Source organism: Dromiciops gliroides, chromosome 1 (genome assembly GCF_019393635.1).
Source record: "Dromiciops gliroides isolate mDroGli1 chromosome 1, mDroGli1.pri, whole genome shotgun sequence".
Classification (NCBI taxonomy): Eukaryota; Metazoa; Chordata; class Mammalia; order Microbiotheria; family Microbiotheriidae; genus Dromiciops; species Dromiciops gliroides.
In genome coordinates, this window is record NC_057861.1 from 492,191,023 (window position 1) to 492,335,201 (window position 144,179).

Consider the following 144,179-nt stretch of genomic DNA (forward strand, 5'->3'; position numbering starts at 1 on the left):
ATAATACAAGGTTGTCTTCACACTTGAGGGTCTGTGGCCATTAATCAAAACTGCTTCAGCTGTGCTCTCTCTTAGTCTGTAATGTCAGCAGCACTCTGGGAGTAAATTACACTTTGAGTTTTGCTCTCAAAGTCATCGTTTTTCCCCTACAGCCCAGTGTAGAATTTATATTGGAGGCTAGTGGCTGTTCTTAGTCACAGCCCTGCTTTCCTATAAGTGTAAGTTTCCAGAAATTTGGGATGTGCATTGTGATTTTGAGTATGTTCCTAGTAAGATATGGAGACAGAGAGAGAGAGAGAGAGAGAGAGAGAGAGAGAGAGAGAGAGAGAGAGAGAGAGAGAGAGAGAGAGAGAGAGAGAGAGATTGTGTGTGTTTTGGGAACCCACTGTTGTAAGGGATATGAGGTTTATACACTTTTCTTTAAAAATGAATAAGAAATAACATTTTAAATATTGTGGGTTTTTTCTTATGTTTTCATTGCTTTGTTTGTTTTAATGTAGGATCTCATTACAGCTTGAGTGTGTGTATAGGTTTTCTAGATTTAGACCAGCAGAGTACTTGCACATCTGGCAGGTTGTACTAAGGTAGAGAAATTAAGTAAGAAATATGTAAGATAATTATAGATGTAATACTATTTGATAAAATTTGATGCAGGGGCTCAATTTACTCTGAGAACTTTTTTCATTAACTTTACAAATAATATTTTTACTGTATTCTGTTTTATGCCATTTAGATTTCTGAATACAACCTCTATAAATCTCTTCCCTACTACGTACTATTCCTTGTTGGGATAGGAATAGGGATCAAAACTATGTTTTTATTGTTGCATTAAGCACTTGGTGAGCAATTTCCTCTGAAATTTGTAGCCTCAGATAGTTTCATCAGGTCCTGAAAAATTAAGGAACTTGCTTGGGGTTTCACATCCCAGATACGTCAGAGGCAATATTTAAATCAAAATCTTCCTGGCCCCAAGGCCAGTTTTCTATTTACTATATTTTGATGCCATAAATGCCATACCTTTAAACAAAAAAAGAAAAAAATGGGAAAATAAATCTAACCACCATATTAACTGAATGTGACAATATATGTAATGCTCCTCATCCATATTTCTCACTTTTGCAAGGAAAGAATGGGAACATATATTCTTATCCCTTCACAGTATTCAGTGTTATTTTAGTAATGTTTTTATATACATTATTAATATTATTTCAATTAGTTTTCCTGATTCGGCTTACCTCCTCATCAGTTCATAAAAATGTTCCATGATGTTTCAAATTCTCCATAGTCAATGTTTCTTAAGGTGCAGCAATATTTCATTGAAATTCATTACCACAATTTGATTAGTCATTCCCCAGTATTGGGACATTTACCTTTTTTTAGTTTGTGGCAACTACAAAAAGTATTGCTTTTAATATTTTGGTATATATGAAACCTTCCTTCTTTATTTTCTTTTTCCCCTCCTTCCTTTCTCCCTCCTTCCATCATTCAATTCCATCACTTAACTGATAAAAAGCCAAGTAAATATTTAGAAAACAAATCTTGTTTTCTAAATCTCAAGGTCAAATGTTCTGAGTCAGTTTAGTATGAGCAGAAGGATACATACATGAATACTGAAAGGGATAAGAACTAGACCTGTGATTTTATTAGTATAAACAATTCCCAGATTCAGAAATTCACAATTCCAAATCCACGTTGGCATATTCACTGATATTTCTGTTATCTTAGGGAGCTTCTTAGAGTGCTAAGAAGGTTTGTGTGTGTATGACTTTTTCTAGGGTTACAAAGCCAGGGCTTGTCTCCAGAACTCTAATTTTGCCTTTTCCCACCATTATGCAAAACCCTAACATCTCATTTCTTAGACTGAGTAGATCAAAAAAAGAAATCTCAAAGGACTTAGGTATTCACAACAACTAAGTAAGTGACACTGGGAAAATGTCCATTCTCCCCCAATATAGAGAAATTCCACTTTCCACCCCCTCTCCAATACAGATCTTGTGGCTGTAGCAAGCACTCCCCTACTGTTTTAAGTCTCTCAGACATTGCCTGGTGGAAAGGTCCCTTGTGCTGATTTATTTTTGGTGAGATAGTTTGACTTGGACAGGATCAGCAGAGATAAATGAGTTATAATCTACTTTGCAGGTCTCATTAGATTGCTCCCACCAAAAATAATAAAACCCACCTGTGAAATTTCATGCTTTTTGGAAGGCACTACTACCTTCTTTCCATCAAGCAGGTTTAAAATCTTGATATCAACCTTAACTCCTTACTCTCTCTCTCATGCCAAATATCTAATAAGTTGCCAAATTTTGTTATTTCTACCTCTATAATACATTTTTTCCTTTCCCCTCATTTCTACTCACACAATCAGCACGCTAGTTTAGCGCCTCAAGACCACTCACTTGAAATAGTACAATAATCTTTTAACTGGGCTCCCAGCTTCATATCCCTCCCTTTTCTAATCCATTCACCAAACAACAGCCAATGTGATTTTCCTAAAGTTCAAGTCTGATCATATTACTTCTTTGCACAATAAACTTGAGTGACTCTCTATTGACTCTAGGATCAAATATAAATTCCTCCATTTGACATTTAAGTCCTTCCACAACCTGGTCTCAGACTACAATTTCAGCCTTTTTATAAATTACTCCCTCTTCTCTACTGTTCAGTCAAATCAATGTTGTTGCTCACACACAATACTCACTAAATATATCACAGTACATGAATGTAATGAAATATTACTATACTGTAAGAAAGCAAGAATAAAATGGATACACAGAAGAACAAAAAGTCATGTAAACTGATCTGAAATAAGCAGAACCACATTGATTTTGTCAATCCATGAATAGCAGGCATCTACACAATTTCTGGTTCTTTGCTAATACAAAAGGTGCTGCTATGAATATTTTTTATTTGTATCTGATCTTTGTATTTTCTTTTTACCTCATGAGGCTATTTCTCTAGCAATGAGGTATCTGGATCAAATTGGTTCAATATATTAGTAATTGTCATAACATAAGTATATACTTCTTTCCAGAATGTTTGCACCAATTTAAGACCACACTGAAAGTCTCTTAGTGTATCTGTCTTTCGAAATCTCCTCCAATATTTTGAATACTCCCATCTTTTATCATGTGTCAATTTGCTGAGCCACAGTTGTAATTTCAAAGTTATTTTGCATTGCATTTCTCTTAATATTAGTGATTTGCAATTTGCTTTCCTGTGGTTGTTAATATCTTGAAAATCTTTTGAGAAATGTTTTATTTTTTTCCCTCCAGATCTTTTGGGTACTCATCTATCAAGGAATGGCTTCTGTATTAGATATTTGGATAAATTCCCTATATTCTGAGTATAAGAAAAGGGCGACATTTTAACTATGAGTGATAAAGTATCTACTCTAAAGTAAAAAAAAAACAAAACCTGATGCTATGGTAAATTTTCAAAACAGATGCTTTGAATGTGTTGTAATTTTATTATGTAACTTTGTAACATGATCATATGTAAGCATTAATTAATTAAGATGTATATTCACACTTAAAAAACTAACAAGGAATAATTTTCTAACCTATTACTTTTTTTTTCTAAATGAGTGCCAATGGGGTTGAAACATGTATATATAGATAGGAGAGATATTATTTATCAATTTCTATCAGTAGCTAGCATCCATCATTCAATCAAGCATCTATTGCTTCATTGTATTAGTTTGTAGGAATAACCAATTTGCATAAATAAACATATAAATTTTCTAATCAAATTTATTAAAAAAACTGAATAATTGGCAGATTAAGATTGAGATTTCTGATGAAGAAAACAATAATGATTTAGTAAGTGCAGTAAATAATACTCTGCTCCCATTGGAGTTATGCATCTTTATGAGAAATAATTTTTAATGATCATGAATATTAAAACCAAGTATTGGAAAAAACTGAACTTAGAAATTGAGGCCATTCTTTGGCAAAACAAGAACTTTTTTCCAGAAAAAATATGTAAATAAGAAAAATATTTTGTGACATTTAAAAAAGTTGCATCATATAAGTTGGCTTTATACTTTTTCATCTTATATGCTATGAATGAATTAGATCATATTATTTCATTATGTGTATATGTATTCTCTTATAATTTCTATAGTTCACACTGATAGAGAAACCCTAAGTGAGCAAGATGTAAATAATGACATAATTGAGGTCCTGGCTCTTCTATATGTTGACTTTATACCTGAGTTTCTTTCTGTGAGACTTCCTCTTAAGAGAGCCTATAACTTCATATGTCTTCTCACTGAATTTCAAATCTTGAAAAATAATTCTCTTTAAAGTTCTCACCCAATTCCATCTCTCATATTGGCCATAAGGATTGAGTTCATTCTTTTATCAAAAAGAAGAGTCTTATACAAATACTTAAGTTTGACCTAAGCTGATGGATGGGGAGAGACAAGAGAGAAGGAGAGAATTTGCAACTCAAAATTTAAAAGAAATGCATGTTCAAAATTAATAAATAAATGATACATGTAATAAAAAATAAAGCAAAAAGCCGCTATTTTGGATTCCACTATTTGTATTTCTAAAAAGCAAAATGATTTTGAATGCTACCTTGTACTGCTTCCTACATAATATAATTACTTTTTACTGTTTGAACTGTCTTAGTTTTTTTTTATCCCTATATACAATCATTTTTTATTGATGGAAATTTTGATTGTATTATTCATTCAAATTTCATATCATTTAATATAGCCTTACAAAAAGAATTCAGAATGTTTTATTTTAAGTAAACAATATTTACACTGTAATAATTATACCATAGGCTTTTCTTTTTATCCTTCTGTGGAAACTGATGAAAACCCAGTACTTTATATTCCTTATTCATGTTATCGTGCCTTTGACAATACCTATATAGCTCTCACTTTGTTCTATCACAGAGTTTTTACAAACTAAACAAGAAACATCTTGAATTGCTCTATCAATACTCCCCACTTCCAGAGAGAGAATAAAAAGATAGTTTGCAAGGATTTCTTTTGGTCCTGTTTCTTTGTCATGATTGTTGATGTTATGACCTTTTAAATTGTCAATCTAATATGGATTTACCAATTGTTGGAATAATCAGTCTCCAATGAATAAGATTTGTGGGGTACCATCAAGTATGTGATTCCCCCAAATATCTTACTAAGAGGTCTACTGTTGATTCCTGAAATCAAACTATTCCTCAAGATTAATTCTTTTCAATTATTTCATTATAATATATTGACAAGCCTGTGCCCTAAGAGAGATTAAACATACTAGTCAATAAATGGTTAATAAAGTTTATTTCTATTTCCCAGCTTCATAATTCCAGTGTATAATTTCAGTTAGAATTAGGGTACCAATAAAATATCAAAAAAACCTTCAAAAGAACACAAGAGTACAAAGAGTATATTAATCAGCACATTATGCTAGAGCAAAGTTATAAGGGCCTTTTAATCATTATTGCGAAGCAGATGCTCAATAACCAAAAAATGTAAATTCCTCTACAGAAAATGATTTAAAGTTACTGGGGGATGTGGTTTTTTCCTACTTAGTAGAAAAATAACAAAAAGGAATGAAAAAATGTAAATTGGAGATGAACAGATTTGTAAATGATGGTGATAATCAAAGTTAACTGAAATAAATTCTGATAGAAATAGTATGATGTCTCATATTGATTCCTATAATAACCAAATCAATAAAGCAAGCAATGAGCTTTATTAATTTCCATGTGAGGGAAGGAAGCTTAACAAATAACAAAGTCAACATCTTAATGTGAATCATTAAACCTATTCCAATTCAATTAGTCAATGAGAGTAAGTTTTGATAGGGATGATAGAGAAAAGAGAAATCCATGGCCATAGATACTTCATGAGTACCCATTGGATAAAATCCTTGTCAAGTAGGAACCAGCATTAGAGTTTTTGGGAAACAGGATGGATACGGGGAGGTTATCTGTCAGAATGAAATAATATATTGATAAGAAGGTGTTGAAGAAAAAATTATTCTATAGCTTTACATAGGATTTTCTTTTAATTTCCAAATTAATATGAACTTGCCAGAAGTTTAATTCATGTAAATCTGATTCATGAATATTCAGCTCCTGGACTCTGTGGGAGTTATTCTCATGATTTTGTTCTTTGAAGCAGCAAGGTAATTTGGGAGCAGTATAAAACCCAATCATTTTTAGGAAGTGGATGCCAACGCCTTTGGAAATGTCCTGAAAGGTCTTACTTTTGTAGCATTTTTTGAAAAAACCAACAAGAAAATACATTTTGCAGAAAGAAAATGCTATGATTTTTAACTGAGGGTCTTTTGGCTCTCTATAGTTTTAGAAGAATAGAAAGTTCTAATCTCACATGACTAGTAGGAGAAAAGGATATTTTGACTTTGAAGATGGGTGGAGAATGGCAGAAATTGGGGGCAAAAATGATAGTGTCTCAGTAGAAGTATTTATGGTGACCTTTTTTTAGTGTGGGCTAAGCTGCAGGTCCACAGAATCACAAGCCAATTACAGAGGTGCTCTGAGAGTCAAGTACAAATTTTCCAGACTCTGCCAATGAGTATTTGAATTACAAGAATGGAGTTTGTAAGCAAGATCAATTTTGAGATTTCCCCTTGTGCTTTCTGGAGGCTTAGAACCACTGCCCTTATCTATGCCATTTCCTCCCCTGTGAGAGGAGATGGAAAGTGAGATGGAAGGGAGGCTAGCCATCCTTCTTTCTTTCCCAGGACAGTGTCATACTCTTTGCAGCTGCAAACAGTAGATGCATTTAAAACTGCCAGTCCTATAAATTATCCTATTCTAAGTGTCTTTTCACTGTGCATATGAAAGTGTATTAAAATCCAGATTGCTATTCAAATTTGTGCCAATTCCACTTACTTGAATGATAAAATTGGGAGTATATGGAAGACAAACCTGGAAGGAAAGCAGAAGTATCATAACTTAATTTGATTTGCCAATGCAATTTTTCTATAAGCAATATATTTAACCAGAGTTAAAATGAATTAGAAAGAAAAAGAAAATTATATCCCAGGCCAAATTCTGCCTAAGTGTGACCTGATATAATTCCCAGACTATCAAGATGCAAGCAAAAAGCAGGCCATTTTGCTTTCACTATTATACCAAGGATTACCACCATTTTGAAGCTTACGGATTTAAAATTAAGTATATACCTTGTCTAAGGAGTGGAGGATAAATGGCTAGCAAATAGCCACATTCCTGGAAGAGCAAGGAGCTGAACAGAATTCATACCTCCATGAAAGGAGGAGGAAGTGGAGCTTTTTGGACCAGTCATCTAACATTTATTTAGTGCCTTCTATGTGCCAGAAATTTTGCTAAGCATTGGGGAGACAGAAAGAGGCAAAAAGAGACTAACAAGGAGCAGTTTAAGAGGTAGCAAAATAACCAGGAGAGAGTGTTGTCAAAAAAACCTAGAAAGAAAAGAGTATAAGGAGAAGAGAGTAATTAACAGTATCAAAGGCTGCAGAGAAGTTGAGAAGAATGAAGATATAGAAAAGACCATTAGATTTTTTCCATTAAGAAATCATTGATAAGAAGGTAGGTTTTATGGAATGATAAGATTATAAACCTTATTGTCATGGATTAAGAAGAGAGTGAAAGAAAAGTGGAAGCACCTATTATAAACTACCCTTTTGAAGAGTTAAGCCACAAAGGGCAGAAGGGATACAAAATGATAGCAGAGATTGAAGGAGACATTAGCATGTTTGCAGTCAGAAATGAAGGAGCCAATAGAAAGGGAGAGGTAGAAAAATAATCAATGGGAAAGAAAGAGGGGGTAATCTGTTGGAGTTTCCAGGATAGGATGGGAAAGATTATGGGGGTAGAGTAGTTAACCTTATTAAGGAGAAAAACCACTTCTTCTTGTGAGATGGGGTGAAGGAAGAGATAGTGCCAGAAGGCATCTGAATGAAAATGAGAAAGAATAGAGAAGGAGCACACAGAGAATTTCCTTAATTTTAGGCCACATACTTGCTAGCTCAATCTTTCTTGCTCACAAGAACCACCTGCTGCTTTTACTTTAATTCCACTAACCCAAATTCTAACTTAGAATGGTGGCTAATTGTGACATTGGCATGGAACATCCTTTCTTTGTTTAAAAAAAAGAATGCTTTCCTGAGTCAAGTATATCTATATACTCTAGGGATTAGTGTTCTATGAGATCACAACTAGTAATTTCCACAGTGTTGACAATAAGAAGAACAAATTAAATATTCAAATAGAAAACTGTTAGGCAAATGCATTTGAAATGTTGAAGTGGACAAAAATGAGGTTAATAGATAATTTATTTGAAAATAGTTTAATATTAAATCAAAGAACAAAATAATTACAATCGAGGTTATGAAAATGAGTCATTCAGATTTATGTTCTCTTTTCAGAGCTGTTGTAGTCCCAGCTCTAATGCCAGCACCCTCTAAGTTCAGGTTTGATGTTGGGATGATGCACTCACAAAACACTGGCCATTTAACAAAGCAGAAAAGTTACTTTGCCACAATACAGCAAGGATATAAAACAAGTATACATTGGTACTTAACTTCTCTGGACACAGTAGTCTCCTGGAAACACCTCCCATCATCATTAGAGCATAGCCACTCACAGAGTTTTGGGTAGACAACAAGTTTAAGAGGCAATGTCTATATATGTCTGATTGTTTATGCCCTCCCCTTTAGAAAGCTGTATCATAGGAACTTGGGCCAATCAGTTCTTCTCAGAGAAGAACGATGCACCAATGTAAGAGAAGTCTCATCAGGAAACTTTTGCCCTACCACAAAAGTGTAGCACCTTATTGACATGGGTGGTGATGGAAAATATAGGGTTTACTAGTTGTGTTTTTGTTTTTCATCTTTCAACCTCACCCTACTCCAACCCCATCCTCAGTTGTAGGAGAGACTAGGAGGCAAAAGCCTAATAAAATAGGGAACCTAGGAACTTTTTAGTCCAAGAGGGGGTTACATGTTGGATTACAAATAAGGGGGACCGTAGTTCCAAAGAGAATGCAATCATGGGCAATTGGAGACTTAGCTGATTCACTGATTCACTTGAGATGCTTAAGCAGCAACTTGCCTGGAGAGAATTTGCTTCTGCACTGGAGACAGGTGGATCTCTATTTTACCACTCATCCTTCCTCTGCTTTGCATCATAGATTCCTAGAGAACTGGCATCATTTACTCTTAAATTTTATTTACTCTTTGCATTCTTGTAGTAGTTTTTTCTCTAGATTAAAAAATGCTGATTTTCATTACATTCTGATAGTATTTGTTATAAATATAAACATACTGGGGGAGGGGGAGAGAGAGACAAAGGAGATTCTATGGACAATTAGACCTAGATTAAATAAGAGCATACATTGAAATTCCCTCTCTAGCTATGGAACCTTAGAATCCAACTTAACTCCTTTATCTTGCAGTCAAGGAAATTGAAGCCCAGAGAGTATAAGTGAGTTAGCCAATGTGACCTAACTAGTAAGTGATGGAGTCAGGATACAAACTCTATGCTCCTTCTATGACATCAAAGCATCCCTAGAGCTATAACCATTCACAACATATATGAGAGGCAAAAGTCAACAAAGATCTTAGAGCTATTATGATAGATACTACAGAAAGTATGAGCCTGGTAACAAATTATATCTGTTCTTTAAGGACAGATTTACCTAAGTTTGGAGAGGCTTATCAGTTTGGTTGCTTGGTGACTTTTTAGGCCACAGAAAGTGATGAAACCCATTTAATGAGTCAAAGAAGGATTGCAATATGCCTTTTTACAGGAAGTCTCTCTTAAACCCTCTTAATTCTTGCGCCTTCTCTTTGTTAATTATTTCTGATTTATCCTGTATATAGTTTGCTTTGTGTATTTGTGTGTATGTGTACATGTACATGAACATACACATAGACATATATGCATATATCATATCACACACACACACACACACACACACACACACACACACATACATTTAGTGTCTCCCCAATTAGATTATGAGCTCCATGAGGGCAGGGACTATCTTTTGCCCTTTTATTTTATCCCCAGAATTTAGCACTTGCCTGGCACATAGTAGGTACTTAGTAAATATTTACTGATTGATTACTACTACATGGGAACACTAAATCAAGACTAAATTATATTAAATCTCTCTGTTTAATAAAATAGGGTGAATGTAATTTTTAAAGAGTTTCAACAAATGAATAAAAGTTATCAGCAAAACACCTCTGAAAATGTTATGTTTATTTTGTAGTTACTAGATGTGAGAATGAATTTTTAATATTATCTACTACGTATGTTCCATTATTGTCATTTTTTACTTATGTCCAACTCTTCATGACCCCATATGCTTTTTGTTTTGTTGTTGTTGTTGTTTGGCAGATACTGTAGTTGTTTGCCATTTCCTTCTCCAGATCATTTTACTGATGAGTAAACTAAAGCACACAGGGTTAAGTGTCTTGACCAGGGTCACACAGCTGATAAGTGTCTGAGAGCATATTTGAACTCAGGACTTCTTAACTCCATGTCCTGTACTCTATTCATTGAACACCCTAGCTGCTTCCTTGCTCTCTTTGGGTTTCAGTTTCTTCCTGTATAAAATTAAGATTTTGCACAAGATGACTTCTAAGGTTCATATTGTAGCTACAAATCTATGGTCCTATTTTTTCCATTTATTTTGGCTTTCATTAATCATCTTTTCTCCCCATTTTCTTAAACTATAGACTTTATATAAATTATGCTAAGTACCACTGTTTACTTTTAATTTTTTTCTTTAGAAAACAATTAAAAGCATACAATTATAATATACCATTTATAGTACAGTATATTAATCAGTATGGCAAACAAGACAACAATATAATTAACATAATATATTAAGCCCTAGAGCTAAATTTAAATGATATAAAAATGACTTTGCAAAAATGTGATAGGAGAAATAAGGGATGATCAATAGTGGTGTGTGAATTACTTCGGATAAGCAATAATTTTAATAGAATTTCATTTTGTGACAGCACAAATATGTGTCTCTACTAAAAATAGACTGACTCAGAATATCTAACCTTGCTCAGATGAAACTGAACACTGCTCTTTTTTCTTCTACCTTTTGTTACTTCTTTTTTAGTTGAGTACATATCTTATATACATACATATATATAGCCTAATGGAACAAGTACCAAAAGGTCCCTTTCTTCCCCACACTTCCTATTAGGGCCATTCCTCCATCCTGGCTGGGCACAAACCTTTCCTGTTATGAGAAAATAATGGCTTTTGGGATGCCCAGAGGGCCCCACTCAAGGGGATTATATTAAGATTGATTTGCTGATTGGCTCACTTTGAGTTAACTTGACTAGAAGCATACCTCCCTGAAAGCCTGGCCCTCATGGGGTGTGTTCTCTGAACTCTGACCTCAGGACTTTCTGCTCATGGACCACCTTCAAGTCCAGTAAAGCAATAGACTTGAATGATACTAGCCAATTAACTTTGAGCAATGTGGAAGGGACACCTTACCTCCGGATCCAAAGGAAACTTCTTCTCTCAGAGAGGCTTTTGGACAGGCATGTGGTGGAGGACTTGGAGGAAGAAGCAGGCCAGGATGAGCTCTAGGCTTGATAAGCCTTTTCTTAACTTTCTGAGCCAAGTGTTCTCTCTTTACTAATATTTGGTGTGCTTTAATAAATGCTTAATGCCCAAAACTGGTGCTAAAAATTCTAATTTATAAGTAACACATATATTAGAAAGCCCAACTAATTTCCCCTATACTTGGGAGAGAAATAAGGTGACCTCATATAATTTTAAATAAATAAATAATAAATGCCACACCTATACTTACCTTTCAGATGAAACCAAGAATCCTGACACAATTGGGATTCTTATAATTCATTGTCCCACGTCCTGATACGTCTTCACCCACCCTCCCATTGGCATTGTTAATCAGACTTGGATGCTTATGCCTCTTGAATAAGCACGAACTTAACAACTATGATTCTTCAAGTAAACAGTGATACCACCAGATCTTATCATATTCCCTGCCAATGTACCCAAAAGATGTTTGTGCATTGCCCTCTTCTCCATTTAAGTGCTTTAATAACTGCTTCTCATTTTCTTTATGCCCAAAAACGTTTTTGCTTTGAATAGAATTTTATTTTCCAAAATATATGTAAAAACAAATTTTAACATCAATTTTTTAAAACTTTGTTTTTCAATTTCTCTTCCTCCCTCCATGCCCACCCCCCACCCACAAGAACTCAAGCAATTCAAAATAAGTTATACATGAGTAGTCATGGAAAAAGTCCCATATTAGCTAGTTGTGAGAGACAACAGTAAAACAAAACAAATCAAAACAAAACATCAGATTAAGGGATTGTCAAAAAGGAAAAGAAAAAAAAAATGTTTAATGTGATTCCATCTGTTTTCAGATACTATCAGTTATTTCTTTGCAGATGGGCTGCAATCTTCATAAGTCCTTCAGGGTTATATTGGATCATTGCCTTGCAGAAAATAACCACATGCTTCCCCCAGATCATCCTCCACTATTGCTGTTATTTTGTATACAGTACATTTCACTCTGCTTCAGTTCATGTAGGTCTTTCCAGGTTTTCCTGAGAGTACCCTGTTCATCATAACCTGTGTATAGTACCTTAAGCTTGACAGAGAATTTTCTTCATAAAAGCCCAGCAAAGTAGGTACTATACATTTTGCCATTATAATCAATCATCATAACTATTTCCCTCCATCCCACTCCCTTCCCATCCCATGACATTTACTCTATCTTCTTTTTACCTATTCCTCCTCAAAGGTGTTTTACTTCTGACTATCCTCTTCCCTGCTCTGCACTCCCTTTTTTGACCCTTCCTTCCTTATCCACCTCGCCTCCTACTTTCCTGCAGGGTTAAATAGATTAATCCTCCCAATTGGATATGGATGCTATTCCTTCCATGAGCCCACTCCAATAAGATCAGGGTCCCTGAGCTAATTCTGTGTTCTAAATTTTTCTTCTTCCCTCCCTCCTCAACCCTCCCTATGAGATCAAGCAATTCAATATGTCACACTGGTGAAGTAATGCAGAACATCTTCATCTTCCTTGAAAGTGTTTTGCTTTTTACTGCTCTCTCCCCCAAACTGCCTTTCCCTCCTTTCCTTCTTCCCCTTCCCCTTATCTCCCTCCCCTCCCTCAGGGCAAAAATATATTACTATACATACTTGAGTATGTATGTTAGTCCTTCTTTGAGCCAATTCTGATATTAAAGTTCACTCACTCCCCAACTCCTTTCCCCTCTTCTCCTCCCCTCCATAAGTTTTTTTTTTCCTGTTTCCTTCATGTGAACTACTTCTCCCTCCCCCAGTCTATTCCTTGTACACCTCAACCCTATTTTAATGATGTCATCATGGGTTAGTTAGGTGGCACAGTGAACAAAGCACCAGCCCTGTACCCAGGAGGACCCAAGCCCAAATCCAGCCTCTGACATAAGACACCCTACCCTGTCTGCCCCACAAAGAACAAAACATAAATGCTTTACAGATATCATCCCTTCAGATTCAGTTCAGACCTATGTCTTCTGTGAATTCCTTGCTGAAATAGTTCTTATGAGTTTGATTATCATCTTCCCTTGTAGGAATGTAAACAGTTTGATCTTTTAATATCCCTCATGAAGTCTTTTTCCTGTTTACCTTTTTATGCTTCTCCAGGGTCTTGTATTTGAAAGTCAAATTTTCTATTCAGTTCAGGTCTTTTCATCACAAATGCCTGAAATACCTCTTTCTCATTGAAATCCCAGTTTTTTCTCTGAAAGATTATACTCAATTTTTTTGGATATGTGATTTTTGGCTGTAGTCCCAGTTCCTTTGACCTCTAGAATATCATATTCCATGACCTTCAGTCCTTTAATGTGGAAGCTGCTAGATCTTGCTTTCTCCTTATTGGAGCTCCATAGTATTTGAATTCGTTTTTTCTAGATGCTTGCAATATTTTTTCATCGACGTAGGAGTTCTGGAATTTGGCTATGTAACGATTGGAATGACACCACCTGCTGGAGACTTACTGTAGAAGAGTTCCGCCCATGAAGCAAAGGTCTTTGAGGGCAAGACCAGGAGTCTTTTCTTTGGCATCAGGAAGTGATGTTGGGTAGTGGGAGGAAGAAGGAAGAGACTAGCACTCTGTCTCTGGCTCTTTTCTTTGGACTCTGGTGGAGAGCAGAGCTAGAAGTAACAGTTCAGAGGTTACATAGGATTTCTATGCTATTACATATACATTTTGAAATTAATGGTATGGGTTTATTTTCATAGATATTTTCATGCTTTTGAGATTGTGTCTTATACTTAGTTTTTAAAGCAAGGAGAATATTTGTAAAAGCTTTTTATAGTCATGTGATCAAGATTATATTTTATAATACTCTTATTAATATTAAGTTCATATTCATTTAGATTTCCTTAGTTTGAATTTCATTGTCTTTTATTGTTCCATGTGTATTTTCTTCTATTCATTTGTCTATCTAATTTTGAAACATTGCAAGATGGTTTTGATTTCATAATACAATGTTAATTCTAGGAGTATTGTGCTCCCATATTCTGAGTTGTTTGTTTTTGTTATTTTTTCTCAACTGATTATTTGATCAAACTCTTTAAAGCATTTCCTTGGCAAATTGGTTGCCATGGCAAGTGTAAATTGATTCTAGAAGTATTATTTTTGATAAGCATATTCAAAAAAAAAGAGGGTAACGTTTGTAAAAGTTTTCTTTTTTCAAAAAAAAAGTTTTCTTTGAGATTGTGTTGTGCTTTAACTTATATTTAAATATGTTCCAATTTTTCACAAAAGTAATTGTATACTAAGTAAAAAAAGGTATTTGAAATTGTTGCATAATTATATATTATATTCTGAGCCAAGTTGTATTCACATTTTTTGCAATCATTTATTATCCTCAATTTTTAAATCCATATGAGACTTGGATTATGGGAACTTATCATTTAAGATATTAATTGCCTTTATCCTGAGTTATCGGATGCCAGTTGGCCAAGGTGCTATCCAATCACAAGAGGAATACATGCAAGAGCAGACACTGAACTGTGACATGAGGGGAGACATGCATGAAGTGAAGGTATGACCGAGGGAACAGCTTTTCACAAATGTTGAGGTTGGATTCTCTTGGTTTAATATTTTATTTTCTTTTTCCCCACAATACTGTACAGATGGCTGGAAGTTTTGATCCCACCCATCTCACTTCTATACCTGGCTTCTATGCTCCCTCCTATATGCCTGATGCCATGGACATTTCAATCCCATGCATCTGATTAAGTCTGACTCAGTTTCCTCCAATATGTTCAGTGGCATGGGCATATATTCCATCCACCTATTTTAAGCCTGGCATACTGTATGGGCAGTACATATTGCTCAAGTGTGGGAATGCTCATATCCCATCATTTCTCTGTTCTTTTATGGTAACCCCCATAATTATCTCAGGTGTCATGATAAATACAGTGTTGAATTTGGTCTTGACACCTGTTACCAATTATATTAGATTTTTAAATTTCTCATAATGGCATGAGGATAATTAGGCAGATGATGAAAAAGTGATGAGACAAAGATAAAAAGTATTTTAAAAAATTAATATTGCATCAATTGTTTTCTCAATTACCCTCCATAAGGGGGGACTATAGTAATATTATAATTTTAAAGAATGTTTCAATTTTTGTTCTATTATGTTTCATGTGTAACAACTAAGATTCTGAATTCCCTTAGACATGTTTTTGAGAACTTTCATTGTTTGATTTGATTATTGACAAAGCTATTTTAAAGATGTGTTAAGCTCAATTTTGTAGGAAATTTTCCTGGCTGATTACCAGCATCCACACATCAACCCCTGAAAAGACTTCCATTCCACCACTACACCTAGAGGACATCTGAGAAAAGACTTTCAGAGACTTTAAATGAACTGTTTTGTTGTTGTTGCTGTTGTTTTTTCTTTTCTCTTTCTGTTATAATATACACCATCTGTAACATGTACTCTCTGCAGAGGCCCTTCCTTTGCAAGACCAATGTCAAAGCGTCGGTTCATGAGGACAAAAAAAAAAAAAAACTGCCCCTCTGGACAAAACTTTCCTCTCTCCCTTTTCTAAATTGTTATTAACATATTGTTAGTTAGCATAGGTTATTATATTCTGTTTTTTTTGACTGTTTCATCAAGGAAATGTACCATTTCTTGAGGAAACAAAGCGGGGAACTGTAACAATTGGAATGATGCCACCTGCTGGGGATTTACTGTAGAAGAGTTCCACCCATGAAGCGAAGGTCTTTGAGGGCAAGACCAGGAGTCTTTTCTTTGGCATCAGGAAGTGACGTTGGGTAGTGGGAGGAAGAAGGAAGAGACTAGCGCTCTGTCTCTGGCTCTTTCCTTTGGACTCTGGTGGAGAGCAGAGCTAGAAATGTGCTCTCCCTTTAATAGATAGGAATCTAGGCCTTTCTCTCTCTTTACCAAATTCTTATTCTCCTTAATAAATGCTTAAAAGTCTAACTCTTGCTAAAGCTTATAATTTATTGGCGACCAGTCATTAGATATTTTAGACAGTTTAGCTAGAATTTTAGCCCTTAACAGATATAATATTCCTGGGGGGTTTCCTTTTGAGATCTCTTTCAGGAGGTGATTGGTGGATTATTTCAATTTCTATTTTAGCTTCTGCTTCTAGAATATCAGGGCAATTTTCCCTCACAATCTCTTGGAGGATGGTGTCTAAGCTTTTGTTTTGGTCATGGTTTTCAGGTAGTCCAATGATTTTCAAATTATCTCTCCTAGATTTATTTTCCAGGTCAGCTGTTTTTCCAAGGAGATATTTCACATTGCCCTCTATTTTTTCATTCAATTGGATTTGCTTTACTGTGTCTTGGTTTCTCATAAAGTCACTAACTTCCATTTGTTCAGTCCTAATTCTTAGGCAGTTATTTTCAGCAGACAGTTTTTTAATCTCCTTTTCCATTTGGCTTTTCAAACTGTTGACTTTTTTCTCATGACTCTTCTACATCACTCTCATTTCCATTTCCATTCTTTCCTCCCTTTCTCTGCATCTTCTTTCTATTTCTCCTACTTTCTCTTCAAAGTCCCATTTGAGAGCTTCCATGGCCTGAGACCAATTCATATTTTCCTTGGAAGTTTTTGGATGTTGGAGCTTTGACCCTGTTATTACCTTCTTCTTCTGAGGTTGTATTGTGGTCTACCTTACCCCCAAAGAAGTTTTCTATGGTCTTCTGCTTTCTCTGCCTACTCAGCCTGGCTTATTATTTCTTGGCTTTTAACTCCTTAAAGTGCAGTGCTGCTTCTAGGACACACTTGTCCAGCTAAAGCATGGCCCAGGGGATGATTTGGCTTCTTTTCAGCCTGGCATCACTTTTCTTTGATTTTAAACTCTCCACTGGGGGGTGGGGCTGCTTCATGACTCTGCTTCAGAGGGTTCCAGGTGTTTTGGTTGGGGGGTGGGTGGGCAGATTTTAATCTCGCCTGGCCTTTTCTCTTGTCTGGAGATAACCTCAAGCCTGTTTACTAAGCAACCAACCAGCAAAACTTTCAGTGGTGTGGTTCTTAGCTTCCAATGAGCCTGCTCCCCTGCTCCCCTCCCCAATCTGGGCCTCCTGCAGCTCAGGATTTCTTCCTTGTTCCCCACTGGGGTGGGACAGTCAAATCCTTCCCCCCACTCCACTGGTACCCCTGCACTTACCCCGCAGGCCAGCTGTTCAACCCAACTGTGTGCTTGGTTCCAGAAGATGCCTGTGCTGCAGCCGATTCAGAGGCACTGGGGCAAATTCCTTGGGCGGGTGTCTGCTGTGTTGGCCCAATTGCGGGGTTAGGCTTTATTCATGGCCTAGCATGGCCCCCTGAAATCTATCTATAGCTGGAGAAAACTCTCAGCCCATATTTTTGTGTGTTTTCTGCTCTTTTATTGCTATTTTTGGGGTGATTGTATCAGGAGCTCTATGCGTTTAATGTCTTTCCTCTGCCATCTTGGCTCTATCCCCTAATCTGCCCCAAAACTTTTAAAACAAGGAGGTAGCTTAGAGAGCATCAAGTATATTTCTTTCACTTTTCTATATGAGGCATAAGCAGGATAAGCAAATCATTCAAATCAAAAAGCTAATTAGTGTTAGAGCTTGTATCAGAACCTCTAAAATGAAATTTCCTCCATGAACTTAGTTTGCATAGAAAAAATGTGAAATGAAATGGAATAAAAGCTAGAAGCCAAAAAAATGAGAAAGAACTCCTACTGGCTGCCTTTTGTCTATTTGAATGAATAAATGAAAAAAAAAAATAAGCACTTACTTTATGCCAAATACTGTGCTAAGTAGTGAGGATACCATTAGAAAAGCAATGCAATCTCTGTTATTGAGGAATTCATACTATAAATCAGGAGGCAACATATAGGGGATTTAGCTGTGGGGGAGAAAGGGACTCTGACATTTGCTTCTTCAGGTATTTTTTTTTTAATTTTCAGTTTTTAATTCTCTCCTTCCCCTACTTTGTGGTTTTTTAAATTATATGTGGTCAACTTAATTCTATCCCAAGTTTAGGGAAAATTAGCTGGGGTTTCTAATATATCGCTACTTATAAATTAGAAGCTTTAGTACCCTTTTGGGGGCATTAAGCATTTATTAAAGCATATCAAATCTTGGTAAAGAGAGAACACTTGGCTCAGAAAGTTATGAAAGCCTAGCTAGGATAGAGGAGGAGAGAGAAAAAGGCACTGCCACCTACAAGTCTCAGGCCAAACAGGAAGTCCCCATGCCTCTGTTACCAGAAGTTTCCTGCTGATCCAGATGAGAGGCGGTCCCTACACACCACTCCAAACTAATGGGTCAGAATCACCCAAATCCATTGGTTCACTGGATTTGAGGGAGGTCCATGAGCAGAACGGGTGCTGAGGTCAGAGTTCAGAGATCACACTCTGTGAGGGCCAGGCTTGCAGGTAAGTGTGGTTTCAATCAAGTTAACTCCAAGTGAGTCAATCAGCAAAGTCAATCTAATCGATCTTTATATAATTCCTATGAGTGGGGTGTCTTTAGGCATCTGAAAACTCATTATTTTCTCACAACCCCTCACTCATTGAGAAATAAACAAATACAATATACCATTATACACATGAAGTTATGCAAAATATATTTCCAAAGTAGTTTTATTGTAGGGGGAAATGAAGCAAAAAAAAAAGAAAACATGCTGCAATTGGTATTTAACCTATCAGTTATCTCTCTGAAGGTAGTAAGCAGTTTCTTTCATGAGTCCTTTAAAATTTTCATGTATCACTGCAATAAACAGTCACTAAGTCTTCCAGTTGGTTATCATTATAATATTTCTATCACTCATTACATTGCATACTGGTTCTGCTCACTTTACCTTGCATGAGTTCATTTAATTCTCCTAGGTTTTTCTGAAACCATTGTCTTTATAATTTCTTACAACACAATAGTATTGCATCACAATCATATACCCTAACTTGTTCAGTCATTTCTAATTGATAGGTATCCCCTTGATTTTCATTACTTTGTCACCACAGAAAGAGTTGCTATAAATATTTATACACATAAGTGCTTTTCCTTTTATTTTGCTGAGGTCAAGACCTAGAAATGGTTTTGCTGGGTCAAAGGGTATACAAAAATTTATAATCTTTTAAGCATAGTTCCAAAAATGTTCTCCGGAATGGTTAAACTAGTTCATAGATCCTCCAACAGTGAATTATCATATTTATTTTTCTATGTCCCCTCAATCATTTGGCATTTTCCTTTTCTTTCATCTTAGCCCATCTGACAGGAAGAAGCATTTTTACTCTTTAGTTGTTTTAATATTGTAGTAAAAGTTATTTGTGGCAAACATTAATATTGAAAGTTTTAGCTGAAGCATTTGAGAGGGGCCATCCTGAGATTGTGCATGCTACTGAAGCAGCTTTGAAGGACCTCCCCTTTTGGGAGGGAAATGTGAGGAACTTCTGGGATGCCAGCTCTTTAGTGATGGCAAGAATGGAAGTTTGCTCTCTCTGGCTGCTGACTTAGCTGTGGCAGCGCTCTGGTGAGAGGAGTTGGGAAGCACATGTTTGGTGTTCGGTCTTGGGTGTGCTGGTTAGCGGCCTGGCGGGCAGTTTGGAATTCAGTGAGTTTTATAAAGGAAAATCCTAAATTCCTTTAAATTAGCTTAATCTCTGGGATCACATAGACTAAACTTAGATCTAAGACTATTCCTCTGTATTTCTACTTCCTTATTTGCCTAATTGGTTTCACCTTTGTGGCCTAATTAATTCCCAAGTAATAAAACCTGATCCCTCACAGATGAAAGATCAGAGGCTCCTTTTCTTATTGGCCTGGGAGGTGTATATATATATATATATATATAAGTTTAAAAGTAGAGATTAATGCTCCATACATCCAATTTTGACTCTCACAATTTTATATACCTTATACTTTCTTTCATTTTTCAGTCTTTTGAATTTATCTTAATAATTGTCAGGGCAGCTAGGTGGCACAGTGGATAGAGCACCAGCCCTGGAGTCAGGAGGACCTAAGTTCAAATCCGGCCTCAGACTCTTGACACTTATTAGCTGTGTGACCCTGGGCAAGTCACTTAACCTCAATTGCCTCACCAAAAAAAATAATAATAATTTTAAAAAATAATTGTCATGGCCTCACCTAGAATTATTAACTTCTATTTGGTACATCTAGTTTTCAATGAGTCTGTTGTTTTTATAATGTCTCATGCCTTTTAGACAAATTGTAGTAAAACATGTATCCAAACAGATTTTTTTTTTAATTTTTATTTTGTTTATAGATGTTTTGGAGTAATTCTTTTCCTTTGGTTTGTGTATCTCTGTAACTTTAGTAGTTCTGTAATGGTGAATTTAAAAAAGAAAAAGTTTGCTGATTATTCAAACCTTATTCCTAAATTTTGACTTTGTCTTAGAAACATATTCAGTCTAATCAACAAGCATTTATTAAGGTCTTATTATGTTCCAGACACTGTGTTAAGTGCTGGCAATACAAAGACAAGTAGAAAGCAAAACAGTTCCAGCCCACAAGGAGCTTTTATTTTAAAGGAGGAAGACAAAATATAAAAGGAAGCTAAAAAAATGTGGGAGGGAACAAATGTTCCTGGCAAGGGGGGATGGTAGAGGAAATCCAGAGTGTGGCCTAGAGATAATGAACTATAGCTTGTTTGGACAACTGGGATGAGGCATGCAAATAGAAAGAAAATAGTGGGGCAGCTAGGTGGCACAGTGGATAGAGCACTGGCCCTGGATTCAGGAGGACCTGAATTCAGATCCGGCCTCAGACACTGGATACTTTTTTTTTTTTTAATGTATGAGGTATTTTATTTTTTCCATTACATGTAAAGATAGTTCTCAACTTTTGTTTATACATGCTTTACAATTTCAGATTTTTCTCCCTCCCACCCCTCCCTCCCCCCTCCCTCCCCCCTCCCCTAGACAGCAGGTAATCTGATATAGGTTATATCTATATATTTCTATACATATACATATATATATATATACACACACACACATATATACACATAATAACATTAATCCTACTTCTGCATTAATCCTGTTACAAGAGAAAGAATCAGAGCAGTGATGCAAAACCTCAAAATAGAAAGAAAAAAAAAAAAACAACAGCACCCAAAACAAAAGAAATAATATGGTTCAATCAGCATCTATACTCCACAGTTCTTTCTTTCTTTTTTTTTTTTTTCTTGGATTTGGAGATCCTCTTCTATCAGGAGTTCCCTGGAACTCTTCTGTACCATTGCATTGGTGAGAAGAATATAGTCCATCACAGTAGGTCAACACTCAATGTTGATGATACTATGTACAATGTTCTTCTGGTTCTGCTCATCTCACTCATCATCAGCTCACGTAAGACCCTCCAGGTTTCTCTGAACTCTTCCTGCTCATCATTTCTTACAGCACAATAGTATTCCATTGTATTCATATACCACAACTTGTCCAGCCATTCCCCAATTGATGGGCACCCCCTCAACTTCCAATTCCTTGCTACCATGTAAAGAGCAGCTAGAAATATTTTTGTACATGTGGGTCCCTTTCCCCCTTCCATGATTTCTTTGGGCAAAAGACCTAAAAGTGGGATTGCTGGGTCAAAGGGTATGCACAGCTTTATCGCCCTTTGGGCATAATTCCAAATGGCTCTCCAGAATGGTTGGATCAGCTCACAGCTCCACCAACAATGCATTAGTGTTCCAATTTTCCCACAGCCTCTCCAACATTTATTATCTTCCTTTTTTGTCATTTTAGCCAATCTGATAGGTGTCAGGTGGTACCTCAGAGTTGTTTTAATTTGCATCTCTCTAATCATTAGAGATTTAGAGCATTTTTTCATATGGGAATAGATAGCTTTGGTTTCTTCATCAGAAAACTGCCTGTTCATATCCTTTGACCATTTCTCAATTGGGGAATGACTTGGATTCTTATAAATTTGATTTAATTCCCTATATATTTTAGAGATGAGGCCTTTATCAGAAGCACTGGCCTCAAAAATTGTTTCCCAGCTTTCTGCCTCCCTTCCAATTTTGGATGCATTGCTTCTGTTTGTACAAAGATTTTTTAATTTAATATAATCAAAATCATCCATTTTGCATTTTATAATACACTCTATCTCTTGTTTGGTCAAAAACTGTTTTCCTTTCCAAAGATCTGATAGGTACACTATTCCTTTCTCTCCTAATTTACCTATGGTATCACCTCTTATGTCTAAATCATGTATCCATTTTGACCTTATTTTAGTATAAGGTGTCAGATGTTGGTCTATGCCTAATTTCTGCCATACTATCTTCCAGTTTTCCCAGCAGTTTTTGTCAAATACTGAGTTCCTATTCCAGAAGCTGGAGTCTTTGGGTTTATCAAACACTACATTACTAGTGTCATTTACTACTGCATTTCCTGAGCCTAGCCTATTCCATTGATCTACCACTCTATCTTTTAGCCAGTACCAGATAGTTTTGATGACTGCCGCTTTATAGTAAAGCTCCAGGTTTGGTACCGCTAACCCACCTTCCTGTGAATTTTTTTTCATTATTTCCCTGGATATTCTTGATTTTTTGTTTTTCCAGATGAATTTTGTTATTATTTTTTCTAGCTGTATAAAATAATTTTTAGGTAGTCTGATTGGTATGGCACTGAATAAGTAAATTAATTTAGGCAGTATTGTCATTTTTACTATATTAGCTCTGCCTATCCATGAGCAATTGATATCTTTCCAATTATTTAGATCTGATTTGATTTGTGTGAAGAGTGTTTGGTAGTTGTGTTCATAGAGTTCCTGGGTTTGTCTTGGCAAGTAGACTCCCAAGTATTTTATATTATCTACCGTTACTTTAAATGGAATTTCTCTTTCTATCTCTTGCTGCTGGACTTTGTTGGTCATGTATAGAAATGCTGATGATTTATGTGGATTTATTTTATATCCTGCTACTTTGCTAAAGTTGTTAATTGTTTCAAGTAATTTTTGACTTGATTCTCGAGGATTCCTTAAGTATACCATCATATCATCTGCAAAGAGTGATAGTTTTGTTTCCTCCTTGCCTATTCTAATTCCTTTAATTCCCTTCTCTTCTCTGATTGCTAAAGCTAACATTTCTAGAACAATATTAAATAATAGGGGTGATAATGGACATCCCTGTTTCACCCCTGATCTTATTGGGAAGGCCTCTAATTTATCTCCATTGCATATAATACTTGCTGATGGCTTTAGGTAGATACTGTTTATTATTCTAAGGAAAGCTCCACCTATTCCTAAACTCTCTAGTGTTTTTATTAGGAATGGGTGCTGTACTTTGTCAAAAGCTTTCTCTGCATCTATTGAGGTAATCATATGATTTTGGTTGGTTTTCTTATTGATGTGGTTGATTATGTTAATAGTTTTCCTAATGTTGAACCAGCCCTGCATTCCTGGTATAAATCCCACCTGGTCATAGTGTATTATCCTGGTGATCACTTGCTGTCACCTCCTTGCTAATATCTTATTTAAGATTTTAGCATCAATATTCATTAGGGAAATTGGTCTATAATTTTCTTCCTCTGTTTTTGCTTTGCCTGGTTTTGGTATCACCACCATTTTTGTGTCATAAAACGAATTTGGTAGAACTCCTTTTTCACCTATTTTTCCAAATAATTTGTATAATATTGGAATTAATTGTTCTTTAAATGTTTGGTAAAATTCACCCGTAAACCCATCTGGCCCTGGGGATTTTTTCTTAGGGAGTTCATTAATAGCTTGTTCAATTTCTTTTTCTAATATGGGTTTATTTAAGGATTTTATTTCCTCTTCAGTTAACCTGGGCAGTTTGTATCTTTGTAAATATTCATCCATTTCATTTAGATTGTCAAATTTATTGGCATACAGTTGGGCAAAATATTTCCTAATTACTGCTTTAATTTCCACTTCATTGGTGGTAACATCACCCTTTTCATTTTTAATACTGGTAATTTGGTTTTCTTCTTTTTTTTTAATCAAATTAACCAATATTTTATCTATTTTATTGTTTTTTTTTTCATAAAACCAGCTCTTAGTTTTATTGATTAATTCTATAGTTTTTTTTGCTTTCAATCTTATTAATTTCTCCTTTAATTTTCAGGATCTCTAATTTAGTGTCTAATTGGGGATTTCTAATTTGTTCTTTTTCTAACTTTTTAAGTTGCATGCCCAATTCATTAATCTCCTCTTTCTCTTTTTTATTCATGTAAGCATTTAGAGCTATAAATTTTCCCCTAAGCACTGCTTTGGCTGCATCCCATAGATTTTGGTATGTTGTCTCATTATTGTCATTCTCTTGGATAAAGTTATTGATTGTTTCTATGATTTCTTGCTTGGCCCATTCATTCTTTAGAATGAAATTATTTAGTTTCCAATTGATTTTCATTCTACTTTTCCCTGGCTCTTTCTTACATGTAATTTTTATTGCATCATGATCTGAGAAGGATGCATTTACTATTTCTGCCTTTCTACATTTGACTATGATGTTTTTGTGCCCTAATACATGGTCAATTTTTGAAAATGTGCCATGTACTGCTGAGAAAAAGGTATATTCCTTTCTATCCCCATTCAATTTTCTCCAGACATCTATCATGTCTAACTTTTCTAGTAATCTATTCACCTCTTTCACTTCTTTCTTATTTATTTTTTGGCTAGATTTATCTAATTCTGAGGGGGGAGATTCAGATCCCCCACTAGTATAGTATTACTATCTAATTCCTCCTGTAACTCATTTAACTTCTCCTCTAAGAACTTGGATGCTATACCACTTGGCGCATACATATTTAATATTGATATTACTTCATTATCTATAGTACCTTTAAGTAAGATGTAATTTCCTTCCTTATCTCTTTTAATGAGATCTATTTTTGCCTGCACTTTGTCTGAGATAAGGATTGCTACCCCTGCCTTTTTTACTTTAGCTGAGGCATAATATATTCTGCTCCAGCCTTTTACCTTTTCTCTGTGTGTATCTCTCTGCTTCAAATGTGTTTCTTGTAAACAGCATATTGTAGGGTTCTGGTTTTTAATCCACTCTGCAATTCGCTTCCGTTTTATAGCAGAGTTCATCCCATTCACATTCACAGTTATTATTCCTGACTGTCTATTTACCCCCTTTGTACTTTTCCCCCCTTCTTTCACCCTATTCCTCCTCACCGACGTTTTACTTCTTACCCCTGCCTCCCCCAATCTGCCCTCCCTTTTTATCACCCCCTCTCTTTACCCTTTTCTCCCTTGCTTTTGTCCTCCCTTCTATCAGTCCCCCCCTTTCCCTTCCCCTTTTGTTTCCCTAAAGAATGAGTTAAGTTTCTTTATCCCAATGAACGTATATGTTATTCCCTCTTTGAGTCAAATCTATTGAGAATAGGGTTGAAACCATGTTCCCCCCTCCTTTCTTTCCCTCTATTGTAATAGGTTTTTTTCCACCTCTTCATATGATATAATTCATCCCATTCCACCTCCCCTTTCCTCTCCTCCCCATAGACTCCCTTTTTATCCCCTTAATTCTTTTGTATCATCACATCAAAGACAATTTACATTTATACCCTCTATATAAAGTCCTTCTCTCTGCCCAAATACATTTACAGTTCTTAAGAGGTATGAGTATTATCTTCCTGTGTAGAGATATAAACAGTTTAACCTAATAGGGTAACTTTTTTTTCCCCTCTGTTTACCTTTTTAAACTTCTCTTGAGTCTTGTATGTTGAGATCAAATTTTCTATTCAGTTCTGGTCTTTTCACCAGGAAAGATTGAAAGTCCCCAATGTCATTGAATGTCCATCTTTTCCCCTGAAAGAAAATGCACATTTTTGCTGGGTAATAGATTCTCGGCTGCAATCCAAGCTCCTTTGCTTTCCGGAATATCATATTCCAAGCCTTGCGGTCCTTTAATGTTGAAGCTGCCAGGTCCTGAGCAATCCTGATTGTGGCTCCATGATATTTAAATTGCTTCTTTCTGGCTGCTTGGAGTATTTTCTCCTTCACCTGATAATTCTGGAATTTGGCTACAATATTCCTTGGAGTTTTCCTTTTGGGGTCTCTTTCAGGAGGTGATCGGTGGATTCTTTCAATGATGATTTTATCCTCTGATTCTATGATATCAGGGCAGTTCTCCTTAATAATTTCCTGGAATATGGTGTCTAGATTCTTTTTCTGGTCATGGCTTTCAGGCAGTCCAATGATTCTCAGATTGTCTCTCCTCGATCTGTTTTCCAGATCAGTTGTCTTTCCAATGAGGTATTTCACATTTTCTTCTATTTTTTCATTTTTTTTATTCTGCTTGACTGATTTTTGGTGTCTCATGGATTCCTTATCTTCCAACTGTCCCACTTTAATTTTTAAGGCATTGTTTTCTTCAGTGAGATTATGCACCTTTTTTTCCATTTGGCCAAATGAATTTTTTAAGGCTTTGTTTTCTTCAGCTTCCTTTTCCAAGCTACTGATTCTTTTTTCATAGTTTTTTTTGTTTTGCTTTCATTTCTCTCCCCATTTTTTCTTCTACCTCTTGCAATTGATTTTTAAAATCCTTTTTGAGCTCTTCCAGGAAGGCCTTTTGTTCTTGCGACCAATTCACCTTCCCTTGTGAGACTTCAGATGTAGACAACTTGAGGCTATTGTCCTCATCTGAGTTTGTGTTGGCTTCTTCCCTATTGATACAGAAGCTCTCAATGGAGAGGGCTCTTTTTTGCTTCTTACTCATTATTGCAGCCTATTTATTTATACTTTAAGTTGAGGTCTGCTCTGGGGGCACCAGGGTCCCTGTTTTGGGCTTCTTGTGCAGGTGTATAGGTGCTGTGTGACCGGGCTTTTACTCTGAGGCCTTTATGGTGTGTGGAGATCCCCCGCCCTGCACTTCCTGTCTGATTGTGCTCGGCCAGCCAGGCGCCAGACCCCGGCGTCTGATCCCCCCGTTCGTGGCCCTCTCGGCCGGTGCAGGTAGGTTTTTCCACTGTCCTTCTTGGCCACCAGATTTTTGAACCAGGTTCTGGGAGCCTCAGTTGTTCGGCTGTGGCTCGCAGCTCCTGCTGACTTGCCCCAACCCCCTCGGCGCTGGGTTGCTGCCCTGCGCTGGGCCTCCCTTTTGCCCGAGTCAGACTGACCTTTTCCTGAAGTCTTCTAAATTATCTCTGGTTGGAGGACTGTGTCTCTCTGTCTCTTTGCAGGTTCTGTAGTTTCAGAATCTGTCCAGAGGCTTGATTTAATGTTCGTTTTGAGGGAACAGAAGGAGAGCTCAGGCAGCTTGCTGCTTCCTCTCCGCCATCTTGGCACCGCCCCCCCCACACACACACACACACTGGATACTTATTAGCTTTGTGACCCTGGGTAAGTCACATAACCCTCATTGCCCCACAAAAAAAAAAAAGAAAAGAAAGAAAAGAAAATAGAAAAGGGTGCAGGGTACATTTGAAGTGTGAATTCCAAGGCTGCAGTAAGGCTTCAGGATGAAGAACTAGGGTTGAATAGAGGAAATTCAATTTGCACTGCATAATCCTGTGGGAGTGAGCAGGATTGGATCCTCAGTGAAGTAGAAGCTACTTTTCTGTAACATTTTCTTTACTTATTTTGAAAACAATGATCAACAATGAACACAAATATTTTCATACACAAAGGAGAACAAGAAAACTGTATGAGAAATTATGAACTTCTATTTTCATATATATATGGATTATATACACACAAACATATAAAGGTATATATAATATCCAAAACTCTTAGTTCATATTTAAGATTTAATAACTTTAGAATTGTAAAAGCTGTTGGATTTTGTAAGTTTATAAATCTACAAAACACATTTGGAAGGTTAATTTTTTTTAATATTTATAATATTGACATGATACATTCCATCTAAAAATTCACCATAATCCTCATCAGGTGCTATACTTACTTTAGTTTGTTTTGGAACTTTGTAAAAACATCAATCATCTGTTAACTCAATAACTCAAAGGATTACATTTGTAATCCTTGACTTAAGTTCACTCAAAGAGCAAGGTTTTGATATATTCATGATAAATTAGACATGACCCCACAGATAAAAGGGTAATAAAGTTAGATTAGCTTACTCCTGATTGCTTCAGAGTTTCTTGTTTCTGAATTAATTTGTTGAATTAAAAAAAATGTTTCTTGAATTTTGCAGTCTTCTTTTAGTTTTAGTTTTTGTTTGTTTCATTTTGTTTTATTTTACTCTTTTTTTCCTGGAGTCAATCCATGATGTTTTGAAGGAGTATTTAATTTTCTATGTTCAGAAGTTGTGAACTCTCTTGTATTATTTCCTGCATTAAGGTGTTATTTTTTTTGTCCTCATTTTTAGATCAATAGATTTTTCTTGCATCATGAAGATATTTTCTTTCAATGATATTGCTTTTTTGCCTCTCTTATAGATTGTACTTAACTTCTGTTTATTTACATTACCAATCTAATATTCTCTCTCGTTTTTTAGGGAGGCCTGCCATGGCAGATTCCAGATTTCTAGTCTTTCCATTATTTTTGCTCTACTAAATATAAATTCTGCTTTTATCATCTCCATTTCTCTTTTGAAAAACTCAGAAACATCATGCTGAAGTTCCATGTCATCCTCAAGTTCCACATGCTCCTCTCCCTCATCAAAGATTGTCTTGTTTTGCAATACCTATTCATGGATCTTGAACTAATTTACTAGATCTGAAGGCCATAGTTCCGTTAATGTTTTTCTTGTGGATTTATCTGCTTCTGTTGTAGGTCCAATTTTTCTTCTTGAAATCTTTGGTGAGTTCAGTTTTTGTTTCCTCTTTATTCTCTCCTACTACTCACTTTCCTGATGGTTTCCTTGGGAGCTGATCTCAAAGTGCCTCATTTTTCTCTCATTTTGTTCAATTTATGATTCACCAGCCTAATTCTCTACCCCAAGTGACTTTTGGGTCATAAGAACTGGCCCCAGGTAGAAGTTATGTTCTTTCCATCAGACTTAGTGGAACGATGCATAACTCCATACATATGGTGTCTTGTCCTTGTGTCCTGTCTTGTACCCTCTATTCTTTTTTTTCATTGTCCCAACTGATACTTTGGTGCTTAATAGCACTGATGCTATGGGGTTATTTGCCAAACACATGTTCTGCTGGTATTATGGTTGTCATCCACTCCAACACTGGTAGTATAGAGTTTTGTCACAATGGTGCTATGGGGATGTGGCCCCATGTAAACTTTTGTTCCTGAAGGGTTGTGACAGTGCTGGGTGGCTGTCGTGACCAGGACAAATTTCTGCAAGCCTGCAGCCACTCTCCACAGCACTGGAGAGAGAAAGGAGGAACTGGGGCATGGGGTGGCTGTTATTTTAAGCTTCTGTCATATCCTTGAATCTGTTAGTATAGCCTCACTGCCAATAGTGTAGAATGGTGGGGGAGGCATGATGCTATCTCAGTGTCAGCATCAACTCATTTTTTTTTTAACTTTCTTTAGGATTCCACATGTCCTAGGCCATGAAGACAGCTAAAGCTTCTTTATCTTTGGTGAATAATTCTGTTTGTTTGTTTTATAGAGTTTTGTGAAGCTATGAGGATTGGGAAAAATATCTTGTTCTATTTTGTATTTCTCATATGACCTGGAATTTGGTAGATTACAAATATGACCTATTTTTACGGATGAAAAAAAAATGAGGCTTTGAGTTTAAATTACTGGCCTGGGGCCCCCCCATCAAATAAGATTCAAACTGAGGTCATCCTGACTAAAGGACAAATATTTGATACTTTGAATTCCCCACTGCAATGAAATAACAGATTCTTGTTTGGTGTGTTACAGAAATTTTTTGAATGGATCACATTGTATTTGACTTGAAACTTAATACATTTTGACATGAAAGAGTAAGAATTATTAACAACAGCAGTATGGTGACAGAGCTTATAGTCTTGGAGTAGTAAATTCTAATTTCAATTCTAGGACTCATTTGCCATATGACTTTTAAACAAGTTTTTGAAATTTGTTGCTGACAACATAGTTTCCATATTTAAAAAAATCCTGGAACACTCCGAGGAAGAATCTGTGATTTCATTCAGTCACAATGGAAAAATATAGAAACTGAACTGCAGGCAGTAAATTTCAAAAACTTGTTCAAAAGTTACATGGCAAATAAGTCCTAGAACTGAAATTAGAACTCACTAGTCCAAGACTCTAAAGCTATGTCCTCATACTGCCTATCACCATTGTTATTGCTTCTCTTCCCAATAATTCTTACTCTTTCATGTCAAAACTTATTAAGTTCCAAGCCATATACAATGTGACCCATTGTGACTGAATGAAATTCACCTAACCACAATACAGTATGAGACAATTCTTCAATGCCATTTTTTTCTTTCAAATCTATTAATAAAATATTTGATTAGCTATCTTCTAAGCCAGCTTTTCTGAGTTAATTAGCAGGTAACACTATCATAAGAAATAGGTCAGATTTCAAGGTAATGGGCTATAAAGGTATTTCATCCTTATCACACCATAAAATAAGTCAATTTTTGATGAAAATACTTAGCTGTAGGACAGGTAAACCTGTTAAAAGACAATGTTAAACCTTTCTGCAGTTACCTTTTATATGCTGTCAAGAGTCACTGTAGTATTTCAATCTCAGAATAAAGAATGCATACATTTTTACATCTTTCCTATATTTTTGAATTTTATTAATAATATTAGAAATTAAAGGAAATTATCTCATGGAAAATTTGATTTCTATTACAATGCAAGTACACTTGGAATGAAAAGTGTTTCTGTGTGATTTTAGAATGCAAATTTCAAGGACAGAAGCTATATCAATATTGTCAGGAGTAACTGCATATTTCAGAAGTAATGTCTATCTAAGATAGATAGATAGATAGATAGATAGATAGATAGATAGATAGATAGATAGATAGATAGATAGATAGATATGATATGATATGTATATGTATATACACATATATAAAGGGAATAGATACTAGTATATACATAATAGCACATACATACATACATATATAAACACACACACACACACACACACACACTAGTTTTCACTCCCTGTTATCACCTTTCTCTTTTTTGAATGAGGCTAAACTCATAAAGGTCACTAATGATTTCCTAATTCCCTAATACCTTTTAGCTAACAAGACCAATGTACTTTTATTATGATGTTGTTGACTTTCTTGTGCTTGAAAAACTAAACTTTATTGACCTATGTGATAATTCTGTTATTCTCTCTGTTTCTCTATTTCTCTCGTTCTCATTGTTTCACTTTCTCTCCCTCCCACCATTTTCCTAACTGATTCTGAATGTTATTTATGAATCTGCTTTTAAGTTCTTTGCTCATCTCTTTATATACTCTTTAGTGATATCATTTAGTATCATAGTTTCAAGCATCATTTCTCTATGGACAGTGCTCAAATCTGGTTACACTGCCCTGACTTTTCTCCCACATGGTACCCCTGTATCTACAGTGGCTTATTATATAATTTCAAATGATGTGTAGTTGGAAGCATATTGGACCAGGAATCATGAAGACCTGCATCCAAATCATATTTTGCATAATTAGTCACTTTGTTATTTACAACAAGTCACTTACTCTCAGGTTCAGTATTCTTGCCAGTAAAATAGGTATGAAAATAGCAACTATCTCACAAGGTTATTAAAAAAACTAAAGTGAAACAATACATGTAAAGCACTTTGAAAATGGTAAAGCATATTATGATGATTAAGATCATTTATGTTCTCATACTTTGATGGAGTTAAAATATAAATATTCCTGGAACAAGTTACTGTACTAATATCATTCTTTTTTACATTTAAAGTATTGTGAATTATTACAAATGTTAAAAAGGCAAATGCTTTTTGTAACTGAAAAAAGTATCAAGATAAAAATTCGTCTTCTGAAAGCATCTTTAGGGGAGAGGAGTTGCAGATATTGTGTATTTCATTCCATTCCAAAGTAGTTTTGATTTCTTCAGCTAGGTTTTGTCATTTGTTCTTTGAAATTATTTCATCAAATGTAATTTGGGGAATGTGATAATTTGGTATGGAAACATCTATTAATGACATTGTTCTTAGATCATTATGAATCAATGTTATGCCTTGGCAAAAATAGGCAACAGGCATATTAATGATAAGGCTATAGTTCCAATACTTTATATATTGATTCCCAGGGATATTTTCATGTCTGAATTTTTAGTAGTGATTTGTTTTCTTAGTTTATGAAAAATAGTTTCTTCTTCTAATTCTAGCCCTCAGGGTATATTTCATTAGTATGTGTTCAAGTATTTTTTTTAATTTTATTTTCCACCCTTCAGTAATGTCTACCATTTCCTATGATAATCAACATTGATTGCCAAATCTTGGCTTCTTCAGTATAAATTCTCTAATTTTTGGCATCAAGAATGAGACATTTACTCATTCTCAGTATGGTTAGACCCTCATTTTCTTTATACAAATATGTATTATTCAGCTACTTATTAAAAACTTTTCTTAATATATTGTTCGTTGAGTTCATGTGTCTGTCACAATTAACTATCTAGTAATTTTGTCCATGAGAAGAAATACATATTTTAAGATGCTTTTTGGTGGAGCCATATAACTTAAAATCATACATATGTATGAAATTATGAAAGATTTTTTGTATGTTACCTTGATTTATTTAGAAGTAATAATAAACAATAATTAGGAGCAAGGCTAATCGATTTAATGCTAGGGTAAAGTGCCACCTTAAAAGATGTAACAAAAATGGTTGTTTGACATTATAGCACTGCTGGTGTATTTTAAGAATATAACAGGTTTCTATGTCTACATTTAATACACTTGCATTCTTTATGCAATTGGAGCAATTTCTTATATTTTAATATAAGAACCATACATAGATGTAGAACTCAACTATAGGTTTTATTACAATCACAAAAGTGGAGAAACTGTTACTTTTTTAAATAACCAAACTGATTTTGAGTTGTTCCTTTTATTCATGAGAAGTTTCACCAAACTTTTTATTTTATTCTAAGGCAGTATATTGTGTTTTTTTTTCCTTTTTAGAGAATTGTAACTCAATATTTTATTTTTCCCAATTACATATAAAAACATTTGTTTTTGAAATTTTTGAAGTCCAAGTCTTTCCCTCCTTCCCCTCCCCTCTCCATGGAGAATGCAAACAATTTCCTATAGATTTACATGCATGTTCATGCGAAACTTAATTTCATATTAGGCATATTGTGAGAAAAAAACAGATACCAAAAAGAAACAAGAAAAATATTTTTTTTTGTTTCTGTTGTTGTTTTTAGTATGCTTCAATCTGCATTCAGATTCCAGCAGTTCTTTCTCTAGAGCTGGATAGAATTTATCATTGTAAGTCCTTCAGATTTGTCTTGAATTATTGTATTGCTGAAAATATCTAAATCATTCACAGTCAGTCATTATACATTATTTCTATTACTGTATACAATGTTCTAGTAGTTCAGCTCATTTCAATTTGCATTGTCATGTAAGTCTAGGTTTTGTTTTGTTTTTTTTCTAAGATCATCTTGCTCATCAATTGTTATAATATATTTCATCATAATTATATACCACAACTTGTTCAACCATTTCCCACTTGATGGGAATCCCCTCAATTTCCAATTTTTTGCCACCATTAAAAGAGTTGCTATATCTATGAGGTAGAATCTCAGAATTGTTTTATTTTAACCTAATTATTTGGAACTATTTTCAAATGATTATTAGCAGCCTGTCTTTCTTCTTTTGAGAACAGCCTATTAATATTCTTTAACAATTTATTCATTTATGAACCTTATACACTTAAATCGATTCCTTGCATTACTTGGATATAATACTATCATAATAACTTGATACAATGTTTTTTTCCAAGTTACCTGTTCCCCTTTTAATTTTTGTTACATTTGTTTTAAATTTTGTTACATTGATTTTGTTTACACAAAATCTTTTGAATTTTATGTTATCTAAAGTGTCCATTTTATCTTCTGGGATCTTCTTTAAGAACTATCTACCAATTTTTAGTTGTGCAAGTTGTCACCTTCTATGTTTTTCTAATTTTCTTTGATATGACTACTCATCTATAGTTATAATTACATAGAATACAGAATTATTTTAACATGTAGTGTCATGTTATATATAGTATGCATACATATATACATGTATAAAACTGCATATTTTGCAAATTAGTGATATTTAGATAATTTATAGTATATTTATAAAATTTTTTTTTATAAAAACTCACTAGTTACTTAAATAAAATCAAAGTAAAGTAACTTACACAAAGTTAAAATCACTTTTGGTAGAATTCAAAATAATATACAGTCCATAACTAGCATGTTTGCCCTTTCCTCACTCCCACCCACATTGCTGCTAATCTTTTGAACTAAGAATTCTTTGATTTTTTTATTAAGGTTTTATTTTGTGGATATGTTTTTCATTCCACATCATCTTCATTCAAGCTCTGTACACTCGCTACTTTCTGTCTAAGTGTAGGGGCTTAGTAAGAAGTATAAGGAAAACTGGTAGAAGTTTGTTGCAAAATTTGCAACAACCTACAGCAGCTCATAGACATCAATGGTATTTCTTAAGTGATCAACACCTTTTTCATATTAACCTTGGTTTAGTAATTCCTCACTACTCTGTATTTCTATTGAGGAAGAACTTCTGAATTTTTAGGGTAATATAACTTGGACATCTCATATTTCTCTTTAGCAACCTTCTGGGTTTTTTTTATTCTCTTTCTGAGCTTATTATTGAACATGGGCATCACTCTGATTTTGTGGTTGAAGTAAACATATTATTTACCACTGTGGTCCATACTGTGTCCAGCTTTTCATGAGGGAGGTGACAGGAGAAATTATAGCCCTTGACCTCCCAAGCCAGGTAAGAGGACTCACTCTTTTCCTATCAATGGTAAAACCAGCCTATATATGTGTTATTTAAACCCTTGGAGATTATTCTTGCTATATATTGTAAGATGCTAGCTTAATCTTAATTTCTGCCAGACTCCTTTTTTCATTGTCTAACTTTTTTTTTTGGTGGATTAAAGAATCCTTACTGCCATAGTTATGGTCCTTATGTTTCTCAAAAGTTATGATAGGGGGCAGCTAGGTGGCACAGTGTATAAAGCACTGGCCTTGGATTCAGGAGGACCTGAGTTCATATCCAGCCTCAGACACTTGACACTTAACTAGCTGTGTGACCCTGGACAAGTCACTTAACCCTCATTGCCCTGCAAAAAAAAAAATTATGATGGGGGGCAGCTAGGTAGTGCAGTGGATAAAGCACCAGCCCTGGATTCAGGAGTTCCTGAGTTCAAATCCAGCCTCAGATACTTGACACTTTCTAGCTGTATGACCTTGGGCAAGTCACTTAACCCTCATTGCCCTGCCAAAAAAAAAAAGTTATGTTAGAATATACTTTTGCTTCTGAATACATCTGGTATTTCCACTGACAATCATCTATTTTAACTAATATTAAATATTGTAGTTGTACCTGATAGTTTAGTTTTTAATTTCCCTTGAGATCCTTAAAGTTTTATTTTTCCAGTTAAATTTTGTTATGATTTAACTAGTTCTAGAAAATAATCATTTGATAGTTGAGCTAATAAGCCATTGAATAAGTAAATTAAATTAGGTATTATTGTTATATTTATTATATGGGCATGTCACAGCCTTGATTAATAGCTTTCCAATTATCTGGCTTTGAATTCACTGATTTCTAGGAATTGTATGTTCTAGATGATATTTTATCCTAAGTGATTCAACTTAATATATATTAACTAAATTCGTTATGTTCTCTGCATACACTGTGCTAAAGAAAATGCAAAGTTCTGGTCTATGTCTCTGTATCATGGATTAAAAAAACAAAAGCAAAAAGAGACCATGGTAAAAATAGCCCAAAGGGTAATGAAAAATCCAAGATAAGACTTAGTCAGATGCTTCATATTATTCATATTAGCATTTATGATTTATATGACAAATTACATTAAAAATACAACATTAAATGTTTGACTACAAAAGATGGTGGATTAATCATTTATATTTATAATAATTATAAATGGTTAGTGTGAAAACTAAAAAGATAACTATGAGATTTTAAGAAAAACAGAGTTAGATTGGATTCTAGTACATAGATTGATTCCTCCAAAGATATTTTATGGAGTGACATGAGCAGGAATAGGAAAGAAAATGAAGTAATGAGTAGATTTTGGATTTTGAACTATATTCATGAATGGAATAACCACCAAGATTAAATCCTAGATCCATCAAGGTGTCATACTCTGACATAATTTATATGAATATTTTTAAAATGTAAAACTAATAATGTTTAAATCATCTCTAAGTCATTTTTCCATTCACCAAAAAAGAAACAAATGAAAATTAAGGGACTTTGATAGTAGAAATATAGATAAAGTTTTACTATAATGTTCTGATTTTCAAAAATAAACAATCAAATAAGTGTTAGGGAGTAATACTCCCCTAATACTTACTCTTATTCAAATGAAAACTTCACAGCTGTTTGAAATAGGCCCCTTTTTTTAGTGTTATAATTTTTTGGTTCCTGGATAAACAAACCTATTACTACATGCACCTTAAATAATCATGATGCATGAATGTATTGAATTCATCTTACCATTCACCTTTTAAGATGTCTGCATTAATATTATTGTTTTTTCCTAACCAAATATATTCTATCCTCAAAATATATGTGTATATATGTGTATATATATATTTTGCAGGAGAATGAGGGTTAAGTGACTTTTCCAAGGTCACATAGCTAGTAAGTGTCAAATGGCTGAGGCCGGATTTGAACTCAGGTCCTCCTGAAACCAGGGGCAGTGCTTTATCCACTGAACCACCCAGCTGCCCCCTTCCTCAAAATATTTTATAGAGACTCTAGCTCAAAGAATCATCATTTGATTTTCAGTAACTAATATCTATTAATTACCATGTGTGAGGCACTACTTCCTTACAGGAGATTCATGTTTTAACCCCACCATTGGAAAATGTGCATCTTCTCATCTCTGAGGTCATAGTCAGCACTATTTGCTTGAAGGATTATGAAGATACATACACAGAAGAGAATCCCACCTCTTCTAACTGTTCTTTTGGCAGATGGTTAACAATTTTCTTACACCCTACTTCCAATCTCTCCTCTGATCCCTCATTACCAACTTTCCAAAAGTGTGCAAACATTTTAATGAGTAACTGAAGACCCTGAAGATTTATGCTTTACAGCCTTGTTGGAAGGGATGCTTGGAATAAATAAGTGCATTAAACACCATATAAGGTTTGGTCATCCATCTTAAGTTGCATAAGTCATGCTTGCACAATTGACAAAAACTACTGGTTCTGAAAATGGAAACATTTGGCAGAGGGATGGGAGGAGGCACGAGGGAAAAGCCATTCAGAAAGCATATGTTAAGCGATGCTGAGTTGGTAGCTGATGTGTAATGATTTACTCAAAAAAAAAAAAAAAAAAACTGCAATGCAGATATAGCCTGGCTGTGTAAACTGCAAAGGTATTGGACCATGTACTGATTGAGTGAGTGTGGAGAATCTAATTCAGGCCAAGTGGGAAATTATATTCACATAATTGGTCTGTTCCACTTTTGTGGAACTCGTTCCACATTTGTGTACAGTGATATTTATCTTTCTCTCTCAAGTTCCTATCATAGGCTGGGTCACTTCTGTCCTTCAGGCACTTTACAGCCTGGCATTTTATTAGTGAGAAAAAATATGACTTGCTGAGGTGCTGACTCAAATGACTCTTTAAGTGTCACTAGGTAAAAGTACTTCAGTGTGAACCCAACATAGTCTCATTGACAAGCAAGGCTTCTCTCAACTGTAAGTTATTGTGATTTTAATTGGAAGCAGGGACTATTAATGCCATGCTGGAAGTTGTTCTTTGCCTCCATATGCTGAAGGCATGTCAGGACTTTTCTGATATGTTTTAGTGTGAGCATATAATAGAAAGATTTTTAAAACATGAAATGTTTTTCCTCTCAGGAAACAAATGTTTGTGTTAGTACTATACACTAGAGAACTGAGTGATTCCTTCTCTGCTCCTAATTAGCTACCCTTGCAGACCTTACCTAATTTAAGCTTCATGCTAATGTGGGAGAAGTTTTTGTGGGGTTTTTTTGTTTGTTTGATTGTTTAATGGGAGTCCAGGACATTACCTTCTTCTTACCCCTTTTAAAATTCAAAAACATGCATCAAGGTTATAGGCACACTTGTTAAGGAAAGTACCGTTCATTCAGCAATCATTCATTAAACACTTATTAAGCACCTAGTAAATGTAGGTCACTCTGCCATATACAAATAACATGAAGACAAAACTGAAAAAGTCTCTGCCCTCAAGGAACATACACTCTTTTGAGTGATACAGCCTGGGAACACACAAGTGAACATAAGATAATCAATCAATCAACTAATCAAATAATGAGCATTTATTAAACCTCTATTATATGCCATGCACAGGGCTCATTTGAAGAGGGAAAGAATGTTATTCAACTTTCTACAGCAGATTGTACCTAAGTAAATCTTGAAAGATAAGAAGACAATCTCCTTGAAGAAGATAGGAGGCAGAGGGAGATCATTACAGTAATAGGAGGACTGACAACCTTTGCAAAGGCAAAGTGATGAGAGGTAGAATATCAAGTTTGGTGGACAGAAAGCATATGAGAGAAATCAGAGAATATGCAAATGACAAATGTCCTGTTTATGAAACTAACTTCTTCCCTTCAGTGATAGCTTTAAAATGATAATTCAAGTTGGAATACAAAAATTATTCACTAATGGTACTCTGAAGGCTTAGAAATTTGCTATTCATGTCTAAATTCATTGCTGTCTTGAATAGACATAAGACTTGAGGATATATCATACATGCATACATGTATATGTACACATGCATATTCACATACATACATGTGTGTGGATACACATAGTTTTCAAGCAAGTAAGTCATCTGGTGATATAATGATTACCTTGGGAGAATCACTGTCTACTTGATTAAAATAACAATATATCTGGAAAAATAAGTTCTAGATAGAGGATAAAAGGTATCCAAGAACTATGCTGAAAGACTGAGATTGTCTTTCTTGGCAAATAAAATGTTTTATATGGATGTTATGGTCTTTAGATTGGTTTACTTAATTCTCAACTTTCCAGCCTAGCACCTGAGACAATTTCCAGAACACAGGACAAGGTAAATTTATTTGTTTTCTGAATTGTTTCTAATGCTACAGAGAACTTTAGACAAACACCACTTATTTTTACTTTTAAAGTTAAAAAAAAACAAATAGGAAATGAAGTAAAGAAACAAATATTTCTAAATGGGCAGGTTATTTGCTGTTTTCTGCTGCATAATGAAGTAATTCCTTGTTTCATTGTGGCTAATTGAGTCAATTGTTTTATTATTTTTATGTGAAAGAAAAAGGTCTTATATGTTATCACAACACATAGAGTCTGTACATTATCTTGACTACATTTTATTCTCTTGGATATGTAGCTTTTTTTCTATTCCAGATAATATGCTACTTGAGATCAAATGCTTTCTCTGTATTCTCTATTTTGTAACCGCATAATTCAAACTTAAGGCATCATTCAGCTACCTTAAATGTTCAATAAACCTAAATTTAATGTATTTTATTATCATCAATAATACTCTTCCACAAAGTACAACTCTAATACTTCATAAAGATATTCTTAATTCTTAAAGGCTATGTGAAGTGGATAGTAACCTTATTGGTTTGTGATCCAGTTTAAAAACACCAAAATTTATTCCATTGCCATTTCTTGCCTATATAAAAACTGCATATTCCTGGAAGGTATTTTGTTTTTCTACCTTTTACTCTTCTCCAAAAATTATATTCTTCTACTGTCGTTTTCAGTCAGAGATTAAACAGAGACATAGCTTCCCCTCTACCCTCTGTCTCTTTTTTCTGAACACCTCGTACAAAGAAATTATATTATTTTGAAACAATGATAAAATCCCAATTCCTAAGTCGTAAGTTTGGTTATAATTCTTGACATGTTAGGAATAAATAAAATAAGCAAAGAAATGAACAAACAAAAATAGTTTTCCATATTTTCCACTTCATTTCTGAGGGGCATGAAAAATATCTCCCTTTGACTCAGCACTTAGGCTACAAGTCAATAATAAAAAATCTGGCATGGGAGGTAGAGTGGGTCTCATTGTGGCACTTGCCTCCTGGTTGAAAGACTGCAGTGGATTATACTTACTTTTGAAAGGGTTGCTGGTTGGTCCATGTTCATATTTATCACCAACACATTGCTTTTTACTCCAAAACCACAGCTGTCTCTTATCTACTAATATCTATTATCTCATTCTGCAACACTCATGATTAATTAGGCATTGTAAGAATGCACTTAAAAGGTAGTTGTAGTTCTTAAGCCAATGTCCAATGCAAAGGATGATGGAAATTTTACAATGAAGTAAATGTGATCCTTCAAATTAAATTAACAAATAGTTTAGTGTTGTAAATTTCAACAAAATTCAGTAGAAGAAATAAAAAGGTAGCCAAGGAATAACATTATATACACATGCATGTTTTTGTTCAGTCATCGAGTCATGTTTGTTTTGTTTTGTTTTGTTTTTGGGGGGGGGGGGTTGGTGAGGCAACTGGGGTTGAGTGGCTTGCCCAGGTCACACAGCTAGTAAGTGTCAAGTGTCTGAGGCTGGATCTGAACTCAGGTCCTCCTGACTCCAGGGCCAGTGTTCTATCCACTGCACCACCTAGCTGCTACCAGTTATGCTTGACTCTATGTGATCCCATGGACTTTGTCCATGGGTTTTCTTGCCAAAGTATTGGAGTGGTTTGCCATTTCCTCCTCCAATGAGTTCCCCTTTTCAAATGAGGAACTGAAGCAAATATGGGTTAAATGACTTGCCAAGGATCACACAGCTAGCAACTATCTGAAGACTATTTGAACTTAGATCTTCCTTACTCCAAGCCACTGCAACACATAGCATACACATATATGCAGTACATCCATATATATGCACACACACTTTTCTATTTGTGAATATATGTATATATCATACACACATATATGTAAAGTGCTACATAAGTGTCACTTATTATAACTATTATTATTTTTAATGTATTTAATGTATTTATAGACCTATATCAGCTGCAGGAACTTCCTTATGTTTATGTACAAGGAGGTTTTAGCCCTCTATTTCATAAGGCAGAGAGAAGAGGAAAAGGAGGGAAGGAGGCATGAGACCAAAGAAGATTTTGTCATTAGACTTCTGTGACTTGGTGAGAGATGAAAAAAAAAAGACTGGACAAGTAACCTTAAAATTTTAAGAGGAGATTTTTTTTTTCTTTTCTGTGCTGAGATTGATAATCTGAAGATCTGCCTATAGAAGGGATTTTTTTCTTTTTTTTCATTTTTGGCGGGGAAGGGAGGGACAACGAGGGTGACTTGCCCATGGTCACACAGCTAGTGTCAAGCATCTGAGGCAAGATTTGAACTCAGGTCCTCCTGAATTGAGGGCAGGTGCTTTATCCACTATTTCACCTAGCTGACCCAGAAGGGAAACAAATTTATCAATATAAAAAATATTAAGCACTTTCTTTGTGACGGACACTGTGTTAAGTGCTAGGGATACAAAGAGAGGCAAAAGATAGTCTCTTCCATCAAGAAGCACACAATCTAATGATAGAGATCATATGCAAATAAATATGTAAAAACAAACTATGCACAGAACATAATTCACAGATAGAATTCATTGGAAGTTAAAGAGGTTGGGAAAGGCTTCCTGTAAATGCTGCAATTTTATTTGGACTTAAAGGAAGCCAGAGAAATCGCTGGGCAGCAGTGAGGAATAATATCATTCCAGATATGGAGGACAGGTAGATCGAATGTCTACAGCTTGGAGAGTGTCTTGTTTGTGGAACATTCAGGAGGTCATTTTCATTGAATGGCACAATATGAGCAATGTTTTCCTGGAGATAATATAGAGTTATTGGTATTTTTGTAGGGGGAAGTGGCAGGGTCAAACTTGTGCTTTAGGAAAATCACTTTAGTGGCTGAATAGAGGATAAGTAAGAGTCAGGTAAGACTTCAGACAGGCATTTATTGTAGTAAGCCAAGCTTGTGATGAGGGTCTGTACCAGAGAAGCCACATGTCACAGGAGAAAAGATGGCTTATTTTAAAGATGGTGAAAAGAGGACATTGAGAAGTATTAGCAAAACGTTTAATATAGGAGGTGAGAGATAATAAAGACTTGAGGATGGATGACTTTTAGGATGCAAATCTGAAAGACTAGGAGGAGGGTGTTGCCTTCTACCATAATAGAAAAGTTAGGAGTGGTGTGGAGAAGTTTAGGGAGAAATATAGTGAGTTCTATTTGGAACACATTTAATTTAAGATGCTTACTGAACATCCAATTTGAATTTTCTGAAAGGCAGTTGGTAAGATTCGAAGTTGTCACAAGGGTTAGGGCAGAGAAAACTGATTTGTGACTCATTAGCATAGAGATGGTTATCACATTCACATTGGGGATGAGATTGCCAAGTATTATAGTATAGAGGTAGAAAAGAGTCCAGTCCACAATTCTGAAGAAAATATATATATTTACAGGGCATGATTTGGATAATGATTTAGCAAAGGAGACCATGAGAGTGAACCCCGGGGAAAAAAATCTAACAAGAAACTGAGAATGAGATCAGAAGAGCAGAAGTCATGGAGAAAACCTTCTACGGAATTGAGATCAGATCTACAAAGATACAAAGTTAGGAACTGAGTGCAAGTCAAGAAATGTGGCTGAGAAGACCTCTCAACCAGAAAGGCATATCTAAAATAGCAGCCGCTTCTTGCCTTTCATATTCGGGAAAGAATATGTTACTTCCAAACCATTTCTGCTTTCTTAACAATCATTTAGACAAACCCAGGAACTTTATGAACACAATTACAAAACACTTTTCATACAAATAAAATCAAATCTAAATAACTGTAAAAATATCAATTGCTCATGGATAGGCCAAGCTAATATAATAAAAATGGCAATTGTACCTAAATTAATTTACTTATTCAGTGCCATACAAATCAGACTACCTAAAATGTATTTTACAGAGCTAGGAAAAATAATAACAAAATTCCTCTGGAAGAAAAAAAATGTCAACAATATCAAGGGAACTAATGAAAAAAATTCACAGGAAGTTGAACTAGCTGTACCAAATCTGAAGCTATACTATAAAGCAGTAGTGATCAAAACTATTTAGTACTGGCTAAGAAATAGAATGGTGGATCACTGGAATAGGTTAGGCACATAAGACACAGTAGTAAATGACTTTAGTAATGTACTGTTTGATAAACCCAAAGACTGCAGCTTCTGGGATAGGAACTCGGTATTTGACAAAAATTTCTGGGAAAACTGGAAGTTAGTAAAAAAACTAAGCATAAACCAATGTCTTATACTGTATACCAAAATAAGGTCAAAGTGCATATGTGATTTAGACATTGTAACGATTGGAATGACGCCCCCTGCTGGAGACTTACTGTAGAAGAGTTCCACCCATGAAGCGAAGGTCTTTGAGGGCAAGACCAGTAGTCTTTTCTTTGGCGTCAGGAAGTGACACGGGCTAGTGGGAGGAGGAAGGAAGAGACTGGAGCTTGGTCTCAGGGGCTCTTTCCTTTGGACTCTGGTGGATAGCAGAGCTAGAAATGTGCTCTCCCTTTAATAGATAGGAATCTAGGCCTTTCTCTCTCTCTTTACCAAATTCTTATTCTCCTTAATAAATGCTTAAAAATCTAACTCTTGCTAAAGCTTATAATTTATTGGCGACCACTCATTAGATATTTTAGACAGACTAGCTAAAATTTTAGCCCTTAACAACATAAATGGGGATACCACAGGCAAATTAGGAGAGGAAGGAATATGGAAAAGAGAAGATTTTATGGCTGAACAAGAGATAGAGAATATTATGATATGCAAAATGAATGACTATTACATTAAATTTAAAAAGTTTTCATACAGAAGCAATGCAGCCAAAATTAGAAGGGAGACAGAAAGCTGGGAAACAATGTTTGTAGCGAGTATTTCTGATAAAGGCCTCATTTTGAATATATATAGGGAACAAAATCAAATTTATAAGAATGCAAGCCATTCCCAATTGAGAAATGGTCAAAGGATATGAATAGGCAGTTTTCAGGTGAAATAATACAAGCTATCTACTGCCATGTGAAAAAATCTTCTAAAGTACTAGTGATTAGAGAAATGCAAATTAAAACAACTCTGAGGTATCACCTCACACCTATCAGATATGAAAAAAAATTAAATTTAAAAAGAGGAGAAAAGGGGGCATCTAGGTGGCACAATGAATAAAGCATTGGCCATGGATTCAGGAGGTCCTGAGTTTAAATCCACCTTCAGACACTTGACACATACTAGCTGTGTGATCCTGAGCAAGTCACTTAACCCTCATTGCCCCACAAAAAAAAAAAGAAAAAAAACAGATTGGCTAATATGACATAAAAGGAAAATAATAAATGTTGGAGAATCTGTGGGAAATATGGGACACTGATGCACTGTTGGTGGATCTGTGAACTGATCCAACCATTCTGGAGGGACCAATTTGGTACTATATATATACCCAAAGGGGTTTAAAACTGTACATACCCTTTGACACAACAATACCACTATTAGGTCTTTATCACAAAGAAATCATAAAAAAGAGAAAAGGACCTACACTTACAAAAAATATTTATAGCTGTTATTTTTGTGGTGGCAAAAATTGGACATTAATGAGATGCCCATCAATTTGGGAATGGCTAAACAAGTTGTGGTATATGAATATAATGGAATACTTCTGTGCTGTAAGAAATGATCAACAGGCAGATTTCAGAGAAACCTGAAAGGACTTAAGTGGACTGATACTGAGTGAAATGAGCAGAACTAGGAGAACATTATACACAGTATCAACAACATCGTATGATGATCAACTGTGATACATTTAACTCTTTTCAGCAATACAATAGTCCAAGATAATTCTAAAGATTCATGATGGAAAATGCTCTCCAAATCCAGAAAAAAAGAACTGTGGAATCTAGATGCAAATTGAACCATACTGATTGTACTTCTTTTGGTTTTGTTTTTCTCTTTTTGAGGTTTTTCCCTTTTGTTCAGATTCTTCTTTCACAACATGACTAATACAGAAATATGTTGAATGTGATTGTACATATATAACCTATATCAGATTGCTTTCTGTCTTGGGGATGTGGGAGAGAAGGGAGAGAGGGAGAAAAATTTGGAACTAGAAATGTTATAAAAACAAATGTTGAAACTATCTCTACATGTAACTAGAAAATAATAATATACTTTTATGATAAAAAACAAATCAATAAATGAATAAATAAATAAATTGATTGATTAATTAATGGATATGAGCAAAATCTCCCCCAAAATAAAACAAACAAAAACCCGTTATTTTTATCCTTGTTCACCTAGTTAAATAATTTGGTATTATTATAGACAATTGAATATTGGCTTAGTGAATATTACATTTCAACAAAATTAATTGACATACAAAGTAATATGGCCTAATGAATTAAAACTTAGCTTTGAAGTCAAGAATACCTGAGTCCAAGTTCCTCCTCTGAAAATCTAACTGTATGATTAATTACCTGTGTAACTTTGAGTTTATCGCTTTACTTCTCAGTACCTAAGATAATACATTGAGGAGACATGCTAATATTTATTGTTAGAGTTAGTTCCTCACAGGCAGATACTCAATCAAAGGTCTGATAATAATAACTAATGATTTTGATGATGGGGATATTTATATTGGTTGAGTAAGCAGATTTGAAATCACACTTTTTTATAATTTAGATGATCTTTAAATGAAACAGATGAATATAGAAAGTTACTATTGAGCTGCTATAAATCTAATAGTATAAATCATCATGCTCATCAATAACAGTAATGAAATTAAAAATTTCAAAAAAATGAGAATATGCTCATTATCTTATCAATGAAGCTTTGCCCTCCAATGATGTAGGTCATATTCAATCCACAGCAGTCCATTCTATATGACTTCTATCCATATTCTCCCATATGTACACCACTGGGGCTAAGTCTAATATGCCTTTATTTTCCTTCCTAGGTGTCTTTATTTGCTTTCTCTTGATGTCACAAGGATACTGCTGAAGGATACATATTGTTGTGGGGGTAATAGGGTCAATTCTTCCTCTTACCAAGTGACCAGTTTGCCTACACCTCTTCTGTACTGATGTTTATTTAAAGATATCTATGTAATCTGCTTCACCTTCATAATTTCTTGGTTGTAATATTCTGCAGATTATTGATGTCTAATGTGCATCTCTTCATTACTCTTTGAGATATCTTCAATGTTATTTCCATTATGCTTAGTCATACAACAAAATATTGGAAGAATATTGATATATTTTAAGCTTTTTTTCTTCCAAAAGAGCCTTGGAAGCATTTTTTGTTAATTTCCCAAAGTAATACACACTACTCACATATACCGATCCAATTTCATTTCCAAGTTATTGTCTATTTTCAGTGTCTGTCCATTCCATCTACTGATGTATACACTCAAAAGTTTATCTATTCAAATGCATATACTTTCCTGAACAGTACATATTCTTCATTTACTTATTTATCTCTTTGTCTCTACTCTGAATAGACAACCAAGTCAAAATGTTTAAAGTGGTTGTGAATCCTATTTAGAAGTCTCTGCAATGCTCTAGGGTTTAATCTAATCCAATGTCATGTATAAACCAAAAGTTTCTGAAGAAATTAGGAATTTGAATGATCCAAGACGATTCCAAAAGACTCATGGTGGAAAATGTTCTCCACACTCAGAAAAAAGAACTGTGGAATCTGAATGCAGATTGAACCATACTGTTACTACTTTTTTGTTGTTGTTTTACTTTTATGTTTTTTCCTTTCATTCTGATTCTTCTTTCACAACATGACTAATGCAGAAATATGTTAAATGTGATTGTACATATATAACTTCTATCTGATTGTTTTCTTTCTTGAGGAGAGGGATGGCCAGAAGTGAGGAAGAAAAATTTGGAACTCACAGTCATAAAAAAACATATATATATATATATATATATATATATATATATATATATATATATATATATATATTCTATAAGGAGAAAGTAAAGATAGAAGTGAAGAGGAAGAGTTAATGACATATTACTCCCCTCTTCCCCCTCTTCCCCCTCTTCCTTTCCTTTCCCTTTCCTTGTTTCCTTTGTTTCCTTCCCTTGTTTTCTCCACTTTCCTTTAAATAAATTTAATATTTCATGTTCTCCCAATTATATATAAAAGCCATTTTTAACATTTGTTTCTTAAAGCCTTGAGTTCCAAATTCTCTCCCTCCACTCCTCCCACCACCATCTCTGAGATGGCAAGCAATTTGAAATGATACACATGTGCAAGCATCCAAAGCATGTTTTCATATTAGTCATGTTGTGAAAGAAGACTGACAAAAACAAGAAAAAAATAAAGAAAAATTTAAAAGTATGTTTTGGTCTATATTGACTCTATCAGTTCTTTTTCTGAAGTAGGATAGCATTTTTCATCATAAGTCCTTAAGAATAACTTTAAATTATTTTATTGCTGAGAAGAGCTAAGTTATTTACAATTGATCATTATACAATAGTGTTCTTTTCCCCCTTTCTTCTTCCTTTTTTCCTTCCTTTTTCCTTTTTTCCCTCCCTTCCTTCCTTTTCCCCCCTAGGGTTTATAATTTCTGTGATATCTTTCATATGGTAAGGTGTCCATCTTCAGAAACTTTAAATTAATTACTCATTATCCTCAAAATTGAGATATCTGAAGAATCATTTTCTCCTTCTTGTGCTTCATCTCTCATGATTGCTTCTCCCATATTTGTCCTCTTTAAATCCATTTTCATTTAAGGTATGAACACACAGAATCATGCTGTCATTAACAATGAGGGTGGTTCCATTGATGGTGAAAAGAATTTCATATAAAAATCTTAGCAGTTCTTTTTTTTTAATCTTTTGTCTGTTTATTGACTTCCTTCACATTTCATTCTTAAATGCACTCAAGATGGTTTAGAGCTCTTACAAAATTTGCTTTAGGTAGTGCCTATTTCTCCTTGTTGTATAATGATGTGAGCTCTAATATTTCTTAATTTCTTATATAGTTATACTGATCAAACTCTTTTACTGTCTTCTGTAATATTTTATAGTCATTCATATATTAATGGTATTGTGATCAGCTATAGCATATATTCATTTGGCAAATAGGGAAAATATGTGTTGCCTCAGATCTCTTTATTATAAAAATTGTTTTACTTTGCTTAAATTCTATATGAAATTGCTATAATAGGCATCAAAGACTTTTCCTCCATTTATATCCTATACACAATCTCTCTCATCAATAATATATTTATAAATTTTGAATTCAATTTGGTTTGCATGCACATGATATCCATTTCTCATTTTTATTATTTATGCTTAATATTTATTTTCTTCAGTGCTCTAAGTAGTCAGTGGTCTGACTATACAAAGATAACTAATTTAGGAAATACTTACTTTCCTAGTTAGTGGACATCTATCTGATAAAATATAACCAATATAATTTTTGCAATATTGTTCAGTCTAGTACTTCCCAAGCATTTTATGAAATAAATTATTCATGATATATGGACTGTCTTCTTTGAAGTCTATATAACAGTGTTTGGCCTCCCTCATTCCTCCCTTTTGCACCTTATTCTTTTTGTCAAGTTCACAAATTCCTTTTGAATTAGGGTAGCTAAATATCAAACTATCTGTTAATATGTTTTCTTTACCTGATTGATAGAGAGAAAAACCTAGAGTTAGAAATAACTTAATTTAAATATTGTCCCAGATATTTTATAACTTCGTGACTCTAGACAAGACACTTAACCCTTTTTATCTTGTTTTCTCATCTCTAAAGTAGAGGTAACAATAATAACTACCTCAATTTTTGTTGTATCTAATGAGATAATGGGCATAAAATATTTTATAAACCTTAAAATGATACATAAATGCTAGCTATAATTATTTTCATGTTCTGCAATAAATACTGGGACATGAACTGCAGTTATTTTCATGACTGTCTTTTTTTATTGTTTTTAATCAAATACTTATCAGGAGCACTGCCATAATAGAGGACAGAATGTCCATAAAATGATACTTCTTTTTGGCTTTGGATGCATGAAAACAAACAAATCTGTCAGCTCCATTTTTTTGCCTCTCTATGGAAAACTTGTGGGCAATCAATCCATTTAGCTGAAACTTCCTTTAGTTTGCTGGTTGTATTTATAACTAGATCATTCAGCAAAGAATAAGCATTTATAAAACAATTACTACATATGAGAATATGATTCTGTTCCTCTGTTAGCATGTCCTTTCATTGCATAATGACTAAGGATTTAACATTTAGTATTTCAACATCTATGTTGAGTTATTGGGCATGGAGGGAGATGAAAACTTTCAGGGTAAATCCCAGAGAGGATATAATCAATGGCCTCACCTCCCTACACAGTGTGAAAGTGACACAATTTTTTTTTCAGATATAATAGGCCACTAGGCCCCTGATACTATAGAGATGTTGTCTCTCAGTGTGCAAAGGAGGGTGCTAGAGTGGCCAGCTTGTAAATGGTAGAAGTTTTGACACAGATTGAGAGGGTCATGAGATAATGGGATGCTGTACTGGGAAGGAAAGATAACCCTCTAAATTTCAGTGCCTTTAGGCAAATCCCCAGTCAATTTTCGATTCTTACATCTCTGATCACTTTAGATACTCAGCACTAAGGGAGTTTCCTCACTTTAGAAATATCAAGAAGTTAGACAATTGTTAAGTAAGTAGGAAGAAGAGATGAAAATAAAATCTTTGTGTGTTGCTTTAAAAGGACTTGAAGCTCATTTTCATAAAATCAACATTTAAAAGTCACGCAAGACATCCATTCTTTCATACATACCCTTCTGGCTTTGTCATCTCACCCCTCTTTTACATTTATTTATCTTTCAATGATGCTTTTAGAATTCATTTTAACCAGATGTTAATTATAAGACATAAATTGTAGACTTTAAATGGTCTACATTCAATGTGATGTTTGATAGGGGAGTAACTCTCAGAAAGGGAGAGAAGTCATTGGTTGAACAATTTAACTTGCTAAATGAGGGCTTAATTTTTTTATCTGTAAAATACAGATTAAAATTAATTGTCCAGAATGTTCACAGGAAGAAAATTATGGTAATGAATTATATATCATCAACCTTTTGTGTATATAGCTACTACATTGTGTATGATTGGCTAGATTGTTTTGGTTTGACCTCATGTAGTGAGAACTAGTTATGTCTTTATGTCAAAATACCAGCCAACTGTATCTGCCTTCATTTGAACAAGTAACTTAGAAAATAATGTCCACAGTATATTAAGCAAGTTTAAGATAACTGCATGCCACCAAATTTTGTACTATATTTTCAAACTAGTATTTTTATTAAGGGATTATTCATATGTTAATTTAGTTAAGTGAACATCCTATAACATTATTGCATTTACAAGGTAAACCTTTCATGATTTTATGGAAATTTTCTTTCCAAATTATAGACCTATAAATAATCTATATTAAAAAATGAGCTACTCTGATATGCAAATTGCATATGCACATTGTGATGGAAATATTTTAGAAGGGCCAAAAGGCATACTTTTTATTTTTTAAAATTGTGTCCATTATTTATAAGATTCAGTGAAATCAAAATTATGTAATTACTTAGGAAAATAACAAAAAAAATTTTAAAATGAAATGATACCCTTAAAAAGTGTTTGACTTGTTTGCTTTTCAGAGGGAAATATGGAAGCCTGTTTGTTTAGAAATGATCACTGAAGTATATTCAATTCAGATAGCATTATAAAGTAAAACATGTTTTTAAGAGAATAGTACAACAATACCATATAATATTAAAATACATTTGCTAGTAGGTTACTAATTATATCAATCAGCAAGTTTATTTCAGAAATTCACATCTATAAGAAATGAAATCTTTATAGTACTGTTGAAATGATTTGTGGAACAATTGTACCAGTGTTAAATCAATCCAACAAACATTTTATTAAGTGCCTTGGTGCCAGATACTCTGTTAAACAGAGGATATAAGAAAAAGCAAACAAAACAAAACAAAAATAAACCTGCTTCTGCTGCCAAAAAGATCACATTCTAATTGAGAAGACTACATGAAAGCAATTTATGTACAAACAAGATAAATTGGTGACAACCAACAGAGGGAAGACAATAACATTGAGAAGGATTGGGAAAAACTCTTTATGGGAGGTGGGATTTTTAGGTGTGACTTAATGGACATCAGGGAATCCAGGATGTAGAAATGAGGAGAGAAATAATTCCAGGAATAGGAGACAGCCAGTGAAAATGCAGTCTGGAGCTGTAGTATATTATGTGAAGAACAGCAAGGAGGCCAATATCACATGATAACTGAGTAATTTAGGAATAAGAATACTGTAAATGTGGGAAGGTTATGAATGATTTTGAATGCCAAACATAGTATTTAATATTTGATCCTGTACAAAAAATTAATTATTAATAACTATAACTAACCTGGAAAAATTATATATAATTGGACTTATGAAAAATTATAGGTTTAGAAAAATTATAAGTGGGTTGTAAGTCCCTTCGTGGTCACCATTAAAATGTGAAAATATTTTAAATTGACTAGCCTAATTTTGGGGGGACTGATCTATGGATTACTAATTTGGGGACTTTTGACTATTTGTCTATCTGACTTCATTAATTTAATGTGGGCTGTTTATAAAGTTCCACCACACTGCTCCACTATTGATAATCTAAAGATTAAGAAGCCTCTTAACTAAATAATCAAAGCAGAGTTTATTTATGAGATACTATTTAAAATTAAGAATACAGGGAAATAAAATGTACAACCTGACTGCTTTCCTGCGGTCTCTTTCCACTGTGTCTCTTTCCCACCTGCTGTGCCTCAAACTTCTTGAATACAATAAGGGCGTTAGTCACCTCCAGCCTCAGGGCACGTTACACTTTCCCTGGTTTGTATTAAAGCCTGTAACCTTGTCAGCCCCGTCTCTCCTTTTCCGAACTGAACTCTCCTCCGTCCTTGTCCGCACTCCCCTCTAGTCAGCCCTCTCCAATATTGTCCCCCTATCTAGTCTGTCCTCGCTCCTTCTTTTTCTTCCTATCTAACTCCCAGGTCTATATATACCTTTTCTTCTCTCCACTCAAATCTCAGGGCTTCCTTCGCTCCCACAGACCAACTTAATCCGCCAGCCAGAGCTGCAGCTGGTTGGGGGGGGGGGGATGGGTGTGCTCTCAAGCCTCATGCCTCAGCACAGGCTATCCTTCAGATAGCTCCGCTCAGGTCGGAGGGAGCTGGGGGCTTTTTCCCCCCCAGCTGTCTGACCTGGCATCTTGTATAGCCCACGGGGCTTTTTCTCCTCAGCTTCACCTGAGGATGAGGGGGGAGACCCTGAGGGCCTAAGGCTTTCTAATCTCAGCCTAAAGGTAGGGTCCCCAAATCGAAATAAATTTCCACAATCCTAAAGGCCACTACAGTTTATGGAATTGAGAAGGTGGTTCTAACAACATGGATCAGCATTCAGAAGATCCATTTAACAGCTGACTGGATGATGTACTAATATAAAGAAAAAACTTGAGGCAAGAAAGCCAACCAGAAGCAATTAGAAAAATACAAATATGAGGTGATGAGGACCTGAAACAAGGTGAAGGCATTTTTTTTCATGAATATTGGAAAATACTGAACAGTTTTACTGAGGAAGATTACAGAACAGTGTTTCCTTGAGGTCATCCAAAAAAAGTTATTTTGGGAGAGGAAGATTCTGAAGTTCTGTTCCGATCTTGATATCAGTATAAATTTTCTATGGGCCAGGAGAAGAAACATGATCACATGTTAAATGGTACATATTTTAGGACTTTTAGGGTGAAAGGGAAAAGAATGCAACAAAACAAGTATTGCATATCTTTTATAATTTACAAGAAAAAAGAATGGATAATGTACAATCAGAATGCATGATGATATTCTAATATTTTCATGAATGTAATAGCGATAAAAAATATACTTTCTGAATTTTCACAAAGGGTATCCTAGTAACAAGCCTTAACTTGATATTGTGAATAAGGTTTCTTTGACAACAAAATCACCCCAGCCTCTTCCCATTATCTCAGATAGAGAAAAATTACTTCATTTATACGTTTAATCTGAGGCATGTTTTTTATACATTACACTCTACCCAGTTGCTCTTTTTGTCTTTCTCATTTCAGGGAAGAATTATTATCTTCCATATATTTTTTTAAATTTTTGGAATAAAACAAGCATTTCCTTAAGATAGTAAAAAAAAAAAATAGATGATTTACAGGAAACTGCAAATCACACACAACTTGCTCTTCCTTTCAAATATACAACAAAATTATCATGTACATTTCTTTTTTTTCCTACCATCCACCTACTAAAGGGATGACTACCATTAGACAAATAGATGTGTGTGAGTATACACACACACACATATATGTGTATATATGTATATATAACATATATACATATATATGCACACATACATATATGTGTGTAACATTATTCTATACATAGTTCTATTTATCATTTCTTTCTCTGGATTCAGACAGCATCTTTCTTTATATGTTCTTTATAATTAATTTGGGTATTTATAATAGACAAAATAACTTATTTGCTCAAAGTCCATTTAAAAACAATATTGCTGTTACTATACACAACATTCTATTGGTTCTGCTCATTTCACTCTTCATTTTTTCATGCAAGTCTATACATGTTTTTCTAAAATCATTGAGCTTATCATTTTTATAGCAGAGTATTATTCCATCACAATCATATACCACAGCTTGTTCAGCTATTCCCCAATTCATTTCATATTCACATTCAAAATTATAATTACTATTATTTTCCCTTCATCTTATTCTTACTATCTTCCTTCTTTTCCTCTTTTTTCACCCTATCTCTGTTACCTTATCTTCTTCCCTTACCTTTCTGTCAAGGTAATGGAATGTGGTAGATAAGGGGATTTATCAGATACTCAAAGGTCCACCTGAAGATTAATCTAAACTGATTGAATTAAGTGAGAGTGATTGACTGCTGATTAGCCTACTTCCAGTTAACTAGATTGTAAGCACATCTGGCTGGCCCTTAAGAGGGTATTGTTCTCAGAAGCTAAAAACTTTGAACTTAACTCTAGACCACCTTCAATATCAGTGAACCAATGGATTTTAATGATGCTAGCCAGTCAGCTTGAAGAACCACCCATTTCTGGAAGGAGAACATGAAGTAGGAAGCTGGACACTGGCTGAGGGTTGAGGGCTCTTTTGCTTGGAGACATTGGCTTGGTGTCAGGACATCTAGTGGGCTGGTAGGAAAGCTAGAATCTGTTCTCAATCTTTCTCTCTCTTTACTATTTTATATATTTTAATAAACCCTTAAAAAGACTAAACTAATTTATCAGTTATTTTAGCCAGTTTCCCCCAAAACTGGGGGGGGGGGACAGATTAGAACCCACATTTAGAATTTTAAAATACACACTCTCATTCATTATTTTGCCCCTCTCTTTTAAAAGTCCCTCTCTTACCTATTAACCTCTCCCTCCTAATCTCAATATACCCTTTTAAAAGTCCCTCTCTCACTCTACCCCCCCCAGTTTTCTCAATTCTCTAGAAGTTCAGAAGATTTATAAATCTTCTTAGATATATACATTGATTCCTCTTCAATCCAGATAATAATAAGATTCCAATATTATCAGCCCTCCACCACCACCTGCATCACCTGTATTGGTTCTTCCTTTCATATTTTGTTTTTTTTGTTTTGTTTTGTTTTGTTTTGTTTTGGTTTTTTATCAGCCAATCCTCTTTTATTTCCTTTTTTTTCACTCAGAATAGAATTTTATTTTCCAAAATATATGTAAAAACAAATTTTAACATCAATTTTTAAAAAAAAAATTGTTCCAACTTCTCTTCCTCCTCTATTCCCACCCCCACCCACTAGAACTCAAGCATTTCAAAATAAATTATACATGAGTAGTCATGGAAAACATTCCCACATTAGCTAGGTTGTGAGAAAAAAAGTCAGAAAACTCTCAAAACTTCAGACTGAGGAATTGTCAAAGAGAAAAAACATTTTTTTAAAAAAATGTGTTTCCAGGGGCAGCTAGGTGGTGCAGCAGACAGAGCACTGGCCCTGGAACCAGGAGCACCCGAGCCCAAATCCGGCCCCACACACCCAACACCCACCAGCCACATGACCCCGGGCAAGCCACCCACCCCCAATTGCCTCACCAAAACAGAAAAAAAATGTGTTTCCATCTATTTCAGATACTATCACTTCTTTCTCTGTAGATGGGTTGCCATTTTCATAGTCCTTCAGGGTTATATTGGACCATTGCCTTGCTGAAAATAACCACATGCTTCCCAGCAGATCATTTTACACTATTGCTGTTATTTTGTATACAGTGCATTTCACTCTGCTTCAGTTCATGTAGTTCTTTCCAGGTTTTTCTAATAGTATCCTGTTCATCATAACCTAAATAAAGTACCTTAAACTTGACAAAGACTTTTCTTCGTATTAGCCCAGCAAAGTCATCATAACTATTTCCCTCCATCCTATTCCCTTCCCATGATATTTACTCTATTTTCCATCTTCTTTGAAACTATTCCTCCTCAAAAGTATTTTACTTCTGACTGTCCCCTCCCCTACTCTGCACTCCCTTTTTTTTCACCCTTCCTTCCTTATCCTCTTCCCCTCATACTTTCCTGTAAGGTTAAATAGATTACTCCTCCCAACTGGGTGTGAATGTTATTCCCTCCATGAGCCAACTCTGATGAGTTTAAGGTCTTTGAGCTAATTCTATGTTCCAAATTTTCTTCCTCCCTCTCTCCTCAACCCTCCCTATGAAATCAAGCAATTCAATATTTCATACTTGTGCCGTTATGCAGAACGTCTTCACCTTCCTTGAAAGTATTTTGCTTTTTACTACTCTCTCCCAGAATCTGCCCTTCCCTCCTTCCCCTCTCCCACCCCCTTATCTCCCTCCCCTCCCTCAGGGCAAAATATATTACTCTACCCACTTGAGTATGTATGTTAGTCCTTCTTTGAGTCAATTCTGATGATATTAAGGTTCAATCACTCCCCAATTCCTTCCCCCTCTTCCCCTCCCCTCCATAAGCTTTTTGTTTCCTTCATATGAACAACCTCTCCCCAGACCATCTCTCCTCTTCCCCCTCCCCCAGTCTATTTCTCCTACACCTCAACCCTATTTTAAGGATGTCATTATGGGTTAGTTAGGTGGCACAGTGGACAATGCACCAGCCCTGGACCCAGGAGGCCCCAAGCCCAAATCCGGCCCCATACATAAGACACCCCACAAAGAACAAAACATAACTTCCCTTCGTATTCAGTTCAGACCTGTGTCCTCTGTATTATCTTCCCATATAGGAATGTTAACAGTTTGATCTCTTAATATCCTTCATGAAGTCTTTTTCCTGTTTATCTTTTTATGCTTCTCCAGGGTGTTGTATTTGAAAGTCAAATTTTCTATTCAGTTTAGGTCTTTTCATAACAAATGCCTGAAAGTCTTCTTTCTCCTTGAAGTTCCATGTTTGCCTCTGAAAGATGATGCTTAGTTTTGCTGGGTACGTGATTTTTGGCCGTAGTCCCAGTTCCTTTGCCCTCTGAAATATCATATTCCATGCCCTCCGGTCCTTTAATGTAGAAGCTGCTAGATCTTGCTTTATCCTTATTGGAGCTCCACAGTATTTAAATTCCTTTTTTCTAGCTGCTTGCAATATTTTCTCCTTGACCTGGGAGTTCTGGAATTTGGCTATAATATTCCTGGAGGTTTTCCTTTTGGGATCTCTTTCAGGAGGTGATCGGTGGATTCTTTCAATTTCTATTTTAGCTTCTGCTTCTAGAATATCAGGGCAATTTTCCCTCACAATCTCTTGGAGGATGGTGTCTAAACTCTTGTTTTGGTCATGGTTTTCAGGTAGTCCAATGATTTTCAAATTATCTCTCCTAGATTTATTTTCTAGGTCAGCTGTTTTTCCAAGGAGATATTTCACATTGCCCTCTATTTTTTCATTCAATTGGATTTGCTTTACTGTGTCTTGGTTTCTCATAAGCTCACTAGCTTCCATTTGTTCAATCCTAATTCTTAGGCAATTATTTTCAGCAGACAGTTTTTTAATCTCCTTTTCCATTTGGCTTTTCAAACTGTTGACTTTTTTCTCATGACTCTCCTGCATTGCTCTCATTTCTCTTTCCATTCCTTCCTCTCTTTCTCTACATCTTCGTTCTATCTCTCCTACTTTCTCTTCAAAGTCCCTTTTGAGAGCTTCCATGGCCTGAGACCAGTTCATATTTTTCTTGGAAGCTTTGGATGTTGGAGTTTTGACCCTATTATTATCTTCTTCTTCTGAGGATGTATTGTGGTCTACCTTTCCCCCAAAGAAGTTTTCGATGGTCTTCTGCTTTCTCTGCCTACTCATCCTGGCTTACTGTTTCTTGGCTTTTTACTCCTTAAAGTGTAGCGCTGCTTCCTGGACACACCGTTCGTGCTACAGCGTGGCCCAGGGGGTGATTGGGCTTCTTCTCAGCCTGCCTGGCTTGTGAGTAATCACAGCCGCTTTCTCTGTAACCCGGAAACAGAAGTCTGATTGACCTCTGATTCTCTATGGTCGGAAGCTTGGCGTGCTTTTACCCCTCCCCCACTGGGCCACCACCACTGGATTCAGCCCACTGGTTCAGACCCAGGGCGCTTTGCCCCAACTCCAGTAGATACTGCCTCCACTTCACCCCGGCCTACCTCTGAACCCCCTCACCAGTCCGTGATCGGAGCCTCAGAAGCTGCTGGTGCTGAAGACTCTGATGTGTTGGAGGCACTGTCCCTGGCTGGGTCCGGACCGCGCGCTGAGCTGTTCAGCCTGATCAGTAGGTGATCAGAATTGCCCTCTTTTGCGGAGAAACAGTCTCACTCTGTTCTTATGTGCATTAGGCTGTTCTGGGTTTTGATTTTTATCGCATTATTTGGGCGTGAATGGACGGGTTTATCTGGAGCTTGTGGGAGTCACAGCCTCTCCTCCGCCATCTTGGCTTCGCCCCCTCATATCTTGTTTTTATGAAATAATTTCTCCTTTTAACCTTTTCCTACCCAATGTTGATTTTTTAGGATCACCTCATGATGCACAATTCAGCCCCAATCTTTCTTTCAAAGTATCTTAGTAATGACAGCAGTTTTTAACTAATAATAATAATTACTAATATTTTTTTAAAAACTATTTTATTATTTTCCAGTTACATGGAGAGATAGTTTTCAACATTTGTTTTTATAAGATTTCTAGTTTCAAATTTTTCTCCCTACCTACTATCCCTCCCCTCCTCCCCAAGTCAGAAAGCAATCTGATACAGGTTACATACATACAACCACATTAAACTTTCTGCTGCATTAGTCATGCTGTGAAAGAAGAATCAGAGCAAAAAGGAAAAACCTCAAAAAAGAAAAGCAAGAAAATAGAAAAAAGTATGATTCAATCAATAATTACCAATAGTAATAGCATTTTCATATATCATAAATAAATGTCAGGAGCAGCTAGGTGGCACAGTGGATAAAGCACTGGCCTTGGATTCAGGAGTACCTGAGTTCAAATCCGGCCTCAGACACTTGACACTTACTAGCTGTGTGACCCTGGGCAAGCCACTTAACCCTCATTGCCCTGCAAAAAAAAAAAAGTTTGACCTTAATCAGGGATTTATAATTAGTCTTCAATGATTTCCTTTTATTTCTTCTGTATCTTTTATATCAAATTTTCTGTTGAGTTCTGGTCTTTTTGTTTCAAATGCCTGAAAGTCTTTCAATTCATCAAATAACTTTTTTATTATTTTTCATTCAAGAATATACTCAACTTTGGTGGATAAGTTACTCTTGGATGTACCCCCAGTTCCTCTGCTCATTGAAATATAATGTTCCAAGACCTATGTTCTTTTAGTGTAGAAGCTGCTAGGTCTTGTGAAATCCAGATAGTTTTTTCCAAATATTAAAATTATTTTTAAATGTTATTTGCAATATTTTCTCTTTGACTTCAGAATTTTTAAACTTGGCTTGACCTTCTGGTAAGTTTTCTTCATACACTCTCTCTAAGGTGGTAATCAGTGGCTTCTTTCTATTCTTCTTTACCTTATTGTTCTGGAACTTCAGAATATTTTTCCCTAATAATTTATTGTAAAATTTTACTCAGATTCCTTTTTTTATCATAACTTTCAGGTAGTCTGGTCCCTTGATCTATTCTTCAGATCAGTTGTTTCTCTAATGACAGGTTTTATATTCTTTTTTTCCTAGTTTTATTCTACCTTTGTGGCTTATGTCATTCAATTTCACTTACCTGATTTTAGTATTCGAGGAGTTATTTTTTATATATACATGTCCATACACATACTATAATATATAATGACTAGATATAGTATATATCAATATCTGTATACTAGAGATATAGTTTTAAAGGATTGTTAAAAGATCCATATGTGTCCATTTATATCACTATGGCTAAATACACATATACAGATATGTATATATACACATATACATATATACTTATAGAGAGAGAGATAGGGATGATACAACACAGGGATGAAGCATTATGTAGAATAAATATAAGATTAAAGAAAAATATTTCATTTAAACTATTTTAGCAGAGCAAAATGATTTTTAACTTTAAATCAAGAAATGATTACTACTCTAAAGAGGTTTCATAAATCATTTTGTTTTCATTTCAAAATCATGTAGATATTCTATTTCTGTATATACCATGTGTTTTAAAATAACATTTTGAATAGTTATTCACTATTATCAGGTATATATGTTTCAGAAAATTACAAAATGAATCACAAAATAATGGTATCTTCATGTTTGTATGCTAAAGATGTTTCTGAATGAAAGTAATAATTTTATTCCTTACTCTTAAACTTTTACTGATTCCACTTGAGAAAAAAAATTAAAGGAGTTAATTTCCTTTTATAGTTAAATAGACTGTGAGCCTTTTTATCACATTAGTTTCCAAATAGTGTTTCTTTTCTATTTCCAAATATATTAAAATATTATATTTTGTAGTTCTCATGATAACATCTTTTTGAAGACAGGAAAATGTAATCAGCTTAATTTATCTTATAGTTGAATTTGAAAAGGTATGAGCAAAAAAGCATATCTTTTTTATCACAAATTAACCTAAAACAAAACCATTTCCTATTCATCATGTAATTGATTTTTATTTTATCTCATTGCTTTTATTATCATCTTGTCCTATAAGTAATCCCATAGACACATTGAGATTGTAAATACTGTAAGCAAAAATGTGTTTTTATTAAACGCCAAGATTGAAAATCCTATGTACATTTCAACAAACTCTGTAGCTATTTTTTGCTTGAATATTGAAACTTGAAATATTTTAATGTATATAATGCTATTTTCCCAAATTTTACATTATGGGAACAGTTTGAATAATCTGAAATTTAGTGAAAACATTTTAATTGCCCCTATTATCTTGGTATTACTGGCATATTAATTAAAATCTTAAAGTAACTAGTATAATTTTCCCCCTACATAATATTAATGAATTCAATTTAATACATTTACCATTTAAATATCAACTTGGAATATACTTACCATTGATGTCTTTACATGCACATATATTTATATATTATATACATGAAAGAATTTAATTGCTGAAATATTTATAAAATTCCTTTTTCAAAGACATATTCTTCTCTTTCAAATTTCACAGACGATCATAAAATCACAAATTGAAACAAAATTTTATCCAATCTAACCTCAATTTAGAAGTAACAGATAAAGGACAAATTTATTTAAATTGGAGACTTTTTTTCCATACCAATATAATATACACTCCTTGAAGGCAGAGACTGTTTTGTTTTGTTTTGTTATTTCTCTTTACCCTGTGAGGGAAGGAAGGTTGAGTCAAGACTTATTTGAAAGTCTTGCACCTCAGCGCATGGGAAAGTAACCAAATTTGAGAAATACGGAGGGAGAATTGGTTTCTGGAAAAGAGTGCTGCATTTCTTTTTGAATGCTGAGAGTTTGACTTTGGCAACACCACACAATTTGGAAATGTCCAGGAGATGTACCATCTCTTTAAACGTGTAAACCTTCTCTACAGTTTCCTGTACATTCTGTAGGATTCACTTGAGCAGTGAGAAATGGAAATATTATGACTATTGCTGAACCTTCCTGTATTCCAACATCTGGAAGAAAGAAGTACAAACAGGGTGAGCTTAAAAAACACAATCCACAAGTTGTTCTTCCCTATACCGGAGATTACTAGGCATTCAGTTTTTGACCATGACGTGAACTTAAGCGGGTCTTAACCCTATTCACGTACTTCCAGCTCAGCCATTTGGGTTTTTACTTTGTGTGTAAACTTTGATGAATTTGTAATCTAAGGCTGTCTGCACTGTGCTTCCTATGGTGTTTCTGGACCATCCCCATCATTTTATCTATTCTCTTGGACCCCTCCTCTTTTTGTTGGTGCTCAGGGAATACAAATTGATTTTGATATTTCAAGCAAAACATATTGAGGAAGGCAATCTTGCTAAACAAACAAAAAATGAGATAAATAGATAAATGAATGAATACATGAATGAATGAGCAAATAAATAAATAAATGAATACATGAATGAACGACTAAATAAATAAATAATTGAGAAGTTGGGTGAGCAAATAAATAAATAAATAAGTGAATAAGTACATAGATATATAAATAAGTAAATGAACAAATAAATAAATGGATGAATGAATGAATAAAAAATAAATGAATGAATGAATAGATAAATAAATGGATGAATAGATAAATAAGTGAATGGATACATAAATGAATGAATGAATGAATGAATAAACAAACAAATAGGGTTTTTTTTTTGCTTTTGTGGGACAATAAGGGTTAAGTGACTTGCCCAGGGTCACACAGCTACTAAGTGTCAAGTGTCTGAGGCCGGATTTGAACTCAGGTCCTCCTGAATCCAGGGCCAGTGCTTTATCCACTGTGCCACATAGCTGCCCCAGAAATATATAAAATTTAAGGCAAATGAAAAAAAAATCGAGAGTTTAAAGCATTCATCCAAGGTTCCATATGTGACATAACTAATCGAGGCAGGATTCAAATTAAGGTCCTAAAACTCCATCTGCAATGCTTTTATTATATGACACGGTTATAATTTAAAAGTTTTCTCTACCCCCAATCCTATAATAATACATTTATTTGATAATAAATAAATAATTTGATATAATAATACATTTAATGATGATGATGATGATGTGTTTCTTTTCAGACTAATAGACAAGAAGACCAAAGTTCAAATTCAGCACAAGATCATTAGTGGTGCTGTGACCCTGGGTAATTCACTTAACTTCTGACTACCACAGTTGTCTCATCTCTAAGATGGAGATAAAATCATCTAAACTTCAGGGATACTGTGAGGATAAAATGCAATGATACTTGTAAAGCACGTTGCAAACCTTAAAGTGCTATATAAATGCTAGCTATTACCAGCATCAGTAGAAGTAACAGCAGCAGCAATCATTGTATCAATACAAATATAAGTTGTCAATTCCTTTCCTCCTTCTATCTCTTTCCTACACATTTATGTTTGACAGACATGAAGGATGTCAGGGTCCATGGTCCTTGCTGACCATAGCATCTTCCTGGAGTTTGCATTCATTTTAGAAATCAACCAGGAGGCATTTGTTCCTGACATGAGATTTTTTCTTCTTATATTATTCCATAATCAAAGAATCATCGAGTCTCATAATTGGAATGAACCTTAGAGAGAGTTCAACTGAAACCTAAAACTTATTGCTATTATACCAGACAAGGGTTCAGGTATAATTTCTTGAAGACATTTAATGTTGAGGAAAACCCTATCTCTGAAAGCAGCTTCTTGCACGTTTAGAAAATTATTAACTATTAAAATTTCTTCTTACAAGCTGAAATTTCAATGTTTGTAACTATTCTTTTCTTCTAGTTTCATTCTGTGGGTCAACAATGAAAAAGTCTAATCCTTCTTACATATGACAGTCTTTCAAACATTTAATAAAATTTAATTTTAAATAGATAAAATTATTAGCTGTTTTGATTAAAAGAGAAAGAAAATACTAATAGATGATTTTTAAGTGAAAAAGGAAAATTTACAACAAAAAATAGGGAGGAAAAAGACATTATTATAAACCATTTACCAAATAGTGCAATAGATGAGTAATTGAAAAAGTAAAAAATGCTTAGATTAATAGTATAAGAAATATAGCATTAGTTTTCTCAATCTCAGAAAATAAATTTATTCACTAAGAAATCACTGAAGAGGGGCAGAGGAATAAAAAGAGATTGATTTATAAGTGAATTGTTTGTTGTTTTTTGTTATTTGTCTTTCATTCTCAAAGAGAACCATGACATCAGGAAGGGATTTCATGACTTGTCCTAAACTGTATTTAAGTGAGGGAGGACTGTACAAGGTTAATAACCTCACTCTCTCCTCCAGAGCCATCTGAGTCCACTGGTATGATATTTATCAGGACAAGCGAAGATGGCCCCAAATTTTTTTATAACAGTACTTTTTTTTTTTGGCTCCAAATTTCTTTTAAGGCAATTAGGGTTAAGTGATGGGCCCACAGTCACACAGCTAGTGTCTACAGTGAGATTTCAACTCAGATCCTCCTGATTCCAGGGCCAGTGTTCTATCTTCTGTGCCACCTAGTTGCCCCAAGTGAATTATATCAAAAATTCAAACAATACTTATTTTCAAATTTGTAAAATTGTTATCCAAAACACATGTAAAAAAAAGGTTTCCTTCCAAATTTCAATAATAAAATTGTAGTCCAGGAATAGATTAAGGAAAGATTTTTAAAAATAAAATAAAATAACCAAGAGAGCCATAGTGTTCAGATGTAGGGAGGTCAGGGGCAGCTAGGTGGCACAGCCTATTGCTAAATGAAAGAAAGAAAGAAAATGAAATATATATATATATACATATATATATATATATATATATATATATATATATATATATATATATATATATACTTCAATTTTCAGAGCTCATTCATTCTCTCTTTGAAGTTGGATAACAATTTTCATTAGGAGTGCTTCAGAATTGTCTTGCATCTTTGCATTTAAAAGAGTAGTTAACTAAGACATTCACAGGCGGTGATCATTATAGTATTACTGTTTTTATATACAATTATCTCTTGGTTCTGCTCACTTCATTTTGCATGAGTTTGTGTGAGACTTCTCAGGATTTTCCAAAATCATCCCTCTCATCATTTCTTATAGGACAATAGTGTTCCATCACAGTCACATACCACAACTTGTTCAACCATTACCCCATTGATGGGCATCCCATCATGTTCAATTCTTTGTCACCACAAAAAAAAAGAGCTGATATACATATTTATGTACATATAGAACCTTTCCCTTTTTCTTTGATCTCTTCAAGATACAGACTCAGTAGGAGTATTGATGAGTCAAAGAACATGAACAGTTTTATAACAGCCCACTGTTACAGAACCTGGGCATTTCACACCTACTCCAGCAGAGACCACAGCACTTCACCCTGGCCAACTGTTAAATCCCCTCACTGGTCCTCGAGCTGAGCCTCAGAAGAAGTTGTTGGCCCCAAAGACTCTGAATCCCTGGAGGTGCTCTCTGTCCCAGGCTGGGTGAACCAAGCTTCTCCCTCAGCCTGAACAGCAAGTGATCCCAGTTGCCTAATTAAGCCATCTTTGGCTGGAAAATAGTCTTGCTCTGTTGGTTAGGCTGCTCCAGGAGTTTTTTATGGCATTATTTTTAGACTATGTGGATGGGTTTTCAGGACCTGGGAAAGTCACAGCCATTTCTCCACCATCTTGACTCTACCCCCTCCCATTTCCCCCTTTTTAGCTCTGCTGCCACAAATGATAAAATATAATATTGTACTTCTCAAGTTTATTCTTAAAAAAAATCAGTAACTTTGAGGGGCAATGTTGCACAGTTGTCAGTTAACTAGCATTTATTAAGTTCCCACTATGTACCAGCTATTAAACTCTGGAGACACAAAGAAAAGGCAGAAAAACAGACCGCTGCCTTCAAGGAGCTCACAAGATAATGGGTCATTAAGAAGCAGCATGGCATAGTAAAGTGTGTAATGGACATAGAATCAGCAAAAGCTATATTCAAATTCCATTCCAGTGTAATGATTGGAATGACGCCACCTGCTGGATACTTACTGTAGAAGAGTTCTGCCCATGAAGCGAAGGTCTTTGAGGGCAAGACCAGGAGTCAGGAAGTGATGCGGACTAAACTGTGCTTCTTTAGTTGATATGGCTGAAAAACCCCGTGACGATCTTTTTGATACACCTTTAGAAAATCCTGATCTTGTCCTCTATACAGATGGTTCCTCATTTATGAGAGAGGGAACCCGTTTTACTAACGATTGATGCAAAAAGTGATGAAACAAAGATAAAAATTATTTTTAAAAATTAATATCGCAGCAATTGTCTTCTCAATTACCCTCCATAAAGGGGGACTATAATAATAATATAATTTTAAAGAATGGTTCAATTTTTGTTTTATTATATGTTTCATGTGTAACAACTAAGATTCTGAATTCCCTTAGACATGTTTTTGAGAACTTTCATTGTTTGATTTGATTATTGACAAAGCTATTTTAAAGTTGTGTTAAGCTCGATTTTGTAGGAAATTTTCCTGGCTGATTACCAGCATCCACACATCAACCCCTGAAAAGACTTCCATTCCACGACTACACCTAGAGGACATCTGAGAAAAGACTTTCAGAGACTTTAAATGAACAGTTTTGATTTGTTGTTTTTGTTGTTTTTTCTCTTTCTGTTATAATATACACCATCTGTAACATGTATTCTCTGCAGAGGCCCTCCCTTTGCAAGACCAATGTCAAAGCGTCGGTTCATGAGGACAAAAAAAAAAATCACCCCTCTGGACAAAACTTTCCTCTCTTCCTTTTCTATATTGTTGTTCACATATTATTAGTTAGCAATAGTTATTATATTGTTTTTACTGTTCCGTCAAGGAAACATTTTGTTTCTTGAGGAACAACAGGGGGGACTGTAATGATTGGAATGACGCCACCTGCTGGATACTTACTGTAGAAGAGTTCTGCCCATGAAGCGAAGGTCTTTGAGGGCAAGACCAGGAGTCAGGAAGTGACGCAGGCTAGTGGGAGGAGGAAGGAAGAGACTGGCGCTCAGTCTCGCGCTTTTTTTCCTCTGGACTCTGGTGGAGAAGGGAGCTAGAAATGTGCTCTCCCTTTAATAGATAGAAATCTAGGCCTTTTTCTCTCTCTTTACCAAATTCTTATTCTCCTTAATAAATGCTTAAAAGTCTAACTCTTGCTAAAGCTTATAATTTATTGGCGACCACTCATTAGATATTTTAGACAGTTTAGCTAGAATTTTAACCCTTAACACCAGACACTAGCTGGTTAAACCCTGGGAAAGTCAATGAACTATTTTGTGCCTTAATTACCATATTTACACAATGAAAGTGCTGATTCAATTGTGCCTTGTATTCAAAACCATGTGCTTTTTATATTTATCAGTTTATAGCTAAGTGGAACCCAAGGTCACAAAGTCACTTCACTTTTGTGGATTTCTATTTCTTCCTCTACAAAATGATGAGTTTGAATTAGATTTTCAATAATGTCTTTCTAAGATCAAAATCTGTGATGCTATCATTTTATGGCATCTACAATCCCTCCTAACTCTGAGATTCTATAAGAATAGAATTATATAGTAATATAGATATTATATAGGAGTTTATCTACATCATCCCAAAAATTTATACTTCACTTGCCAAAAATATCATATATAAATATATACACACACACATACATACACACATATATACACACATATACACATATACATATATGTAAGTAGATATAGATATATATGTATAGATATGGATATATATATATATATAATTCAATTGAATTTTTAATTAAAAAAAACCCCTATTTTCTCTTCTTATTACCCACCTAAACTGAGGGGGGCGGGTGATGATAATTGTAACAAATATTCATAGTAAATCAAAACAAATGCCCTCATTGACTATGTTCAAAAAATGCTTATCTCATTCTATATCCTGATTTCCTCAACTCTCTATCAGTTCATGGATAGCATACTTCATATTGAGTCCTGTGAAATCATGGTCACTATGCTTTTACAATTGTTTTTATATTATTGATATTATACTTTAATGTGCACTTGTTCTACTCATTCAAACTAGAGATGATAATTGAATCCAATGTAGTTGATGAGAGGATATGATGAAGGAAATATGATGAAGGGATATGATGAAGGAAAGAGCCCTGGGAGACACTCATACTTAGCAAGTATCACCTAGATAAGGAAGCATCAAAGGAGACATAGAAGGAGTACTAAGATTGATAGGATGAGAACCAGGGCTGATTTGGGTTCAGAAAACCTAAAAATGGGAGGAAAGGCAGTGAGCTCTCAAACTCATGACAGGATCACTCCAAAAAACCTTCAAATAATACCATAGGACAATTCCTGGAGCAGCAAAATCCACAGAAGAATGTTCTGAGATCATTTTCCAACCAAGGACAGCTTGGAAGGTCAGAAGGAGGGAGCTGCCATGCTGAGACATGCTTGAAGAGCAGTGGCACAGGGAGGAGGAGTACAGACAACCAGAGCTGACAACCACAACACATAAAGCTGGTTGATTATCAAGTTGGTCTGGGGTCATCTATGGACCAGGGAACAGGCCAGGCAAGTGAAGAACCTGCTCCTCCTTAAATAATACCACCTGGTACCTCCTGAAGCTTGGGATAGTGAAGCCTAGAAACAATGTCCCAATTTAAAGAGCCAAAAGTCAAGTAAAAGAAAGGCAAGATGAGCAGAGAAAGGTGAAGACTATAGAAAGTTTCTTTAGTGACAAGGAAGACTGAAGTGCACCCTCAGAGGAAGATGTCTTATGAATTGGTCTTGGGCCATACAGCAACTCAAAAAGGACTTTGAAGATAAAGTTAGAGAGGTAGAGTAAAAATGGAAAGAGAAATGAGGGTGATGCAGGAAAGACAACAACTTGAAAAGCCAAATGGAAAAGCTCTCTGATGAAAATAATTGCCTAAGAATTAGGATTGAACAAATGGAAGCTAGTGACTTTGTGAGAAACCAAGACACAATAAATGATGACGTATACTAGCCATTCCCATAGAAATAACTGATAAAAAGAGCACTTGTGGATTGTATATATATATATATATATATATATATATATATATATATATATATATATATATATATATATATATATATATATATATATATATATATATATATATATATATATATATATATATATATATATATATAACCTATATCAGATTGGTTGCTATCTTGTGGAGGGGGGAGGAAAGGGAGGGAGGGAGAAAAATTTGAAACTCTAAATTTTATGAAAATAAATGTTGAAAACTACCCTTACAAGTAACTGTAAAAGATAAAATAAATATTTGTTGTTGTGTGTGTGTGTGTGTGAGAGAGAGAGAGTATTAAGGAGTAGAGGGTAATTAACTAAATCAAAGGTTGCAGAGAAATCAACAAGAATGAGGACTTGGGAATGTTATTTGATTTGACAATTAACAGATAGTTAGTAGCATTGGAGAAAACATTTTTGATTGAATAATAAGGTTGGAATCTAGAAAATAGAGAGTAAAGAAAGGGTATGAGAGGAAATTGGATACATTTACTATAGATGGCCTTAAGTAGCTTAGCCAAAAAAGGAGAGCTATGGGACAATAGCTGGTAGAAATGGATTGATCAAGTAACTGTTTTTTGAAAATGGAGGAAACATGGGTATATTTGTAAGCAGTATAAAAACTAGTATACAGGGAGAAGTTGAAAATAAGTGAGAAAGTGTGGAAAACAAGGGAGGTCTTCTGCCAGAGAAGATAAAATGAAATGGGATTACTTGTGCATGCATAGGAGTTTGCCTAGGCAAAAAAAGGGCCACCTTTGTGAGAAATAGGTCAAAGAGGGGAAAAAAAATGACAGAAGTCATCTAAGAGATGTAAGTTGAAAAAAAGGGGAAAAAAGGGAATGCTTAGTTAATGGCCTAATGATTTTGCACCTGATGCAGAACAAAGTGTGATTCAGCTCTAAATAATCTTCAGACCTCTCAGCAATGTGAAATTTAGCAGTAGGAGAGAAGATGATAGGACAGTCAGTTGGTGGTATTTCTCTACATCATTTTTGTCCTAGTCCATACGGTGGCCGCTAATTCAGATCTAATCTAAATGCCCTAAACCCTGTGCACCCTTTAAATCCTATTCCTGTACTGCCTAACCATCCTATTATCTGGCTATTTCTTGCTACAGCATCAATTCACTATTTTCTTTGATCATGCCTGTGCCCTATTAACTTCCTTTCTTTCTTTCTTTCTTTCTTTCTTTCTTTCTTTCTTTCTTTCTTTCTTTCTTTCTTTCTTTCTTTCTTTCTTTCTTTCTTCCTTCCTTCCTTCCTTCCTTCCTTCCTTCCTTCCTTTCCTTCCTTCCTTCCTTCCTTCCTTTCCTTCCTTCCTTCCTTCCTTTCCTTCCTTCCTTCCTTCCTTTCCTTCCTTCCTTCCTTCTTTCTTTCCTTTTTTTACAGGGCAATGAGGGTCAAGTGATTTGCCCAGGGTCACACAGCTAGTATATGTCAAGTGTCTGAGGCTGGATTTGAACTCAGGTCCTCCTGAATCCAGGGCCAGGGCTTTATCCACTGTGCCACCTAGCTGCCCCTTAACTTTCAAATAAAGACATTAATTTTCATACAAAAAAAATAATCATGGATTGTTCTAGAGGTGTAAAACAATCAAAACTCAAGAATGGTGTACTCACTGTGTATAACTGATGTTTCTAGCTTTATAAATATAAGTTATTTAGTTAATTGCAAGGGCTAACTTCCGTAACCTGGTCTTATGTCATGAAGCAATTGTCTCATGGACTCCAAGAGGTCATTTACTACATTCTTTATCCTCTAATGTTTTATTGCTTTTCAGTCATTTCTGACTCTTTGTAACCCTAGTTTGGGTTTTCTTAATAAAGATACTGAAGTAGTTTGTCATACTTAAATCTTTGTAAATGTGTACTTCTTTCTTTCATTAAGTAATTATTTTCTTTAGAAGAAAGAAATAGCTGTGAGATTGGATGGATGGATGGATGGAGATAGATTGATTGTTTGATAGAGATAATGCATATATAATATATATGCTATTCATAGTATACATTAATTATTGTTCTATACACTTTTAGGGAGAAGAATCTAAACGTGAGTCAAACCTAAACTTTTAATAATGCTCTCTGGTGTACTTGTTTGGAGGTATAGGGAGTCAAAGATTATGTAAAAAATATGTTGATACCTTTCTCTAGATATTACAAGTCTCCAGGACTGAACTATATCTCTGTCTCCCTGATTTTAGAGCACAGGTTTACCTAAGAAGAAGGTAAGGACTCCATTCCCCATGAAAAAGTGGTTCTTTGGGTTGTTAACAATAATGTCCATTACTCCATTTATTCCTTGTAAATTCTGTTTTATAATGTTTGACAGGCTATTCCTTTCTAATATATACTTTTCCATTTTCTTAGTAATTTTCAATATCAATTCTTTGAATACTATATGGTTCAAAGAACTGCAGCCAAAAAGAATCATATAGATAGATAGACATAAAGATATAGATACACATATATATATATATACATATACATATATATACACACAAATATGCCTATGATACATGCATATATTTTCCAAACTAAAAGTTAAATTATAATGATGGTTTTTCACCATCAAAGACAGTGGACGTCTGGCATGCACTCTAATATCAAAGCCCTGCATGTTCTTTACAAAGAGGGAGAAATTACATCAAAGAAATATGAAAGGAAAAAAAGTTGGAGCAGATGAAATATACACAGAGGAAGTCTGTGCAGACAGGAAAACAATTTTGATGGCATTGAGTGACTAATTTACAAAGTATATAGAAGAAGAATATATACCAGGGAGATGAAAAAAAAAGTCTTTTGCTTATAGACCCAACTGGTAATGGAAGGAGAGAAAATGAGTTCCTTTTTTTTCTCTCCCTTTGGCAGCAGTAATTATATTCTGTAAGTGAAAAGGAAAGTTGTATTTCATATTTTAGCACTTTGAAAAGCCTAATGTGTTTAATTTTTACTTCCTATACTACATTATCCATGTAATTATAGTTTTGTTCACTTTATTATTATTTTACAACTCTTTATTTGTTATTACTGCCATAGCACTTTTAAGTTGCAGTCAGGAATTTCAAACAGCAATAGATTTACAAAGATTGCAGAATTACATTATTTTGAGTAAATTATTTTAGTCACTAAAAGTCTTTTTTTTTACTCAAAAGAGACCTTTTTTAAATAATAAAATAAAAAATAAGGAAACAAAAGAAAAAAATACCATAAAAATGTATAAAGAAGCTATGTGAGCATCTGTATGTATTTTATTTCCCTATATGTTTCCCTTTTCAATTTGGGAGCAAGGGGTTTGGGAACTGGTGGTAATGGAATAGCATGCCCATATATGGTAAACATAGATTCCAAGAGGAAGAAAGAACTAGCAATTGAGCTGGGGGGTAGGGCAGAAAAATCATCTTGTAGAATGTAGTTCAGTCTTGAAGAGAACCATCAATTCTTAGAAGCATGGGTGATAAAGTAGCTCATTCCAGACATTGAGAAGAGATGAAGTGAAGATGGAGACAATAGACAAAGATGGTTTTTAGGCTTTAAGGAACACTTAGTAGACTTAGTAGTCCAGTTCAGGTGGAATATAGGATGTATGAAAGGCCAAGAATCCTGTTCAAATGAATAATAAACCTCATGCAATAGTCAAGGACTAAACAGATGCTTAATGGCCCTCCTGTTATTCTCTCTCCAACAGACACAAACTCTATTTAGGTACAAAAGTACATAACCCTGGTAGCTCATTCTAGAATTTCCTTGTAACAATGTTATGTCTGATTGTAACAGATTCTCTGATAATACTTTTAACTTTACTATTTAATTTGCAACATGCATATCCCTTTTAGAAATAGTTGTAATAGGGGCAGATAGGTGGCTCAGTGTATAGAGTACGGGCCCTGGAGTCAGGAGTACCTGAGTTCAAATCCGGCCTCAGACATTTGACACTTACTAGCTGTGTGACCCTGGGCAAGTCACTTAACCCCAATTGCCTCACCAAAAAAAAAAAAAGAAAAGAAATAGTTGTAATAAAATATATAATTGGAAGTATGAAGAAAAATAAATGAACTGGAGCACATGCTTCCAGAATACCAATACTAAATAGCATTAACATGTCTAACAAAGTGATTATCTGTATTGCTACTTTTTCCATATTATTGTGGGAACATAGTGGGGAATAGATAACCAGACTTGGACAAAGAAAGAATTGAGTTAAAATCCTACCATTGACTTTATTAGCTGTGTGATCATGAGTAACTGTAATCCACAGTTTCTTTAACCACATATATAAAAAGATTTCAAAATAAAGACAGGGTAGTACATGATGTCACTTTTACATTCTTTTATACTAGAGTAATTCTAGGAATGGTTTCAGTTAAGTCAAACATTTCTATATAATTTCTACATAAGTCCCAACATTTCTATAGAAATCCACTTTTTTGATAGACCACAGAAATTAAATATAAAAATAGGAAGATTATGCTTTGTTTGAGGAAGGAGTATTTTTATTTGAAGTGTATTGAACAAAATGATAAAAGTTATGTTTTGTTTCCCATAAAATCAATTAGCCTTTACAATATTTTAAAAACTCAAGCAGATAAAGATTAACATTGTCTTACCAAAAAGATGAAATAAAATTTCTAGGTTTTTCTATATATGTGATAAAAAGTTAAAGAAAACCTAAATAATTACTTTTGGAATAAGAAGACACAACTTCTATGATCACTTCTACAGGCCCAACACAGGTCCATTCCATTATCAAAAGGAGCCAAAAGCAGGTTATGTCTGGATGCTCTCTATGAAATAGCTGCAATGCAAGCATGCCATTAAAAGGCCTTTCAAAGTCAATGTAATTTAAATCAGCCAACAATATGGTGATAATGTGGGATTGAATAAATGTCTAAGTCTTTAAAATTTGTAGAAATTCAATGACTCATGATGTGAATTCAGGATTAGGTCAGTGCTAATACAAATTTCAGAAGGGTTATTTTTTATGGAGACCAGGTTTCACTAATCATTAGTGATGGCTATGAAAAGAAAAAAAAAATTGAAACTGTACAAAATATGACAGTAAGCTCCTAAAATTTAGTAATTACTGAATGCCTAGGTAGATATATCCAGGTAGAAAGAATGTTATATTAAAAGTTCACTTTGGGGCAGCTAGGTGGCACAGTGGATAGAGCACCGGCCCTGAAGTAAGGAGGACCTGAGTTCAAATCCGGCCTCAGACACTTAACACTTACTAGCTGTGTGACCCTGGGCAAGTCACTTAACCCCAATTGCCCCACACACACAAAAAAAGTTCACTTTTAGGGTAGCTAGGTAGTATAGCAGATAAAGCACTGTCCCTGGATTTAGGAGGACTTGAGTTCAAATCCAACCTCAGACACTTGACTAGCTGTGTGACCCTGGGCAGGTCACTTAAACCTCATTTTTCTGCAAAAAAAAAAAAAAAGATTCACTTTAATGAACCGAGAGATAACAGTTCCCCTAATACAAATACAGACCTCAAAATATTCTGAGAACACAACAAACAAACTGAATAGAGCTGGGTCTTTTTTATGGACAAAACTATTGCCCTGACTTTAAATGCCAAACTCCTGAACCCCTGACCAATAATATTGATTCATAAAAATTGAACATTTTAATAGATATCATCCCTGTCACCATCATCATATTGTCTCCAAGATTAATGGGGCAGGGGCAGGGGGAGGAGTTTTCAAAATATAAATGCCTTAACAGAAGAAATCTAAATCATACGGTACATATCTACTCCTAATCCTGTCTAATCAGAAGCATGGAGTTTTAATGAAGATGCTTTTACTGAACCCACTTTTCTATTACTTAAAATTAGCAATAAAAAACAGGTATTTTGTCCACCTGAGCCATAGCCCATGAAACATTAAAAAATAATAGTAGGATATTGATTTGTCCCAGGACCTTTATTTTTTAACTTTACTGAATAAGCTATTTTGATTTTTTTCTAATAAAAATGGAGATGAAATAAAAAATCATGAGGGAACAACATGGCCTATATATCATTCTTTATTTTACTGAACTATACTAAGGATGCTTGTAGCAAAACTACAAAAGGGAAGATTATAACCTAACACTTTTATTCAATCAATCAGGGAATGTTTAATAAGCACCTATTATGTGTCAGCACTGTGATAACCTCTTAGGATACAAAAAGAGTCAAATGGCAGTTCCTGTCCTCTAGGAATTTACAATCTAATGGGAGAGGTAATGTGCAGGCAAATATATACAAAGTGTGTGTGTGTTTGTGTGTTTGTGTGTGTGTGTGTGTGTGTGTGTGTGTGTGTGTGTGTGTGTGTGTGATGAATAGGAAAAAATAACAGAAAGGAGGCACTGGAATTATGAGGGGTTGGGGACAACTTCTTGTAAAATAGTGGCACTTTAGTTGGTTTGTAAAGGAAGCCAGAGGAGTCAATAGATGGAGCAGAGGAGAGTGAGCATTTCAGGTATAGGGGACAACCAAAGTAAATGCCCAAAACTGAGGTACATCATTTTGTTTGTGGCACAGCAAATAAGCCAATGTCACTGGATTGAAGAGTATGTGGTGGAGAATAATATGTACAAAAAAAACTATAAATGTAGGAACAGCATTTCATATTTAATCCTAGAGGCAATAGGAGGGACTGTAGTTTGTTATATAGAGTGGTGAAATGGTTGGACCTGTGATTTAGGAAAATAATTTTAGTGGCTGAATGGGGAATAAATTGAAATAGAGACTTGAGGCAGACAGACCCAGCAGAAGGCTCTTACAATAGTCTAGGAATGAGGTGGTGAGGGACTACATAGAGTAGTGGTATTGTCAGAGGAGGAAAGGGGTTGTATTTTAAAGATGTTGCAAAAATTTATTAATCATAAAATGGGTCTGGGTGGATGGGTGGGGAGGAGATATCCTCAAGAGAGAAATTGTGATGAAGTTCACAGACTAAGGGATGGCTGGACTTGAACCTTTCCCAAAATGCAAGATTCAGGAAAATCTTCTCGACAGGAGGAGATACCTGCTGAGATAAAGGGAAAGGGCAAAGTCCAAACAGTAAAGTATTGTTGGTCCGGGTTTTTCCCAAATATAAAAGTGTGTTGGGTGGACCCAAGATGGTGGATTATACGCAGCAGTACAGCTGAACTCTTTCAACATTCCCATCCCAAAAATTCCTCAAATAACATTTTGGAGTGTCAGAGCCAACAAAAGGTCAAATTAAGACATGTGTCTAGCCTTAGAGAAATCAAGACACAATGAAGCAAAACCAAAAGAATGAAAAAATAGAGGGTAATGTGAAATATCTCCTTGGAAAAACAACTAACCTGGAAAATAGATACAGGAGAGATCATTTGAAAATTAGTGGACTACCTGAAAGCCGTGATAAAAAAAAAAATACTAGACATCTTCTTCTAAGAAATTGTCTGGGGAAACTGCAATACTATTCTAGAACCAGAGGGGAAAAATAGAAACTGAAAGAATTCACCAATCACCTCCTGAAAGAGATCCCCAAATGAAAACCTCCAGAAACATTATAGCCAAATTCAAGACCTCCCAGGTCAAGGAGAAAATATTGTAAGCAGCCAGAAAGAAACAATTCAAGTATTGTAGAGCCAGTCAGGATAACCAAAGATCTAGCAGCTTTTATATTAAAGGATCAGAGGGCTTGAAATCTCATATTCCAGAGAGCAAAAGAACTGGGATTACAGCCAAGAATCACCTACCCAGTGAAACTGATCATAATCCTTCAGGGGGAAAAATGGGAATTGAATGGAAGAGAGGACTTTCTTGATGAAAAGACCTGAGCTGAATAGAAAATTTGACTTTCAAATACAAGACCCTAGAGAAACATAAAACAATAAACAGGGAAACGAAAGCATAAAGGATATTAAACGATTAAATTGCTTACATTCCTTTATGGGAAGAGGATACTTGCAACATATAAGAACTTTCTCATTGTTAGAGCAGCTGAATAGAGTATATTTAGACAGAAGGCACAGGTGTGAGTTGAATATGAAGGGATGGTATCTTTAAAAAAATTAAATTAAGGGGTGAGAGGGGAATGCACTGGGAGGAAGAGAAAGAAAGAGGTGGAATGGGGTAAATTATTTAACATAAAAGAAGTAAGAAAAAGCTTATACAGTGAAGGGGAAGATGGGGGAGCTGAGGGGGAGTGAGTGAACCTTACTTTCATCAGAATTTGCTCAAAGAAGGAATAACACACTCAATTGAGTAGAGAAATCTATCTTAACCTGCAGGAAAGTAGGAAGGGAAGGGTATAAGGGGAGCTGTGATAGGAGGGAGGGCAGATTGGGGAAGGGGCCTGTCAAAAGCAAAACAATTTTTAGGAGAGACAGAGTGAAAGGAGATAGAGAAGAAGAGTAAATTGTGAGGGGATGGAATAAGACATAGGTAAACACAGTTAGTAATATGAGAAAAAGGAATCTGAAGTAAATTTGGCTAATAAAGGCCTTATTTTTCAAACATATAGAGAACTGACTCAAATTTATTAAAATAAGAGTCATTCTCCAATTGATAAATTATAAAAACCTATGAACAATTTTCAGATGAAATAAGCAGAACTATCTATAGCCATATAAAATATGCTCTCACTATTGATTAGAAAGATGCAAGTCAAAACAATTCTGGGTGAATACCTCATACCTATTGGATTTTTTTTTTTTTATTATTTTAGGACATCAGAGGAAAATGACTAATGTTGTGGGGCATATGGAGAAAATGACATAATAATGTCCTGTTGGTGGAGTTGTATACTTATTCAAACATTCTATATAGCAAATTGGAACTACGGACAAAGGGGTATAAACCTTTGCATACTCTTTGACCTAGTAATACTACTATTAGGTCAATATCCAAAAAAAGATAAAAAAAAGTTAAAGGATCTTTATGTATAAATATATATTTTTGGCAGCTCTTTTCTGGTACAAGGAATTTGAAATTAAGGGGATGCCTATCAATTGGGGAATGGCTGAACAAATTGTGGCATGTGATTATAATGGAACATTATTGTGCTATAAGAAATTTTGAACAGGATGCTCTCAGGAAAACCTGGAAAGACTTACAGGAGCTGAAGCAAAGTGAAATGTAACAAATGTAACAAAGTAACATCAGTATTGTAAGATGATCAACTGAGAATGACAACTATTCTCAGCAATACAATGATCACAGACAACTCTGAAGGACTTATGATGAGAAATATTATCCTTCTCAAGAGAAATAAGTCATGATATCTGAATATAGATTGAAGCATGTTTTGTTTTGTTTTTTTACTTTACTTTTTCTTGAGGTTTTTTTGTCTGTTTTCTTTCACAATCTAATATGGACATGTTTTACATGACTACACATGTGTAACCCATATTGAATTGCTTGCCTTCTTAAAGATGGGGTGGAATGGGGAGGGAAGAAGGAAGAGAATTTGGAACATAAAGTTTTAAATATGGATGTCAAAATTGGTTTTATATGCAACTGGGGGAAATAAAAATTATGATAAAATTAATTTTAATCAAATAATATGGAAAAAATCAATAAACAACACAGCAGGATCTTGAAAAAACACACAGAAATTTGAGGAAGAACTCATAAATGAGAAAAGCAGACCCACAATGTTTAGAAGTTTAGAAGAAGTCTCAAAGAAAATCAGGTAGATCTCCTCTGGAGGATCTATAGAAGGCATTCTCAAGATTTATCCAAGATAAGATTTGTAGGGATTATGATTTTCAAATTGAAGGGGATATCCACATTGATAATCCACAAATTATAGGTATCGCCCTCCTAAAGTATAAGTTTCTTGAAGAGAGGGACTGTGTCTTTTTAAAACATTTTATCTTTCCCAGTTCCTAGCAATGTGTTGTGCATTTAATATTTATTTGTTGAATCAAATTTATGCATCAGTGAATAAAATGAAAGAGATTACTTTCCAGAATAATTACTTTTGATCAGCCTGTTATCTATTCTTCATTATTATAAGAATGTTTTTCTTTGATCTTGGCATTGGTAGTATTTATCTCAAACATGTTTTCTATTTGTTTAGTTACCAAGCAAGGGTTATGGTACGGTCAGGGTGGGGTACAGTTCTAAGTGTCCACAGTATCCCTAACATTAACTTTTAAAGAAGAGGCAGAATGATTCCATGATGGTGTGGTTAGGAAGAACAACAAAACAGATTTACTAATTTTTTTAAAAAAATTCTGAAGACAATAACATCTTAAAAAAAGAATAGGCCAAATGTTAAAAGAAGCACAAAAGTAGTCTGAAGAGAAGAATTTCTTAAAAAGCAGACTTTGTTAAATGGAAAAAGCTTTACAAAAATTCACTGAAGAAAAAAGAATTGGCCAAGTGGAAAAGGAGTTACAAAGAGCTCAATGAAAAATATAATTTCTTAAAAATTGGAACTGGACAAGTGGAAACTAATGATTCCATGAGACATAAAGAAACAATTAAATTTTTAAAAATGATGAAATAGAAGAAAATGTTACATATATCATCTGAAAAAACAAACAGATAACCTGGAATATAAATACAGAAGAAACCTACTTGAAGAATTTTTAGACTACTTGAAATCAATGATAAAAAAGTTATTATCGGGGGCAGCTAGGTGGTGCAATGGATAAAGCCCTGGCCCTGGATTCAGGAGGACCTGAGTTCAAATCTAGCTTCAGACATTTGACACTTATTAGCTGTGTGACCCTGGGCAAGTCACTTACCTTCATTGCCCTGCAAACACACACACACATACACACACACACACACACACACACACACACACACACACACACACTTTTGTGCTTCTTTTAACATTTGGCCTATTCTTTTTTTAAGGTGTTATTGTCTTCAGAATTTTTTATGCCTCTTTCCCTAAGCTATTCATTGACTTTTTTCATGATTTTGTTTTGCCTTACTCTCATTTCTTATCCTGATTTTTCTTCTATCTCTTTTATTTGATTCTAAACTCCTTTTTGAGCTCTCCTAGGAATTTTTTTTTTACTTCAGACCAATTTGGATATTTTGTGTGCAATGATTTTGAATTTCTTGTCTTTTTCTGATTTGAGAAAATATTAATTCTCTATGTTCAGGCTATTGTTTTGTTTGTGTTTTGCTAATTTCCCAGCTTATTTCCTTACTTTTAACTTGATGTTAAATTTGGACTCTGCTCCAAACATAAACAGTTCATTGTCCTAAGCTTCAGGGTTTTTGTACACCTGTTTTCAGAGCCAGTTCTGGAGGTTTGTAAGTTTTTAGTTCTTCCAAGGTGGTATGTTCAAAGGAAGGGTATGTTAACTACTCTCATGGACTGTGTTCTGGTCTGTGAACTCACTGACCTCACTGCAAGCAGTATTTTCCACACTAGAATTGTAATTAGAGTCCCCGCTATTCTGCAACCAAAAGTTTTGGTTTGCCACTTATCCTAATTGCCTTGGTACTGTGAATCAGGAATGTGACATGGATCCATATATGGGCAATGCAATAGAGTCCTGAACCCAGTGCCAATAAGGGAATCCTGTAATTTCCTTCTGACTAGTTATGCAGCAACTTTACCCTCTATGACCTAAGAGTTCTGAAAGCTAATGGGGTCAATTCAATTGCCCGCAAAACCTGCTGCTGGCTTGCAGAGGTGTGGCCTGCTGTCATCTTGTCAAGCCTCTGCCTGTGCTGGACTGCTCACCACTCTCACCCTGATGCAATAGGCCTTTCCTGGATGACCTTCCAAGTTGTCTCAGACTGGAAAATTGTTTCATTCCATCCTTTTGTTGATTTCACCACTTCAGAATTATTTTGAGACATTATTTTAAAATTGTTTTGATGGGAATTTAAGAAAGCTCAGGAGAGTCCTTGCAATTTTTTTTTTACCATCTTTGATGTACCACTCAAAATTTCATTTTAATTTTCATCAATAAAAAATGGATTATATTAATAGTTAAAAACAAAAAGTATATTTTAAATAATTCAAATAAATCTTATAATATTTTTTTTCTTTTCCATCTACCTTAGCAAACTACGTCATTTTCATTTTAAACTTTTTATTAAGACCATTTTTTCTGGTGAATTGTCAGTCATAAAATAATGGCTTTTTTATATAAGAAGAATTATTATGTTGACTGAAAAATATTTTATTTAAATGTGTCTTGTCTATGATTCAATGTTGCTTTAAATTCTCTAGGCAGAGAGAAATCTAACTTCTAACTAATGGCAGTCTGAATATAATACTTTCTTTTATCAGACTAATTTTGTATTGAATATTTAGATTTATCATTCTTCCATGTAACAGCATTAGGTTAATATAACAGGTGTGGGAGGGAAAAAATGAGTTATCTTTGGTAAATTATATCAATCCAAATGAGAGAGAGAAAAGAAATACTTGGTGTCAAAGCTCAAATAAACAAACATAGTTCTTTGTGGCCAATATTATTAGTACATTTTTAAAGTTTAAAATCCCCATAAACATATATAAACTAGCCCACTCAATCTCTGTGATAGCATCTACTCTTAACAAATATGCTAGGGAATTTGGAGAGTGACACTGTATTTAATGTTTTCTTTTTCTTTGCAAATTGCTTTTCTATACTTTGAACATACAAATAGTTACTAGGTTATGATGTGCCTTTTGATGGTTATGCTTTAATTCAATGTTGTCTCTTTAATATAATAAATAAAAATTTTCCAAGTCTGCACATTATTATTATGAATAGTACATATTAACCTTATTATTTTTGATAGTATCTGTATCCATTTGGGGGTAATGGGACCAATATGATGGGAGCATTATATATTTTCCTCAGTCCCCATTTGCTATCAGTCACCAGCACCAAACACATTCAAAGAGCAATTACAAGTCAAATTTGAAGGGGCAGCTAGGTGGCTAGTGGATAGAGCACTGGCCCTGGAGTCAGGAGTACCTGAGTTGAAATCCGGCCTCAGACACTTGACACTTACTGGCTGTGTGACCTTGAGCAAGTTACTTAACCCCAATTGCCTCACTAAAAAAAAAAAAAATTAGTAGTTACATTATCCTTTCCTCTTCAGTTTATATATTTTTAGCAAAGGTATGCAAATATATCTTATGTTTTCTCCACTACAAGGTCCATTTATGAATCCTCTCATGCTACAGAGGCCTTGATAAGGCACATTGCACTCACTTCCTGACTTCACCCTTCAGACCACAGCAAGTAGTAGGTATTGATTTTGTCCATCCATTGAGGGAGCAAATGGACCTATTCTTGCTACCTTTATCTTGGGATGATCTCTAGGTAAGAAGCTTCCAAGGATTCAGGGACTATGCCATTAGTTATCTCCCTAATACTGCAAAACATAGCAGACATTGATTTAACCTAGATAGACTAAGAAAGAAAGAGAACCAAGGGAAGTACTAGAGAAGGGGACAGAGAGGAGTGGCTGATGGGGCCTGCAGGAAAGGTAAAGACAACTGTAGCCAATCCATTTCCCCTAGAAGCTGCTTAGGGCAGAAAATAAACTGTTAAAATATAATTCCCCTGGGTCATAGGATGTTAAGACAGCTTTGCAGCCTTGACCCAGGAGGTGGTAAACCTACCAGCAGATAGGAAAAAGGCATAAAGTGAGTGTTGTGGGAATAAAATACAAAAGGCTGAAGCAGCAAAGAGTTCAGGAGAAAAAAAAATCATTAAAAATCCCAGCACACAAATCGATAAGTAGAGAGGATTCTAAAATTTAAAAAGGATGGATATATTTGGAAATTCTTTTGAGGCTGGAATGGTATCTCTTGGGAGAGATATAACCTTCAGTAAGGGTCCAATGACTTTGGGTCAAAATAGGCCAAATGAAAAGTAAGGAAATTTATTGAATGTTAAGAAATACTTCTCTTGCTGAATAGTAGCCTCATCTTCTTAGGATGCAGATTTGCTTCTTGAAAAATAAATTTCAGGCCCACTTATAAATAAACAGCAGAATTCTATAACAATTCATGATACAGGGCGGCTAGTTTGAGCAGTGGATAGAGCACCAGCCCTGGAGTCAGGAGGACCTTAGTTCAAATCCAGCCTCAGACACTTGACACTTCCTACCTGTGTGACCTTGGGCAAGTCAATTAACCCCAACTGTCTCATTTAAAAAAATGCATGATACATAGGTTAAGTATTTCAAAGCCAAGATAAGCATAGCAAAAGAAAAGGATAAACCAGAGAAAAAGCGATTGCTTGGAATGCAAAAGGAATGAGTAATTAAAGAAAATATTCCCTATTAAAGTGCAAGAGACTAAATGAAATGACCAAGTACTTCTATGATTGTGAAGAAAATTCCATTTGGCCAAAATTGTAGGTTTTCTTATCCAAGGACAACTAGTCATTTTTTACAAGAATAAATAGAATTTTCTACTTTACTCCTTCTATAATCTTTTTTTTTCTAAATATTTTATTTCTCCTTCAATAGGTGTTAGGAACTTTCTACTTTTAGTTTATCAGGTAGTCATGGTTCTGACCCCTCCCACGGATTTACTAAGTCCTCAAAACACTTATGGAAATTTCAAAAATAAAAAATAAAACAAAGGAAAATTAATCAATTCATTCTTTTTCCCAAGAGAAAATGAGACCAGAAGAAGAAGAAGAAAAAGAAGGAGGAGGAGGAGGAGGAGGAGGAGGAGGAGCAGAAGGAGGAGGAGGAGGAGGAGGAGGAGGAGGAGGAGGAGGAGGAGGAGAAGGAGAAGGAGAAGGAGAAGGAGAAGGAGAAGGAGAAGGAGAAGGAGAAGGAGAAGGAGAAGGAGAAGGAGAAGGAGAAGGAGAAGGAGAAGGAGAAATTCCATAATGGTTCAAAGGAGAAATGAAATCTAGAAATGAAGAATAAATATCTATGAGAAATTATGATTCTTAAAAGTAAAATAGAAAAAAGAAATCAAATATAGAATAAATAAAAAAGTAGTCAGTGGTTGAGACTATTTTTTTTTTTAATTTTGTTTTTTGGGGGCAGGGCAATGAGGGTTAAGTGACTTGCCCAAGGTCACACAGTTAGTAAGTGCCAAGTGTCTGAGGCCAGATTTGAATTCAGATCCTCCTGAAACCAGGGCTGATACTTTATCCACTGCACCACCTACCTGCACCCTGTGGTTGAGACTTTAACTGATATAGCGAAAGAAACATTAATAATTTCATGTTAGTGACAAAATCAAAATATTCAAGAGAATGTTATTCCCAGTTGTAAGGGACTGGGATAAATTTAAGCAGAATATTTAATTTATAAATATAACAAAGAACAGAAAAACAAAAAAAAAAAGATAAATAAGAACATTTTCCAAGGAGAGAATATGTAATTAAATAAATTATCCTTTGTTTTGAACATTTTTTTTCAAAATAAGACAGTGAAAGCCTGACCAATTGGATACAAATAAAAGATAATCAAGAGGTTGTTTTTTTTTTTAAGCACACAAGAGTAGAATTATATAATACAACAGAAAGAAATAGGAGAAGCAAAGGCAGAGAAGCAGAACTGAAGCACCATTGACTAAATTACACAATCTCCTACAGCATTCTAGTATTCATTTTGATTAAAATTTGTATTGATTCCTAAAGTACTTAAATAGTGAATCCTAGACTGCTGTATTTCTAGTTTGATATAATCAAGAAACAGGATCGTTTATATTGGGAATTAATGTATGCAACATATATTTCTTTTTTTGTTTGTTTTTTAGTGAGGCAATTGGAGTTAAGTGACTTGCCCAGGGTCACACAGCTAGTAAGTGTTAAGTGTCTGAGGCCGGATTTGAACTCAGGTACTCCTGATTCCAGGGCCGGTGCTCTATCCACTGCACCACCTAGCTGCCCCTCAACATATATTTCAACCATAGATTTGAATACTTTCCTACAAAAATGTTTCATCTAAGTTTTCCTTAAATTCTGATTGGAGGAGTTTGGAAGAAGGTGTTTGTATCTACCAAGTTCTGAATATTATTCCATCAGCATTTCAATGTAATCCCCCCCAGTAAAAAGGAAAATGCATGTTTCTTGAATTTTAGTTTATGTTTTAGTTAAGGAGACAAAGCTCTACTCTCATGAAATAGGGAACTATATTAATACAGAAAAATGTATAATAGATATAATGAAATATATGACAAATACTGTTAAGGAGAGCCAATGAAAGTAAAGAACTTAGAGAAAGGGGAAATATCTGTGTCTATCAGTCATTCAGTCAGCAAGAAGTTAATCATCATCTATTATGAACCAGACAGTGTGCTGTGTTAGGGATACAAAGAAAGGGGAAAAAAAGAATGCCTGATCTTATGAAACACACAGTCTAATGGACATTTGATGACTGAGATGAATTATTCTCTCTGTCCCTGTTTCTCCCTCCTCCCCACCTCCAGACAAGACATTGGGTGGGAGCAAAGGTGGAGAAGTGAAGAAGAAACCCAAGGGGAGCCTTGTTGCCAATCCCTGTTCCCCAACTTCTTTATTGTTCAGTTCACTAATCCTAGTAGTATTTTCCTCTTTCTTCACAATCTTAGTAGAGGAAAGAAGTTCAGGTAACTGTTGTCATGATTGTCAAATCTTTATGATCTGTTCAGCCTATGTCTCATTTTAAATAGAATCAATTAAAAACAAAAACTCTTTTTTTGGGGGGGTATATAACAATTATCATGGACATTAAAATTTATTGTGTTATCTCCTTTACAATTTGTTTCCGAATATACTGGATCAATGTACACAATTAGCAAATTAGTCCAATCCATTTTTCTTCTAACCCCCAGCCCCCATTTCCAATCATTTATTGATTTCATTATGGAGCCTTTAGGCTCCAAGCAGGATGAAAAATAAACAAATTGATACTCAAGTATCACTGATTTCTATTCTCAAGTCTGGTAAAACTTTCATGGGAAAGGTAAGAGAAACATAATCAAGTAATACTGAGAATCTCCTTGTGGATTTTACATAAATTATATCAGATTCTTAAGGAGTCTATAGTATCTTATTAGTTGCTTAAACATAAAATGCAATTAGAATCCTGGATATCTTCAAGTTTCCTTCTGAGGAATTTGTTGAAACCCTAGCAACATTTTAATTTACTGATACAAAAAAAAAAAAATATTGAGTTTTCCTGCTGCATTATGCCTTTATTGACTGCAATGAGTGGGTTTAGAGGTTCCTCTGGAGCAGTCACTTTCCCTGGAGCTCAGACCTTTTGAACTGAACAGCCAACCCTTGCCATAATGGGGATGAATGGTTTGTGAAGTAGCAATTCTGAATGCGGAAAAAATAGGGGTCTATAAATTTAAGGAAGACAATGTGAGAACAAGTCAGCAAAAGTTGGCAGGGCATTTTATCAAGGAAAACTAGTATGTCAAAGGGCAACTGGTGACATTTTATCAAAGAAGGACAAAGGAAAGCTTGAATTGAATGGTCAGGGCCATACAAAACTGTGGGTTCAAGGTTGGTTAATAAGAAGACACAAAAGAAGAAAAAGATATCAAATATACTTTTTTAAAAGAAGGTAGATCTGTGAAGCTTTGGGGATATGATGTGAGTTAGACATTATGTTTTTCAAGCATTTGATTCCTAATATAAAAATGTAAGTATTTGGTTCATAATATAACAATATATAACTAATTATCTGACAATTCTTTTTTGCTCCTAATCCATGTAAACTATTTAAATAAGTTGTTGTTGTTCAATCATGTTCCACTCTTTGTGACACCATTTGGGGACTTCTTGGCATAGATACTGGAGGGGTTTGCCATTTCCTCCTCCAGCTCATTTTATAGATGAAGAAGCTAAGGCTATTAAGTGATCTGACTTACCCAGGGTCAGAAAGCTAGTGAGTGTCTGAGGTCACATTTGAAGATATATCTCCCTGACTTCAGACCTATAGTCTATCCACTTAACCACCTAGTTCATTAAAATTCTTTATATGAAGACTGTGATGAAGATACCATCCTGGTTGACTTTTGGGAAATGTATTTATGTACATATATTAATAAATAACTCAACAAATACACACATACATATACACATGCATGTGTATACATGAATGTATATACATATGTATATACAACCACATACATATATGTAGTATATTAGTATATTTAGTAAAAAAGAGGAATTGATATGCATATGTATATATATATATATATGTATATATACGTATATATATATATATACACACATACATATGTAGCCAAGAAAGAAAGGAAAACCAAATTACCAATGTCAACCTGAATTTTAATGAAAATAATCAATATAATAAAAATGAAAAAGTCTTTATTCCAGGGAAAGTGAGTGGCAGATGGGTTACCCTAGTATTTGCTATGTGGCATCCTGAGCTGCAACTTCCTTGCTCCAATTAAAAACCTTCCTGTTTGTTGTATTGACTGATTTCATTAGAATTCAGGTTGACATATTAGAGGTCCCATCAGGAGTTTAAGACCCCTGCTTGGCCAGCTCCTGTTTTGATCCCATATGCTTGGTGTAAGCAGGAATCCTTTATGTTCCAGTCCCAATTAAAATGGGTAGCTCAGCCTGGCTGAGCGAGTCTCTCAAATGCAGAACTTGTGTCTCTTTTCCCTTTAATTCTTGGAGCTCTTTGATAGGAAGTTTGGATATATGATGCCCATGGGTAACTTGCTAACTTGGGTCCAGTCTGACCCCCTGGAAAGGTCCCCCTATAAAAAGATGGCTGCAGTTTGTAATTATAGACCATATGTGGCCACTACAACAGTTCCCAAAAGAACAGCTATCAGGCTCTGTTTTCAAATTATGGACCTAAGTCTGACCAAAAACACTGATGACCACAGTGAGGTCTCCTTGCATTTATTCTTGATTCTGCTGGCACAAAATTGAGAGCCCTGAGCAGGATGTCATTTCCCAATTGTTTCCCCCTCCTCTGACACCCTCTAAAAAAGGCCAATGGTATGGCTCACATTGATGGGTAATTAAGAATATAAAGGGGGACTTAATTCGTGCACACTAAAGTATTTTAAGATTCTTTACCATTATTGTTTACTGTCTTTGTCTGTTCTTGCAGTATGCTATTTATGTTAAAATGTGTGTGTGTGTGTGTGTGTGTGTGTGTCCCTCAGTACAAAGCAAACTGCTTCCCTCCACCCCTTGTAGCCCCAAGCCTGGAGAGAGCAAGAGAGTGTGGGGAGCCTGTTGCCAATTGCTCCCTTTCCTCTCTCCAACCCATTAATTTGAATAAGTCCCTTATCTTGCACTGAGTTATGCAATTCTCTCTGCCACTTAAAGCAGAATTGTCAGAAAGGTAATTGACACTGAGAGGCAGTTAAAGAGTGATTATAGCTTGATTTTTTTAACCTGCCTTTTAAGAAATTTGTTGAAACTTTAATTGGAAATTGATCTCCAATATTAGAAATTTTAAATCCAGCTTTAGTTGAACCCCAAAAAATAAGCTTTGTAGATTATATTCAATTTAAAGCTGGGGAACTGTCTGGCTTCTCAGTCACCAGAATTTTAAGCTGGGAATTATCATCCTTTGTATTTTATAATGAGTTTATTGATACTAATGGACTCTTTTTGAAATGCTAATAGTAGAGGGGCCTTAGAAAAACTGAGAATTATACCATTTGGGGATATATATCTAGTTGTAATTGAATTTATTCTGGTCTTATTTCAAGAGAAATGTCTCCTAATATGATGCTTTTGAAAAGTCAGCATTTAATGTGATATTGGTAATTAAGACAAAGTATTTTAAAATTTCATGGATCTGGAAATTTGTTGATTGCATGATATTAAAACAAATTATTTCAGTCTACCAATCTGTAATATGGATATTTGATAATTTTGGATCAAAATTCTTTGGGGTTGTAGGTTAAATTGTTACAGATTCAATTGTTAAAAAGATGATATCAAATGTTTGAAACTGCTTTTTAGAAATGTTATATTTATACTATTGTTTATGGGGGGGGGCGTTGCTGTGAATTTGGAATGGCAGGAATGTCCCCATCTGTGAAAAGCAGAGTGCTAGGATCTTGCCAGTCCTACAAACCATTTAAGTATGGTGGTTTGGTTTTAGTTGAGAACTAAAAGTTACCAATAGGGGAGATTCCCATTAAAATACTATACTACCCTGAGAGTTTTGAAGGCTTAACTGCTTAGCCTATTACAAATGAAGTCCTCTGGTGGTCATGCCCACCCACCTTAACAGTGGGGCTTTGCTCATATCATACATCAAGTTTGACATGGCTTTTTGAAGCTTGCATTTCTTAGTACTATCTGGGCACATTTAGAAGTTTATGTAAACTCTGTTGTTGATATGGTATAAGGTTTCATAATGCTTATACATAATTGCTGCAAGATTCAGAGATGGAACTATGGGGAAATTTACAGACCAACTTACAATTGTATAAGTGCATTTGTAAATGAGTACACTAAGTACCTTGACTTGCTTGAGCTCTCTAATGTTATGGGGGAAATGGTTTGTGAGGAATGGTAACTGCCACCATTCAAATTAGACTCCTCCAGACCTGTTTGAGAACAAAGGTCTCAGTCCCCCTTCCCTCCAAAAGACAGATCACATGGTTCAAATATCCCTGAGCTTCTCTCAACCAGGTCCTTTCCTGTAAGGATTGAAGGAATGTCCCTGTGTCACCTCCCCATTACCTAAGAACTCAAAGAATAATTATGGAACTATGGGTTAAGAATACTGTGTTCTAGGGGGCATCTAGGTGGTGCAGTGGATAAAGTCCTGGCCCTGGATTCAGGACGACCTGAATTCAAACCCGACCTCAGACACTTAACACTAGCTGTATGACCCTGAGCAAGTCATTTAACCCTCATTACCCTCCCCCCCCCAAAAGAATACTGCTTTCTGGTTAGCTAGCTTTTGTGCATCGATTATAACCCTTAAATAATCAGCCAACAATGAACAAGGGGAAGGTCCATTTGGAGTTACATACTAGGAATTAAAAATGGGGCCTGCTACCCTCTATCCTCTGCACCTGCCTGGTGCACACTGATCATGGTGCCCATTCTCTTGAGAATGAAAATAAACAAGCTTTGGACACAATGCTGCAGAGTTCCAGAGAATTATTGAGCAGGTGTCATTTTCCTCTCTTGGTTGGTGTGGGGTTTGGGGGTGTTGGGGTTGGAGTCCTTAGGAATTCCTCCTTAAGAAATTACACTGTCTCACACACAAATCCAATTAGAATAAAATAATATTTTATTTTGGAGCTAGAGAAAGGAAACCTTGAGACAAGTCTCAAGGGGAGGTATGTCCAGAGATGTAGTTCTCTGAGATATCTTTCTCACTGAGCAGGAGAAAGACAAATACTTTTATAGAGGCCTGATGGTGGAGGGACTGTTGGGGTGATCATCTGACTATGGAAAGTTCCCTTATGGGGGTGATCACCTGAGGGTGGGATGCCCCCACTGGTGGTGGTTGGGGGAAGTTGGGTGAGAGGCTCCAATCTCTCCAGCTATCTCCATCCCCCTGGCACTGCTATGCCATCTCCCTGAAGGGTGGGGAAAGACTGGAATGAAGGGTGGTGGTCCTGCAGTTAACTCAGTCCTGATAGGGTACTTTATCTCTTTAGGTGTGTCTGTACTTTGGTTTAGCTTCTCAAGAAAATTCCCTGAGTTCCTCCAGAAAACTTCTGCGGTACCCCAGACCCAAAACATTAATTATCCAGTCAACTGAGAAGAGCTGTATGAGGATTTGCTGTATAGACTAAGGAGCATAATTGCTTTAAAATCCTTTGGAGTAACCAAAGTAAATATATCTGGACATGTAGACAACTAGTAACTCTGAAGTCAATTATGCTTTTATCAGCTTTGAGGGAGATTCTGAGCTATTTGGTGGTGGTGGTTTATGGACCTTCAAGAAATATTCTTATCTTCAAAGATTTATCCAACTATAAGTTATGAAACTATGAATATGTTCTGTTTATGGACTTTTTGGGAGACAATTTTATCTTCAGCAAGTCCCCTAGCATTGGTTATGGGTCTCTCAGAATTATCCTGGTTTTTCTGAGAGATCTCCTTATCAAGACATTTCCTAAACAAGTCTTGAACTGTGAACTAATTATCATGAAGGATACCTTCTGATTTGTGTATCAAAGTCCATATCCTTGAAAATGGAATTCCTTAAAACCCCTTCTCTTGGGAATGACCCAGTGCCAGTGACTCATTTTTGTCTTAGCCCACCTTTCTCTCCAAAATTCCTTGTCAGCCTTTGTTTAAAATGTAAATAAACCCACCTAAGTTATTACCTGGTGTCCTATTTAGCAACACACTAGATAGTACCCATGCAGCATGTCAAATTTTTCTCTTTTCTTCCCTGTTTAATAAAAGTGGTCTCTTATTTCACAGCCATAGACTTTCTTTGGTTTCCTTCCCTTTTAGTAAAAAGGGGATTTAAATCTAGAAACCTGGCCTTTGAGTTCTTTGGTTTTCCCCTTTTGGGGAAAGACCAAATTTTAATTCCCTCAAGAGAGCTTAGCCTCCATTTACACAATTAAGAAGGTAAGTTCCATCTACATTTATCTATGTGTATTAAAGTCATTTCTTAAACTTAGAAGTAAAGCCTCTTAGCCTAAAGAACCCAAATATCCTAATGGAGGTTTCCAGGGTGGCCATCACAAGAATTTTTTTTTTTTTGGTGGGGGAATGGGGGTTAAGTGACTTGCCCGGGGTCACACAGCTAGTAAGTGTCAAATGTCTGAGGGCAGATTTGAACTCAGGTCCTCCTGAATTCAGGGCTGGTGCTTTATCCGCTGCGCAGTCTAGCTGCCCCTATCAAAAGATTTAATAGTACTCTGCAGTACCAATACTAGGCCACACTGGTTTTACTATGCTTCTCTTAAGAACTGAGGGGAAGGGTGGCCCCAGGCATTTTGCCCTCCACCCATTCTTTGACTTACTAAAGAAAGACTTTACCATCTCTAGTTGTTGTTTGTTGTTGTCTGTCATGACTTGCACTAAATTGGATTTAAGTGAGGGAGGGCTGTGCCTGTGCAAGGTCACCAACCTCACTCTCTCCTCTAGGTCCAGTGGCAAGATATATATCAGGATGACCAGAAATGGGGTTTTATGACTAAAATTGAGGTTAAGTCTCTTACCCAGGATCACACAGCTAGTAAGTGTAAGAGGTGATTTGAACTCAGGTTCTCTTGACTTCAGAGAACCACTGCTCCACCTAGCTGTCCAACCATATCTGGTAAAATTCCAAAATATGGTTGTTGAGGAAATGATGATTATCATGCACAATGAATGTGATCCTGGGCAAAAGCATTTGGCCTCTCCTAAATAGCAAGACCATTTTAAAATATCTAAACATAAAGGCTTTCCTAATAGGCCAGGGAAAGTTTTGTTTCACTTAGGCTTGGTGCTATGGAGTTTTTCTCCATAGCTCTGTTAAGTATTTTTCAATCCAAAGACAGACCAATTACACTCTATTGAAGTATTAAACATAATAATAACAACGCTGTAGCTAAAAACAAAGTTTACTGTTGTCTTTTTTTGTAACCTTCAAAGCTATTTCAAGTTGTCATGCTCCTAGCATTCAAATATTATGATAGTTTTGTGTAGGTGATACTTTTTTTCATTGATACGTGCTTGAATAAGTTTTGATTTATAATAGGATATTCAACTAGAATTTGCTTTATTATCATTTGGTGCTTTTGTTAAAGCATGTTATGCTGTTTTAACTTTTTTCCTTACATTCATATTATTTTCTTTCATTGCCAGGTTTACAAATTTCCATAGTACTCATCTGTTTTTAAATCTTGTCCTATATTACTATTATGGTATTTTTAGGCAAATTGCATTTTCAAACCAAGTGTGACTTATATCAGAGTCAACCTTAAGGAGGTCCTTTCTAACTTTATCTTTTTCTTTATACCTGAAATGTATGATTATTGATTAATTTATAATAAAAACATAAAAAATGCTACTAAATACAAATTGTATTTGTAAACCAAGATGACTAATGGAATTAACTTTCATCACTGCTTTATGTACCAATAACCAATTTAAAAAGCCATCCCCTCATTCTAAGGTACATTACCACAAAGAGATTGAGGTGATATTACATGTTCATCAATTTCATATTTAGCAACTACTTTTTTTGTTTTTGGTGGGGGCATTGGGGTTTAAGTGACTTGCCCAGGGTCACACAGCTAGTAAGTGCCAAGTGTCTGAGGCCGGATTTGAACTCAGGTACTCCTGAATCCAGGGCCGGTGCTTTATCCACTGTGCCACCTAGCTGCCCCTAGAAAATATTTTTTAAACAACATTCAGAATCTTTCTACATTTTCATGTAGAGCATAAGAGGATAGTGAACTTCTATCAATACATTTGAATGGGGGGCAGCTAGGTGGCACAGTGGATAAAGCACCGGCCCTGGATTCAACAGGAGGACCTGCTTTCAAATCTGGCCTCAAACACTTGACACTTACTTGCTGTGTGACCCTGGGCAAATCACTTAACTCTCATTGCCCCAGCAAAAAAACAAAAGCAAAAAAACAAACAACCCACCCCCACCCCACCCCCACACACATTTGAACTGACACTTGACAATGCCTGGGCTATTAAATCATGCATTGAAAGTTCTTGAATTATTTCTTTTCTATAGGGTTAGTCTACTGCTATTAACATAATACAAAAATAAAACATTTTAATCAGAACCAAAACTTTGATTATGCCAGTGATTATGTGTGCTTCTTGTAGCTGACAAGATAGGTCAGTAAGTTCTTGAATGCCTTGCAAAAATTGAAAACCAAGGGCATAAAAGGTAATGTTTTAGATTATGGGGTTCAAATTTAAATCATTAACCTTCTTTTCATTATTTGAGCAACTTTCTCACCACCAGGGTTTCTGTACTACTGCTTGGACTCACTCAAATCTTTTTGAGATTTTAACTATCTTATTTCTCAGTAATTTTCTAGGGACTCAATCCCCCATTTATCCCACTAATCAGAACAATTTATGAGGACTGGCTGCATTGGCTAAAACACCAACAAAATCCTTTGCAGTGACCAAAGTCAACTTAGCCAATTAAGCTCATACCAGCATTGAAGCGGATCCTGAACTATTTGGTGATGGTGGTTTATGAACCTTCAAGAGACATTCCTATTTTACCTGACTGCAAGTTATAAGACTATGAACATTTTTCACTTAGGGTCTTAGTGTCTCCAGTTCTTCCCCAACTCTGGTTATAGGACTCTCAAAATTATCTAGTTTTGTTCTGTTTATTTTTGTTTTTTGAGTTTTTTTTTTTTTTTGATAAGTAGGGATCTCCTTATCAAGATATCTCCTAATCAAGCCTTGAACTGTGAACTGCTTATCACCAAGGATGCTTTCTGATTTGTATATCAAAGGCCACCTCCTTGACCCCTGGAATCCCTCACTCTCCTCCCCTTGGGAATGGCACACATTGATTCATTTGTTTCTAAGCCCACCTTTCCCTCCAAAATTTCTTAATTGCCTTTGTTTAAAATGTATATAAACCCACACAATCTTTGGCTTGGTGTCCTATCCAACATAGGCTGGATAGTACCCATGCAGAAGTTAATTTTTTCTTCCCTGTTTAAGAAAAATTTTAGTTTTAAAGGCATTGTCTTTTTTATTTTCCTTCTCTTTTGGGGAGAAGGGGATTTAAATCTCAGGAATTGGCCTTTGCATTCTCCTGTATTCCTCTTTGGGGTATGAGAAATCTAAATTCCATTTTAGAGAGGTTTACCTCAGTTTTACTATGTGTGTGTGTGTGTGTGTGTGTGTGTGTGTGTGTGTATATACATATACAGCAAGTATGTGTATATGTATGTGTGTATGCATGCATATTTGTACACATACACATAAACGTCTTCATGTACATCTACATATATGCATATGCATATATAACATACATACATACAAATACATATTTGTATATGTAGATAGATGAATGGATGAATGGAGGGAGGCTCTGGTAGGGAAGTAGATACTAAGTCTGTAGCTTTTTGTATCATCTGCTTTTTTTTCATATACCTCTGTCAGCAAATTGTCAAATTCCTAATACCTTGGGGAAGAAGTGAGAGTCAAGGGCCTCACCTCTTTTTGTTTGTTTTGTTTTGTTTTGTTTGTTTGGGGGGTTGTTTGTTTTTGTTGTTGTTGCAGGGCAATGATGGTTAAGTGACTTGCCCAAGGTCACACAGCTAGTTAAGTGTCAAGTGTCTGAGGCCTCATTTGTACTCAGGTCCTTCTGAATCCAGGGTCAGTGCTCTATCCACTGCACCACCTAGTGGCCCTGGGCCTCATCTCTTTTGCTGAAGTGAACCTATCTGGATTATTTTAAAATTAGCTATAAAAACTTTCCTCACCTTAAAGCCCTTGCTGGTCTCCAGTGATCAGCCAGTCAATATGCTCCATTAAAATTCAGGTTGATACAAAAATCATTAAAAAGGGAAGATCACTGGAGATCAGCATGGTCTTCAAGGTGAGGAAAGCTTTTATAGGTAACTTTAAAACAATCCAGATAGGTTCACCTCAGCAAAAGAGATGAGGTCCTTGAATCTTACTTCCTCCCCAAGGTTGGGAAAATGTAACAATTTGCTGGCAGGGGTAGATGATAAAAAGCAGATTTAGTGTCTCCCTCCCTACCAGAGCTTCCTCCTGAGCAGAACTGGGAACAATGAGTAATTGTGTCAACATATTTTTCAACAGCTTCACCTTAATTTTTTTTTTACATGTAGTTTCATTGTTATCATTTTCTTTTCTAAACCTCTATTCTTCTCCCTTTCATCTAACACATACCTGGATCATTGGGTCTTTTGCTGTTTTCTCTTCTTAACTCCCTCTTTGTAATCATGCTTTATAATTTTATTTTTCCCTTGAAACTATATCTTTCTCCCCTTTAACTTCTCTCTTAAATTTCCTACTTCCCTCCCCCAGTCCCTTCCCTAGTCTCTGTTTAATTGAATATATTTTAACACAATGATCCTTTTCACTCCCCCTCCCATACTTCTCCTGTCAATTCAGATAAGGGTGTGATTCATGAGATGTTTGTTCACCCATGGCCACTACCATGCTTATTTAATGTGCTCCTATTTTATCTCAGTTATGAGGAACACTAATTATTTCATTCCACCCTTACTGTATCTTCACCCTTTCATTTTCTTTCAACCCTTAAAAAATAATAATTCACGACTTTCTTTTTCATTATTCCCTCTTTGACCCTTGAAGATGTTGATTGAGAATCTGGTTAATGATAAACACAATTTGACCAAGAAATGTTCCTTGTTTCATGCATGTATTGATCTCTGCCTGAACCCAGTTAGAGAAAATTCTCCATTCACCCCCCCCCCACCCCGAAATGTAAAAAAAAAACAATAACAAGAAACTAAAGGTCCCCTCTCACTTATCTTTTCAGTGATCTTAATAAGATTTATTTTGGGGCCAGCTAGGTGGTGCAATGTATAAAGCACTGGTCCTGGATTCAGGAGGAACTGAGTTCACATCCAGCCTCAGACACTTGATACTTACTAGCTGTGTGACCCTGGGCAAGTCACAACCCTCATTGCCCCGCCAAGAAAAAAAAAAAGATTTATTTTGCTTCCACATTTTTCACTGTCATATTATAGTGTTCCCCTCAATCATCCAAAATTAGAACTTTGGGCTGTCAAAACCATCTCCATGTCTTTGTACTAGTGATATATTCTCTATGCCTTGATTGTACTCCCTATCATCCTGCACTTTTGGAATCTCTGTGTTTGGGTAATCCAGATACTCTAAATATATATATATATATATGTAGGTCCTTACCATTTACCACATGCATGACATTATCTTAGGTGGTTTGGACATGTGCTTAACCTCCATAACATTGCATTTCTCAGATGGTCCAATTCCTCCATTGCTGTCATCTTTTAATTCATATGGGTGCTTTGAATTGGCAACTAATTCTCCTTGTAGAGTGGGTTAGAGTTTGGGCAAAGTCACTGCAGCAGTAGTTTAGGTCCTTATCCTACCTAAGCCTTGGAATTTATTTGTGCTCCTGCTGTGGGATATTTGGTCACTGGTATAAGAAGGATGATGAATGAACAATCTAAGTATTTCCATTCTCCAGTGTTAATTGATTTAAAAATATATACATATATGTTTGTATGTATTATGTATGTATGCATATATTACTCTCAGAGCAATACACTTGCATATACATAGGTATATATGTGTGTGTACATGCATATACATGCATGTGTCTGTGTGTGTCTGTGTGTGTGTGTGTGTATAGTGCTTTGATAGTAATTTGTTATTCTCTGGATTCTTGTGCAATTACTCAACTTCTGGTACATAATTTCTTCTTGAGGGTTTGAAGACCTGTGACAGTGTTTAGTTAATCCATCTGTTTTCTGGTTACATGAATTGGATATATCTTCTTGGACTTTCTGTTTTTTAACAGCTTCAGGAAGTACAGCTGGTGGAGATTATTTGGAACTGGTTTAATTGCATTAAAGAAAGAACTTAGCCTGAGGGCGGTGTTTCTGGTCAGAATGAATAAGTTAATGGAAGAAGCAGGAGGTTGGTATTATTCAGCATTGTAATGGAAAAGTTTCTGAGTGGCACAGTGTCCAGGAAGTGAATCAGATGTGACTCAACATGAAATAAAGAAATGATATATAAAGAATTTGAACAATACTTCTCAAAATATTGCTTAGGTACCCTTGGAAGTCTTTGAAGCTTTTTTCCAAGCTCTTTCCAAGTTTTTCTTTTTTTTTCCATTTAGAAAGACATCGAAATGGGGCAGCAAGGTGGCTCAGTGGATAAAGCACTGGCCCTGGATTCAAGAGGATCTGAGTTCAAATTTGGCCTCAGACACTTGACACTTACTAGCTCTGTGACCCTGGGCAAGTCACTTAACCCCAATTACCTTACCAAACCCCGCCCCCCCCCAAAAAAAGAAAGATACAGAATCACATTGGAACAGAGGTACAGACTACTCATGTGGTTAAACTATTTTCATAATAATATTAATACCACTTGACTTTTTAATGTTATAAATATCAATAGATCTAACCATGGTTATGCTGAAATCAACTCGAGAAGATTGTTAAATTGTCAGTGTAAGTATTTACAACTCAGAAATTGGGAAACTCCTTTTTTGGGCGGTTAATTTCAAGATTTAAGAAGGTGATAGAGAAAATGTTATTAACAAAGATTAAACTTAAAATTGTATTAATCATACATTTTTTTTTCAGAGCTGGTTGCTTATATTTACCAGAATGCTCCAGGATATAACTTACATAATCAAAAGCCAGATGGTTCATTCTCAATAATTTTTAAGATTTGAAAGGGGTCTTGTAACCAAAAGTTTGAGAACTGTTAAATTATAGAGTCAATCAATGAATAAGCATTTGAGTATTGATTACTTATTGTGTCAGAAACCCTGATTGAGTGGAAGAATGAAGAAATTAATAAGTGATAGGGGAGAGAAATGGAGTAATTTTTGGTCTCCAAATTCCCTATCCCCATCTTTTCACTCCTAGTGTGATAAGACCAGAGATCCCCATTCCTCTTCTCCTTTGCTTTTCATGTCCTCCAACACTGTGATTTTTTTTTTTTTACTAAAAGGTGACAATGCTATTCCTCTGACCTGCCTGGTCCTTGTCTCCCTTGATACAGTATCCTGGTCACATAAAGACATTAAAAGCCCCATCTATATCAAGTCAGGGCCCCCTTGACTTCTTAGATTTCCAAGGACCACATAAATCATTGTTTTTGTTTTTTTTGTTTGTTTGTTTTTGGTGGGGCAATGGGGATTAAGTGACTTGCCCAGGGTCACACAGCTAGTAAGTGTCTAGTGTCTGAGGCCGGATTTGAACTCAGGTACTCCTGAATCCAGGGCCAGTGCTTTATCCACTGCGCCACCTAGCTCCCCCCACATAAATCATTGTAACTTGCCCTGTTGACCACATATTTTCCCATATTGAGATAGGGAAGAAGGGATGGTGTCCAATCAGTTTTGCAAATCTTTGCTGTATAAGGGCAGAGTAAATCTCTTTTTGTTAATTGCTCAATGACTTGTGTGTGTGTGTGTGTGTGTGTGTGTGTGAGGCAAGTGGGGTTAAGTGACTTGCCCAGGGTCACACAGCTAGTAAGTGTTAAGTGTCTGATGCTGGATTTGAATTCAGGTCCTACTGACTCCAGGGCCGGTGCTCTATCCACTGTGCCATCTAGCTGCCCCGCTCAATAACTTTCAAATTCCATAGACTATATAATGGTTTACCCAATTCCTTTCTGATTAGACACTTCTATAATTATACTCACCAATATAAAGCAAGGTAAAAGTCAATGTTCGGTTGAATGATATAATCATAAATGAAAAAGTGTAAAAATCAATTGCTAATTTTATATTTCAGCTCCCTATATCAATAACCAAATTATAGGTTGACATGTTCCATCCCATATATATTACAGACATTTGTTTTCAAAGATGAGACTACTATTGATTCTCACTATCAGTGTATGCCCAATGATTGGAACAAGGGATGATCAATAGCCGGTTTATTCTATACTACATCTATATCAAGTTTTTCCTATGATTAATTGAGTCAAAGAATAGATGAAAATTCAGAATTGTATAAGCTTGACTATCTTAAATGCTTGAGGGAACAATGGTAATTTCTACTTGCAAAATAAGGAGTTGGTATTGGGTGGGAGGAATGATGGAAGATGGAAAGCTAAATGAAAAGTGTTGTGTTTTACTCTAACTTCAAAAAAAATCAGCATGAGATTCTGACCATATGAAAGATGCATTGCCTATAAGGTTATTAATGAAGAAATAAATGGGGCAGAATTGAGCCAACTCCACTAACAATAAGGGTTGAGATCCTTCTTTTGAGACACACAAGTCACAAGGTCTTCATATATACCAGGTGGATCAGTGGATCTGATTAACAAATGGTGATAACTAGCTCATAGGCTAGTGGACTAGGTTAACTTGTTTTAAAAGAACTTTATTTTTTTCCCTTTAGAAAGACATAGAATGACATTAGAACAGTGGTACAGAAACTAAGGATGGAAAATTTATTCCATAAAATGGATGGTCAATATTGTCAAATATTTTTAGAAGATTTTAGGTGGGCACATTTTTTATTTTAAAAAAATTGCTTTTGTAATTAATTATCAAATTATATAATTATGTAATAGTTATTTGGAAGAGGCCTTTGAGATTATTTTATGGAATCCTAATTTGTAGTATAAATCTTTTCAAAAACATCTTTAGCAAAATCTTCTATACTGTGAGTGGAACTTCACTTGATGGAGTAGAATAAGATTCAGCCAACATGATCTTCTTAAAATTTTATCTTTTTATATATCAGGTTAAAAAAAGTTACTTTAAGTTATTTTAATTGCTATAGCAAATTAAACAATTTGTATAATTAGAAGTTATACTAATTGGCCTTTAATAAATAATTAAGAAACTGTTCATATTCAATACTTATAATTTGTAGTCATTTGAGATTACTAAAAATATAATCTAGTAATGTTACCAATTCAGTAGGAAATTTTCTTTCATACAAAGAGTAAATTGAAAAGGAAAAGGTAGAAATGAAGATATTCGGTATTTCAATGGAAAATAATTCTTTAAGGAAACCTTTAATATGCCTTTATAGAGAGAGTGCAAATATATTTATGTTTCTTTAAAGTTGCTTTTATGAACTATTTCTTAGTCAAGAAAAATTCCTATTTTAAAAATAGAATTAAAGGATAAATAATTCATTAATAATGTTGACTTCTAGTTGGTGCAAATAGTCATGCTTTGTTTGGCAACTTCTTTATTTACACCAAAACTGACATTTGAATTTATTAGCATTCATTTCTGAAATACTTATGTAACCATTCTTAACTTGTACAAGAATTCTAGCTTCTGAGCCCTCCCCTTAATAAGCTCAACACTTAAATACTTAAGTGAACTAATTCCTCCATCAATATAGTGTACAACCTATACATATCTCATCCTGTGTGATCCTTGTTCATGTACTTTCATGAAGCCTAGGTAGAAGACTCACCTCATGTTGTTTACTAGAGGTCTTTCTCTATGTCTTTTAACAATCTGTGGGACCTAGCATAGAACTTGAAGAATTGGTCATTTCTCCCTCAATCCTGCAGTGTGATTAGCCCATTTCTCTGATGAATAATTTCTCAGAATAGATCTTTAGCCTGAGTGTGAGTGAGTGTGTGTGTGAATACATATGCAGACATAATAATAGACATCTCCTCATTTAAATTCATACAAAACCCCTTTAAAAGTACATTTCCTGAAAAAAAAGTTAATTGATTAGAGAAAAGAAAGGTATGTTTTAATTTCCACAGTATTGTAACAATCAATATTAACCATTGGCTTTGATCAGCTTTTTGTTATTTCTCCATGAAGATTTTATTTTTGAGAGATGTATTGACAAATGTAGACTCAATTACATAGTGATTTCCCAAATGAACTTGATATGGTCATAAGGCATGGACCTTTTTTTGGATAAATCTAAGGGATTGTAAGAGTCAAATTTTAACTGGGGAGTGTTAATTAGGTTCACCGCAATATTGGGGCAAGGAAGGAGATTAACATCCTCTTTCAAAAACAGAACAGAACAAAACAGCCTCTTTCAAAAACAGAACATTAACAAAAATGAACTTAAAACACAAGATTAGTAGAATTAAGGACAAGGGAAAAAAGGGAATGGGGAAAGGAAAATTATATGACCTGTGAATCACACCACTGTCTGGGGCTCAGCAGAACACACAGCTGTGTCCCATACCTCTCCAGTTTATATGCCAGAATGGCGAATCTCTTCCCTTCTCCTTACCAGCAACCCCCTCTCTCACAGGAAACAGGGCGGACACACATACACAGTCTGAAGCTAATTGGCTGGCAGCCCTGATTGACAGAATTAACAGATGGTTGTAGAGTGGCCAGCCTCCCGGCCTCCACACGCTGAAGGTCACCTGACTGCCCTCACCTGGCTTCCCATCATTATAATTTTGCCAGGCCCATGTAGGCATTGGCGCATGGTGATGACGTGAGCTGCCAGTGCCATGGTGACTGCTACAACCAGTGGGTGGAACACCATGCTGGTGCAGAGGCACAGTGCCTGAGCCCCGGCCAATTCCAATCCTAGCCAAAAAATGGGGTCATAAAAACCTCAAATCACAATTAATTCTTTACAGCATATTTAATATTTGATACTTAATTTTATTTAATATTTAAACTTAATGTTTAATTTTATTAAATTAAAATATTGACTTAATATTTTAATATTGATATTTTGTTTTATTGAATTATAATACTAATTTAATATTTAATAATCTGGTCATTAACAGTGATGCCTTACTGATAGATTTAGGAAACTCAGGATGATTGGTTAACTGGGATTTAGGGAATGGATTGTCAATAGATGTGCTGCCTCTCCTCATGGTTTATAAAATCAAAATTAAACTGTGTAACACATACTCTCTGTCTCTTTCTCTCTGTGTCTCTGTCTCCTTCTCTGTCTCTCTGTCTTTCTCTGTCCATCTCTCTCTTTCCTTTTGAAAAGTCACATCAGCACACAACAGAGCAGTTTTTGCCCACCCCATCTTTTTATACATACCAAGTTAGACATGTGCTTGAATGTTGTCTGAAATGAAATTTCTTCCTGTGCACAGTTTTCTCCAACCAGGAGCAGCTAATGAGTTAACTGTGGTTAATTGGTTGGTGATTAATGGTGATTCAGGGCAAAATAAATCCAAAAGGAGAGTTACTTGGATATCAAGTTGCTGGTTACTGTCTAGCTTTCTATTTAATTTTCTCAGAATAGGTCAGAAACAAGATTTCTGACAATGGTTTTTGAAATCAATGGAATAGCATGGACTAGGGCACTAAAGAGGTTCCAACAAAAGCATATGGCATGTTTGCACACAAGCTGAGAAAAATTGAACTTATCCAGTCTTGAAAATCATCTCATCGACAACTACATGTATAAGAGTTGCTAAGTTCAAGACTTTGGGACTCATTCATCAAGAAAAAAGATGTTCTTGTTAGGATACTTCTTGAAAAAGAAAATACCATCAATGTGACTTCTGTACCTAAAAGACCAAAAGTAAGTCTTAGAGAAGGGAAGGCAAGATATAATCAGTCTTTTCTCCTTCCCTCCTGCCCCGCTCCCCCACCTTACAATTACCATTAGCTAGTTGGACAACTTAGGTTTAATAGGAAAGGGATTGCTTATTCAGCAATCACTTCCCCTAAATACATATATTTTCAAGGGAAAGCTAAACCATACCTTCAACTATTTTAGTTGGGGGGGAGGGGAGGAGGCAGGGGGTGTCAAGAATGTGGGAGAGACACCAAAATGTTTAAGGTATATCACAATACATATACTAAATTTAGTCCTCTTACAGGGTTACTTCATGGGCTATTTAAATGTTTTATGTACTTTGTGTATCTATTTATGGGATCCTGTGACTCAAAAGCATGTTTTGTTTTGTTTTTTTGGAGTGAAATAAGAGCTACGTAGCACTCAGTTTTCATTTGGTACCATGAGTTCTTCTACAAGGAATTAGAGATTCCTTATATACACATTTGGGAAAATCTTTTTAAAAAAATATTATGCTATAACAACAGTAGATTTCCTATAGCAAATCCAGATGGGGGCAAAGAGGCAAAGAAAGGTAAAAGTTTTGATTTGAATTAAAATCTCAGGATTGAACTTTCCCACTATTAGAATTGCTTTAGCCAGTGTAGAGTGTTGGCTCTTCTTTATTCACTAGGCATCGCATCATTCAAATCTTTATATGCTTGCCTGAATTTAATAAAAATAAAAATAGCTTTTCCATAGATTTAAGATTTGCAAAGTACTTTAAAAACATTTTCTCATGTAAAAATTTTGACAAAAATCTGTGATATTATTATACTACTTTTTTCAAATGAGGAAACTGGAAAAGGGACTTTGCCAGGACCACACAGCTGTCAACTAAGACAGGATTTAAAGTCAGGTCTTCCTAACTTAATAACCACTGTGCCACATTCCTTGATGATTCATTTATATTCATATACCATAATATGTTCAGCCACTTTAATGTCTAATCCATTTATGTTATTCATATTTTTATGCATATGGATCTTTTCTTGCTGTCAGTAACCTCTTTATGAAAAAGTAACAAAAGTGTAATTTCTGGATTCAAAAGTATAACAAGTATTTTTTTAATTTTCTTTTCTTTTTCTTTTCTTTTCTTTTTTTTCTAGCATAATTCTAAATTGTTTTCCAGAATATTTGAAACAATTTACAATTTTACCAATGGTTACTTAGTGAGCCTATGTACTCAATTTTACTGAAAGACTAGGTTGTTTTCTGTCCTTTTGCATCTTTACCAGTTTCATAGGTTTGAAGTAATGAAACTATTATTTTAACTTTCACTTCTCTGATTATCAGTAATTTGGAACAAGTCAGCAATTCATAGTCTTGTACTTATATATTTTTAATGTTCATAACTCTATTTTTCTAATGAAAAAGGCAATATGGGGGCAGCTAGGTGTTGCAGTGGAGAGAGCACTGGCCTTAGATTCAGGAGGACCTGAGTTTAAATCCGGCCTCAGACCCTTGACACTTACTAGCTGTGTGACCCTGGGCAAGCCACTGAACCCCAATTGCCTCACCAAAAAAAAAAAAAAAGAAAGAAAAAAAAAGAAAAATGCAATATAGTCGATTTTTTTCTCTCACAAATAATGGATTGGTTTTGTTAATATGAATGTATGGATCACCTGGATTTGATGGAGGTGCCTTAATATCCAAAAGTATTTCTTTCTGTTAAGGGCTAAAATTCTAGCTATTCTGTCTAAAATATCTAATGAGTGGTCACCAATAAATAATAAGCTTTAGCAAGAGTTAGACTTTTAAGCATTTAATGAGGAGAATAAGAATTTGGTAAAGAGAGAAGGCCTACATTCATCTATCTATTAAAGGGAGAGCACATTTCTAGCTCCCTTCTCTGCCAGAGTCCTCAGGAAAAAGCCCTCAGTCAGAGCGTCAGGCTCCCCACTTCTTCCTCCCACAAGGAAACATCAATTCCTGACGCCAAAGAAAAGACTCCTGGTCTTGCCCTCAAAGACCTTCACTTCATGGTGAAACTTTTCTATAATAAGTCTCCAGTAGGTGGCGTCATTCCAATCATTACATTATGAAACCCTAGATTAATAGGAATAAATGTCCTTCAAATGGACTCCAAACGGAACCCAGGTAACTAGCAGATAAAAAGTCTACCTCATGACTTCTTTCCTCAGGATTACAAGTCCCTATCTTATGGGGAAATCTGGGCATCCTCATCCTTGCCAAACCCTTTTTTGGAATCCAGTAATCTTATGATGCTTCTGTATTTCCTCTGTACTCATTATAACTGAAGTTGTTAACACTGCTTTTGCTTCTGGGTTGAATTTGTATAACCTTATATACCCTCAGAAGGTGGGAGTCTCTGAGCTCTCTTCTTAGGAGGGAGTCTCCACATGATCATCTTTCTTTCTGCTTGGGACAAAATAAATTGATATTATGTTTTTTCTGTCTGTCTCTGATCTGGTTTATCCTGTAGGAGACATTATGTTCTCTGATCTGGTTTTGTTCTGTAGAAGACATGTCTCTGTTTATTAGTATTAATTTTTGTAGGAGATATTTTAAAATTAGTTTCTCTGATCTGTTTATTATTTTTATAGGAGATAGGCAGGTAAAATCCATATTTAATTTTCAACAGTTTCAAATAAATAGAACAATGTTACTTTTCTAATTGTCTACCCCTTACATTTTTGTTGAATAGCACAAGTAAAGCATAGTAGTCTGATCTGAGTATTAGAGTTGAACTTTTTAAGATAATTATACTAAATTATTTCCTCTATATGGTCATTCTTCATTCTCACTCCCAATATATAACATGAATATATTTATACTAAATATGGGGTTTACTAATTAACAGTTATTTACTAGGAAAATATTATTTCAAAATATTGTTCAATAAACAAAATAGTGAGGTGTTTATATGTGTGTATTTATAAAAGAGAGAAAAGAGAGAGTGACACAGAGAGAGACAGAGAGATAGGGAGATTACACATTACATTTATTTAAAGTTTGTGACATTTTGGAATATAAAGTAGATATTGATTTTTAAAAACAGCAGTAGTTTCCTAGCCAAAAGGGTAATACATGAGTTATTCAGAAACATTTTACAGAATTGGGCAAATAGAGAAGGTGACAAAGAGGGTATGCAATGATTATATATGAAATGCAGTCCTTCAAATATGGTAATAATAAAAGAGATGAATAGAATATTACCTGAAACGATAATGATAAATGATGAAAGATTTGTACTTTGCAATCTTTTCAAGGGCTGTTTTTTGGCTTAGTCGTATTTAACATTATTAATTAAAAGTGATGGTAGGAAATAGACATTTATTTTGTAGATGGAATAAAATCTGAAGGAATAGCAAACACCATTGAGGAAAATTGTTTCAATAATTGCATTTTATACAATTATCTATCATCTTTCTTCTGTTACTGCACACCATACTTCTCTCAGATGAGCAAGTCTAGTTTTTTTTCTTATTTCACATAATAAAAGAACAGATTATTCCCATTTATTTATATTTATCTTGATTCAGATATGAGCCAGGCTTTAATTGGCATTTAGTGAAGTATCTCTACATAAAGTTATTTTAAAAAAAAGTTTTTATTTAGTGTAATTTTTCTGCATTACCAGAGTTTCCTCAGTATCCTTTCCCCTGCCCCTCCCAGAGAGCTATCCCATACAATAAGCAGTATTTTTAAAGACAAAAAAACCAATAAAATTAAGATAATAATTAGCATAATTAATAAGTTGAAAAATTCTAGAAAATTTGTTGAATTTACATTTATGGATCTCTCACCTCTGCAAAGGGGTAAGATGGGAATGTTTTCTCTAATCTATTTTTGAGCCATGCTTGTTCTTTTCTAAACATAATTGCTCATTCTGCTTTTTAGATAAATTTTTCTATGTTGTCTTCCTCCATTAGACTACAAGATCCTTGAGAGTAGAAACTGTTTTCTTTTTGTCATATTGGTAACATGACATTTGTATTGTAATGATTGGAATGATGCCACCTGCTGGAGACTTACTGTAGAAAAGCTCTGCCATGAGGTGAAAGTCTCTGAGGGCAAGACCACGCATCTTTTCTTTGGTGTCAGGAAGTGACGTTTGCTTGTGGGAAGAAGGAGGGGGAGCCTAGCACTCTGAATCACTCTCTTTCCTGAGGACTCTGGTGGAGAAGGGAGCTAGAAATGCACTCTCCCTTTAATAGATAGATGAATGTAGGCCTTTCTCTCTCTCTCTTTACCAAATTCTTATTCTTCTTAATAAATGCTTAAAAGTCTAACTCTTGCTAAAGCTTATAATTTATTGGTGACTACTCAGATATTTTAGACAGTATAGCTAGAATTTTAGCCCCTTTCAGTATTCTTAGTACTTTGCACAGTGCATGGGATATAGTAGGGACACTACTCACTTGTTTGCAGATAGTGGATGCTTGTGACAATTTGGTGGCCCTGAATATGGCAAACCCCTTTATGAACTTCCTAATTGCTTCTCAAGGCAAAATATTTTCCAATTTTGTTCTAACTTTGGGGAAAATATTATAGAAAGCCTGATCAGAGATAAAATGCCTGTGGCTCCAGTGAACGGTGAAAGTAGATTAAATGGATAGGAAGTGTTAGACAACAAGCTGCTATTGAGGAATTTGAAAATTTCATAAGCAGTCTTCTAACTAATTAGAAGCATGGCCTTAACTAGTACAGGGTCTCTGAAATTTTGTCCTTGGACATTGAAACTCAATGGGCAAGAAAAGTTTAAAATAATTTTAACATGATTTTTAAATTAGCTACAGTTTTACTTTGAGGGTGTAACAGTAGTTCCTCAAGGTTTCCTATCTCAAATCATACTACCCCTGGTCTGTGGTGGCTCACAAGGACAGACTATTACTACTCCCAGTGCTTTAGAGACAACTCTAGATGACCCTCCTAAATTCTAGCTTGTGATTCTTAAAAATGAGGAAATAGACTACAAGTCTTTAGCAAAGGCATTTACTTAAATGGTGTAGTATGGGCAGAGGTTATAAACCATTCTCCCTTTTGAAAAGCAAATATAGTTTAATCTGCCTATCTCCTACAAAAAGTAATAAAAATAATGATGATGATGATGATGATGATGATAATAATAATAAGCAGATCAGAGAAAATTAATTTTATCTCCTACAATTTGTTTCCATACCTGTCCTCCTACCACCCCCAAAAAACAGATCAGAGAACATTATGTCTCCTACAGGATAAACCAGATCAGAGATAGATAGGAAAACATAATACCAATTTATTTAGTCCCAGGAAGAAATATAACATGATTATGCTGGAGACCCTTCCAGAGAAGGGAGCTCAAAGACTCCTTCTTTCTTCATGTTTTCAAGGTTTCTCTGCTCACCTGTTACAGAATAACTTCATTAGCATGTTACAAATCAACCCAAAGGAAATATGACAAATGTAAATCAGCTAAATAATACAAATCAGTTAAACAGATCAATTTAAAACAGGTGCTATCTTTAGATTATGTGGAAACAGGAAGGGCATTATCAAAGACAAAGAGGTATAGATAGTTGATCAGGAGAACAATAAAATCTATTTACTTTCTTGGGAAGGAAGATAGTGAATAAGAATTTCAAAGGGGAATTTAAGTTTGTTTATTCTCTTGGGGAAAGTAAAGAAGGACTGTCTGAAGGCTTCAGTCTGAAGTCTTTGAGCAAAAGGTATTTTGCTGCTATTAATCCAGGGTCTAATAAAATCCATTTGGATAATAAGGCAGCTCCATCAAATCTAGGTGATCTGTACATATTAACACCCCTTATATCCAAGGACACACTGTCTCACCAATGTACCCAGAGAGCTGGAGGAGGAACAACTGCTGGGCTGCTTCTGCCACACTGTGCCTGGCAGGGTTTGTCATATGCTGGCTGGACAGCTATAGTCTTTTACTAACTTCAACCACTGTCTACTGTGTCTCTTCATAAGCATTTTTTAATTTTGTTTTTGTTTTTGTTCTTTTTGCTTTTTTGCAGGGCAATGAGGGTTAAGTGACTAGCTCATGGTCATACAACTAGTAATTGTCAAATTTCTGAGGCTGGATTTGAACTCAGGTCGTCCTGAGTCCAGGGCCAGGGTTTTATCCACTGTGCCATCTAGCTGCCCCCTCTTCATAAGCAATTAAAGTAAAAAAGACCCCCAACTTTCTTTATTTTTAGTTTGTTTTAAGGTAGAGGATATGTATTTTGCATATAAAGTCCTTAACCTTTATCTTTCTTTCTTTTTTTTTTTTTTAGTAAGGCAATTGGGGTTAAGTGACTTGCCCAGGGTCACACAGCTAGTAAGTGTTAAGTGTCTGAGGCCGGATTTGAACTCAGGTACTCCTGAATCCAGGACCAGTGCTCTATCTACTTTGCCATCTAGCTGCCCCCTCCCCTTTATCTTTCAATGGCTCTGCCTTTTAGGCCTGGTAGACCTTCTTTTCCTGAGGCAGTTAGGTGGAGCAATGGAAAGCATTACAATTGGACTCAGGAAAAAAATAAGTCCATAAATCAGTCTCATAATGTGTGAACCTGGGGGAGTACCTTAAGGTCTTCCTGCATCAATTTCTTCATCTTTAAAGTGGGGATTATAAGAGTATATTATATTAGTACATAATACATAATTATAGAATTACCTACTTCCAAAAGTTATTTTGAACCATTTTCAGTATGATCCTCTATAATACTTTAATAATGACTCAGGATCTCTCTTAATAGGGCTAGTTTCCAAAAACAGATAGGTGGTACAATGGATAGAGTTCTGGGCATGGAATCAGGAAAACAATTGCTGTGTGATTCTGGGCAAGTCATTTAACTTCTGATTGCTTCATTTCCTTGAAGTATAAAATTGGATATAATAATAGCACAGAGGTCTTGTGAGGATCAAATGAGATAGTATTTTTGAAGTGCTTACCACAGTGCCTGTCACCTAAAAGGCACAAATGCTTTTTCCTTTTTTTACCACCCCTTACCTCTAGCCCTGGGGCATCCATTCTACTTGATTGCATTTGTCTTAATAATCTCTAGTATTATTTTTATATCATTCATTACAATTGACTTAGGGTGTAATTCATGCTGCTTGTCTAATGCATCAAATTACTAGTTATAACCATACCCTTGAAGACAAGACAGTTTGAATATCTAGAGAGTAAGGAGTAGTTTCTTGCTTAAGTAACCTCTTTGTCACTCTGGGCAGAATTCCCACTCAGTTGGGGTAATTGGCATGCCTCTTCAGCACCTAGAATTGTACTAAATTTTGACTTCTTTATCTAGCTTTTAAATGAGATCCTCCTTATTTAGGTCATCTTCTGGCCCTAAATTTCAGTCTGCAGCTGGTAGACTTATCTTTCTTGAGATGTGGTTCCTTTATTTTCTCTCTTCTCTCCCAGGGTTGTTGTGAAGATAGAAAATGAGATAATATTTGTATGACATTTTATAAATCCCAAAGTACCATATTGTGACTATTATTGCTATTTTTATTATTGCTGTTGTTACAATTATTTTAAATTATTTTTCCAGGGAATCTACCTAAGACCTTTGTGGGTAATAGGTGTTTGGGGATACATTGTCTTTGCCCTGACTTGATACTGGCAGATAAACTAGCTTTCATAATTGTGATGATTAAGAAATATGAGAGACATAGTTTCTGGGTAATTTAATCATTTTATTAATAAGTCTAGCAGTTTTTTAATAAGAGAATGGTCATTAGTCATCTCTCTCTGACCAAAGATGAAAATGGTGGTGGACTCATAGCTTATATACCCTTTCAAACAATAAGTGGCTCATAAAACAGCAATCAAATCTAATTGGCTAACTTAATTTGGAGATAGGCTATGTTAAAATGAAGGGCTATATCAGACCACCCCCAGCCTTGGGCTATTAATTCAAATAATGCATACTGTTTTCAGTGGGTGGACTGAATCATCCCACCCTGGACCTTCCAATCTAGACAAAACAATCTGTTTCCACCCAAGATTCCTTAAAGCTCGGATTGGGCCTGACTAAGATGAAGAGATCTAATATAATGTTATTTTCAAGGAGAACTGGACCTTGGAGTGGGGGAGGGGGAGAGAAAGGACTTTGAAAAATCCAAGAGTATTTAATCTCCATAAAATATCAGTTATTAATAATTATTTCTCACATAATATTTGATAAGGTGATTAACATAAATTTTCCTGGGAAACTAATATTTTGAAGCAGGATCCTGTCCTCTGGCTATATCATCTTACAGGAAGTTCAGACAATATACTGTTAGTTGTTCTTCTGATATCTTCTCAGGTAAGAGCTTAGGTAGTAGACCACCTTCAACTGGTCTTTCAAGTGAAATACTAATCATAAGACTTTATATTTCTCTTCGCCTTCAGAAACTCTAAAACATAGATTTATGTAAAGTTGTGACAAGTTTTGTTAATTATCAGTAGGTCTGGAATCAAGCCTTGTCATGTCTATGAGATGAAAAAAGGCCATGTATTAACACATCACATATATACTTTTGCTGAATAGGAGGGTGGTGATGGGTTGCAGAAGATGGGAAGTGAGGGGATACAGATGAGGAGGGAAATGAGAAAATGCATCCATGTGTCTAATGAAGACAAAAAAAATCAAAACAAAACAAATGAAAATAACCAATCTCATGTACAAGTACTTGCCTCCTATCAAAAAGATAACCAATTCTTCTGCCTCAGGCTGTGTACTAATTTGAAATATCTCTGTGCCAGACATTCACAAATATCTAGCTACTATTTCCAGTGGCTGGGCTTTTAGATAGCTTAGAAAATTGATGCTATAGATCAAAAATAGGACTAGAAATTAACTTTATCATGTTTAATAAGAAACTATAATATTGAAGATTAAATTACAGTCTATATTTTAGGTTAAAGATTACTTTAGGTTTTCCTTCATTCTTTTTGTAATTGTATGTTAAATAAACACTACAGCAAGAGTCTCTGCCACCTGCTACTTTGAGCCACAAATGATTATATATAACAATGAAGTGCAGACATTTGCCTCAGGTGAAGAACCCAACTCACTAATTATCACCATTAATTTGGATAGGGATTTTGCTATCATATTTGAGAATTAACAGTAGATATAATCAACTAGGATTAGGAGAGCTAGAACTGCTTTTTGACTGTAATTAACGAGAATATGAATAAGTAAATAGGTTCTGATTTAAAATAGTTCATTCATGAAAAAGACAATGTGTGTGCGAATAGATAGAATTTAGATTTGCTCAAAGTTTTTTTCTCCCCCCCTACGCAAGTGAATTCTGACAATATTTATTTCCCCTTTCACAAATTTAAGGAGACAATTTTGTCATAATTTTAAGGATCAACAGAAGTTGATGATATTAATCCTTTCATTTTATCCTCAACAATGGTTATTCTTAATGTGTATGATATGGATGTATACCTGTTGGGGTACATAATGAGAAACATTGAATGGAGGTTTTTTTTTTATTTGTTTGTTTTTATAATCTTACCTTCTGTAGACTAAGTAAATAATCCATTGTGAATATAAATTGATATTTTCATGAATGAACTGTTTTTCTTAACTAATTGTTGTGAATAAAAAAATAAAAATCCACTTATATTGTTACTGAATCCAATTGCTCTTTTTGGTTATATATTTTCTTAATATAATAATAGTAAAACTATGTATGTGTGGGCTTGCTAATCCAAAACTTTAGGTAACTACTTGAATAAATGAATGAATGAGCATTTATTAAATATTACTTTGTGCCAAACACTCTGCTAAGTACTAGGTGGTATAAATATAAAATGTATGACAGTCCCTAATCTCAAAGAGTTTATATCCTTTTTTTTTTTGGCAGGGCAATGAAGGTTAAGTGACTTGCCCAGGGTCACACAGCTGGTAAGTGTCAAGTGTCTGAGGCTGGATTTGAATTCAGATCCTCCTGAATCCAGGACCGGTGCTTTATCCACTGCACCACCTAGCTGCCCCCAGGAGTTTACATTCTAATAGAGAGAGGGGGGAAATCCTAAGTAGTAGTGGCTAGGGAGTAGTGTTCAGGTTTAGGAAATCACAATTACAGCTTGACTAAAAATGATAGATGTTAATTCTCCCATTCTATATTAGCAAATGTTTCTGCTGAAAGAATATTATTTATAAGATAAACCTCTGTTCTTCTTTCCTTTGCCCCTCTTCCCAGATATTTTTAACTCCCTGAGATATTTAACTCCCTGAGTTAAAGAACACTGTTCTATATGCTTGAACACTTTCTACATGATTGAACACATTCTCAATCTCCTTTGCTGGATAATTATCTCTGTCCTTGACCTCTAACTGTGTGTGGGTGTTTCCCAAGGTCCTTTTCTTTGCTTTTTCTACACCTCTTTTCTTGGGTTAAATACCTATATGCAAATGACTACCAAATCTCTGTGTTTCACGGAACTCTTTCCCTAAGCATCACCAACTGTCTCTTGGACAGAGGCTCATACAAAACTATAGTTAGGGATGAAAGAACATGATGTCATCTATTTTGGTTTCTTTAATTTTACTGATGAAAAAAATGAGGTTGTAAGGTTAAATGACTTTTCTGAGGTTCCAAAGGTAATAAGTAGCAGAAATAGAATTCAAACTCAATTCTCTGACCTTAAATACAACACACTTTAGTTGTAACACACTGAGTTCTAATGTATGTCAATTTCTCTAGGTGAGAAAATGGTGGTATGATAGGACAGAGAATAACCTAGATCTTCCAAACATACTCCATCAAGACTTAGAAATGCACCATTTTATCAGGCCATAGAGTTATCACCTCTAGACCCCACCCACCCAAAACAGAAATCTACAAAGGGACCCCCAGAGTCCTGAAGAGATCCTGAAATAGAAAAACTACTGGGGAACCTCCTCAGGTTGGCTGGTTTCAACAATACTGAGAAGGCCAGCCAGCTATTTACTCAAAAGGGTTCCATTTTTTTCTAAAGTAAATCTTCTCTATTTGTCAAAATTTCACAATAAACCAGATTCGAAGCCTATGTTTCCCCCTTTCTTTTCCACCCTCAAATCATAGAGGGCAGGAGGGGGCAGCCAGGCACTCCCTTAAGGTTTTCCCTCATAAGTTGTAAATATCAGTAGAGAGAGCAATAAGCTCAAGATTGCTCTGTATACCATGAAGATTTGTTGTCTCTCCAATCAGCACAGCAGCTGAAGTGCACTCTCATCTGATCCAGCCTTTCTACCACCAATCAGCAAAACAATGACTCTCTTTTGAATGAGCAAACCCCCAGAAAAGCTATTGATCTTTCAGGATCAGCTGTCCCATTTTGGAAGAAATGCCTCTTGGTTCCCTTAATGTCTCTTTTTTTCTAGCTTTCTGTGAATGCTCTTGTGCCTAGTAAATAGCAGGTCCTTAATAAATGCTTGATGACTGACTGCTGTTTGCTTTTATTCTCCTTCAATAGCTTTTCTATCTTTTCATTCATGATTTCAAATCAGTGTCCAACTCTAACTTATGATGTGAGACTAAATAATTCTCTCTTTCTATACCTAATCTTTTCAAAGCTTCACAACAGTTCAAACTTTCATTTGAAAAAAGAGAGACATACAAATGAGCTGATTGATCACAATGCTCTAATGTGAGCTGTGCATTAATTGCATTAATCTGCCTGATAGTTCTCTATCTAATCTCCTTTGATCATTTTGTTTCTCTTTTCAACATTTTATCCAAGACTATATTTCTCCAGTTAATTTAATGAAATTTCTTTACACATTCTTTTTCTGCTTCTTTCAGCAACTGAACTGTCCAAATATGAAAGAGTTTACTTCTGGATTACACTTTATCACATCCACCTCTGATTCCTTAGCTTCTTTCAAGTGTTAGTTTATATTACATTCCCTGTGGGTAGCTTACCTGATTACCCTACTTGGTAGTGTTGGTTTTTTCCTTTCTCCTTAAATTATCTGGTACTTATTTTTCTCATGTTGCACAAGTAGCCATTCTACGACAAGTAGAATTCTTTAAAGGCAAGGATTTGTGACACATGAAAATTTTCAGGAGACAGAGTTTCTGGGTAATTTATAATAGATGTATTAATTATTGCTAGTGGCTAATCAACAGAATGAGGTCAGTTGAGCTCCTTGGAAGCCAAAAAACCACTCCTGGAGAAAATTGGATATTTAAAAAGGATGTGTTCCTGAGGACTCCTTGCCCCCACTAAAGATAATACTTTTTGTTTATTGGCTGCCTTCTCCTTAATCTAAGTTGACATTTGGAACATTCTTTAGCCATGCTACCAGTTGCCTTCTCCAACTGTTATTTTCTTCCATAGGGTCCCATTTAGGCAAGACCCCAGACTATGCAAACTTCAATCCCTTCCTACCTCTTCTGACTTTCTAGACCTCTACCACTCAGATATATTTTATACTTCCCCATTACGCTTTTTTCAGTTTCACTTTCAATTTTATTTTCCTCCATTTCTATGTAAGCCCTTTGAGGGCAAGTTTTATTCTTTTTCTTTTTGCTAATATTTGTATCCCCAGACCTTGACATAGTGCTAGTACATAATAAATGCTTATTCCCTTGCTTTGCCTTGCCTTACTCAGGTATAAACAAATTAAAAAAAAGTAGTTGGTCATTTACTACTGGCTCCTGTGCCTAACCTATTTCATTGATCCACCACTCTATTTCTTAGCCAGTACCAAATAGTTTTGATGACTGCCACTTTATAGTAGAGCTTCAGATTTGATACGGCTAACCCACCTTCCTATGCATTTTTTTCATTAGTTCTCTTGATATTATTGATTTTTTTTTGTTCTTCCAGATGAATTTCGTCATTATTTTTTCTAACTCTATAAAATAATTTTTAGGTAGTCCAATTGAATGAATAAATTAATTTAGGTAGAATTGTCATTTTTATTATATTAGCTCAGCCTATCCATGAGTAAGTGATATTTTTCCATTTACATAGATCTGATTTCATTTGTGTGAATAGTGTTTTGTAATTGTGTTCGTAGAGTCCCTAAGTTTGTGTGGGCAGGTAGACTCCCAAGAATTTTATATTGTCTACTGTTACTTCAAATAGAATTTCTCTATCTCTTGCTGCTGGGCTTTATTGGCCATGTATGGAAATGCTAATGATTTATGTGGGTTTATTTTATATCCTGCAACTTTGCTAAGGTTGTTAAGTATTTCAAGAAATTTTTTAGCTGATTCTTTAGGATTCTCTAAGTATACCATCATATTGTCTGGAAAGTGAGATAGTTTTATTTCCTCCTTGCCTATTCTAATTCCTTTAATTCCTTTTTTCTTCTCTGATTGCTAAAGCTAACCTTTCTAGTAAAATATTAAATAATAGAGGTGATAATGGACATCCCAGTTTTACCCCTGATCTTATTGGTGTGAAAATTGGAATGACACCCCCTGCTGGGAGGAATACAGTGAGCTCTGGCCCGAAAAGAAACCATGTGACTTTATCATCTGGAAGTGACCTTTTCTGAAGTTTTGAAGGTAAGTTCAGCATCAGGATGTGATGTTTGCTCATGGGTCCTGTCAATCAGAGCTACCAGCCAATTAGCTTGGAGCTGTGTGTGGACGGCCTGGTTTCTGGTTTCTCAGGAGGCTTCTGTGAGAAGCCTTAGGAGAAGTGGGCTTTTTGGTTGGAGACTTTGACAGGGGAGCAAGAGACAGGCAGGATAGGGAGAAGAAGCAAATTTCATACTTGATCCACATGTTTCTCTTTACTTACCCCTAATATACTTTAATAAATACTTAATGCCCAAAGACTGGTGCTATACGTTTTCTAATTTAAGGCAACCATTCTTTAGATTTTAGACATCAGCTAGAATTTTAGCCCCTTACATTGGGAATGCCTCTAACTTATCCCCATTACATATGATGTTTGCTGATGGTTTTAGGTAGATAATGTTTATTATTTTGAGGAAAGCTCCACCTATGCCTATGCTTTCTAGTGTTTTTGTTTTTTGTTTTTTGTTTTTTGTGTTGTTTTTCTTTACAGGGCAATGGGGATTAAGTGACTTGCCTGAGGTCACATAGCTAGTGAGTGTCAAGTGTCTGAGGCCAGATTTGAACTCAGGTCCTCTTGAATCCAGGGTCAGTGTTTTATCCACTGCACCACCTAACTGCCCCCCTCCAATGCTTTTAAAAGGAATGAATGTTGTATTTTGTCCAATGCTTTCTCTGCATCTATTGAGATAATCATATGATTTTGGAAAGTTTTGTTATTGATGTAGTTGATTATGTTGATAGTTTTTCTAGTGTTAAACCATCCTTGCATTCCTGGTATAAATCCCACCTAGTCATAGTGTATTATCCTGGTGATCACTTGCTGTAATCTCCTTGCTAATATTTTATTTAAGATTTTTGCATCAATATTCAGTAAGGAAATTGGTCTATAATTTTCTCTCTCTGTTTTGGCTCTGCCTGCTTTATATATCAACACCATATTTGTGTCATAAAAGGAATTTAGTAGAACTCCTTCACCTATTTTTCCAAATGGTTTGTATAGTATTGGAATTAATTGTTCTTTTAATGTTTGGTAGAATTCACTTGTAAACCCATCTGGCCCTGGAGATTTTTTCTTGGGGAATTCATTAATGGCTTATTCAATTTCTTTTTCTAAAATGGGCCTATTTAAGGATTTTATTTCCTCTTCTGTTAACCTGGGCAATTTGTATTTTTGTAGATTTTTGAATCATCTTATTTAGAATGTCAAATTTATTGCATATAGTTGCGCAAAATAGCTCCTAATTATTGCTGTAATTTCCACTTCTTTGGTGGTGAATTCACCCATTTCATTTTTGATAGTGGAACTTGGTTTTCTTCTTTCTTTTTTTTAATCAAATTAACCAAAGGTTTATCTGTTTTATTGTTGTTTTTTTTTCTTCATGAAACCAGCTCTTAGTTTTACTTATTACTTCTTTAGTTTTCTTGCTTTCAATTTTATTCATTTCTCCTTTGATTTTCAGGATTTCTAATTTAGTATGTAACTGGGGATTTTTATTCTTTTCTTTCTCTAGCTATTTTAGTTGAATGCCCAATTCATTGATCACCTCTTCCTATTTTTTGTTCATGTAACCAATTAGATATATAAAATTTCCTCTAAGCACTGCTTTGGCTGCATCCCATAGGTTTTGGTATGTTTTCTCATTATTGTCATTCTCTTGGATGAAGTTATTGATTGTTTCTATGATTTGTTGTTTGACCCACTCATTCCTTAGGATGAGATTGTTTAGTTTCCACTTAATTTTCAGTCTACCTTTCCATGGATCTTTATTACATGTAATTTTTATTGCATCATTATCTGAGAAGGATGCACTTTCTACTTCTGCCTTTCTATATTTGACTATGAGATTTTTGTGCCCTAATACAGGGTCAGTTTTTGAGTATGTGCCATGTACTGCTGAAAAAAAGTATATTCCTTTCTATCCCCATTCAGTTTTCTCCAGATATCTATCATAGCTAACTTTTCTAACATTCTATTCACCTCTTTAGCTTCTTTCTTATTTATTTTGTGGTTAGATTTATCTAATTCTGAGAGGGGATGGTTCAGATCCCCCACTAGTGTAGTTTTGCTATTTCCTCTTATAACTCATTTATCTTCTCCCCATAGAATTCGGATGCTATACCACTTGGTGCATGCATTTTTAGTATTGATATTACTTGATTATCCATCTTTAGGGTAAAATTGGGGAGTGAGAGGAATGTACTGGGGGAGGGGGAAGGGCAGAGCTAGCATGGAGTGAAATCCCACAAGAAAGAAATAGGAAAGGGCTTATGGAGTGTGGGAAGAGATGGAGGAGAAACAAGGCAGTAAATCAATTTTAGACTCATCAGAATGGACTCAAGGACCTTAATCTCATCAGAGTTGGCTCAAGGAGGGCTTAACACACACACACAAACACACACACACACACACACACACACACACACACACACACTCAATTGGGTGGAGTAATCTATTTAATGTTGCCAGTAAATAAACCTAACACTCATCATAATTGGCTCAGACCTCAATCTCATCAGAATTGGCTCAAGGAGGGAATAGCATACACATACAATTGGGTGGAGTAATCTATCTAACCCTGCAGGAAAATAGGAGGGTAAGTGGATAAAGAGAAAGGGGCAAAAGGAGGAAGGGCAAATTGGGGGAGAGGATAGACAGAAGCAAAACCCTGTTGAAGTGGGATAGGGTGAAAGAAGATGGATAATATAGTAACTATCATGGGGAAGGGAATAGGGTGGAAGGAAACAGTTAACAATAGTAATCATGAAAAAGAGAAAAGGGGGAAAATTGTACAAAAACTATTTATAGCAATACTTTTTGGTATCTAAGAATTGGGAATCAAAGGAATGTCCATCAATTGAGGAATGATTGAAGAAACTGTGGTATGTGATTGTAGTGAAATGTTATTGTGTTATAGGAAATGACAAACAGGATAATCCCAGAAAAAAACTGGGAAGACTCATATGAACTGATGTATAGTGAAGTGAGGAGAACTGGGAGGACATTGTGCATAGTGACAACAGTATTGTTCAATGAGCAATTGTGAATGACTTAACTATTCTCAGCAATACAATGATCCAAGACAATCCCAAGGGACTAGTGATGAAGCATACTATTCACCCCCATAGAAAGAACTGATAAAAAGAGCAGTACATATATAACCTATATCAGATTGGTTGATGTCTTGTGGAGGGGGGAGGAAAGGGAGAGAGGGAGAAAAATTTGGAACTCTAAATCTTATGAAAATGAATGTTGAAAACTACCTTTACATGTAACTGGAAAAAATAAATGTTTGTTGCAAAAAAAAATAAAAAAGATATTACTTCATTATCTATTATACCTTTTAGCAAGATGTTTCCTTCCTTCTTTCTTTTAAGTAGATCTAATTTTGCTTTTGCTTTGTCTGAGATAAGAATTGCTATCCCTGCTTTTTTGAATTCACCTGAAGTACAATATATTCTGCTCCAACCTTTTCCATTTACTCTTTGTGTATCTCTCTGCTTCAAATATGTTTCACATATATATATATATATATATATATTTAAGTGAGGCAATTTGGGTTAAGTGACTTGTCCAAGGTCACACAGCTAGTAAGTGTTAAGTGTCTGAGGCTGGATTTGAACTCAGGTGCTCCTGACTCCAGGGCCGGTGCTCTATCCACTGTGCCACCTAGCTGCCCCAAATATGTTTCTTATAAACAAAATATTGTAGGATTCTGATTTTTAATCCATTTTGCTATTCCCTCCAATTTTATGGGATAGTTCATCCCATTAACACTCACAGTTAAGATTATTAACTGTTTATTTCCCTCCATCCTCTTTTCCTCGTTGCTTGTACTCTTTTTCCATTTCTTTCCCCCTTTTCCTCCTGACCAGTGCTTTGCTTCTGACCACTGCCTCCCTCAATCTGCCCTTTTATCATCTGGCCTTCCTTTTTTTGCCCCTTTTTTCCTAGCTTCTGCCCTCCCTTCTATCAATACCACTCTTTTCCCTTTCCCCTTTTGTTTCCTTAAAAAATAAGCTGAGTGGCTAAAAAATAGAATGGTGGATCAACAGAATAGGTTAGGCACAGGATACACAATAGTAAATGACTATAGTAATCTACTCTAGAGAAACCCCAAAACTCCAGCTTCTAGAATAGGAACTCAGTATTTGACAAAAAATGGTGGGAAAACTAGAATATAGTATGGCAAAAATTAGGTATAGATCAACATCTTACACCTTATGCAAAAATAAGGTAAAAATGGGTTCAAGATTTAGACATAAATGGTGATACCATAGATAAATTAGGAGAGGAAGGAATAGTTTACTTTTCAGATCTATGGAGAGGCAAACAATTTATGTCCAAACAAGAGATAGAGAATATTATGAAATGCAAGATGGAAGACTTTGATTACATTAAATGAAAAAGTTTTTGTACTAACAAAAACAATGTAGCCAAAATTAGAAGGGAGGCAGAAAACTGGGAAACAATTTTTACAGCAAGTATTTCTGATAAAGGCTCATTTCTAAAATATATAGGGAACTAAATCAAATTTATAAGAATGCAAGTCATTTCCCAATTGAGAAATGGTCAATAGATATAAACAGGCAGTTTTCTGATGAAGAAATCACAGCTATCTATTGCCATATGAATAAATGCTCTTAATCAATACTGATTAGAGAAAAGGCAAATTAAAACAACTCTGAGGTACCACATCACACATATTAGATTGGCTAATATGACAAAAAAGGAAAATAATAAATGTTGGAGAAGCTGTGGCAAAATTGGAACTGTGAACTGATCCAATCATTCTGGAGAGTAATTTGGAACTATGCCCAAAGGGCTGTGGTACTGTTCATACCTTTTGACCCAGTGGTACCATGGGTAAGTCTGTATCCCAAAGAGATCATGAAAAAGGGAAAAGGACCCACATGTACAAAAATATTTCTAGCAAATCTTTTTGTGGTGGCAAGGAATTGGAAATTGAGGGGATATCCATCAATTGGGGAATGGCTAAATAAGTTGAGGTATATGAATGTAATGGAATACTATTGTGATGTAAGAAACAATGAGCAGGAGGAGTTCAGAGAAACCTGGAAGGATTTACATGAACTGATGCAGAGTGAGAGGAGCAGAACCAGGACAACATTGTACAGAGTAACAGCAACATTGTGTGATGAACAATGGTGATAGACTTGGGTCTTCTCAGCAGTGCAATGAACCAAAACAGTTTCAAAGAACTCATGATAGAAAATGTTCTCAACATCCAGAAAGAAAGAACTGTGGATTATGAATGCAGATTGAACCATACTGTTTCTACTTTGGTGCTGTTTTTATTTCCTTCTTTTTTTAGGTTTTTCTCTTGTGCTCTGATTCTTCTTTTACAAGGTGACTAATGTAGAAATATGTTTAATGTGATTGTATATATATAACCTATATTAGACTGTTTTCCATCTTGGGGAGGGGATTGGGAAGGGAGGGTGGGAGAAAAATTTGGAACTAAAAATACTATGAAAACAAATGTTGAAAACTATTGTTATATATAATTGGAAAATAATAAAATACCTTTATTTTAAAAATTTAGTTAGCTAATAAACATTTATTAAGTACTCACTTTTTGTCAGGTACTGATGGATTCTGGATATATAGTAAATGTTTCATCCAAAAAGCTAAGTGAATGTTATTTTTTTTATTATATGTATAGACTGAAAAAATAATATGAAAACACCGAAGTGGGAGAATACTAGAAATTCACAAATATGATTTTTATGAAGATAAAACCTCATGACAAATCTAATTGAATTGGACAAAAATGATGATTAGAGGGAAATTAGCAGAAACAATTAAATTTTATTTCCACAAGTATTTTAATTTAATTTCCTCCCATACAACCTACCCCTAAAACAATGAAAAACAAATTACATCCAAAATAACCCTTCCTCAAAAATACTTGAAATCTTTTGTTCCCCAAAAGTCATGTCTGTATAATTGCAATTCTTTCAAGTGATTTGTGTGGTTATTGTTGTTCCAGAACTTTTATTTCATTGGTGCAGGAAACATGAGATGAGGAAACTTCTTCTCCCAAAGTGGATAAATGATTATTTTGTAATTTTCCATTTCAGGTAATTTCTTGGACCCCTTACAGGTTAAATGGCTTCATCAAGAAGAGATAATACTTATCAAAGGCAAAACTAAAACCCAGGGCCTTGACTCTCAGTCTGGTTCTTTAGTCATTATTTCATGTTTTCTTTTAAATCTGTGGTTGAAAGGAAAACAAAATCCATTCAATTGTTGTCAAGCCATTTGCAATGGCAATTTTATGTATGTATTATCTATATCAATCCGATGTGAAAATTACTTCCTGAAGGGAAATAATTTGATGGATGTTTAGCTTTTATCTTTGTATCCTGAGTAGCTAGAACAATGCCTTCCACATAGTAGGTATTTCACAATGTTTAAGGAATGGAAGGTTTAATGTAAATCATAAAATAATTAATATTGTAAATTTCCTGAATATTAGTCCTTTGTGGTTCTTGAACTCAGTGGAATAGTAAGAATAATACAATTGGGCACCCAAGGGTGTTAGAATTAAATTCATCTTTAAATATATATATATATATATATATGTATGTATGTATATGATTTGAAAATAATATGAAAAGTAATTAAAACATATTACAAATGGAGAGAATTTTAAAATGGCAAAACCTTTAAATTTCATTAAAACATTATTCCTAGGGAACAATAATTATTATTATTCCTAGGGAATACTTTTTGTATTTTTTTCAAATCATATACATACATACATACATACATATTTGAAGATGAATTTAATTCTAATTTTGTCAGGCACTAAAATTGCTAGTTATAGTTCTGCATGCAGTTACATCATCAAGGGTGCTAAATAGCAACTTGGCAGTCACCAACATACTAACTTTGCAAAATAAGAGCTTGATCTGTGCTTGTATAATGATCACTTCATTGAATTGGCTGAAATAAAAATCCCATTCAGCATGATTTGTTGTGCCCTCTTCACACAACAAAATTAAAAGTTTAGAACTCATTAGCATTTCGAAAACACCAAAATGATTCTCCATAAATTAGACTGATCAAATGTAGTTCTTGTCTGATTTAATAGGAGGTTATATTGGCATGACTTTGAATGAAGGCTGTGTCTATTAGTATCAGTCAATCAATAAGCATGTATTAAGTGTCTCCTATGGTCCAGGCACAGTGCCAAGAACTGAGATTACAAATACAAACTAATAAGGAGATCCATCATGTTCACAGGTAAGTAAATATACATTATACACACCTCACAAAATACATAATAAGTTGGGGTGTGGGACTAAAAACTTGTTGTAATCAGGAAAAACTGTGTGAAAAATGAAATTTGAGTGTATCTTTGAAAGGAACTAGGCATTTCAAAGTTGCAAGGAGAAAGGGAGATTATTTCAGCCTTGACAAAGATGGAAAGGTAGACTTTGGCATACAGGATAATTAGCAACAATGACAAATTATCTGGACTATCTACAGTAAATTCAATTCAGTACCTATTTAGTAAGCACTTACTATGGTGCTAGGCAATATACCAAATGCTGGGGATACAAATACAAATAATAAAAAGTGTGTGGTGGTGGTGGGGCAGCTAGGTGATGCAATGGATAAAACACCAGCCCTGGATTCAGGAGGACCTGAGTTCAAATTCAGCCTCAGACACTTGACACTTACTAGCTGTGTGACCCTGGGCAAGTCACATAACCCTCATTGCCCTGCAAAAAAAAAGTGCAGGGGTAAAAAGGATACTTTAATTTGCTTGATCTTCTTACCACCCCCACCCCTCCCACCTCTACCCTGCCTGTTATCCATATAAGGATTTTGTGGACATATCAACAGTTCATTGCTGTGGCCTGGAGCTAATCCTCTGAAACTGTTGGAGCTCATATCATCTTATCTACTCTCTCCTGCCTTTGTCTTACTGTTTATGCTGGAGGCTGAATTGTCAGATTGCAAACTGAATGAGGAACCCTAGTGTTAGTTGTTATCAGCACCAAAGCCAGATTCTTGATTGTACAAACATCTTATTTACCAGAGGGAAAAAGGCCATAAATCTTAACTGTACCCCCTAAAACCTCCCTTCCCTGAGTTAATTCTGGAGTCTGTCTTGAGATTTCGCATGCATGCATGCATGCATGTTCATCTTGCTGGGCAGAAATAAAATGGGTACTTGTCTAGATAACGGTACTTCACTGTTTCTATTTTCTGTGGTTTCTGTTTTTGACAAAAGAAAGGTAGTACCTGTTCTCAAGGAACTTGCTGGAAATAGAAGGGTGGAGAAAAATAGAGGCTCAAGATGTTCCCAAGTTGAAACCAACTAGAGTTGCTGATGAAGAATGGGGAATTACTTCAAAAATTTTGAAAGTTCAGAATGCTTTAAGGCTTTGGTAGAAGTTTATTGTTCCAAGCAAAAGGAAACAAGGAATTGAGAAGGCGTTGAATATCAAAAACTGTTTCTCTCAGCATGGTGATGAGATCTCTTGTGATCAATTTATCCTGTTAGGGATATACTTTTCATTGAAATAGAAACAAAGTAGACACTGCTGATGGAAAATGAAGAGTTACCTGGAAAATTCAGATCTGAGTCCTCTACAAAGGAAGGCTTTGGAGAAGTTTATTACTCTACACTCTAGTTTTTAAATCAGGATAAAGGTAAGTGAGGGAATTGAGAAAGTTTTGAGTATCAAAATCTGAGTCAATCAGTCTAGTGTTGAGTTTTCAGGTGAGAGTAATTAATGTATAATCAGTTTGGAAAGAGAATTTGGAAGGAAAATGTGAAAAGATTTGAAAACCATAGAGTGCTATACAGTTGATAGCTCTTCTTATCATTATCAGAAAGTCAGGAATGGGTGTGTAGAGGTCTGAACATTTGTTCATAACATAAGAATGAAATCACACTTTTAAAAAAAAATTTTGAATATCAAGCAAAAGAGAGTGGGGACAGGTATATCTGTAAGGTTTCTTCTAGATCTTCATATTTTAAGATTCATTTATTCATTTTATCTTTTAATTAACCTTTTGAGATAGGAAGTTTTTATATTATTCTTCTCATTTTACTTAAGCAGAATCTAAGGTTGAATAATTTGTATAATAAGGCAAGGGAGAAGAGTCGACCTCTTTGTTACAGATTAAAGAAATGGGGAACATGAAGAAGCGATTTACTCAAGGCCCACAACTAGGAAATGGAAGAAACAAGACTTGAATCTATATCTTTTCTTAGCTCTAGTCTATAGTTCTCTTTAATACATCAAAACTACAGGATTCAAATCTTGGTCTAAGAACCCAATTTCAGTGAACTTTTCATTATATCATCTCTCATTTGATATCAATTGAACAAATAAATAAAAATAAACAAAAATACAAAATAATCCAAATTCATTTTGCTATCACCAATGAAATGGTACCCTTAACATACAAGGAATGTAACTTTAAAAATATAATATTTCTTCCCAGTGTGAGTATATTTTGTGGTTGTATTAATCTCACTATTCAGTGTATTTAATTTTAAATACTCTTTTGTACCATATCAAATAAGATAATTTAAAGTATAACTTAAATATATGCATATATGTGTGTGTGTGTGTGTGTATGTGTGTAGTCATAAGGACATAGGAATATAAATATTTGTTTCTAATTCTTGGTATTCTAAATTTCAATTTACTTTATATAACTGTTTATAAGGAATTATTCTTTTTAGTTACCAAAATGATCATTAGTGCTTTTTAAACTACTTAGTAATCTTTCCTCTGATGTTTTTTTTTTTTGTTTTGTTGTTGTTGTTACTGTCTTCGGTTATTTAAGAAATACTTAAGAGATAATTTAGCCTGTCTCTGGATCACAATCATGTAGGCTGCATTCAAGATCAGTGAATATCAGACAGATTTTTAAAAAAGCAAATTATTTTATTAGATATTAAAATCAAAATAACAATTTATAGGGTGTTTCATCAAAAATTGAGAAACCTACATGATTACATTTTCTTGAGGATTGTGAAAATATGATTATCATCAAATAACTTTAAAATTTTCCTCACCCAAAACTTTCAAAGCATAAATAAAGGATTTGCCTTGAAAGAACCTCTGGTAATTGAACTTATATTTCTCTTTGAGAATAATCAATCCCCCAGATTTTTCAATAAGGGACTGTGTGATAATTAGTTTGAACACCTCTCTCTCTCTCTCTCTCTCTCTCTCTCTCTCTCTCTATATATATATATATATATATATATATATATATATATATGCATTTATCTACCTATCTATACACACATATATGTATGTATGTCTCACACTTTTTTAGACAAAGAAGAATGATTCAAAAATTCACATTTTTTGTTACTGCAATAAAATTTTTAAGAGCAAGTCATTTGCTATCTTTATCTTTCCCTGTTTTCTTCTCTATGAACTCTACTTCCAAAACAAAGAGCATTCAGTCACCGTCAGCAGTTTCAGTTCAGGCACAGTCTCTAACAGGTCCAACATCACCAGGATAGCATCAGAAACTTTCTGATTTTCACCAGCAAGGAAATAATAACACTCTGGCAAGGGAGAACACAGTGTAGTCTCGTCTGTTTCCTTTGCCATGCAGAAATAGAATGACCTTACTTATTTCAGAGTGATTTAAAAAGAAATTATATTCAAGTGCAACTAAAAGTTTCTGTTATTTGGAAGTTGAATGAACTTCTTCTCACTTCATCGATCCCAGTCATTTTTCCAAAGAAAGTTCTGGAGTAATCAATAAGGTACCAAATCCCTTATGAAATCAAATTTGAAATGTATTTGTTGGTAGTGAGATGAAGATAAATGTGCATTCATTATTTGAGTTAGCATAAAATGTAATATGAGTGGAATTGTTTTTTTCTTCATGTTTAATATAATAGCAGGTCCTCAAAATGTATCTTATTATATGACAAATTTGCAACTAGCAGAGAAATGGGAGAAGGACCGATATGTTTGAGATTCTTTTCCTTTTTTTTTTTTTTGTTTGAGGGGCATTTTAATGCCAAGGATAAGTGGTTAATATGACAAGAGAATAACTGACATCAATAGAAAAGTAATATGGCCAAAGGAAGATTTCCAGGACTTTAGAACTTTTAATGGGTTGAAAACAAAGGCAGACTCTCAAAAGGAATATCTTGAAATCATCTTGCAAGCTTTTATTAAGAAGCAGAAATTGAGAGAGATGCTAGTGATACAGAAACACAAATGAAAGTTCCTCTTCTCAAGGTGCTTAATGTTGGAGACCACATGTATATAAATGCAAAATAATCCAATATAAATAAAAACAAAATAAGTGCATGATATGTTAGGGAAGGAAGACACTGGTGGCTGGAAGGAGGAGGTAGATCAGAAAAGGCTTCATGTAGAAACTTATGTTTATATTGAGGATGGGAAAATGACAAGGGTTGGACTATGTTAGTTATAGAGAGTATTACTACTAATGAGATTACACGTTAATCAATGCACCAAAGTAGAGCCCAAAGCCTAAAACAAAACTCTACAAAGGAGAGGTATGAGGTATGTCTAGTGGAACAACTGTAATAATAAAAAGAGTTCAGCAAAGAAAACCAACAAATTATTTACAATTTCCTATACTCCAAATCACAGAACTCTATATCAAGAAGAGGAAAGTATCTTTCAACATCCATTCTCTGGAACCTAGAATTGACATTGATATTTTACATTTGACATGAGATCCCTAGTCTTAGATCTCTAATCATCTTATTCCTCACTGCTTTGAAAGACATACATTTCTTCTCTGGCACCACTTTCTTCCATTCAAAACCTCAAGTATATAGTAATAAAGACATCACCATGTACTCTAATCTTGAGTCCCTTGTCCATTTGAGTACCACAGATCACATGTATCCAAAGCCCAGTCTTGGATTAATTCCCTCCCCCCATCTGACTTTTACATTACCATGAATATGTGGCTAAGTGCCAAAAGAGGAAATCTGTTAACAGTGTATACTGAGTTCACTCAAAATTCATATTCAGTGATTATAAGTCTGCCCTTTGTAATGATTGGAATGATGCCACCTACTGGAGACTTACTATAGGAAAGCTCCACCATGAGGAAAATGCCTCAGAGGGCAAGGCCATGTGGCTTTTCCTTGGTATCAGGAAGTGACGTTTGCTCATGGGTGCTGTCTATCAAGGCTACCAGCCAATCAACTTGAGGAGCCTCCTATTTTCTGGGAGGAGACAGGAAGGAGGAGAGAGGGCCTTCACAGAGAGCTCTGTCTCTTTTGGGTTCCTGACTTGATGGTGGTGGTGGCGGCAGAGGACTTCACAGGAAATTTGAGGAAAGATAGGAATGCCAGGCTGTTGGAATTCTGTTCTCAATCTTTCTCTTTCTATTTTTCAATAAACCCTTAAAAACCTAAACTCGTTTTATCAGTGATTTTAGTCAGTTTTCTCCAAAACTGGGGGAACAGATTAGAATCCACATTTAGAATCTTAAATTACACACCTTACTGTTTCATTCCAATCCTTTAATCCCTCTTTGACTCACTCTTTCACAGTGGCTATTCCAAAAAACCTTTTCTCTCTTTAGGTACTTAAATAGCTATATGGTGAAGTAGATTGATGGAGTTGGAAATTGGCCTTGGGATCAAGAATATGAGTTCAAATACTATGCCAAACACTTACTAGCTCTGTAACTCGGTGCAAGCCAATTAATCTCTCTTAGTCTCAATTTTCTCATCATAAGATGAAGACAATACTATGAGGATCAAATAACACATAAAGATCTTTTAAAAACTTAAAGCTCTATTCACATGATCTTAGTTTTTAAGCAATCTACACAATTATTTTTCTCTCTCAGCAGATTATGTGACTTTATACTTCACAATAAAATAAAATGAGGTCATCTATCATCAGTTCTCTCCTCTCTCCTAAATTCTGTATTTCAAATTTCTTCAAAAGTATGTCCCACTATCTTTTCTTCTCCAATATCACACACAAGCATATGGTACAATATTTGACAGATTAATCTTAAAGAAGAAAGAATCTCTGGATATAATATTTTAAAAGGCCAAGATATAAGCTTATAACCAAGAATAACTTATGCTGCAAGACTGAATATAATCCTTCAAGAGAAAAAAATGACCTTTAATAGAATGTAGAACTTTCAAATGTTTCTGAGAAAAAGTCTATGATTGAGTAGAAATTTTATAATGTTAATATAGCATTCTCAAGAAAAAGGAGAATAAATTTCAGGAACTGAAAGGGTTTTATTGATGATGAAGTCTTTGCGTTTTAATTAGGAAAATCTGGAAATATTTATAAACAAACAAAAAAAATAATGCTTATTCCATTTTTTAGCCCAGTGTATCTGGAATTGTGAGCAAACATACATATAGTAAGGGTATATGTGTCCATGGATGCAGTGCATTTTGGAGAGAGTCATCTCCATGATTACAAGGAGATATGATATGAGAACATGAAAGGAAGGGATTCAAGAAGAACTATTGTACCTTTGAATGCCAATGTTTTCAAAGGTCGCAGAAGCAGTTAAATGAATCAAACACAGGGCCTAGTTATTTTTTTTAATCATACTAAAAGAGAAAATAAGTGAGAGAATAAAGATGAAGTAATAAAGGATGGGATTTAATATTTTAAATGGAATGGATAAGAAGAAGCACATACAAACTTTGAAGAAGTGATAGAAACAAACATCACATAAACCTTACTCTTATCTGAGTTTACCAACATTAAAAATTGAAAGGTAAAATTCAAAACAAAGAAAATAAAAGATGATTAGATATTAATCTACCTAATTAATATGAAATTAAAACTTATAAAGTTGAAATGGATAACTATTTTCAAGAATATGAAATACAGATAACCAAAGAATATATAATTTAAATAACTCAATTTCAGAAAAAGAAATTGAAAAATAACAAAGAAATTGAAAAATGCAAGTGAATTCTGTCAAGCATTCAAATAATATTTAATTTTAATAATACTTTATTCATAAAAATAAGAAAAATAGGATTCTACTAAATTCTTTTATAAATATCTTGAGAAAACATGGAAGAAACAAAAGAGAGTAAGAGAAGTACAGACCAATATCCACATTGAATAGCAAAGCAAATTAATCAAATATTAGCAATGACTACAACAACATAAAGTTTATGAAAGATGGATAAATTGAATTAATACTAGTAAAGCAGTTCTTTTATTATTTTTTTTTATTTTTAGTGAGGCAATTGGGGTTAAGTGACTTGCGCAGGGTCACACAACTAGTTAAGTGTTAAGTGTCTGAGGCCGGATTTGAACTCAGGTACTCCTAACTCCAGGCCCGCTGCTCTATCCACTGTGCCACCTAGCTGCCCCTAGCAGTTCATTATTAGTAAACTATAAAAACATAAATGAGATTAATAATAAAATTAATGAAAAGTACATTATTATATCAGAATTCAGTAAAATGTTTTGGCAAAATAAAATAGCTACATGTGTTTAAAATTAATAAACAAAGGAATAAATGAACATTTTCCTTAATGAAAAAAGTAAACATCTATCTAAAACTAAGAAAAATAGCATTGTCTGTTATGGAGAAGCACTAGAGACGCTTCTAATAGTAAGTTCAGTGATAACAAACAAGCCTTTCCATTGTCATCATTATTACAATATGGTTCCAGAAATGTTAGCTATAGCAATAAGGCAAGAAAAAGAAATTGAGGGAATAAGAATAGAAAAAGGGGAATAAATTTAATATTTTTTACAGATGATATGGTTGTCAACTCAGAAAATCTAATATATTTAATAGAAATTAATAACAATAACTAAGTTCAGCAAGTCATTGGGATATAAAACAAACCCATATATACGACTAACTTTTCTGTTTATTATTAAGAAATTCTATCAGAAAGAAGGAGATAATTTCCATTCAGCATATCTAGGATGTGTGGAAAATATTTAGGATTCCAGTTATCAAAATATATACAAAAATTATAACTACAAGAGACCACTACAGAAACACATGCAAAAAGACAAATGAAGAGATAGTGTTTGTTATTGGGATACTCCAATATAAAAGATTACAGTGATACTAAATTAATTTTCATATTTAGTTTCTTAACAATAAAACAACCAAGGAATAATTTTGTGGAACTAGAAAAATAATAATAAAAGGGGAAGTGGGTGGCTAGGTAGTACATTGGACAGAATACCTGGCCTGCAGTAAGGAAGATCTGAGTTCAAATCAAGCCTCAGACACTGATTATATGACACTGAGCAAGTAACTTAATCCCTATTTGCCTTAGTTTCTCCTCTGTAAAAGGGAAATATACTAGAGAAGGAAATGGCAAACCACTCTAGTATATTTGCCAAGAAAACTACATGGCTTTTCCATAGGGTTATGTGAAGGCAGACACAACTGAATGACTAAGCAATGCCAGATTCTGGAAGAACAAAATTTCAAGAATCTCAAGGGAAATAGTATAGGTAGATAGATCAATGGATTGATAGATTGATAGACATATATATATATATATATATATATAGATGCATCAATATATACTGATATATGTATCTATCTAAAATTTTGTAGAAGGTGGCTTAATTCTAGTTATAAAGATCAACTACAAAGGAGTAATCATCAAAACTCTTTGATACTGGTTAAAATATAGAAATATTGACCATTGGAAAAGAAATGTAATGAGTTGAACAGCATTGGAGCTAATGTTTAAATTGTTATATTTAAATGTGAAACTATTCATATTTGCTGATATTTTCAAGTTCATAATAATAAAAATCCTAAAATAAAAATACAAAAACACAAGGTTATTTTGTAGAGGAAGTATTCTATGATCAGAAAAGTTGTCACATAGGAAGAAGAAATTTTGAAAAAAATTGAAAAACAGTATTAAAACAGCTTTATATCCTAAGGGATACACATGAGAAGTACATTCTAGAAATAAGGGATAGCCTGTGGAATGGTGAATTCCGGTAAGCAAAAATATTGCACATTTTATCATATGTATAAAAGGTGGTAAATTGTGTAAACAATAGCAGGCACAACTATAAGACAAATTTACAAGTTAAGAATATGTCTTATTTGAATAATAATATAAATTTTATTAATATTCATCTTTGATGAGTCACATTCAATCTAAAATCCTTTTTGTGATTTCACTTGCAAATGGTTTTGAATTGCACAAAATGAGAATGTTTGTGGGTTGTGTTCTTTGCCAGTGAACAAAAGTGAGTATGTATATGTGTGTATGTAAAGTTATTCTACTTGTTAACAAATTTCAGATAACATGAATGTATGTTGTCCATGGCAATCTGTTTTGAAAACTCAATAAAGTTTGTGAGTAAAATATTGTATACAAAATTAAATCTTTTGTTTCAATTCGGTGCTTCAATATTTCAAAGAATCAGTAATTTCATAGTTGCATCTATCTATATATTCTCTCTCTCTCTCTCTCTCTCTCTCTCTCTCTCTCTCTCTCTCTCTCTCTCTCTCTCTCTCAAAGGCATACAACACAACCCATCCACACTCTCTCATCTTGTGTAATCAAAAAAGTTTGCAAGTGAAATCATATGGTGCAAATGAAATGGGTTGATTTCCATTTTCATCAAGAAGCCATAGAATTCAGTAAAAGGATTGAAGATTGAATAAGCCTCATCAAGGATGTGTAATTAGTGGAATCTACAATATAATGAGCCAAAATAGCGCATGTACTTAAATTGTAACTTAATCTTACAATTGTTTACACAATTTGCCACCTTATATACATGATTAATTGATCAATATTAATAAGAAAAAAAAACTTAGACAAGGTAAATAATATTTTGTGATAGTACCTATGCAATTAATACCCTTTAAAAATTGATTTCATTGGGATGACACCACAAAGAGATTCTGAAGAATGAAACATTTCTAAAATGATTGAAAAGCCCCTGAAATGATTGTATAATCAGTACCAAAATGAAGCATGGGATACTTCAAGCACTGCAGAAAATAATTTTCCCATATAGTTTAGTGTGAAACTTAGGAGAAAAAAAACAAAATATAAAAAGAAACATTTAAAGATGACTTTTGATGGGCATAAAATGTTTAATCATTTGAGATATGATTGCAGCAGTATTCTCATGAAAATGCATTATACTTCCCAAATATTGTTCAACTGTCTTATTATTTGGAAAGTAAAATATACCTGCTTAAAGTAAAAACTTTTTAGCTATGATCTTAATTATAGGGGCAATAAGAAAATTACACACACACACACATATATACATACATACAGACATAGATATATACACATACACATAAATATACATACAGACAGACATAGATACATACACATACACACAAATATATATACATAGATACATATACATACACACAAATATATATATATACACACATAATTTGCATATGTGGAGAGAATAGAGTAGTAAGATATGTGTGGTCCCTAGTTGTGTACTTACCAAGGAAGTACTGGTTGTAAACAGTAGTTTTATAGCTCTGATCTCAAGACTAGAGCAGATATTTAGTTCTAGTTTTTAACCTAGTGAATAAGCTTACCATGCAATAACTAAGGAATTTGTCTCAGAACAAAGGGGAGACAGTAAATGAATTGCTCTGAATATGTACAGAGTTACAGGCAACTAATTCTGATTGAGTCAAATAGCAGTATACTAAAATTCAGGACAAACTGACAGACCCAAATCTGTGTCAGGACCTAGCAGAGTTCAGGAAAAGAAGGGAAGAGAACAGACTTTACCCTGAATCACACTATTGTGCCAGCACTGAAAATTTGTAAGTCCCTGCCCCTAATTGTAAAAAGGAGCAGAAATAAAACTGAAAGAGGACAAAACCTGGTGACAGACTCTATACTACCTTCAAAATTCTGCAAAATCCACAATAAAAAAAAAAGTCCAAAGTCAAAAAATGGGATGGAAGAAGGAGCAAAACAAACAAAAAATAATATGACTGTTCAAAGCTATTATGGGTACAGAAAAGCTTAGGACACAAACAAAAAAGGATAGAATGGCTTGAAAATATTTTAAAGTAATGCTGTACCCCCCAAACAGCAATAAAACAAGACCTGGAGCAGCAAAACCCACAAAAAGAAGCCTGAGATTATTTTCCAGATTAAAGGGGGCCATGCTAGGCTGCAAACAGAATCCAACCCCGCGATCATGCCAACACAGACCTCACACATGCTGCACAAGGGAAATTTACCCCCAGCCTCTGAATCAGCTGCAGCACCAGTGTCTTCTGCAACTAAGCTTACTGTTGGGTGAGAGGGCTGAATGACTGGCCCTGGGGGTGGAAAATACAGGGGAGTCTGTGGGATTTGGGGAGGAATTCAGATATCCCAGCCCAGCAGGGAATCAGGAAGAAATATTGAGTGGTGGGAGGCCCAGGTGGGGATGGGGCACAGGCTTGTCAAAGCTAAAAAACCACTGCAGCACTTTGCTGGCTAGTTAACTAGGAAGTTGGCATCAGGTTACCTTCGTACCAGAGAACAGGCCAGGTGAGAGAAAAACCTATCCTCTCTCAAACCAAAACACCTGGGACTCTCTAAAGCTTGGGACAGTGTAGCTTGGAAGTAGGGCCCCACTAGAAGAGGGAGTTAAAAGTCAAGTAAAAAATGGCAAGATGAGCAAGCAAAGAAAGTTTAGAACAATAAAAAGTTTCTTTAGTGACAAGGAAGATCAAGGTGAACCCTCAGAAGAGGATAACAACCTCAGGGCCCCTATATCCAAAGCTTCCAAGAAAAATATGAATTGGTCTCAGGCTATGGAAGTGCTCAAAAGGGACTTTGAAGAGAAAGTAGGAGAGATAGAAGGATGATTTAGAGAGGTGGAGGAAAGAATTGAAAGAGAAATGAGAGCAATGTAGGAGAGCTATGAGGAAAAAAGTCAACAGCTTGAAAAGCCAAATGGAAAAGGAAATAAAAAAGCTGTCTGATGAAAATTATTGACTAAGAACTAGGATTGAACAATTGGAAGCTAGTGACTTTGTGAGAAACCAAGACACAGTAAAGCAAATCCAAATGAATAAAAAAAAAATAGAGGGCAATGTGAAATATCTCCTTGGAAAAACAGCTCACCTGGAAAATAAATCCAGGAGAGATAATTTGAAAATCATAGGGAGGGTTGATGAGGGAGGGAGGAAAAAAAAATAGAACACAGAATTAACTCAAAGACCTAAAAATCTTATCAAAGTGGGCTCAAGGAGGGAATAACATTCACACCCAATTGGGAGGAGTAAGATATTTAATCCTACAGGAAAGTAGGAAGGAAAGAGGATAAGGAGGGAAGGGTGAAAGGGAGTGCAGAGTGGGTGAGGGAACAGTCAGAATTAAAACACTCTTGAGGTGGAATAGGGTAAAAGAAGATAGAAAATAGAGTAAAAATCATGGGAAGGGTATAGGATGGAGGGAAATAGTTATGATGATTGATTATAATGGCAAAATGTATGGTACCCACTTTGCTGGACTATTGTGAAGAAAATTCTTTGTCAAGTTTAAGGTACTATATACAGGTTATGATGAACAGGATACTATCAGAAAAGTCTGGAAAGACCTACATGAACTGAAGCAGAGTGAAATGTATTGTACACAAAATAACAGCAGTACTGTAAGATGATGTGCTGGGAAGCACATGGTTATTTTCAGCAAGGCAATGATCCAATATAACCCTGAAAGACTTATGAAAATTGCAACCCATCTACAGAGAAAGAACTGATGGTATCTGAAAATAGATGGAAACACATTAAACATTTTTTTTCTTTTCCTTTTTGACAATCCCTAAATCTGAAGTTTTGTTTTTTAACTGTTTTCTCTCACAATCTAGCTAATGTGGGAAAGTTTTCCATGACTACTCATGTATAACATATTGAATTGCTTGAGTTCTTGTGGGTGGGAGGTGGGAAGGGAGGGAGAAAGAGAAGTTGAAACATAAAGTTTTAAATAATTGATGTTAAAGTAAAGCTGTAAATTAAAATGCAGAGCAGGCACAAGTTCAATAAGAATGTCCAGAAGAGTTAAAGTAAGACTTTTAAAGATTTAAAATGATTATAAAAACCAAATGAGTGTTGTAGAGGCAAAAATGGAAAAAGAGCTACAAAAGAAAGATAAAGGACCAGCCCTAGATTCAGGAGGACCTGAGTACAAATGTGGCCTCAGACACTTGACACTTACTAGTTGTGTGACCCTGGGCAAGTCACTTAACCCTCATTGCCCTGCAAAATTAATTAATTAATTAAATAATTAAAAGGAAAGATTTGAAAAGAGAATTAACAGCTTGGAAAAAGAGAAATAAAACTTTACTAAAATAAACAAACAAATAAATAATTCTTTGAAATTTACAATTGTCCAAATAGAAGCTGACACCATGAGGCATCAAGAAATAATTAAATAAAGTCTAAAGGCTGAAAAGATTTTTTTAAAATGTGCAATATTTCATAGGGTAAAATGACAATTGATTACATATAGCTGCTCACAAATCTATCATAGAGATCACATAGTGAAATTAGAGCACCTGGGAGTGACTGCTATATTTTTTATTCTGAAGGATTATATTCAGTTTTGCTATGTAGGTGATTTTTTTGGTTGTAACCCTACCTCCTTTGCCATCTAGAATATCATAGTCTATGATTTCTGACCCATTAATATAGAAACTGTCAAATATTTTCTTAGCCTTACTATGGTTCACAATATTTGAATAGTTTCTTTCTTGCTATTTGTAATATTTTTTTCTTGACCTGGGAACTCTGAAATTTGATTACAATGTTCCTGGGTGTTGCTTTTTTGGGGATCTCTTTCAGGAACTGATTGGTAGATTCTTGCCATTTCTACTTTAACCTCTGATTCTATAATATCTGGAGAGTTTTCCTTTATAATTTTTTAAAATGATGATATATAGGCTATTTTTCTCTCTGATAATTGCTTTTAAGTATTTAATAATTATTCAACTATTTCTCCTAGATCTAGTTTCCAGGTCAGTTGTTCTCCAATGAAATAGATCAGATTCATCCATCCATCCATCCATCCATCCACACATACATACATACATACATATGTGTATATATGTATGTACACAAACATGCATATGTGTGTATATATGCATATGTATATTTTATATGTGTGTATATATAAACACATATATATGTATGCTATGTGTATATGTGTGTATATATACAATGAGATTAAACTTTTATATTTATACAAACATTCATTCTTTTGATTTTGTTTTGTTGGTTTTTGATGCCTCATGGAGTCATTAGCTTCTACTTGCCTAATTCTAAATTTTAAGTTATTTTTTTCCATTTGACCAATTTTACATTTTAAGGAGTTGTTGTCTTCCTTGAATTTTTGTACATCTTTTTTTCATGTGACTAATCTTGTTTTAAAGGAATTCATTTCATCAGTGAATTTTTCTATATCTTTTTTTTCCATTTGGCCAATTATACTTTTTAAGAAGTTCTCTTCAATGTATTTTTGTGCTTCTTTTTACCATTTAGCCAATTTTCATTTTTAAGATATTATGTTTTTTACTATTTTTGTGCCTCCTTTACCAAGCTATTGGATTTTTTCATTATTTTCCTACATCACTCATTTCTTTCTCCAGTTTTTCTTTACTATTCTTATTTAATTTTTTAAACTGTCTTTGAGACTTTGAACATAGTAGTTTTGACTTTGTTGTCTTTTAGTGACTTTGTATTTTGATCTTCCTTGTCACCATAGTAACTTTCTTCTGAAGGTTCTTTTGGATTTTTATTCACTTTAACCAGCCTATTTCTTGACTTTTATCTTTATGTAAACTGTAGGCCCTGCTCCTGGGGTCCCAAGATTCATGATTTTTTGTGAAATTATTTTCAAAAATTGTTCTAAGGCTCCATAAATTTCTAGTTCTTCCAAGGTGGTATTATCTAAGGAGAGATTTTTTTTTTTACTACTCTCCTGGCCTTTTTCTTGGCTTCTGAGCAGCCAAAAACACTTTTTTCCCTCTAGATTTGTGACCAGGGTCTCCATTCCCATGGGTTGTAAGCTCTTCTATCCTAGTGCTTCTCTTTGTCCTGGGACTGTGACCCATATCTGACAATACGTCAATGAAAGGGAATCCTGCATCCAGTATCTGCAAAGGGATCTCTGTAATCTCCTTCTGACTAATTGTCCAACCCTCTTACTATCTATGGACTGAGAGCTCCAAAAGCTGATGTTACTGATTCAGTTGCCCCTAAGGCTTGCTGCTGGTTTGCTGGGGCAAGCCCTGAGATTGTACAACCTGCACTGCACTGTGTTCTATCTAATTCCAGTGTGACAGATTTTTCCTGACAACCAGCTAAGTTTTCTTGGGCTGGACAATTGTTTCACCTTTTACTTTGGTGGCTTCTACTATTCCAAAATTCATTTTGAAACATTATTTAGAGTTGTTTGGAAAAGGAATTTGGGGGGGCTCAGACAAGTCCCTGCTTTTTCTTCATCATCTTGCATCTGCCCTCTGCCTGTTATGTTTTAATTACTTTGAAAGAATGGAAAGGCTAGGAAAACAAAATACACTAGCAATAGGATTATTTTGATATCCTTGGACAAGATACCCTCATACAAGCTTCCTCCTAATTCCTTCCCTGCCCATTCAGCTTCTTTTTGTGTGTTTCCTTCCCCCATTAGATTTTTAGCTTCTTGAGGGCTAGAGCTGTTTTTATTTTTCTTGTTTTAATCCCTAGCACTCCACACAGTGCCTATTATATAATGAATTCTTAATAAATGTTTATTGTACTGAGAGTGAAAATGGTGGGAAGATTTGGGGAAATTAGTCTGAATGGGGTGCACAAAGAGAAGTATATACAATAAAGGGGGGCAGTCAGAGTAAACAGGGGACATTTGAAAATCACTTATCTGAACTGGCTAAATAAAGGAAAATGCACATAAATATACTGATATGCATTCAGAATGGGTACATCATAAAAGGGAATGATAGAATTTGGAATTATTTTTTTATAAATGAATATAAAAATGCGTATACATAATTAAGAAAATTAAATTAAATTTAAAATATATTCATCTGTGGTCAAATATACCCAATTAAAGGTCTTAAGATTAAACTAAAAAGGATAATTTTAGAGAAAATTTTATGTGCATCTACACTAGCAAAATTAGGCATTCACCTATCTACTGAATGATGATAACAATGACAAAGATGGTGACATATCCCTTAACATTTATCTACTGAAGTCTGGTTCTTGGTTTGATAGATGATAGATAGATAGATAGATAGATAGATAGATAGATAGATAGATAGATACATGATAGGTAGATAGAAAAATAGATAAATAGATAGATGATAGATAGATGGTAGAGTGTGTGATATGTATGTATGCGTGTATAGATGAAAGTGTATGTGTATATATTACAGAAAGCAAAGACTTAGTCTATTTCCTCACATAACACTTACTGTATTATTCTAGTTGCAAAAGTATTTTGATTTAAAATAGTTCAAATAGGGGCAGCTAGTTGCTGAAGTGGATAAAGCACCAGCCCTGGATTCATGAGGAACTGAGTTCAAATATAGATTCAGAAAATTGACACTTACTAGCTGTGTGACCATGAGCAAGTTCCTTAACCTTTATTGCTCCACCTGAAAAAAAAAAGATTAAAAAAATAATTCAAATTGTCTATTTTAGTTTGGTAATCACTGCTGTCCATTATTTGGCTATATTTTTTGTCCTAGTCATAGTTTTGGAAAAAAAGTACTTTTTCCCCCTTTTCTTCTAATTGTCTAGTTATGTGTCCATTATGGAGTGTTTGTGTGTGTGTGTGTGTGTGTGTGTGTGTGTGTGTGTGTGTGTGTGTGTGTGTGTGTGTGAGAGAGAGAGAGAGAGAGAGAGAGAGAGAGAGAGAGAGAGAGATGGTAAAATAAGTTGGAACAAACAAAACTTTTGACAAATTACTTAGGAAAAGAAAATTGCTTTCCAGGTTTTTCCCCAATAGTTCTTCTAAAATAGGTGTATGTCATTGGGTTTATCAAACACTAGGTAATTGACTTTGTTATGATTATACATAGGGTAGACTGAGAAACACCACTAAGCATGATCAATTTACTGGTAAGGCTAATGACTAAAAAAAGGATTCTCTCAGCTACTTAGGAACCTAAAACACTTCAAATGAAGGCTGATTGATCATTTTTATAGACAAAAGGAGGAGCATCCAAAAATTAAAAGGCAGTATCATAGATGTGGAAAACCAATATGATTGGTTAGAAAGCTCTTAGCATCATAGTTGGCAAAAGCAATATAATTGGCTGACATTTGGGTCTATCAACAACCCCTCCTTCCATCCTGCTGTCAGGAAAGGCGTGTTTGAGAATCCATCTGCTTGTGCAACAGAGATAACAGACTTGACAATGATTCACATGAAAGCTAAACTTCTGAACCTAAGAGATAACACATTCCCACTAATTGTCCAAGGACAGCCAGCAGTATAAAGATAACAGGTTTCCTTCAATTAAAAATTATTTATAGGGAAAATGAACTCCCAAGATAGTAGGCTTCTTTTAATTAAAGTGTTTTAATGGTCAAACTAAAATTTTAAACCTTGGAAGATAACTTTTTGAAAGTGTGAATTTCTGAACTGAACTTAAAGACAAGGAAAGGTGACTTTTGTTAGTTATGCAAAATATTAGTGGTGATACAGAATAGAATTAATTACAAAATTTAATCAGAATAAATTTGATTTCTCAAATTGAATTGTTTCTGATCCTTCTTAATACCACATATTCCACTGACCTGTTTTTCTCTTTTTTAAACTAATACTTTTTAAGTGATTATTGCTTCATATAATAGTTGAGATTTGGGAGAGCTATTCTACTTTTTTTTCCTTTTGTATTATTAACTTTACAAGAATCAGTAAACAAGGATGTTCATTATATAGGGGATAATAAAAGGATTATATATAGAACTATAAGATTTTGTTATATAAATTTTAAATGTTACATTAAATTTAGTACAATACTAATAGTTCATAAGTTTCTATGATTCTATCATGTGTATTGGTTTTTACAGTGCAATAATATTTCAATATATCCCTTACCCATATTTGTTCATCCATTCCCTAACTAATGAGAACCCACTTGATTTTAAGTTATTTGCTATAAAAGAAAATACTGCTGTAGGAATTTGGGAGATAATCTCTCTCTCTCTCTCTCTGTGATTTCATTTGATTATATACTAAGTAATGGAGTTTTGGGGTCAAAGGGTATGTGCAATTTAGCAGCTTTTAGGGAATAATTCCAAATTAATTTGTAGAACTTTTTTATACATTAAAAGATTAAAAAACATTTTCTAAATCATACCAAATAATTATGATTTTTCTTTTGTTTTTTGGGGGCAATATTTATATTATTCTTGGAATGATATGGAAACTTAAGGATATTTTGTTTGAATGATTTATAGGGAGTGATTTATAACTTTTTATTTAGTTGATGATAATGTGTATTTTTTTAATAATGGTTGTTCATATCCTTTGACTTCTTCAGGAAAAGTGATTCCTCTTGAATATATATGTATGTATGTGTATATGTATATGTGTATATATATATATATATATAGAGAGAGAGAGAGAGAGAGATACATAGATATACAGATAGACATAGGTATATTATATATAATGATTACATAATACTGCACCCTAATAAATGTGCAATATTTGAACACTAATGCATTATTGATGGAGTTGTGAATGGATTCAGTCATTCTGGAAAGCAATTTGGTACCATAAACAAAAGGCTATAAAACTGTGCCTACCCTTTGACCCAGCAATACAGACCCACATATACAAATATATTTATAGTTGCTCTTTTTGTAGTTGAAAAGAATTGGAAATTGAGAGGTGCCCATCAATTGGAGAATGGCCAAGCAAGTTGTGATATATGAATTTTATGAAATAATATTATGCTGTAAGAAATGATGAGCAGGTGGATCTAAGATAAACCTGGAAAGACTTCCATGAATTGATGCAGAATAAAATGGGCAGGACCAAGAGAAAACTGTACACAGTATCTACAATATTGTGTGCTGATCAACTGTGACAGATATAGCTCCTCTCAGCAATACAATGATCTAAGATGATGCCAAAATATTCATGATGGAAAATGCTTTCCACATACAGAAAAAAAGAATTATGGAGTCAGAATGCAGATTGAAGCATATTATTTTCATTTTTGTTGTTGTTTTTGTTGTTTCTTATTTTGTTTTTTTTTTCCCTTTTTGTTCTGATTAATGTGGAGCTACGTCTATAACATGATTGTAATGTATAACCTATATCAGATTGTTCGTTGGCTTCAGAAGGGGGTAGTGAAGAGAGGGTGGGAAAAATTTTGAACTCAAAATCTAACAAAAGTGAATGTTGAAAACTATCTATACATGTAATTGGAAAAAATAAAAGTCTGAAAATTTTTTTAAAAATCCAAAAGTACTATGTCTAAAAAGGATGTACATACCTTAGTTTTAAAATACTTTATTGCTAAAAATGCTGCCCATCATTTGAGTCTTCAGTATGTTGTAATATTTCTGCTGGTGGGCGGTCTTGCCTTAATATTGCTGTCTGTTTACTAATCAGCATGGTGGTTGCTGAAGGTTGGGGTCGCTGGAACAATTCCTTTCTTTCTTTCTTACCCATAAAACAAATTTTAACATTCATTTAAAAATTTTGAATTATTAATTTTCTCACTCCCTCTCTTCCTTCACCCTCTCTTCAATGGTAAGCAATTTTATATAGGCTATCTATGTAAGATCATGTAAACTATATTTCCAAATTAGTCATATTATTAAAGAAGAAGCAGACCAAAAGAAAAATGCACAAAAATAAAATAAAGTGAAAATCATATGCTTCAATTTGCATTCAGACTCCATTACTTGTTTCTCTGCATGTGAATAGCATTTCTCTTCATGAGTTCCTTACAATTGCCATGCCATTTCTTGACTTTTAACTTCTTAAAGTGGGACACTGTTTCCAGGATGCACTGTTCCAAGGTTCAGGGGGTCCAGGTGGATTGATTTAAGGAGAAGCAGGTTCTTCGTTCACTTGGCCTGTTTTCTTGTTTGTAAATAACCCCAGGCCTACTTGTTCTTCAACCAGGAAACAAAATTTAGTTTTTCTTAAGTTGAGAGATCCAGCAAGCCTTCATCCCTCCCCTGCTTGGTATGTAATTTAAAATTCTAAATGTGGGTTCTAATCTGTTCCCCCAGTTTGGGGGGAAACTGAATAAAATCACTGATAAAACGAGTTTAGGTTTTTAAGGGTTTATTGAAAGATAGAAAAAGAAATATTGAGAGCAGAATTCCTACAGCCTGGCAATCCTTTCTTTCCTCAATTTTCCTGTGAGGTCCTCTGCTGCCACCACCACCACAGTGAAGTCAGGAACCAAAAAGAGACAGAGCTCTCTGTGAAGGCCCTCCTTCCTCCTTCCTCCTTCCTGTCCCCTCCCAGAAAATGGGAGGCTCCTCAAGTTGATTGGCTGGTAGCCTTGGTAGACAGTACCCAAGAGCAAAGGTCACTTCCTGATGCCAAGGAAAAGCCACATGGCCTTGCCCTCAGATGCATTCTCTTCATGGTGGAGCTTTCCTATAGTAAGTCTCCAGTAGGTGGCATCATTCCAATCATTACAGTCTCCCCTTTTGTTTCATTTGAAAAATGAATGCATTTGCTCAATGAAACAACCAAAAATCATATCCTATGCTAACTAACAATATGTAAATAACAATACAGAAAAAAGAGAGAGAAAAGTTTTGTCCAGAGGGGCGG